Source organism: Mustela nivalis (genome assembly GCF_964662115.1).
Source record: "Mustela nivalis genome assembly, chromosome: 6".
Classification (NCBI taxonomy): domain Eukaryota; kingdom Metazoa; phylum Chordata; class Mammalia; order Carnivora; family Mustelidae; genus Mustela; species Mustela nivalis.
The window spans coordinates 139,013,693-139,157,871 of record NC_139025.1 but is presented as its reverse complement, the minus strand read 5'-3'; the positions used below and the strand labels follow the sequence as shown (position 1 = coordinate 139,157,871).

The following is a 144,179-nucleotide window of genomic DNA, read 5'->3' as shown; positions in this document are numbered from 1 at the left end:
GATGAATGACTTTTCTGAGAGTGTGATTCGCAGTGAAGTAAAGGCTCTCTTGGAAAGGAAGCATAACCTTCAGTTTTCTTCTTTCCTGAATGAATGCAACAGGCAGTGTGACGTAAAATGTGATATAGAACTGGCCTTTCCAGCAGTGTTGCGGATCCACTATTAATGACATCTGGATAGCCAGAAAGCTAAAAAGAGAAAAAGCAAATAGCAAATGAAAGACCCTTTGATCCTTTACTTCTACGTGGTCTCCTTCAGCTGTTGTTCTAATTGGGACAGGTTCTCCACAGCAGCCGTTGTGATCCCTTAGAAGCATACAAGTCAGATCCTTCCTGTGACCAAGCCTCACCTCTCCAAGACCTCCCTACCCTAGGTCTTGGGGTGCCTGGGTGGCTCAGGTGGTTAAACACCTGACTCTTGATTGCGGCTCAGGTCATTATCTCAGAGTCCTGGGATGGAGTCCTGCATCAGGTTCTGTGCTCAGTGGGGAATATGCTTCTTTCCCTCTCTGTCTGCCCCTCCCCACCTCCCTTTCAAAATAAACAGATCTTAAAAAAAAAAAAAAATCTAAAGTCTTTGCTGGTCCCAGGTCCCTCTCTGATGTCATCTCTTCTTACTGCCTGCTAGATCATGTAGTCTGGGTATACAGACCCTTGCTATTCCTAGGACACAGGGATCATGCTCCTGGCTGTGGGGCTTGCATGGACTCTTCCCTCTGTCTAGGATCCTCTTCCCTAAGTAGCCAGGTTTTTCCTTGTCACTTAGGCATCCGCTCCTGTGTTACCGCTTCCTCTGTGAAATGACTTTATTTGCCTTTCCAGACATACATACCCCAACAGGAACATGAGCTTCAAGGGAGCGGGTGTTCTGTCCGATCTGGCCACTGAACTGAGCTGTAAATAAGTGGTCAAGTCACACATGGAAAGCTGAGCCTGGGCGTTAATTCAAAAGAGGAACTTTCAGAATTTGTGATAGATCAGACCAAATGCAACCTCATCTCCCATACATTTTGCTTCTGTAACAGCAGTGTATATTAACTACAATGACCTGGAAGCATTCCAAATGAAGGTGATTTTGTTTTTGAGAACAGCACCATGGAAAGGATACTTACAGTCTTCTCTGCATATTGGCCTTTCCTTGTGCTCCAGGGCCATGAGGGTTTCCCTGTGTGTAAATTACAGTTAAAGCAAGGCTTCCAGTGACCAGATTTCTCTAAGCTTGCACTATGGTTAATGGATTTATTTTAATGTTGTGACTTTAATTTTCTGCTCTAATTATGAGTGACTTCTCTCTCAGAGGAGATGCAAATCTTTTTTTCCTACCTCTGCCCCATCACCTGGGTCCACAGAAAGGCACCTGCGTCTACTTCTGAAATTGCAAATGATATGAATGCTTTGGAGGAAGCAAAAGGAAACAGTGCATAATGTAGTTTGTAATGTTAGAGTAAACTTGAGACAAATGAGATCATTTGTTGAAATTAGTGCTCGGTTGATTTCCCTAGAGAAACTCCGTTAACAGAGGTGACAGCAGCATTTACCTATTTTCTGAAAACCCTATTTGTATCACTTACTTTTTTTTTTTTTTTTTTTTTTAAACAAGCATCTTGTGTATTTAACCTTGTCTGGTTTGTTTTATGTTGGTTACCTGATCTTTTTTTCACAAAGAAGAAACACAGTTCCAAAAATAGTTTTTGCCTGAAGGGGAAAAAACAAATTCTTTTCTTAGTATGGTACGGTTTTGTTTTTCTTTTTGTTTTTGTTTTTCAGCAGATTAAAGGATTTAATTGTTCAGGTGCTCTAAAAATGTTGTGTTCTTTTGATCATAAGCCTATGAGGAGATATTTTTTGAGTAGCCACACCCAATCTAAGTTTATATATTTGCTTATAAATTATGTACATGTACATGTACTGTGTACTGATATTAGATGTATTATTAAACACTCAGCAAAATAGAAATTAAATGGACACATTAGACCCGTCTGAATGACAGTTCCAGTATTTTCTTTGCCTGTGCCAGGGTTGTCCTGGACACTCCCTACGGCATGCTTCTGGCAGCCTGCCCTCCCCACCCCCACAGCCTAGAGCACTTCACGGGGTTTGCCGGATCTCAGTAGAAATGCAGCGTGAAAAGATGTCCAAAATCTGCATAGAGAGCCTGGAAGGAGCATCATTTGCTGAAGGTTCTGAAATAAGCTCACTGAACTCTTAATTCTCCATCTTCAGAGAGAACTCAGGAGGGCAGTGGGGTTGGGAAGCAGAAGCTGATGTAGAAACACTTCGGAAGCTATTTTGTCTATCCCCTTCCGAGCGAGCCTTGGTATGTTTCATTATGGGGGTGTGACGCCAGCACTCGTTAGGTGGTTATGTAACATACAATGCATGCTCTCCAAAATCTCCAATTCAGAATTCCAACAAAGAAACCTGGCCCAAGATTTTCACAGAAGGGATGGCATCATTGTGCTCTAACTTTTCCTTCGAAGCCTGGATTGCTCTGTGGTTGAAACTCTTGCTGGAAGATGATTTTGTAAAGGGTGTGGCTTCTGGAAGGTCGTGATGATTTATAAGGGCTTACTCGGGTCTCTGCTCTACAAATGTCTATCTGGCCTGATTTGGTCCCTTGTACCAGTATTTCCATTTTATACTTTGTGATTGGGTGGAACCATGGATGATTCTAGTCTAACCCGCATGCACCATAATGCCCTCCTCACTGCTACATAATTGCTCTTTCCACATTCCGTGTATTTGATGAGTTGCTGTCTAATCTCCCTGTTCTTTATCTTACTAAAACCCCTGCTCTTCCCCCTTTGGCCAGTCACCAGCTAGGTCATTTGCTTTAAACCCAAGACTATTATGAAAAGATTCTACCTCCACTTCCAACTCTGTTCTTCTGAGAGTCCAGCTTCCATACCAATCATCTCTGTTTGTTCTACTCACAGAACATTGACATCTTCCTCCTGGGGATTCTGGCCCCTGGGCATCTCCATGGAGAGATTAAATCTGTGCAAAATTCCTCTCCAGCCCCGAATCGAACAAGACCTCCTCCAGTGTGGTGTATTCAATTCCAGAATGCTTTCCTGTCTCTTTGCCATATCTCCCTTGTCCACCCCCTGAGACCAGGCCCACGCAGCATGCCTGCTGTTCAGCAGTGGGCACCATCTCTTGATCAGAGGGCACCTCCTTCAAGGACAAGCTGGCTTGCTGTCCAGAGTGACAGCTCCAAGCCTCCTTTTCCTCCTGACCTCCCACCTCCCATCACAGATGGAATGGCGGGACCTGTAGGTGGTGGCCAGATAGTCAGTGGGGTTTCAAATGCATAAAGGACTTTCAGTCCTTTCCTGCAGACAGTACAGGAACCATTCGAGGGGATCGCATCCCTGCCTTGTCAATGCCCTTGCTCTGGTGGGGTGGAAGGGAGATTGCCAGGGGAGAAGGTTGAGAGGAGATTCAAGAGGCTTCAAGGAGTCAGCTCTCAGCTGCCCTTGGAATTAATATCTCATTCCAGTTTCTAAACGGTAATTTGATTGACGATGTTGCCATTTGCATAGTGGAGCAGCGAGTCTGGCAGAGTGGAAAGCTCAAAGGTCCTGAGCTAGACAACTATGACTTTTCATGACAGCCCTGCTACCAAAACCAAGCTGGTGACCTAAGGCTAAGTTCACTTTAGTTCCTTCATCTGTAAAGATTTTTTTTTTTTAATGTCATCATCCCTGCAGGACTTTAAGAGTATTATATAAATCAAATTTGTGACCTGTAACTCAGTATGAGGGACATAGTACATGCTCAGTGAATTTTATTCACTGTTTTCTATCACCCCTGCCATGAGATATTTGTGCTGAGGTCCGGCTTTGTGACACCCAAGGTGTATGAAGGCGATTCTGACAGTATTGCAAATAGTGCCTCTGTTAAGTAAGGGAGGTAGATCATTTTGGGTGGATTGTGTTAATAAAAGAAAAGGTTTTCCTGACGGTATTCGAGGCTAAAATCCCTGTGTGACTAGTGTTTCTGTCCTTCCAGAATGAATTCGTGCCATGGTGTAAAACTAGTGTTAAGTTTGTTTCCCATTATATGCAACTTTGGATGGAACATTCTAGTTAAATCAGTGTGGTCAATGTGAGGTTGTGTTTATTAGAGACTATTTTTATTTCAGGACTTTCGAAAAACATTATAATGATGTTATGTTATATACATTTCCTGTATATACCAGTGAATCTAATAAGGCAGCTACTTAATTACTTTTGGGACACTTCTAAGTCAGTGCTTTGTTTCCTTCCCCTCTAATTATTGTCATTATGCATTTTATTCCAATAATATAATCCACTGTATTCTTTTATTCAGATAATGTTGCTTATTTTAAAAGTTAAAAAATAAACTATGCTTAAAAGGTTTTTAGTTGCCATCACCTAAATAATTATAGGACCAGGAAAGGAAATGAAATTGTAACATTTGTATTGTACAATTATCATTAAATATGTTACTGCAGTGTACCTTTTCATATATATATATTAAGTGAGGTTCATTTGAAAAGAATTGTTGGAATGTTGTAGTTTTAATTAGCGTGACTTTTGTGTGTGTGTGCATGTGTGTGTGTTTCCTAATCTGTCTTTCCACTCCTAGTAACATGAACTGTTCTTTTGCGTGATCTTTAGGAAACTGATGGAAACATATTGGCCTAGCGTCACTTATTAAGATCAATGGCCTCTAAACTTACTCTTTATTTGGACTTTACTTGTGAATGCGAATGACTGCAAGATTTATGGGAGTCATAGCTGCAGTGTTTATGTGCTCAGTTTAGCATGCATTTAAAATATTTATTGTTCCTCAAAGCACATTACTATTTTATTTACTTTTAAAGATTTTATTTATTTATTTGAGAGAGAGTGTGCATACACACAAGCGGGAGGTGGGTAGGGAGGGGGAGAGGGATAGGGATTCTCAAGCAGACTCCCCATCGAGCGTGGAGTCCAGTGGGGAGCTGGATCTCAGCACCCTGAGATCTTGACCTGAGCCAAAATCCGGAGTCAGATGCTTAACCAACTGAACCACCCAGGCGTCCCACATATTATAATTTTAGTTGTAAAATGAATTGGGCATAAATTTACATTATGAAAAAAAATTTCTAGGTTGTTATTTCATCTTTATAGTGCAAAATAGACTCTTGACATAAATCTTTGTGACCACTGTTTTTTTTAAATCATTTTATTATTTTTTAATTTTTAAAAAATTTTTATAAACATATAATGTATTATTAGCCCCAGGGGTACAGGTTTGTGAATTGCCAGGTTTACACACTTCACAGCACTCACTGTAGCACATACCCTCCCCAATGTCCATAACCCCACCACCCTCTTCCTTCCCCCCTCCCCCCAGCAACCCTCAGTTTGTTCTGTGAGATTAAGTCTGTTATGGTTTGTCTCCCTCTCGATCCCATCTTATTCCATTTATTCTTTTCCTACCCCCAAAACCCCCCACATTGCATCTCCACTTCTTCATATCAGGGAGATCATATGATAGTTGTCTTTCTTCGACTGACTTATCTCGCTAAGCATAATACCCTCTAGTTCCATCCACGTCATTGCAAATGGCAAGATTTCATTTCTTTTTATGGCTGCATAGTATTCCATTGTATGTATATGTGTGTGTGTATATAGATATACACACACACACCACATCTTTATCCATTCATCTGTTGATAGACAGCTAGGTTCTTCCCATAGTTTGGCTATTGTGGACATCGTTGCTGTAAACATTCGGGTGTACGTGCCCCTTCGGATCACTATATTTGTATCTTTAGGGTAAAAACCCAGTAGTGCAATTGCTGGGTCATCGGGTAGCTCTATTTTCAACTTTCTGAGCAACCTCCATGCTGTTTTCCAGAGTGGCTGCACCAGCTTGCATTCCCACTGACAGTGTAGGAGGGTTCCCCTTTCTCCGCATCCTGGCCAGCATCTGTCATTTCCTGACTTGTTAATTTTAGCCATTCTGATTGGTGTGAGGTCATAAACCTGTTTCTTAAGCAGGAAAGGACCTATGATGCCCTTGGATTTCTGGCTGAATTCTGACCAGACAAAATGTCTATCCAAAGAAACACAGAATTGCCTGTTGTTATTCACAGTACTTATGATTCCCAAAGTCACCAGGAACTTTGAATGAGTACTTCTAAAGGAAATACAGAGTTAGGTTCTTGAGAAACTCTGGTCATCTTTTTGTCACCCTATTAATAAATAACCTTGTTTTATGTGCATTTCTGTTTAAAGTCACCTTTATTTCATGTATATAGCTGGTTCATTAACATGGAACTCACAACCAACAGCACCGTAACTCACACCTGAGCAAAGTTGATCGAACATGCGTATTTTCTTCATAACACACGTCACAGCCTTCTTGTATCTAGAACACCAGATAGCACTTTAGCGCTGTGTGTGTGGGCCATTATAAACAGCAAAATTCATGAGAAATAGCAAAGAAACTGCAAGCAAGTGGCATTAGATCTCCAGAAGGACGCTTGGTTACAGTGTAAGCACTGAAACAAGGAAGCTGAGCCTTGCTCTCCTCAGCCGACGTTAGGACGGTGTCTGCAGGGCCATTCAGATTTGTTGCCACTTCGCACGTGTTTGTGAATGACTGGGAAAGTGCTGCTGGGGTTGCATACATACATACACTTTTGTATGTACATACATATGTACAAATGTATGTACATACATATGTACAAATGTACATCATACATTTTTGAATAGGCAGATTCACACACATGGGTTATGTGAACAAGGAGGATTGGCTACACTTAGAAGAAAGTGATTCTGAGGCCATGTATGCCTCGCGTTACCAGCGGACCAGTTACACTATTCCTTTCCAAGAGCTGAAGCCGGGAGAAGTGGCTGGTAGGTCCCAGATCTCCTACCTAGAAAAGTGCAGTCCTCTTCCCTCGTGCTAACACTTGAGACCTCTTTTAGGTCACAGTCCCTCCTTCTGCTTGCATAAGGATGTCACTTAGGCCACCTCTCTGTGACCCTCCAGTTAGCTTTGCTAGCCTGTCCCATACTCTGAGTCGGGAGACATTACAAGAAAGCAGCCTGTGGGTTCAGTTGGCCTGGGTTCAAATCTTGCCTCTGCTGCTTAGTAGCTGCCTGCCCTTGGGCATGCTGTTCAAACGCCTGTACGTTGCTTTCTCATCTATCCAATGGCTGTCACAACATTGCCTGTTGTGTCGTGTTAGTGACTTATGAGAAAATACGCATTTCAGGTATGGCAGACGTTTAAGACAGGTAGCATGTTAGCCCTCAAATATGAGCTCTTAATCTACTCAGTTATCCATCTCAATGTTCCTTTCTGTTTTTCTTAAGGATTTGATTATGCATCACCAACAAAACCAAAACCAAAAATAAAATTGAGGAAAAGAAGGGCATCTTGGTGACTCAGTAGGTTAAATGTTGGACTCCGGATTTTGGCTGGCGTCATAATCTCATGACGTCATGGTTGTGGGATTGAGCCCCACATAGGGCTCCACAGTCAGTGTGGAGTCTGCTTGGGATTCCCTGTCCTTCTCCCTCTGCCTCTCTCCTTGCTCACACATGCTCTCTTTCTCTCTCAACCTAAGCAAATAAAATAAAAATTAAGGAAAAGAATTAAGGTGAAAGATACTCAAGTATGAAAAGATGAAGCAGAGATGATTTAGAAAAAGCTATTAGGGAGAGAGAAACTCTCACATTGGCCTTGTGTTCTGACCAGTTTCAAAAAAGAAAGACAAGTCTAACCGGGTTTTGGATAAAAGCAATTGTTTAGGAAATACACGGCTAATTTTAGAAGGGAGCAGTTTTTCTCTTGGTTCTTCTTGGAGCACCTTGCTATTCAGATGTCTGTTATACTGATTTGTCACTTATGTGTGTGTGTGTATGTGTATGTGTGTGTGTGTACGTGTCTCTCTTTCACCCTGGAGTCTTGGAGTTTGAATGTTAACTCATCGAACTTGAGGTCTTCAGGCCTAGGGTCCAGACACTGATTCTGCTAAGGATTACCCCCTTGTAAAATGATGGCCAGAACACTTGTTTGTTCTTCTTCCAATGTTATCATGGATCCCAGAGACACAACTAAGTGTGGAGAAAGGTACTGAGTGTTGTGTCAACATAGCAAAGGCATTGGAGAGTCTGATAAAGGAACCAAGTGCAGTGTGGCTTGTGCAAAGGGGTTTAATGGTTATATGGACTTGGGGGACATTGTGATGGGGACCCTAAAGCCATAGTCTCCATGCTTTTGGACCATGCCTGTCTTTTAGCAAATAGTCTGAGATACATAGGTCACGTGTATGCATTTATTTACCTGTAGATTCTACATACTTAGTTTGGAACTACTGTAACACGTACATTGTAATTTGCATTAAAGGAGATATTGAAAAGGAAGGATGATTGTCCTAAAAGTAGATGGTGGTGATAGCTTCCTAACTCAGGAGGGTGACTAAATATTACTGAGTAACACAGATAAAACAGGTAAATTTTATTGTATATAAATTATGCCTTTGAAGTAGCTTAAAAGAAAGGATGACACCAAGTTGAAATTAGAAGGGTGTAAACATGTAGAACCTTTCATAAGTATGAAAAAGCTATTGCTCTCACCCAATGTATTAACAGATCCGCATTTTAGGATCAGACATGCCAAGCTTAACACTTTTAATCACTTAATTTGATTTTTACGAAAAGCTCATTCTCGGAGTATAGTTACTGCTCTTTAATACTTTTGCCTGTGCTATGTTTTATCTTTAAGATTTTATTTATTTATTTGATAGAGGGAGAGATCCCAAGTAGGCAGAGAGGCAGGCAGAGGGGGAGTGGGAAGCAGGCTCCCCGCTGAACAGAGAGCCCAATGGTGGGGCTCGATCCCAGGACCCTGAGATCATGACCTGAACTGAAGGCAGAGGCTTAACCCACTGATACACCCAGGTGCCCCTTGCCTGTGCTATGTTATTAGCATTTTCTTCAGCTCACTGTTTCTCAGCAAGAAGCTTTCTCAGTGACTAGGTAGCCTCTGTCAATCTCTTTGGTCAGGTGTGCAGGTGGTCATTGTTGCGCGCGCCGCACACACACACACACACACACACACACACACACACTAGAGTCTATCCAGATGCCTCACACAGGAGGATCCTGGTAGCATGTGGCCCGTGAACCACTTCTCTGTACCGTGAAACCTGCATTTTTCCCTCAGAGCAGCTCCCAGTGGGCCCAGAGCATTGACTGATTCTTGGCACAAATTCTTGGCTCGATAAATACTGTCCAACAAGCAAATCAATCTGTGTCCTAAATTTTAGCGACACTGATTTTTACTCAGTTTTGGGGTGAAGGTCAATATATGTAGAAGTTCTATTATTAAGTTCCTGCCTACACAGAGGTATTCACTCTGGAGACCACTGCCTGTCAGTGAGCGGAATGTGAACGGTGTAGAGGGAGTTGGAGAGTATGGGGGCAAGGTGACAGAGCATGTGTTTCATGGAGAGACCAGATTCCCTCTTTGAGCATCTGATCTGTGGGACAGACCCACCTTACCACGCTCCCCTTACAAACGGAAAGGACAGAAAGAATCTAATTAGAAAACAGAACAGGTAAATGTAATACCTTTCCAAAACAGTGTAAGGGATTTTGGAAATACTGTGCAAAAGGCAGCTGCTGGTGATGTTTGAGGGATTTGTAAAATTTGAAGGGTGACATTGTGACACAGGACTTTTCCACATTGGCAGGACTGGCAAGAACCAGGAAGTACTCGGGTGAATTTTATCTTTTCAGTTTGTTTTGTGGAACTGCTTTGTAACTTGATTGAAATCCAGTTTTTTTTTTCCCCAAGATCTGATTTCCTGAGATATAATTTACATACTAGAGTTTCCTTGTTTAGGAAATAGTTGTCCAAACTTGAGACAGAGATATGGGACCATTATCATGATATAAAAGGTTTCTGTCACTCCTCTGAAGTTCTCCTGTCCTTTCTGTATCCCATTGGCTGTCCCTAACAACCATTGATCTTATTTCTGTCCTTCTAGTTTTCCCTTCTCCAAAATGTTATTACAGTATTTAGCTTTCTGCTTTTGACTTCTTGCAGGAACATACTGTTTATATTCTTCCATGAAATTTCATATATTATTTCATTCCTTTTTATTTCCGAGCGGTATGCCATTGTATGCACATGTGCCATGTCTTTCAAATCCATTCCTTAATAGTTAGTGGGAAGTGGGATGATTTATGTTTTTGATGATATTGAACAAAGTTTCCATAAACATATATGTGCAGGTCTTCATATGCAAATCCGTTTGAATTTCTCTTGAGTAAATACTGCTAAGTGGGATTTCTGAGCTGTGTGGTCATTGCAATTTTAATTGTATGAAAACCATCGAATGGTTTTCCTGAGTGTCTGTGCCACTTTGCATTCCTGCCAGCAATTTATGAGAGGAGAGGTAGGGGCAGAGGGAGAGGGAAGCAGACTGCTGAGCAGGGAGCCCAACACAGCGCTGGATGCCAGGACCCTGAGATCATCACCTGAACTGAAAGCAGACACTTAACTGACAGAGCCACCCAGGCACTCCTCATGAAGCCCTTCTATATTGATTTTCTGGGGTTAAGAAAACATAGAATCAACCCAGAAAATACAACTATTTTTTTAAGATTATTTATTTATTTATTTGACAAAGAGAGAGAACAAGTAGGCAGAGAGGCAGGTAGAGACAGAGGGAGAAGTAGGCTCCCCACCGAGCAGAGATGTGAGGCTCGATCCCAGGACCCCAGGATCATGACCTGAGCCGAAGGCAGAGGCTTTAACACACTGAGCTACTCAGGCACCCCTGAAAAAACCATTATTAAAAACAAAAACCAAACCTCTTATTTTTATACCTTTTGTTTTAAGATGTTATTGGTAGATTTTTTAGGACTTAAGAAAAGCATGTTTGCCAGGTTTCCAGTCCTGAATTGAGGATCAAATTGTGGAACACTGTCATTAACATTATTGCTTAAGCTAATAATATAAGGACTTTTTAATTATTCTAGCTACATTACTCTGTCTTCTTCACGTAGAATCAAGTGCTATTTCTAAAGCACCCATTGAAATGTCTTTTATTGCAGCAATTAGGCTTGGTTGGCCTTGGGTTCAAATTCTGCCAATTTTGAAGCTCTGTTTTTCAGCTGTAAGCATAATTAATGTTTTAGACACATAATAATATAGATTTGTCCCTGCAACTTTGGTTATCTTGAGTCACATCTTTTCACAGATTGCATTATGAGGATTTAGGCTTGGTTTCAAATTCTGCTAATTTTCAAGCTCTGATCAAATTCATTTGCAGGCATAATTGATATCTTAGGCAGATAATAATACAGATTGATGCTTACAACATTGAGAATATTGAGTCATATCTTTGTCAATGACTGCCTTATAAAGGCGTATTAAAAACTGATGTCTCAGTATTAATTTTCAGTGTTTATATAAGCAGTCTCATGGGATATAATAGTTTGGAAGGACAGAATGGATCAGACTCACATGCATATGATTATACATCACTGTGGACAGCTTTTTCCTAGTAGTTCTTGTCAGTTTTTCCTCAAGCACATTTTAATAGACCTAGCATTCCGAAGAAAATCTTCTCACCTGAGTATTTTGCTCAGAGCCCATTATATCCTCAGGTCTACAAGCCATTGTTTTATTACTCCAAGGTCTCTCAAGGCTCAACTCTGAACCTGAAGAATATTATGTTGTTCTCTGGCCTGGCTGTGTTCCATCGGTGATATTTGACAGTGATACTGTTTTAGAACTTGAAACAAGGGAGGAGGTCTACAACAAATGGTTTCTGTGGAGAAAATAGTCAACTTTAAAGAGCGTTTCACTCATCCATCCATCCATCCATCCATCCATCCATCTGTCTTTCTTTTTTAAAAAAATTTAATGCACCCACCCATCTTATGAATTTTGTTTCAATCGCCCATTTTCAGCTAGCAGGATAAAACACAGGAGAGAGAGCAGGGTGGTGGAGTGGGCAGGGATGGCACAGCGGGTCTAGCTAGTGGAAGTAGTGTCCCTCTGGGGTTACCTTTGAAAATGTGTATGTTTTTGAGGGTGGCGGTGACAAGGGGCATTGCTAGTGTATGGGAGATTGAGGTTGGGGTTGGTGACTCTCATCCTATAGTGTGTAGGACAGTCCCATACAACAAAGAATGATCCTATTCTAAATGCCAGTAGTGGTTCCTGTTGAGCAATTCTGAGATAAGCCTGGGTTTCAATTTCCAGCTATAAACCTGAAAAAGTTGCATTTTCCTCATCGGTGAATTTTGAGTGAAAATATGTACTTAAAAGATCATTCTGAGCATTGCTGACAGTGAACACAGGACCAGATATGTAGTAGGATCTAGTAAAGAATCATTGGCATCATTTTTCACCCTCCAGTGGCTTCTCAACCCAGTCGAGTAAAACACAGCGTCCTCACACTGGCACACAAGGACCTGCCTGATCTGATCCCTGCTCCCCTCTGAACACACTTTCTCCCAGTTCCTCCCCTGGGTCTGCTCCAGGCCTGGCCTCCTTCCTGTTTGTCAGTCTTCCAGATAGCTCTGCCCTGCTCTGGACCTGCGCACTTCCTTGTCTGTTTTCTGTGTGGGAGGTGCTTCCCTTTCAAGCATCCACTTGGCTGTCTCCCTCACTGCTTTCGTTCTCTGCTCATCTTATCTGAGGGGGCTTTCCTGACTCATGATGTAAAGATGGCTGCCTGGCTGTCTGCCTGCAGCCACCCCTTCCCCTCAGCTCTCACTCCTTTTGCCATCACGTGACCACCATAGTCAATGTATGTTTGCTTGTTGTCTATCTCTTCCAAGTAGAACATAAGTTGGATGAAAGGAAGGACTCTGTGTTGTTCACTGATGTATCCCCAGTGGCTGTAATGCCATAGAGCCTAGATACCAGCAAATATTTATTGAATCAATGAATGACTAAAAACAGCAAAGGAAAAGGTTGTGTTGTGGTTGACAATGTTCGGTGTAAACAGAGGCTGTTTGTGTATATCATAAAGTTATACTTTCTGCTAGTTCTGTCATTTTTACACCAGATGATGGAATTGTTTACTAGAATCTCCCTATCTAAACAATTTTGACAGATGTTCCAAGAGAGAGTGCCTGCCTGGTTGTCTAAGAATTGGATTTCTCTGTTCTCCTCCATCACTTTTTTTTTCTGTGTTCCAAAATTCATTGTTTATGCACCACACCTAGTGCTTTATGTAATACATGTCCTCCATAATACCCATCACCAGACTTACCCAACCCTCAACGCTTCTATCCTCCAAAACCCCCAGTTTGTTTCTCAGAGTCCACAGTCTCTCATGTTCATCTCCCCCTTGATTTCCCCCAACTCAACTTGTCCTCTCCAGCTCCCAATGTCCTCCGTGTTACTCCTTGTGCTCCACAAGTAAATGAAACCATGTGATAATCAACTCTCTCTGCTTGACTTATTTCACTCAGCATAATCTCCAGCAACTTCTTTCAAGACATGTCTCCAAAAACAAAGGAAACAAAAGTGAAAATGAATTTTGGGGACTTCATCAAGATCAAAAGCTTCTGCACAGCGAAGGAAACAGCAAAACAAAGTGGCAACACATGGAATGGGAGAAGATATTTGCAAATGACACTACAAAGGGCTGATACCCAAGATCTACAAGGAACTCCTCAAACTCAACATACACAAAACAGATAATACGTCAAAAAATGGGCAGAAGACATGAACAGACTTCTCCAAAGAAGACATACAAATGGCTAACAGAGACATGAAAAAATGTTCTTCATCACTAGCCATCAGGGAGATTCAAATCAAAACCACATTGGGATATCTATCACCTTACACCAGTTAGAGTGGCCAAAATTAATGAGACAGGAAACAACAAGTGTTGGAGAAGATGTGGAGAAGGGGACCCTCTTAGACTGTGGGTGGGAATGCAAGTTGGTGCAGCCGTTTTGGAAAACAGTGTGGAGATTCCTTAAGAAATTAAAAATAGAACTTCCCTATGACCCTGCCATTGCACTACTGGGTATTTACCCCAAAGATACAGATGTAGTGAAAAAAAGGGCCATCTGTACCCCAGTGTTCATAGCAGCAATGGCCACAGTCACCAAACTGTGGGAAGAGCCAAGATGCCCTTCAACAGATGAATGGATAAAGAAGATATGGTCCATATATGCAATGAATATTATGCCACCATCAGAAAGGAGGAATACCCAACTTTTATATCAACATGAATGGGGCTGGAGGAGATTATGCTGAGTGAAATGACTCCTCCATCACTTTTAATTGAGGAAAGCATGAAAATATTATTTTTATATCAGATGGCCTTATGGGTAGGAAGATGTGATTTTCTTTGAGTATATGTTTTTAAATTGGTTGCAAATGTGGAGAAGTCATTAATAAAATTGTCTATAGCATATTAGAATTATTGAGTTGTCCTGTCTTCTTTGAGGAAGCATAATCATTCTTCAGAGAGACAATTAGTGTTTGCTGCTTTCGTTGACATAGGCTTCACTTGGGCTTGGGGAGTGCTTTGGAAGTTTCTGTTGTAAAAGAAACCACTGGCTTGGGGTTTTGAAAGTAGGGCAATGATAAACTATGTGTGATGTTTATTTGAAAGGTAGGTATTTGTGTGTAAAAGTTTCTTTTTGTTTTTGATAGGCAGAGCCATATTTCTGAAAGGTTTTTCTTTGTATTCTGAAATACTTATATTGATTTGGTAACTGATGGGTATGCACAGTTTGTTTAACTCGTTCTGTTTCACACCAGAAACAGCATAGGAAGATGTGTCTAAGGATTCTTTTGTTCTAAATTAATGTATGTCTTTGGGCTTACCTTTTAGTCACACTTTTATATCCTAAGATGGCTTCTATAACATGCCTTTTACTCAAGAGGGATACGATTTTTAGTGGAAATTATCATCTTTCCATAATTCCATCCCTCTGCCAGTAAGGCTCTAAAGATACTTCAAGTGTTCTGCTTCTGCAGGTAGTTTCCTAGAAGAAGTGTCTTTAAATGTGATAATCATGTTCAGCAGGACATTTGAGGTTTGGCAGTTGTTCTGCAATGTAGACACTGGTTTAGAGGTCAGTGTGTGTGGTTTAATAGGAGGCCATTAAACTCAAGTGTGCGAAGAAGTAAATTACTTTCTATTACACTTGATATGTATTGTTAGGGGTGTGCATTTGTTTATTGGGCAGTGCTTGATTTTCAAAATTTAGGTCTGTAGTTCCATGACAGATAAGAAATATTCCAATAAGGAATCAAGAAAATTGAGTGTCTGTGTGTTTATGGGTGTGTGTGTGTGTGTGTGTGTGTGTGCGCGCGTGTGTGTGTGCACATGCATATATGCACTGGCAAGTGGTGGGGCGCAATTTTGTCAAGAGATAATCATTCATTGAACACTGTAGCCAGAAAAACATATACCTTTAGCAAGATATTACGTCTGTCTACCTCTTACCATGATCAAGTGTTCTCAGCTTGACCTACATCCTTCCCATTCAGCCTAATTTTATCTTTTGTCTTCAGTTTTTCCTTTCCCACACCCTTCAAAATTTACCCCAGTCAGGTTTTTTTTTTCCCGTTTCTACCCCCACAACAAGTCATACGCAGATTACCAAGAAGCTCCATTGCACCAGTGGGAGCTCTCAGGACTGGTGTTATCTACAAGCAGGTCTTGAAGCTCTTGACCACTTCCTCTATACAGTGCCCTTCCCTTGTTATCTCTGTTTTGGTTTCTAGTTTTCATAAGGTGACACCACACTTTTTTTCATCCTCTGGCTATATCATCTTAATGTCTTTTGCAAATTTATCCTGCTCTAACAGACTGCTCAGTGCCGGAGGTCCTTGAGGCTCATGCCATCTTTCCATTTCATACTCTTCTTGGCAAGGTCATCCATTATTATGCCTACAGTGACCGTAATCTGAACGCCAATCTCTCCAAACTCTTTTTTCTAGACCTGATCTGTCAGCTCTATAGTCATGTACTCAGCTACCCAAATGGCTTCTCCAGCTGAACTTCTGAAATACAGAGAAACCAAGACTGATCCCACAATCAGTGAGTGAATAGCTCTAGTATTTTTTAATTGGGCTCAGCTCAATCCTGACATCCTCCTCCCTCTCATTCCTTTTATTGAGTCCTGTTAACTCAATATCATTACTGTTGTTCAGTACCTCCCTTCTTTACTGATAAAACAATAAAAGAGCAGAATCAGAAGAACATAGGTCTAAGCATCACAATTGGCTTCAAATAGTTGACATACATAGAACCCGAGAATTGCAGATAGGCCATAAGGTGGATCATAAAGAAAGCCTCCATTTGCAGAGGAATGAAAACATATGGATTTTCCCTTCTGACTCAATTCTTAGGAATTAAGCTAGAAGTCAATAACATGAAGATAACTGGGTAATCCCATTTATGTTTTAGAATTAAGCACTATACCTCTAAAAAAATCAAACAAACAAAACCACCACCAACAAAAACTCTCCTATAGAAGAACTTAAAATGGAAATTAGGACATATTTTGAGTTATGTGGTAATGAAAACATGACACGCCAAAACTTGTTTGATGCAGCTCATTTAGTGCTTAGAGGGAAATTTGTAGCATTAAATGGATAAATAAGAGACTAGTAGAGTCCAAAAATCAGTATCTAATTTTCTATTTCAAGAATTTAAAAAAAAAGGCAACAAAAAATGGCAAATCAAACACAAAGGGTACAGAAAGAATGAATGAGGGTTTTTTTTTTTTTCTGTCTAATCCCTTTATTATCATGACTGTAGATTTGTAAACTTACACTCACAGTGGCAGCTTGTCTTCAGAAAGCTGTTTGGAATATTACTCAGCAACAAAAATTAATGTACTATCAAGCCACCAAAAGGTTTGAAGGAAATGTAAATAAATATTACCAAGTGCAAGAAGCCAGTTTGAAAAGTCTGTGTAATATATGTTTCCCCTCATCTTGATCAGTTTCTATTACCCAGAACCAGACCAAATAAATATACAATCTACACACCAGTAGTTTTCTAGGCAAGTACAACTTTAAGATTCTTCCCCTAAGATACCACTTCCAGGTGAATTACAGCCTTCAGTCCTTCCCATGTAGAAATTCTAGAGTCCACATTCACACACATTCATGGCTTGTGTCTACCAAAACTAATTTTAAAACATATTAAAAATTGGAATGATGGGAACACCTGTGTGGCTTAGTCATTTGAGTGTCCAACTCTTTGTTTTGGCTTAGGTCATGGGATCAAACTCCACATCAGGAATCAATACATAAAATCAACAAAGGAAAGTTAGCTTTAGAAAAGTTAATAAACTAATAAAGCCTTTGAGAGCCTGATCAGGAAAAACAATATAGAAAATATTACCAATATTCTGTTACTTATTGAATTGGAAGCCTCATTCAGTGCAGAAAGGAAAAAGCATAGGTATTTTAGAAAAGATGAAACAAAATTGTTATCATTTGAAAATAATTTAGTGGTCTACATTGAAAACTAAAGTTATAATTTACAGAGAAATTATTAGAATTAATAAATGACCTCAACAAGATGTTAGGAATTAGAATCCATGTATAAAAGTCAATTGTTTTCCTCTGTAGTAGCTACTGAAAATGAAAATATAATACAAATATCAATTACTGTAAAACCATGAAGTACCTAGAAATTAATTTGACAAAATATGTGCAAGTTGCCTATTATGAAAATGTATACATAGGTAACTGATGATCAGTTAAAGACCGTTAAGAGTTATATACCATATACTTTAGTGATTGTGCTACTTGATCTTTACCCAAATCAGCTGAAAACTTATGTTTCCACAAAAATTTGTGCACAAAAATTTATAACAACTTTATTCATAATTACCATTCAAATTTATTGAAGCAACCAAAATATCCTTCAACAGCTGAATGGATAAACAAACTGTGGCAAATCCATACAATGGAATATTATTCAGCAACAAAAATACGTGAGCTATCTATCAGGCCACAAAAAAATATGAAGGATATGTAAATAAATATTATTAAGTGCAAGAAGCCAGTTTGAAAAGTCTGTGTAATGTGTGTTTCCAACTATATGACATTCTGGAAAAAGCAAAAACTATAGAGATAGTAAAAAGATCAGTGGTTGCCAGGGGTTGGGGGAGGGGAGGAGGAATGTATAGGTCAAGCAGAGGAAATTTTTAAGGGAGTAGAAACTATTCTGTATGATACTGTAACGGTGGATTCATGACATTATACACATGTCCAAACTCAGAAACGTATACTACAAAGAGCGAACCCTCAGGTACATTATGAACTTCAGTTAATTATAATATATCAGTAATACTTCATCAGTTCTAACAAATATATCCCATTAATGACAGATGGCAATCATTGGAGAAATGTTTTTGGGCAGAAGAAGAGATATATGGGAACATAGTTACTTTTGTGCAATTACTGTATATATCTAATATTGCTCTAAAAATAAAAAAGTCTATTACCAAAAAAAGACATAGAAAATAACCATATTCATGGCTAGGAAGATAACGGTATCTTGAAGCTGTCCTCAGATTAATTTGTAAAGCAACTGCCAACTAAAATATTTACTACTTTTATTTGGGGTGGCAGTATTAGACAAATATACGCAGATCTGAAATTTATATGGAAGAGCAGAGAAAAAGGAAACCAATCAGAAGAACCACAAGAAGATGGGACCTTATGCAGCTGGATATCAAACCTGTAGTGACTAACTATGTGATATTGGCACAAGTATCAATAACTAGGTATGGACCTTATATATGGAAATTATATATCTAGTTAAGATGGCGTAATATATCACTGGGAGGTAGGGTAGGTTTTATTTGAAATTCAATTATGTACACAGATGGAAAACCAAAATCTCACCCCGCCCCCACAAAACCACACATAAACAATTTAGGATAGAACAAATAACTGTGAAATGCAAAACTTCAGAGCTTTACCAAGAAAATAAATGAAAATATATTAGTGATCCTGAGGATTTTTAAATTGTACCCAGCATATACATGCTATACACACGAACAAAACATGCAAAGAAAAAAAAATACTGGTAAATTGAAGTCATCAAATTTTTTCAGATGTGGATCTCGACACCTAATTTTTTTAAAAAGCTATACATAGGGTGGAGAGTTTTTCAGCTGAAAGTACCAAGGAAGCATTATCAAAATTTTGAAAGTACTATTTCAGATAAGAGGAAACAAAGTGATCAACCAATAGAATAATGGGTCCACTTTCACAATTTCAGATTGGCAAATATTAAAAAAAAAAAAATCTTGCAATAGTAGTTACAGGCAAAGAGATTGCACAACAGAACTTATTGGCTGATGTTAAATATATTAATTAATATATCTATTTTGGAAAACAGTTTGGCAATACCTAGCTAGTCAAGTTTAGGACACACGTAACTTACAAGTCAACAATTCAACTCCGAGATAGGGTGTTTCTCAATGAGGTCTTATTGTTAATTTGGGCAGGACACGTGTCTCTTGTAAGATACCTTTTGTAACTCTGATTTGCTCCCACTGTGTATAAGTTATGCCCCCAGCTTTGGTCATTAAAACAACCATTCCTTGCATGTTTCTAACCACTTTTAGTGGGACAGTCCAGAGATGATGGAAAAAACTCTAGGGAAAAACTAACATTAGCACCAGAAGAAAGTCGAAGAATAGTTTTTATAAAGTCTGCTTACCTCTGTTTTTAGTAGTGAAATGGAGTACCTTCAGAATCCAGCTGCAGGAAAATTAATAATTAAATTATAGCATCTTCTCACAACAGAATATTATACCATAAACTACGAAAACAAAATATAGGAGTTCGTATTGGAAGCAGACTGAGAAAGAACCAAGAGACACCCTCTAGTTCTGGCCCAAGGAATAGAAAAGAGAAGCCCTAAAGTACAGAGAGAAGGGAGAAATCCCTCATTGAGCAAAGGAGAGGAGAATGATTGAAAAATACCGAACAGAGACCCTTGGACTGTTGGGCGATTACAGAAGGCATTTTGTTTATATTATTGGAGTCCCAGAAGGAAAGGAAAAAGAATGTGACTAATAAGTATTCCAAGAAATAAGGGCTGGAAACTTTCCAAGTTTGACAAAAGTTATAACTTTACAGATTCAAGAAGCTAAGCTGCCCCAAACAAGATAAACCCAAAGAAATACATACCCAGCCATATCATAACTGCTTAAAACTGAGGACAAAATCTTGAAAGCAATCAGAGAAAAAGTGACACCTTATCTATAGGAGACAGAGATTCAAATGAAAAATTTCTCAGCAGAAATCATGGAGCCCGGAGGAAATGTCTTACCATTTTTAAAGTGCTGAAATAAATAAAAGTGCAGAGCCCAGAATTCAGTGAAAATATCCTTGAATGTGAAATGAGGATCTTCTCATTTCAGGTAAAATTGAGAGAATTTGGAGTCAACAGACCTGCTGTAAAATAGCAGGTTAAAGAAATGTCTTAGGCTATGGGAATTGATATGAGAAATTTTGGAATATTAAGAGTGGCAGAAATAGTAAATATAATAAGCTGATCTCTTCCTGAATTAGTTAAAATATGGTTTGTGAATGAAATCAAAGTAAAACCTTGTCTGACAGGAATTTTATAAAGTCAAAATCACAATTGGTGAATTAAAATGAACACTAAAAAAAATGAAGGAAGGAAAAACAGGAAACGGAAACAGAAGAATAAAAAACAGTGGAAACAGTTACATTGGGAAACCTTCATATAATACAAACATATAAATTATTATGTTAAATTTAAATGGTCTATACAAACCAAATAAGAGTCTTTCAAAATGGATTTAAACAGCAAGATGATATTAACAGTTGTAAACATGTATACAAATAACAAAACTTCAAAATACAGAAGTAAAACCTGACAGAACTAAAGGAGAAATATACAAATTCACACTTATGATTGAGAGACTCAGCATTCCTCTCTAGGTAATACTAGTAGAAAGAAAATCACCAAGAGTATAGAAGAATTGAACCATTCACAAACTAGATCTAATAAACATTTATATAACTCTCCACTAAATGCTAATTGACTAAAATATTTCTAAATGAATATAGAAGAAATTCTTTTTAGCATATTTGCAAGTTAAGCTATGAGAGGTGAATTAAATAATGTATTTGTGTCTTGCTAATGTGAACTACAAGTTTATGTTTAGAACAACATTTTACAAAGCAGGAAAAAGTGGTGAAATATTTTCAAAGCTAGAGTGGCTCTGCGTGAAATAAGTGATATAATAATTTAAAAACTAGCTAACATTATCTTAAGTATTTACTCTGTGCCAAGCACCGTTCTTCTCTTTATATAGACGAATTCATTCAGTCCTCACAAGAGGCCATCGAGGTAGTTACGTATACAAATAACAATGAGAAAGAGAGCTCTTTAATAAATTAAGATGTCAAAATTGGAAATTATAACAACAGTATCAGTAATTTAAAAAGCTTTTCTTGACTAAATACTTTTTCTGCATTTGACACTGGGCCTTAAACCTTGTCTCAACTGGTTTGCACACTATGATGACTTGCCGCTAATGGTACATCTAAGTAAAATGTGACACAGCAAAATTCCAAATCTTGGAGTTTGTCTCTGGAACCCAAGTTCTTTATCCCTGCATTACCTTCTGAAGATGCCCATTTCATCCTGGAAGAAGCTGTTGCCTGTCCTGGTGGTCATCCAGTGATCCAGCAAAAGCTATAGATTCTCATAGTCCTGCTCTTCCAAAGGCAGTGACTTCTCAATGACTAACTATCCTGCCTAGAGTAAGATAGGGCTGGGTACAAACACTTGTCTTTGATATTCGAAAATGTATTTTCTTGTGGCTCTTGGCCTATTTTATCCTCAGCCGAACATGGCAATGTAAATACAGGCCAGATCAGAATTACCTGACTCTGCTGTTCTTTTTCATACTGAAAGGATTTATTATGAGCTACTTGACACATAGAATAAGGTTTATTTCTCCAAAGTTGATTTTTTTGGATTAAACCCCTAAGACCTTCAGATAATTTTCTCTTTTTTTAATTTATTAGTTTTCATTATGATAAATGTACTCTTTAATCCCTATCCCCTATTTACCCCATCTACAACCCCCAATAACTATCAGTTTGTTCTCTTGGTTTCTATCTCCCTCTCGTTCCTTTGATCATTTATTTCTCAAATTGCACATATGAATGAGGTCATATGGTATTTGTCTTTTTCTGACATATTTCAATTAGCATTTTTCTTTTTAACTCTACCCATGTTGTTGCAAATGGCAAGATTTCCTTCTTTATGGCTGAGTAGTTAATTTGTGTGTGTGTGTGTCTGTGTGTGTGTGTGTGTGTGTGTGTATCTTTATCCATTCATCTCTTGATGAATGTTTAGGCTGCTTCCATAGAGTTTGGCTATTATAAATAATGCTGCAATAAACATGGGGTGCATGTAATACTTTGAGTTAGTATTTTTTTATTCTTGAGGTAAATACACAGTAGTGCAATTCCTGGATCAAAGGGTAGAACTATTTTAATTTTTTAGAAGCTTTCATGCTATTTTCCAAAGTGGCTGCATCAATTTGCATCCCTACCAATAGTACATGAGGGTTCTTTTTTTTCTCCACATCTTTGCCAATATTTGTATTTTCTTGTGTTTTTGATTTTAGCCATTCTGACAGGTGTGAGGTAATATATCCTTGTGGTTTTGATTTGCATTTCTCTGCTGATAAGTGGTATTGAGCATCTTTTCATGTGTCTGTTGGCCATCTGGGTATCTTTGGAGAAGTGGCTGTTCATGTCTTCTGCCCATTTTTAATTGGATTATATGTTTTCTGGGTGATGATTTATATAAATTCTTTATATATTTTGGATTCTAACCCTTTATCAGATATGTCATTTTCAAATATCTTCCCCCACTCAGCAGGTTGCCTTTTCATTTTGTTGATTGTTTCCTTCACTGTGCAGAAGATTTTTATTTTGACATAGTACCAATAGGTTATTTTTTGTTTTACTTCCCTTGCCTCAGGTGATATAGCTAGAAAAATGATGTTATGTCCAATGTCAAAAAGATTACTGCCTGTGTTCTCTTCAGGGTTTTTATGGTTTCAGGTCTCACATTCAGGTCTTTAATCCATTTTGAGCTTATTTTTGTGGATGGTGAAGAAAGTGGTCAATTTCATTCTTTTTCATGAAGATTTGACTTTGACTTGATCCCTAATGAGTCCAACCTGTAATATGTCAAGTCACCCCTTTTCCTGCATAGTATTTACCACTCTGTATAAGTACATGTTATTTGTGAAGCATTCCTGTAATTCACACCTAACTTTTTGTGGGAAATACGTTCAATCATATATTCTGAAGCTAAAGCTCTGAAGCTTGCATTTCTTGAGATTTCCCTTACAGTTTTGTCAATTTTTCTGACTTGGTACATTGGAACAAGAACAGGCCTCTTACTTCTATAAATGCTTTTCTCTTTAGTCAACCTTATTTTTACTATAAAGTTTTAAGATTATCAGGTGGAATTTTTGTCAACATGAGTATGTGTGTATACTTCCAAATGCACCTATCTTGGTGGAAGGGAAGATGGTAACTTTAAAGCAGGGATTGGCCAACTACACTCTGCTGAATTTACATCAATAAAGTTTTATTGGAACACAGCCACACTCATTTAGGTGTTGTCCATGTCTCCTTGGGTGCCAAACAGCAGAACTGAGTAATCGTGATACACCATGTGTCCTATAAAGTCTTAAATATTTACTGACTGATTTCATACAGAGAATCTTTGTCTACCCTGGTTCAAACACTAAAAGGTACTGGTTATTTAATAATATTGATTAAAGATGCTGTTATTGTGGTGGCAAATTTTGGCTCTGCTTTCCCCTGGGGCAACATAAGAAAGTAGTCTTTTAGTTATGAAACAAATATTTTATGTGTAGAAATTATGTGTGTGTGTGTGTGTGTGTGTGTGTGTGTGTGTGTGTTTAGGGTAGACAACATGAGTTAATTACATGTATTGTGAAATGAGTACCACAATCAAGTTAATTAACATATTAACTTGTTAATTTGTAAATTTCACCTCACATATTTAGAACTTTTGTGTATGTGTGGTGAGATCACAGAAGATGTATTCTCTTAGCAAATTTCAACTCTACATGGCATTATTAAAAAAAAAAAGATATGAGATCACAAGTTTTGGTGAGGATGTGGAAGACAGAGAGCCCTTGTGCACTGTTGTCGGAAGGTAAACTGATACAGACACATGGAGAACAATATGGAGGTTCCTCAATAAACTGAAACTAGAAGTATTATATGACTCTGGGTATATATATCCTCCCAAACTAAAATCAGCATTTCCTCACTCCCTAGTTCACCTTAGCATTATTCACAGTTGCCAAGATGAGGAAAACAATCTAAGTGGTTATTGAGGGGTGAATGGATAAAAAAATGTGAGACACATTGAGATATGAGTTAGGCATCTGGAGAGAAGGAAATCCTGTCATTTTCAACAACATGGCTGAACCGGAAGGGAGGACATTAAATGCAGTGAACTAAGTCAGAGAAATCGTTCTTCTTATGAAACATTCTTTTCACATCAACCTCACAGTTCCATTCATGACTAGAATTTTTCTATGGCTCCTCTGACAAAAATGTTAAAAATTCAGTGTCTTAAAATTGCTTTAAGGGGGGGCGCCTGGGTGGCTCAGTGGTTAAGCCACTGTCTTCGGTTCAGGTCATGATCTCAGGGTTCTGGGATCAAGCCCCGCATCAGGCTCTCTGCTCAGGAGGGAGCCTGCTTCCTCCTCTCTTTCTCTCTGCCTGCCTCTCTGCCTACTTGTGATTTCTCTCTGTCAAATAAATAAATAAAATCTTTAAAAAAAATGCTTTAAAAATATTTGTAAACATTACCAACCAAATGTTTCCATCTCAGTCCCTTAGTGGAACGTGTGAGATTTTCCAGTCACATCTTACACTTCGATGTGCTTAGATACTACCGAGAAGGGTCATTTGTGTTCTCTCTCCTCACATGGTGTTTTCTAGGAGCCGCTGCAGTTGTTTCCCACACGGAGGAGCTCTCTCATGGAGTGACTTCCTGGGTCTTCAGGCAGCCATGGAGGATAAACCGTCTGTCTGGGGCTCTTTGAAACAGCAGAGCAGGCCTTTGTTAATCAACCTGAGCAAGAGGAGGGTGAAAAAGAACCCAAACAAGCCCATAGACCTACGGGCAAGGCGTTCCCTGGACCGCCGCCTCAGCCTCTCTGTCTAACCTCTTGGAGGCTGAGGCCTTGGCCCCAGAGGGCAGGCCTTAACTCTGGGCCCCAGTCATCGTACACCTCGGTGCCCAGCAGCCTGTCAACGGCGGGGATCTTGCCCAAGAGCAGCAGTAGCTCCTTGAAACAGTCTGAGGAGGAATTGGACTGGAGCCAGGAAGAAGCCGACTACCTCCATGTGGTGGAAACGGACTCCGAGGAGGCCTATGCCTCTCCCGCCGAGGACAGGAGGCCTTCTAGCAATGGCATCCTGGATCTGCTGCAGAAGACGCCAGCTGGACACGAGGCCCTGGAAGAGCCAGAGGTGAGACCAGGGCTGGGCACTTTCCTGCTCCTTCTTCTGTTTTTCTCCTTTCTATGTGTACTCCTTGCCCTTGGAAGATTTGGTTTGGAGTTATTTTTGTGGTTCACTTGGATGGAGAGAATGTCATTTATAAGAATTTAAATTCAGGTAATATTGATTGCACCCACTGTTCCCATTCGTTTTAGGGTTGACCTCTATGTATTTTAAAACTATTACAAATAACCTCTCTGGGATACTTTAAGGCATTAAAAGCCCTATTGGATGAGTTTTCCTTTTCCCATGTTCCTGGCAAAGAAATTAAGAGCATAACTTTTCCTCGAACTTTTTGCTTTGTGTGTGTGTGTGTGTGTGTCTCCACCACTGCTCAGTGTTATGGTAGACAAAAATGCATGTTAATATTCCTTTAAAAAAAAGATGAACCATGAAAGACTATGGACTCTGAAAAACAATCTGAGGGTCTTGGAGGGGCGGGAGGTTAGGTGAGCCTGGTGGTGGGTATTACGAAGTTCACGTATTGCATGGAGCACTGGGTGTGGTGCATAAACAATGAATTCTGGAACACTGAAAAGAAATTTAAAAAATTAAAAATAAAAATTAAAAAAAAATTAAATAAAATAGATGAAAAGTGTTCCCCAAATGTGGAAGAGGGAGGTTGAAGACGTGGAGTCAAAGTACAATTTTTGGATGTCCTCTTGCTGGCTTTGAAGGTAAATGAAGGACACATGAACCATTGAGTACAGGTGGCTCTAAGGCTAGGATAGAAAAGAAAACATAGTCTCCTCAGACTATGAACTCTTCTGTGCAGACAGTGATTTTAGCTCATGGAGACCTATTTCAGATTTCTGACTTCAAAAACTATCAGAGAATAAACTGATTTGTTTAAAAAAAAAAGATTTTATTTATTTATTTGAAAGAGAGAGAGAATGAGCAGAGAGAGGGGAAGAAGCAGACTCACCTGCTGGGCAGGGAACCTGACATGGGACCTGATCCCAGGACCCTGGGATCACGACCTGAGCCGAAGGCAGTCGCTTAACTGACTGAGCCACCCAGGGACTCTTGCATATTCATCTTCCTAAGAAATGTATGAATGTGTGTCTCCGTTTGACTGTCAGAGGGTTTGAACTTGCTCCAGTCTCACTTGTATGTGTGTGCATTTGTGTGTGCTTGTGAACACGTGTGCATGTTTGCCTGTGGACAGCTTCACTTGCATTAAAAAAAAAAAAAAAACTCAAGTATTCAAATTCTTATGGTTTCATTGATTTTTTAATGCTTTAGTATTTTGATGAGATAAAATAGCCAAATACAATTATGATAAAATCTTGTATATCTAGAACACATTTAATATAAATTCAGTCCCCAGATTAGTAAATCATGGTGACTGGTTTAATCAGTTTTTTTTTGTTTGTTTGTTTGTTTTTTTTTTTTTTTTTTTTTTAGTTCCCCATCAATTTTTACTAACGTAGGTTGCAGCTTTGAGGGAAGAAGTGAATTTTTTTGTGTGGAGACTCTAGGTTTCTGTTATAATTGCATACAAACCTGGATCTTCAACTGGGATTTTTGTTATTCAACCAAATTTTTTTATTTAACCAAAGACTGTCATATTTTGGGGTGTCATATATTTATATTTAATTGTGTCATATATTTGGGTGTCATTATGGAATGGATCTTGGATATCTGGAGTAAGTACATTGCGACCAGATTCCTTTGGAAACTTGATGATAAGTCACGATTAACCATTCAATGACTTAACTATCTTTTTCCTTACCACTTAGTTTTATGAAATTCTTTTTGTAACTGTGTTACAGTTGTTACCATTGTTTATAAACTTGAAATATGTTTTTCCAGTAATCAAGATATAAATCAGGTGAATTATTAAACATAATTCATAATTCATAGTTTGGTGTGAAGGAGGTAATTATATCCAATGTAGAATTGGATACTGAAGTTTATCTTCTTGTTACATTATTAACCGATCAGAAGAAAATGTGTGGGTTTTTTGGGTTTGATAGGCTAACACTCTCGGATTAGAATTCTTCTTTTAAGATTATATTTTTTTAAAGACTTTATTTATTTATTTGACAGACAAAGATCACAAGTAGGCAGAGAGGCAGGTAGAGAGAGAGAGGGGGAAGCAGGCTCCCTGCTGAGCAGAGAGGCTGATGCGGGGCTTGATCCCAGGACCCTGAGATCATGACCTGAGCCAAAGGCAGAGGCTTTAACCCACTGAGCCACCCAGGTGCCCATGATTACTTTTTTACAAAAGATTTTATTTTTATTTATGGGCGAGAGAGAAAGAAAGCAGGAGCATGGAGGGAGGAGGGGGGGGAGAGGGACTAGCAGACTCCCGCTGAGTGGGGAGCCTGACGGGGGGATCAATCCTAGAACCCTGAGATCAGGCCCTGAGCAGAAACCAAGAAACAGACACTTAACTGAGCCACCCAGGTGGCCCCAGAATAATTTTTTTTTTTTTAGGTTAATGCCGTGAAGTTGTTTGGCTGACTATAAATATTCGAGTACCTACTCTTAACTCAGGCACCATAAAGGTCGTGACTAGAAATAGAGATGGATAGGAAAGTGACCCTGCCTTTAAGTTACGAGGTATTAAGAGACAGCTTTGTGTAGCTCTAAAGAAAGCATAAGAGGCAAGAAGATATTGGAACTGTCTGTGCAAAACATCTAAGCCTTGCCTCTTGGCAGCCTGGTGGTTGGAGGATATCAGTGCATTGGGACAGACAGGCATTGTGACAGGACGTGAGGGCTTGCGCAAGTTGGTGTAAATTTGATAGGTGAGGAAATATGGTGGACACAACCTGAAGTGTGAGTGGGGTGGTTAGGAGGTGGTGAGCATTTTGCTGCCCCTGACATAGGTGTTTGAGGAACTTTCTGATGTGATATGTGCTAGGAAGGGTGGTCTTTGTTGAGGGGCTGTTTATGGATGGTCAATGGATGGTTGGTAGTGGTTACTTTCTCTTTTCTGGGCTAAATGCAAAACTCTTGGAATAATTTAAAAAATTATTTTAAATAATTTTCCTTTTTAACTCACCCATGAAGAGAAAGCAAACTTTTTTAAATATTTTATTTTGAAGTCATCTGTGCCCTGAATCTGAGGTTCAGACCCACAACCCTCAGATTAAGAGTTACATGCTTCATCAGCTGAGTCAGCCAGGTCTCTCTAAACCTCTTTTTTGAATACAAATCTTCTGCTTCTATTTTCCTGTCCTAGGACGTGCAAAGTAGAAACTGAGACTGATCCTCCCATGGTCACTTGAGTGCTACATATCTGCTTGGTTTGCAGAGGATGGCAGGACTGGGCTATAGCTAATCAGGCCTATGGGATCACATGTGGTCAAGTGCATTGCTCTGTCTATCCCCCTTTTGAGCTCCCTTCCACCATATTGAGAGGGCTTCTCCCACTACCTGAGGATCTAAAATTTATTACATGGTATAGAAGTTACCACTCCCTTGCTTATCTTCCCCACTAGGCTGTGTAATTTGGTCTGTGGGTAGTTCTAAAGGAGTCATGTCTAATTTGTCTTTGTTTTCTTGGGGCCTTGCTGTGTGCCTGACACAGAGCATGTGCTCAATCACTATTTATATATGAGGAAATCAATGATAGTAATGAATCCATTCAGGTTCATACAGTTGTTATCAGTGTCTTTGTTGTAAGTTCTCTTCAGTTTATAATTTCATTAAAGTCAGAATTTCTTTATTTGTTTAGGATTTTTTGGAAAGAAACATACTGTAAATGAAATTTCTATCTATATGATTTCACTGAAAACAGATTTAGACAGGTGTAGACTTTTCATCCCAAGTCTGATACTAGCCTTAAATCTAAATGTGTTTGTCTCTGTCTTTTTTTCAATGAAGATGGAAGATCTGGTGAATCCATGTCATGTGAGTTTGGGGGTTGGTGAATCTGTATCTAGGATACAGGTCATCTCTTTTCTTCCTGATGAATAGTGGACAGGTTACTATCACTCTCATGGAATGGGAGAAGCAATGAGGAGGGAAGAAAGGATTGGCATGGACTGGGCTATAGCTAGTCAGGCCTATGGGATCACATGTGGTCAAGTGCATTGCTCTGCCTATCCCCCTTTTATCTCCTTCCACCATATTGGGGTACAATAAGATGTTTGCTGAGTATTCGTGGTGTGGCTGATATTATTTGTAGCTTTCCAGAGCGGGGAGGGGTAAAGCAAGGAGCATCTGTGGTTCAAGTACCCATTGATGTTTGTCTCCCATGTTTTATGTCCAAGGGCAACTTCAAGGCTGAACCTGCAGCAGTGGGATAACACCCCAGATAATGATGTTGGCTGAGTGTCTTCCAGTTTTTTCCCCACTCCTGTCAGGGTCAGCAATGAAGTGAGGCGTGGGCTTACATTTAGGGGAAATGGAATGAGAAAGCAAAGAAAAAAATTAAGAGGGAAGAGGAAAAATGAATGTGAGAATGTAGAGACGTCACATGGAAGTCTGAAATAGTCAAGTATGGAACAGTCTCACTGTCGTGCTCAGTCATCCCTAAGATCAAAGTGGAAGAAAGTCATTTTAGAATAAAGGATGCATTTGCTGGAAGAGGAGTCTCCAGACTTTCTCCTGGGTCCCAGATTCATACCACACTGGATAGTCCACAGAAACCTGATCACAACTGGTTCTGGCAGAATTCTGTCTCTCTGAAGTGTTCTCACAGATACAAACATTTGTTTCTTGGCAACATCACCATTATGCACCAGGTGGCACCCGTGAAATGACATGAAATGCTGTTAGACTGTTCCCTTTCCTTGTTTCTCATGGTCTCTGTAATCTTCAGAGACCCATCTCACATCTGTCTTCTCCTCTCACATAAATTCTCTCAATCCTTCAAAGCCCAGCTGAACATTTCTTTTCCTTGTCTGGGTTTCCTGACTATATAATCTGTATCTTCCCCCTACCTTTATTTACACAGCATTTCACTTTTGCTGTCATGGAACACTAACCTCATTCTGCTTTCTCTAGAAATCTGTAGAGGGAGAAAGGGTTTGGAGCAAATAGAGGGAGTAGGGAAGGGAAGGCAAATGGGTAGTCGGCAAAGGTGTCACTGAGTAAGATCCCGAGAAGATCATTAGCTTCCAAGACCTGTATTAACTGTCCACTGGCCATCTGGCTCAGAGTACCACCTCATGATAACCCAATACCCATGAGACTGAGCTAGAAATTACAAATGGTGACTTATATGCAATGAGAATGAAATACTATGTAGACTCTCCTATTTATTTTGATATAAACAGCTCACTGTGTCATTATTGTCAAGTTCTTTGGGAAGTCAAATCATAATGAGCATCAACTTCATTAAAGTGGAGTGAGCAATAATTATATCAGGGCCTAGAAATACTTTGGAGAGCCTGTTGGGTGTATTGGCTCCCTGAAGTCAGCCTGCATTACAAGTCACATAGAATCAGGAGACTGTTTTGTGGACTCAAATGCCTGAGAAGAGAATGGTGTAGATAGCCATCCATCTCCCAATAGCGATTGAATTCTGAATGAGGACTTGACATACTCACATTTTGTTGGCTTGGGCCAATGACATGATGCCCACATGCCAACCTGCCTAGGCCATGAGGCCAAGGTTCTTAGAGTCCTGTGTGCTGGGCTCTCTCTTCCCTCCATAGGGTTCAGGAGTAAGTACAAACTTTTATCCAGGTCTTCTTGCATGACCTTGTCCTCTTTTGGATTGACACACTATTTGATTAGCTGTGTAATTATCACTTTCAGTCAGGATGAGAACCTCACATGGTTGCCCGGCAACCAGATTTTCTCCTTTACATGACTTTGTATGTCTGGCTTCTGATGGATGAAAGGTGGTCTTACAGTTTTATCCTGCTTGCTGTCATCACCAAAACTTGGGGATAGGAGGTGGCAAAGGGCACCTTTTTTATTGCCAATCCCATCCACCATTTTGTATTTTCATTGGTTGTTTAGAAGTTGGCATCTCTCTCTCTCTCTCTTTTTTTTTTTAAGATTTTTTAAAAATTTATTTGACATACAGAGATCACAAGTAGGCAAAGAGGCAGGCAGAGAGAGAGGAGGAAGTAGGCTTCGCTGAGCAGAGAGCCTGATGCGGGACTCGATCCCAGGACCCTAGGATCATGACCTGAGCCAAAGGCAGAAGCTTTAACCCACAGAGCCACCCAGGCGCCCCTTGAAGTTGGCATCTCTTATTAGACTGGGAGCTCCTGAGGAACAGACACCTTTTTTTCTTTCCATTCCAGCTTTCTGCACATCTCATTTATGTGGAAAAAAAAAAAATACACACACACACACACACACACACACACACACACATTTTAAAATAATCATTTCAGTGGTGGGAAGAAGGAGAGGGAGAGCAAGAATCTCAAGCCAATTCTGCATGTTGAGCGTGGAGCCCTGCGTGGGGTTCAGTGTCAGGACTCTGAGATCATGACCTGAGCTAAAACCAAGAGCTGGACACTCAACGAACTGAGCCACCCACAGGCCCTTACGTGAAATATATTGACTCATGTTTCTCCACAGCTGATTTTCAAGCCACAGGCCATGCTAGGTACTGTGGGGCTGCATGAATTTCCGCTGGGTTGGGGAAGGTGGTGATACATGGAGGCCTGGGGGAAGGAGGGCGGGCTCTAAAGGAATTCCTAAGTGTCAGGTTAAATACAGTTAAGGAGACCCAGGGGTAGAGTAGCTTCTTTTTTCTTTCTTTTTTCCCCCCTTGCCTTTTTTCTTCTCACTTCCTTCCCTGGTACTCATTTTATAAGATACTCTCTTCTGCTTTATAAAGTCAGGTATTTAGAAAATACAGAAAGTTGCCACTGGTTCCCCTCCTTCGTGTTGATGGTGGTGTAGTTGAGCATAGGCCCAGATTTCACAAAGACAATGACGAAGATCTGAGGTGGTCCGGGCCCCTGATTCGTGCTGGATTACTGGGCAAGGTGAATGGGGAGGAGTCATGTAGCAGGTGGTCAGGAAAGGGCCTGAAGAGGGAGGGCATATCCACTCCAACTCAGGCAGGGAATAAGCCAAGTTGCTGAGTTTCATGCAAAATTTTAAGGCCAAAAAAAAAATGAAGGGCTTTTAGCTCAAATAGCTTGAGGGCACAAGCACCTGACATGGTTTGCATATTACCTTTGTATTTATTAGTTATTATAGTGGTTTCTACCATTACATTTCCCAGAATGAAATGAGGGCCCGGAAGGTTTAATGACTTACCTAACATCATCAAGCTGGTGTTAGAGCCAGGAGCTAAATCCAGGACTGTCTGAATCCAAGTGCAAAACTCTATGTACATCAGGAGTTTGGAAATGAGACGACTCAGAGCCGCTGATCTAAAAAAGTTGGTAGTCAAAGGGAGATTTTTCTTTTTTAAGATTTATTTATTTTAGAGAGAGAGCTCACACAAGCAGGGGGAAGGGAAGATGGAGAGAGAGAGAAAGAGATGCTCCAGGAGACTCCATGCTGAGTGCGGAACCCCCAATGCGGGGTTTGATCCCAGCACCCTGAGATCATGTCCTGAGCCAAAAACGAGAGCCGGGTGGGCACTCAGTCGACTGAGCCACGCAGGTGCCCCTCAAAGGAAGGTAGTTATTTTTGTGTGTCCACTGTGCCCTTTTAAAGGTGAGGATAATTATAGTGGTTGAATGGCCTTGTTGTGCTCAGCGACTAATAATCCTGAATGAGAGGATTATTGCCTCCTACCACCACATTGTCCATGTAGTCGCCCACTGGGGATTTTCTGACATTTCATTTGGCAGTTGAGGTTTTAAATAACTAGCGTAGCGTCGGTGCTAGCTTATGCAGATGAGTTTAGTGGTTTAGAGAAGTACCTTACATTATTGGGAGGTTTCCAGAAAAACTACCAGCCAACCACAGACCTTCAGTTTCGTGACCACAGAGAAGCACAGTGACAAAGCAGTACAGAGGAACTAGCTTACACCTGGCACAACTGAACAGGTACATTAATTTCTCTACCTTTCAGTTATGTGTTCTGTACTGTTAGTGATTTATCTCCAGAATCATTCCTCACCATCACCGTGTCCACGAGACGGGCACGTCAGCCATGTTCCAGGAGCTTCTGTGGGGTTGGCCTCTTTCTTCTTCTTTCCTCCCTCCTTTCTCCTCTGTTTAGTGCCTACTATGTGCAGATGCTGCTGTAGACACCAGGAACACAACTGTCAACCGAACAAACACCCACTATCTCGTGGAGATCTCATCCTGGTCCCAATGGGGGCAGGCTACAGATATGTTCAGAGAGGGCCAGGTGTAATAGAGAAAAACAAAGCAGAGAAGGTGATTGGGAGTGCTTGAATAGAGAAGTCCCAAAAGACCTCTTCTGGCCTGGTTGCATTTACCCAAAGACCTAGAGGAGGCAAGGAATCCAGGTGTGTTGGTGCCTGGAGAAAGAGCTTCTCTAGAGGAGAGAAGAGTAAGTGTACAGGCTCCAGGAAGGCAGAGGAGTGCCTGGTGTGATTCAGGAATAGCAGGGCAGCAGTGTGAGGGGACAGTGGGTGGGGATGTGAGTTAATTTGGAGGCTGTGTGCATCATGTGGGCTTTCCTTTTCTGTTGGGCAAGCTTGCGAGACCATAGGGCTACTTGGGTGTACCAAAGAATGGGCTAAGAAGGATCCCTTTGGGCTCAATAATGGTGTTGCTCACAGGCAGGGGTAAGTAGTATACAGGTGGTGCTTATAACACCTGCTCTAGACCCTGGGAATAGCATTAAGTAGAAGCTTTGCCTTGGAGGAGAGCCATGGAGGAAGCATGCACAGGTCAATGAGCTGTGCTTGTGAGGATTGGGGGCACTGTCCTGAGACTTCATTACCAGCCGTCTAGCTCTGTTGTGATGAAAGTATCAGAGGGAAAGGGATGGTTGGAATGAAGGAAGGGACTTGGTTGGCAGACCACCTTCATTGAGCTTTTTCCTCCAGTCTTCCTAAACACATCCCCCACCTTAATAACAATCATACTAGTAAGACAGCAATACTAACAGAAAGGCCACACCAGTATCGCTTTCTGAGAGGTTACATATAAGGACCTGTGCTTGGTACAGTATAAGAGTATTATCTCATGGGACCACATCTATTTGGTTTCCTCTACATACAATTAGCCTAGTAAAGTGTCTGGCCCAGAGACAGCCTTTCAATGAATTAATTTTTCTCCAAATAATCTGTAAAGTAAGTATCTTTTTTGGCCCTTTTGGAGATGTTCTCATGTCTTGAATTTTAAGTAAATTGTGCAAGAACCCAAAGATAGGAAGTAGAACAAGTAGGATTCGAAATTCGGTCTTTCTGACTCCCAAGTCTCGTCTTCTCCGCACAGAGCTGGGCATTCTAATTTTGAATTCTCCTGGATCTGGGCACTGTGAAAAGAGTGGAGGATCCAGGACACTCCAGTAAAAGTCTAACTCTTTAATCTCCCTTCAGCAGCCAATTATCCTGTTCACGTCGGCTTCCTTATTCCTACATCGATGATACTGATGACAGCTTGTGGGCCCCTTAACAGGAGAATGTGTGTATTTGAAATTACAAAGTGCTAAGAAAGTGAAATGGGGACCATTATTCTTTTAACCTACGTGCTGGTAACAAGCGTGAAAAGAGTGCATGCAAGGTGAGTGGACAGATATTACTGAGCGTGAAAATAAAGGTTGATTATACCAGGGGTTGGCAAACTTTTTCCACAAAGGGCCAGATAATAATAGGTTATCAATTGTTAATAGATGTTCAGTTAATGTTTGTATGAATGAAGAAATGAAAGAATACAAGGGAAGATATGTAAGACATGCCATGCTTATAGTTATGATGGTAGTGTTAAGAAATGAAAAATTCACTGCTTTTGAGAAAAAGCCAGATTTAATCAAATATGGATTTGCACAGTACTTTTAAAGTTTTGTGGCTGTATATGCACAAAATTAGAAATACTTGAATAAAATTCCCCTGAGAATGTATTATTGTATTTTAGTATTTGTCTTTTATTCCCTTGTAAATATTTTATTATGTAAGTTTTGAAAACACTAGGTCTTTGACACAACTGTCATTCGGAACATGACAGATGATATCATTGCCAGTCATTGAATTACAGGGATAAATGGAATAATAATAAAAAAAATCCTGTTCTTGAAGGATTCATGGTCTCAGGAATACGGACTTAGAATTTATTATACAAATAGCCATAGAGTATAAGGTGCTATGGTTTACTCTATCCAGGGGAACTGAATCTTGATAAATTAGGAGAATTTTATTAAATGGCTAAAAGGAACAATATTTCATTTAATAAGTGGACATTATTATGAAATCATATGGTGCCTTTATGGATTGACAGTAATTTGGGTGGTAGCTAGGGCAGTTTGCAAGAATCATTTGTAAGGGCAGATTGGGGCTACCCAGATTATTAGTTCATCCTTTGACATGGAGGACATCAGAAACTTTCCAAGGATATTTCCAAGGATATTTTCCAAGCAGAGAAATTCTGGCGCCAGAGTCCCTGAGTTCATATTCCAAGCCCTGCCCTTTACTGTGTGTGTTACCTTGGACATATTTATTTAGGATCTCTCTGCCTCAGTATCCTTATTTATAAAATGGTCACGATAATTACAACCAAAAAGATTGCTGTTTGGATTGAATGAGTTAAGATATATCAGGTACATGGAAAAATTCTTGGCACATTGAAAAATCCCAATAAGTATTGGCTCTTGTTGCTTTTACTATATGCATTGAGAAAAACTCAAAGCTTATTTTCAGCAAGAGCTAGAGGCACAAAAAGATTCAAGGGATTTCTTAGGGGTGAAGTTAACAAAGCTTCAAGTTAACTACCAATATGTAACCAGGAATTTCAACCAATATGTGCCTATGTGCAGCGTAGAGGTAAGTTTGAAATTTGTATAACAGTTCCATGATTTACAAACTTCTAGAACGTAAATTTTCTAATTTGTGTTTTCTTTTAGATCTTCTAGAAAATTTCAGCTGTAGCCCTTGCACCAGAAGCTGAAATAATAGAAGCTGTGTACGATGCATTAGGGTATTGAAGAAAATACATTTTGAATTAAATGTTTGGAATATAAGGAAGGAAAGGTGATTGAAAATGGGGCGGAAGAAAATTCAAATCACACGCATAATGGATGAGAGGAATCGACAGGTAAATGAAAATTTTGACTTATTTATTCTTGATGTAAATATTTTTTTTTTAAAAGAGGAGCATAGGACAGAATGGTTGAATTTTTCTTAAATTTAATTCCAAGTCTATTTTTGTTTTCAAACTAAATAAAAAATTTAAACACTTTTAGCTTGTCATCGTGTGCTTTAAAGAAACTTTTTCTTATTGCAAAAATCATAGATGTTGGTTCTAGAAAATATAGGGGAAAAGAAGAGATCACTGTAGTCCCACCGTTACTGTCCATTGTGTAGATTTATTGTAATATACTTAGTCTTTTGTTCATTTGATTATGTTTGTTTTTAATAGGTTAATTATTATTATAAATTATCACCTCTATTTTCATAATTAGGGAATACCTAAGTTAACTATGGTTATCAGTGAATGTGCTTTAGTCACTTAAATTTTCTGGTTTACCAACAAATAAAGAGAATTTTTTTATAACTCATATTATCACAAATATTCCCAGAACAGTTATTATATTGATCTCAGTTTTAATTGATAAAATATATTGAACTTAATTTTTAGCACCAGTGTCAATAAACCCTTATAAGTTCAAGATAATTATAGTACTGATATATGAAGACCAGAAATTGTAAGAGTTTAGAGCAGGTATTGGCAAACTGTGGTTCATGGGCAAGCTGGCTCATTTTACAAACAAATCATTGTTAGAAAACTGCCATGTGCATTTGTTTACATATTGTCTGTGCCTGATTTCTCATTGTAACAGCATAATTGAGTAGTTGCCCATAGGCCTAAAATATTTACTCCTGGCCTTTTAAGAAGACGTTTGCCATGCTCTTGGCTTACAGGAAAGAAGGAAAAATAGTTTCATAGAATATTGTAAATAATCTAGTAGTCACAGCATATGCAGGAGGGGTAGATTCTGCTCTGGAAAGTTTACCTCTCAGGAGAAGTTTCCAGAAAAGCTGGTTTCTGGAAGCTTACCAGGAACAGAACAGCACTAAAGATAAAATCTGCAGAGTCTGAGTAGTAATTCATCTGGTAATATGGATATAATTGGAGACAAAACTCAGCTGAATAGCTGATAGAGAAGTTAGTGGAAGTGATTAGAGTTGTCACTGGACCTAAATGAAGAGAACTCCTGTTTCATCTCATGAAAATTCTTCTGATAAAATGTAGGGCTCACACAGTATGATTCTTTATGAAGGTTGATAAAACAGGGGAGAGTGATAAATAACTAGTCCATCATGATTCTAAGCAAGCTTGCAAGTAAATGTCCCTTCATAAATCTGAGGACTATGTCACATAGAGGGAACATGGGGGACCTGCTTCACGAATACATGCAATACTAATGTAAAATAGGGTTTATTCGGGGAATAACATAAAAGCAGAGAACTGGCAAAGGACGTAACATTCCCTGAACTCTCATTATCCCATAGAGAGTCATGTTTAAATTCAGCATAGATACACTGGATCTACCAGTGGAAAAGACATCCCAACTTTAGAGAGAAAAAGGAGCTAGGCATATGTAAGTGACTGTGTAATGGAGCTTTTTAACCTAAGGAAATGATATTATTAAAAGATGAAGCTTGCCACTATACTCAGCAACTAGAATTAGCCTGAATTAATAATTAATATGTTGAGTTTACCTAAGTCATTTTCTTACTAAGCTGCCAGATGGGGCAAGGGTAAGGGTGTCTGAATTTCTTCTCAGGAGATTTTGGCAAAGAATGCAGAAACCATACTGTGGAGGTAGTTAGACAATTTGGTTTTCAGGTTTGATTAGGCACAGACGTAATTTGTCACTTTTAACTTGTGGATTTTGAGTCAAAAGTTTCATTATTCTTGCATTAAAATGGGGGAAAAAGGTTTCTGTGCTGAAGAGAATATGTGTCACTTATTCATCCAAATTTGAATATTTACCATATCAGAGAGAGACTGTTAAGCACTGGAGACTCATTCAAAACATATAGCCTACAGAAGAAATTTAACTATGTGGCAGATAGATGCTAAGCTTAGGTGCTGGGAGGGTTTATGGAAGGAACTACCAACCTCTGGGGTTGTTTAGCGAGCAGTACTGAAGGAGGTAATAGCGAATAGAGTTTTCAATGATGGATTTTTGGAGCTACTAAGATAAAATCACACTTCAAGTCATTAGAAGAGTGAGTTAAAACTCTTGGGGTTGACACTACCATGCACTTAAGAGCTGCTTCACCTCACTTCAATTCTACTTGGAAGCTTTCACTTGACTTCCATTTGGGAGCTTCTAGTGAAACCTTGTGTTGGTCCTTCTTGGCATAATGTGTTTCTATTTAAAAAGTAAATTTTGTATTAAAGTATAACATAAAAGAAAAGCACACAAATCCTAAGTGTGGCTAAGAGAGTTATTGCAAAAGTACATGGCCACGTAACCAGCATATCCCAGTGCACCACCCCAGAAACTCTCTGTCTTGTCTCCCAGGCATTATCTCCCTGCCCCAGGGAAGGAAAATCATTCACTGAACTTTCTAACACATAGGTTAATTACCCCTGGTTTTGAATTTATGTGAACAGCATGTGTTCGTTTGGGCAACATTATGTTTGTGAAATTAATGTTAGTGTTGCATGTGGGTATATATGTAGATGTATTTTATAAATCTACATATTCATATATGTTTTCATTGATGTATGATATCCCATTGAGTGGATAGAACACAATGTGTACACTTATTTTTTCTACTGTAAATAGAATTTTGGGTTGTTTTCTACTTTGAGACTATTATAAAGAGTGCTATTTTGAATACTCCCATGTGTGTCTTTGGTACCTATGAATGCTTGGGTATATGTCGAGGGGTACAGTTGCTAAGTCAGAGAATATACCTGTGATAGCTTTAATAACAATAGTTTTCTAAAGTGGTTGTACTGATTTATAATTTTTGCTCTGCTAACAGGGTGTGAAAGTTCCAGCTGCTCAGCTGCTCTAAATATTCACCATTACTAGTTTTTATCCCTTTCATTTTAGCTGTTCTGGTGGGTGAGCAAAAGTAACATTTTAATTTTAAGATTCTGTGATGTGTGATGAAGTTGATCACCTTTTCATAACTTTCCTGGCTTTTTAGATACCTTCTTTTATGACTTACCTGTTAAGTCGTACCTCACTACCTTTTCTTAGGCAGTCTCCTTGACTGCTTTTTTCTTAGTAATTATTAGTATACATTCTGTATATAATATATTCTGAGTGTTTTGTTCATTGTGTGCATTTCAAATAACTTCCCTCATATCATGGCTTGCCTTTTCACTTTTTCAATCCTTTTTTTTTTTTTTTAATGTTGTCCAGTTTCTCTCTCTTTTTTTTTTTTTTTTTCCTTTATGGCTTTTGCTCTGTGTTGTGTTGGAGAAATACTTACCTATCATAAGTCCATAAAGATTGTTTTTATGCTTTCTTCTGCTTTTTACCTTTCATGTTTTAGATCTGTTATCCATTTTGAATTTAGTTTTGTGTATGGTTTGAGGTGTTGGGGTTAAGATTTATTTTCCTGATAAATACTCAGTTCACCCAGTACAGTTTGTTTTAAGAACCATCCTTCCTCCATTGCATGACAGGGGTTGCCTTTGCTGTGAATCAAGGAATCATACACATGTGGGGCTGTTTCTGAACTCTGTTTTGTTCCATTTGTGTATTTTATATCCTTGCTCAATTCTGTACTATTTTAATTACTGTAGTTTAATATTTGGTAGTAGAAATTCTCTACCATGGTATTCTGCATGACTGAGTGGTTGTTCTTGTCATTTTTCTCTCCAAGTGAAAACAAGTGTCAATATTCACTTAAGAGATGGGCGCCGGGGTGGCTCAGTGGGTTAGTCCGCTGCCTTCGGCTCAGGTCATGATCTCAGGGTCCTGGGATCGAGTCCCGCATCGGGCTCTCTGCTCAGCAGGTAGCCTGCTTCCTTCTCTCTCTCTCTCTCTCTGCCTGCCTCTCTGCCTACTTGTGATCTCTCTCTGTCAAATAAATAAATAAAATCTTTAAAAAAAATATTCACTTAAGAGAATCAACAAAATAAACTTACTGGAATTCAGATGTATGGATTGATTTAGGAGAACTGAAATCTTTACTGTATTAAGTCTTGTAATCCATAAATAGATATGGTTACCTTACATTTGTTTTTCATTAATGTACAGGTCTAAACATTTTTTATTTTGTTTATTTTTAGGTATTGGATTTTTTTTAGTGTCATTATGTTTTTCCCCAGATTTCATTATTCTCGATGCTTGTTGCTAAGCCTATAAAAGCGTAGTTTATTTTTTTAATGTTGACTTTGTGTCTAGCAATCTTGCAAAATTCACTTTCAAAATTTACTTATTTCTAATAGTATAAGTTGTACACTATTTTGGATTTCCTATGTAAACAGTTGTGTTGTCTGTGAACAGTGATTTACTCTTTTTGAAATCCTTTATTACATTGTTTCATTGCACTAGCTAGGACCTCTAGAATAATGAATAAATGTGAAGGTAGTGGGCATCCTTTGTCTCATTCTCAACTTTAGGAAAACACATTCAATATGTGATCATTGATTATGGTTTTTACTGAGAGTTTTTCTAAAAGATCCCTTTTATCAGAATAGAAAAGTTTTCTGCTATTTCTAATGCCACTGTTTTTATCCTGAATGAGTATTGAATTTTATCAAAAGCTTTTTCTGAGTTTATGTAGATGATTCTATGGTATTTTTCTCCCCTTTTTTCTTTAATGTAGTATCCTATGTTGGTTGATTTTCCAATGTTAAAGCATTTGAATGCTTTAAAAATGTATTTCTTGAAATACACCTTTATATATATCACTTGATTTGATTGTTCTTACCCCATTTTTTATTTTTGCAAGTATGTGTGTGTGTGTGTGAGTGAATTTAGTCTGAAATTTTTTTTTCTTGTAATGTCATTCTTAGGTTATGACAAGTTATGCTGGCCTTAGAAAATGAGTTGGGAAGTCTTGTTTCTTGTTCTCTGGAGAAGTTTGTGTAATAGTAATATATTTCTTCTTTGAACACTTGGAAAAGTTTACCAGTAAATCTGTTTGTCCTTGGAGTTTACTGTGTGAGAGTTTTTTAAAGTAAATATTTAATTTCTGTAAGAGATAGACTGATTCCTACTCTTCTACTTTTTCTGCCAGTTGGGTAAGTTGGGTTTTTCAAGAAATTCTCTATTTTATTTAAATTGTTAATATTATGGATATTCAACGTGCATATGCTCTAATTTTCTTCATATTGCTCATATTCTCTTTTATATTTTGTCTTCCATTCCTTATATTGTTACTTCGTGTCTTTCTTTCCCTTGATCACTGAGATTATGTCAGTTTTATTAACCTTTCTTTTCTTCTTTTTCTATTGTGTTATGTTAGTCACCATAATTATTAACCCTTTCTAAGAATGAACATTTTAGCTCACGGGTTCTGAGCTGTGTCTGCCAGAGAGATGCCTGGGGAATGAGACGGGGTTTAATGAAATAAAAGGTGAGCCCAAAAAAGGACCTGCCCTCTCCCCACAGGTCTGCTTCTGGAAATGACTTTGTGGACCAGGGACCCTCCTGGGGGCCATCTCGGGGGTGATGGGCTAAAGATGGAGAACCACATGGACCACTGCAGTCACCCCTAGAACAGAGTTAATCCCTTCCAAATATTCTTGGACATGCTGGCTCCACAGAAAATTCATGAATTCATGAGACTCTGCCAGCTCCAGCTGATTTCTTCTGACTTGCTAGAACTAGAATCCATTGTCTTAATTAATACCTTTGGGGAGACCCTTTCACTCCTGGGAAGCTGCCTGCCCAGAGTGGCTGAGGGGACCTCAAAAGAGACAGATCCCTGAGACCTTGGAGGACAGGGCCAGGCTTCTCTGAAGCAGAAGGAAGCTTTAAATCAGGAGAATGAGCCTCACTTACAGGTGGGGGTCCTGAGAGAATGGTCAAGGTCTGGCCCTGCTTTGACCCGTAGGTTTCCTGTCGGGTCATGTGGGCCTTCAGTGGCTGGACATCTGGCTACAATCAGTCTTTCCACCTCCCCCCATGCCTGTAGAAGTGAGATCACTTTTGATTTCAGGGTAAAGTTAGAGCAACTGTCTCCTAGAAGCTGGCTGGCCTCCCCATCCCCCAATGCAACTGCTGTGCTCTGGTTGTCAGGCAACTGTTTACCTTAGCACTAGAGCGCCTCCCAAGGTTCTGAGCCTTCAGTTGAGACCCAGAGAACACTGGCCTTTGGAGGCAGAGCTGGGGATCTCTCCATAGCCCTGGATGGCCTCCTGCCTACCATAGATCCACTTTCCACTTGGTCCTAGACCACCTGTGCGGTCCTCTGCTGGTGATTTCTGAAAGCTGGAGACATGTTTCAGGTCTCCGTGGATTTCCCTGGGAGATCCTGGTATAAACTGTGATACTGGTTTTACCAGTGAAGAAACAACACATTTTAGAGAAGTGTGAAGGTGTCAGGCAAAAGGTGTTTCGCCCACGCTGAAGTCTGTGGAAAAGGCAGTGAGAATATGGAACCGCTGACACAAGCTGATGATGCCCGAGGTCTGCCCGGGGCGGAGGCCAGTCTTCCCAACTTAACATCCTCGTGCTTATCAGCAGTAAATACAAACCACTGTAGGCTGTCTCTTCAGAATACTCTTGACTTTCTGAAAAAGTTACTGAAGGGCCAGCCTCCTAAATCATCTCAAGAGACTGGTCACAGACCCATCTTCAAAGCCTCAGAAGAGAAGGGAGAAGACCTTGGGGAGAAAACACTGGGTGATGTGACTAAAAACCCTCCTGATCTCCAGAGTCCAGAACGGCTCGCCCAAGAAACTGCGAGATGGAAGCCGAGACTCCAAGAAATGGAGCAGGAGAAAGAAAGGCTTGAACAGTCAAACGCAGGATTCCAACAGGCCCTGAACGAGAAAGTCAGCCAGTTAGTACCCGTGGGTGAAAACCTGCTGAAAACCTTCCCCGGGCCCACACACCTTGGAGATCATTTGGGTCATGTCAACTGTGAGGTCGAGGAAAAGAGGGAAACAGAAAATGACGATGGCCCCATCCACGGGTCAGAGGGTGATCTGAAGGGTGTCACTGATGATGCTGATTCCAATGTGTCCCTTCAAAGTGCTGAAGCGAAAAAGCAGGAACTAGCCAGACAATTGCAGGAAGGAAAGCAAATGAATGAGGAGCTTATGGCACAAATAACAGATCTTCAAGCCAAGGAGGCCTCTTTGCAGCGTGAAAATTCACAGCTTGAAGAGGAGATTCAGCAGCTGAAACAGAAGCTTCAAACTCTGCCTCAATTATATCAAGATTGCATCAGCCCCGTTGAGAGAAAATGGTCTGAGGCAGAAGAGCAGTGTGCAGACATTAAGTGGAATCTTTCCTGCACACGTAGAAACATCAAGGCCATGTCTCAGACTCGAGACTTCTACAAGGACATCGCTGAAGACACCAGGAGACAATTGGAGGAAAATGCCATACACTATCAAAAGGGGATCCTCTTCCATGCAAAGAGAGCTCAGGAAAGCTGGATGGCAGCTGTGCTGACCGAGAGAAGCCTCAAGGAGCTAAAGAAAGAAAGTGATTACAACAGGCAAATGTTGGCCAAAGCAGAGTCCAACTTCCAGCTTTTCCCAAGTGGCCCTTTTACTCCTGCTCCTCCACCAGCTGCCCACAGAGGCCCAGAAGTGTCAGAGAACCCCTGGATCATCAGCACCCCCAGGAAGGAGAAGAGCCAGGACTTGAGGGCCCAGGCAGCTGGGCCACACTACCAGAGCCCCCTGAGGATTTGACTGAGCTCACCGCAGGCCGGTCCTGAATTCCCACAGCCACAGCATAACATCTGCATGTGTTTTCTGTCCTTAAAGTTATTTTGACTTATCTCTTTTTAGTTTAGGTATTATTTAGATAGATAGTTAGATAGTTATTTAATTGATAGTACAATTGCTTTTATTCAAGTAGATTTAGCATTATAGTTTTCAGATAGTATTTTTCCATTAAAGTGTCATTTCCTATAATTCTTACAGATGTATTATTTTCACCAGACCCTCTAGAACTAGAAAATATTAAGTTAAAGATTTAAGTTAAAGATCTCCAGTTACTTTAACAATTATCATAATTTGGCATGGATACAAACATTTAAAATAATCAACATTTTTTTAAGAACGTTTTTCTTTGGCATGAACATTTTTGTGTGCTGTTTTCATACACATAAGCTTGTATGAGACATCTGCACAAGTCAATTAATATGTATCTGAACAAATTTTGATTTGAAAAACTGGGGAAAAGAAAACCCTAAAACAACAATTTCCTATTCCAACTTCATAAAATTTTGATTATCTTAGCAGAGTTTAGTTACAATTTTTTCTCCCTTTGTTAACATTTAAAACTTTTTCCCTTTTCTTTAAGTTATTGTTTGCTAAACGTTTCGACATTTCTCAATTTATGTAGCGAAAATAAAAGTTTTTCAGAGATGACAAGCAAACAGACCTCCCCCATGCAGTTTACAAGGCACTTTTAGTCAGTTTGGCGGTAACAGAGAGTAATAGAACAGTAAAGAAAGCTGCCAATTTTTAAAACAATTTTAAAGAGAGAAAGAAATGATGTTCACACAATTTGTATAATATGCAAAATATACCTAGCTCGTATATACACAAAAGGAGAATTGCCCAATGTATCAGATAGATGCTTGCCCTCTGTTTCTTGGATCTGTGGAAGCAGAAAGCAAGGCAAAAAGCAGAGGGAGACTCCCAGATGCTAACAACAGGGGGAGCTGTTCCCACTCTTGGGCCTGCCTGGAGGGAGGAGGGGGAAAGTGGTGCCATCAGGGCCCTAGGGAAGGCAGATTTAGTTCCAGGCCACCGCAATAATGCAAATGTCACCATAAAGCACATAATTCATTAATTAATATTTTTTATGGAAATCAAATAAAAAAGCCTTGTTTAAAAAATATTTTTTGTTATTATTTTATTTATTTATTTGAGAGAGAGAGTGAGAGAGAGCATGAGAGGGGAGAAGAACAGAGGGAGAGGCGGACTGCTCGTGGATCGGGGAGCCCCATGTGGGACTCGATCCCAGGACTCTGGGATCATGACCCGAGCTGAAGGCCGTTGCTTTGCCAACGGAGTCCCCCAGGCACCCAAATTAAAAAATATTTTCTTGCTGAAAACTGCTAACCATCATCTGTGCATTTAGCAAGCTGTAATCTTTTAGCTGGGAGGAGGGTCTCGTTTCAGTATTGAGGCACGTTGATCAGGGTGGTGGTTGATAGAAAACTGTGACAATTTCTTCAAAGATGACGACGACCAAGGTTGCCGCATCAGCCTACCCTTCCTGTCATGAAGACTTCTGGTAGCGGGCAGGGCTGTGGAGGGACGTGAACAAATTGGAGCGCAGATGGTTGGGAATGTGAAACAGTGCAACTGCTGTGGAACATGGTGCGAAGTTTCCTCCAAAAATTAAAAAATACTCTATGATCCAGTAATCCCACTTCTGTATTGCGGAAAACTGAAATCAGGGGTTTCTGCATTTCTAGGTTCATAGGGCACTATTCCCAGGAGCCCATGGATGGATGGATGGGCTGAGAGAATGTGGTGTGAATGAGTAAAGAAAATGTAATATTATTCTTTAAAAAGAAGGAAATTCTGTCACACGTTACAATATGAATGAAACTTAAGGATATTGCGTTCCACAAAATAAGCCAGTCTCTCTCTCTCTCTCTCTCTCTCTCTCACACACACACACACACACACACACACACACACACCAGATTTTCTGTGTCCCCTTATATGAGATCTCTAAAGTGGCTGAAAATAATATACAATAGGGACACCTGGGTGGCTCAGTAGGTTAAAGCCTCTGCCTTCGGCTCAGGTCATGATCCCAGGGTCCTGGGATCGAGCCCCACTCTGGGCTTTCTGCTCGGCGGGGAGCCTGCTTCCTCCTCTCTGCCTACTTGTGATCTCTGTCTGTCAAATAAATGAATAAAATCTTAAAATAATAATAAAAATAAAATAAAAAATAAAGCAGTCAAATTTCTACAAACAGAAATTGGAACCATGGCTCCCAGGGCTGAGGGGTGGAAGGCACGGGGTTGTTCTTCCCTGTGCATAGAATTTCAGATTTGCAAGATTAAAATTTCTAGCAATCCTTGCACAATTATGTGAATTTAGTTAGTAATACAAAACAGGAAACTCAAACTCGCGTGAGAACAAATGTGTCCTTCCTATCCCCCAGAATCAAATCAGAAGTTAGGGAGTTAGCCAATGAGGAGGAAGCTGGTGTCTTATTTTCCTATTACTCTATGATGTTTGGGTGCCCTGATTATATACCTCTGGAGAATATCCTAGATATAACCTCAAGATAGAGATTAATCCAAAGGCGCCTGGGTGGCTCAGTGCCTGAGGAATCCAGTTCTTGCTTTGGGTTCAGGTCATGATCTCAGGGTCTGGGATTGAGCCCTGCATCTGAGCTTGTCCCTCGCACTCCTCCTCCCCCACGTGCACACTCTATCTCTCTCTCTCAAATAAATAAATAAATAAAATCTTTTAAAAAGAGAAAGAAGATTCTACCTAGAGAACATTTCTCAGGTAGTTCTTCCTATCTCAAATGTAGCTGGTGATTAAACCCAGTCATATCACTCCCCCTTTTTTTTTTTAACAGAGAAAGCAACAAGCAGGAGGAACAAAGGAACAACAGGCAGAGAAAGAGGAAGAAACAGCCTTCCTACTGAGCAAGGAGTCCTATGTGGGGCTCCGTCCTAGGACCCTGGAATCATGACTTGAGCCTAAGACAGACACTTAACTGATTGAACCACCCAGGAGCCCCGTCCTCCTGGAATCTCAAAACACTTCCCCATTTTGTAATCCAAACAGGCTTACCAGCAAAACAGGTTGTACCAGGCCATGCTGGAGGTCCTGAAGACTATTAATGTTCAGTCATTACAAAATGAAATTAATATTTGAGCAAATATGCACCATTTATTGTGTTTATAGACTTATTTTTGGTTATTGCCTGTTTAATTTTCCCCTTAATCGGGATTGATTTTAAAAGCTGTATGCATATACAAACCTCTTTTCTTTCACACTGCATTATACTCAGGGCAGAGGTATCCAGTGAAATTTGGTAAGTTCAAACTTAAAGTAGAAATTTTCTTCATAATTAGGTTGAGGTTTTTTTTTTTATCAAGACTTGAGGAGATGCTTAGAATTTTAGGCCCTTAAGACTTGATACAGGGAATGTTAATACCCTGTCAGGAGCACTTTGTTTTATTTTGCTTTCTAATTTGTTGGCATTCACTGATTAAGCACATAATTAACAAGCTAGTATAACAGGAGAAGGCATTAGGGAGTGGTTATTCTTGGGTCATTCAGGTCTTCAGTTATCATCAGCAATTCTATTAAGTGTTATCTATTTGCTTTGTAAAATGTAGTTGAGATATTTGAAAAGAGGAGTTTGAATCAGTCATTTCATTTAACCCTTCTTGTTAATATGGAAAATTGGAAGTTGTAGTAACTTGTTTCACAATATAAACTGTGATATTTGACATTCAACTATTATTGGAATGATAGTGTCTACACTGTTTTAATTTGTTTCAGATTACTTCTTTACAAGATGTATCCATGTGATTTTGTGATATTGTCTTGTGTAATTTCTGCTCCGGTAATTATCATATAGAAACTTAAAACTTATTTTAAGAATAAGTTTGAGAAGTTGTCAGTGTTTATCATTTTTGTTCACAGCAAGCACTCACCTGTTGTCATGGTATCTCATGACATGAGTGGCTCGGTTGGTTTGCCATCTGCCTTTGGTTCAGGGCTCAGGTCATGTTCTCAGAGTCCTGGGATTGAGCTCCAGCAGAGTTGGGCTCCCTGCTCAGCAAGGAGTCTGCTTCATCCTCTCCTTCTTCCTCTCCCCCTGCTCGTACTCGCTCTCTCTCTCACAAATAAATATATAAAACCTTAAAAAAATAAGTGAGCTGAACTGTGGTTGTGCGTAACTGTTAAAAGCATGCCTCGGTTAGACAACTTGACTGACTTTGCTATGTGACCTTGGTAGGTACCTTCTTAGTCTTTCAGTTTCCTTTTGAGGATAATAATGAGATTATTGTTGGCTTGCCTTTGTTGCTGTTCCTAACTGCATCTAAAGCAGTTAGGATATTGGTTAGCATATGATAAATACTGCTGTTGCAGTTGCTGTTATTGTCATCATCTCATTAAGTCTTTCTCAAATCTTAATCCCATATGATAGTACTTACTTCCTTGCTTTCTCTCTCTCTCTCTCACTCTCTTTTTTTTATTAAGGTCTTTATATAACTGCTGTATATTACATATTCCTCATTCATTGTGTGATGTAGGCTTCCCCAACTAGAATGCAAGCTCCGTGAGATCAGTCGTAGAGATGTAGAGATTTTTCACTAGAACCTAGAAAGGTGTCGAGTATATTGGATACTCAGTAAATATTTTCTGAATGGACTATATTGAATTCTATTCCAAATAGTAACTAGATATTGGGGATATAAAAATGCATGAAGTTCTTTCTCTAAAAAAAATAATATAGAATAGAAGAGGCTCATACTTAAACAAAACTCAGTATGATTTTACTCCCCCCCCCACCTCCCAGAAGTGATTGTGATGGTAAGAGTATTCCTGAGGTTGCTGTCACAGAAGGTGCCCTTAAACCTGGGAAGATTGTTTAAGAGATGGGGGCACCCTGTTTTCTAGCAGAGGTGAAAATTTGAGCGGAATTAAGATCTTGAAGTCCAGGTTAACAACAATGTAGGCTGATTAGAAATGGGGGGACTGGGTGACTCATTTGGGTTTCTGACTGGATTTGGCTCAGGTCATGATCTCAGGGTTCTGCAGTTGGTTCCATGCTTGGTATGGAGCCTTCTTAGGAGTCTCTGTCTCCCTTTCCCTTTGCTAAACCCCTCTCCCCAACCTGCTTGCTTATATGAATGCAAGCCGCTCCCTCTCAAAAAAAAAAAAAAAATGTAGAGTGTCTAGCTAGGAGGTTGGTGGGGATCATGGAATCAGATTTGGGAGTAATAGCAATTGGAGATACAGCTTGTCTAGCCCTTGCCTGGACAGAAGCAATGAGATTTGGAGATTTAATATATGAAATTTAATGATAACTGGATGTAGCACTAACATTTTAGTTCAGGTTTTATTTTGAAGGTAAGAGTATGTTTCATTATAGAATATTATAAAAGAATTTGATTTTTTAAAATATTTCCTTTTAGAAATTGAGAACTATGTACAAAACACAAATTTCCAATAACAATTCATTATGTATTTATTTATTTATTTATTTTTAAAGATTTTGTTTATTTGTCAGAGAAAGAGTGAGAGAGTAGAGACCACAAAAGTGTGCATATAAGCTGGGGAAATAGCACACATAGGGAAAAGTAGGCTGGCTCCCTGCTGGGCAAGGAGCTGGATATGGGACTCAATCCTAGGATCCTAGAATCATGATCTGAGCCCAAGGCAGATGCTTAAACCGACTGAACCAATCAGGTGCCGCTCAGCTTTGTGTTTAATTGGTTATTTAATATGGGTCAAATTGCTAAACTTTAAGTTGAGAACCCATTAAAAAAAAGAGCTCCACTTTGAAATACTTGATTTTAGAAGTTGGTGATGATACTTTTTAAGGAGCTTTTTTTCCTTTTTTTCATTTCAGTGTAATTAGTTTAAAAGCTAAAATTGGCTTTTTTTTATTAAAGATTTTATTTATTTATCCGACAGAGAGAGATCACAAGTAGGCAGAAAGGAAGGCAGAGAGAGAGGAGGAAGCAGGCTCCCCGCTGAGCACAGAGCCTGATGCGGGACTGGATCCCAGGATCCTGAGATCATGACCTGAGCCGAAGGCAGCGGCTTAACCCACTGAGCCACCCAGGGGCCCTAAAATTGGCTTTTTGAAGCAAGCTCTTTTTAACCTTGCCAAAAAAAGCTTATTTGTGTGTCTATATGTCTTAAAAGTTCAGGCTTTTAATATTTAATTTATTAATACAAAAAGAATATTTGGCAATTTGTATATTTTCCCCTCTAGAGAAGGGGTTGATTTGAAATGGAAATAAAATTATAGTATCACAGTAATTAATATTGCTGAATCAGATTCTAAAGACTGGTATTTCTTTCCATGGAGAAATGACCATTTTTATTTGATGTAGCAGATTTACTTGGGAGTTGGTAGAGTCATCCAGTCATGCATTTCTAAATTATTGGATGAACAACACCATAATTGGTCCTGGCCAGTCTGGGTGAGCAAGGTGGGGACTGAGGGAAGGGGCTTTTACCATCTTTCCTTTATACCTAAATGCCTTACTGTTATTCAAAGCAAACTGGATTATTCTTTATGTACTGATCCTTGGTTAGTATTCACCAGTGTTCCTTTTCTAAATATGAATTATTGACATCAGTTTTATGTTCACTTTGGCAATCTTATGTTCATTATTTTCATTTCATTATTACCTTTAAAAGACAGTGAAAGCTACAAGCATACATGTATTTGAATAAAACATATTTTACAGCAATGCAGATCACTGACCCTCTGACGATTTTCTTTTATAAATGAGAACATAATACAGTGAATACTTCCAATTATTTTAGCAAAGCACACATTCAGTAGTCTGTGTGTACAAGGTAAATAGAAAGCATATCAGGGGATCTAGAGTGTAGGAAAATGGGACCTAGGAAACCCAATTTGTGAATCTAGGGAGTTACAGAATATTACTGAACACAGCCTCAGAGTGACCACCTCAGTTCTGCTCCTCCCTTCTCACTAGTTTATCAACCCCTGGAGTTTTCAGTGTTCAGCTCCCAGGACAAGAGCTATTTATTAGCAGCAATCCATTGCCCATACAAAGGTTAGATTCTTCATCTCCCTATACACAGATCCTTCATCTCCCTTTACAGATTCTGTAAAGGGCTACAAGGGAAAAAACAGTTGCAGAAGACCAATTCACATCTGTCAGGTTCTCACCCCTCTAGAGTCTTGGCAACTCAAGTCCTTTTTCCTGCAGGAACTTTCCAGTGTCTTTTGTTGTATTTTATCTTGTTGTTCTGGTTGATGTCAGTGGGTTATTTAGTCTTCTATCAGTTACTTCATCTTACCTAGAAGCAGGTTTGTCAATTTCTTTCAACATTTTATTAATATAATACATGCTATTTTATATATTTTGAGACTACATACCATTAGGCTCATACATATTTAGAATTATTTTACCTTCTTGATGAATTTTTCAATATATATTGATCTTCTCTGTTTTCAGTGAGACTTCCAATTTTAAGTCTATTTCATCTTACTTTAACATAGTTATACCTTTCTTACAGCTAGTGTTTTCTCAGTAGGTCTAGATCTCTACATTTACTTTCAACCTTACTATGTACTTAATGCTTTAAGTATATGTTTTATAAATAGTATATGGCTGGATTTTTCTTTTTAATGTAGTCTGATAGTATCTCTTGACTTGCCAGTTTACTTGGATTTTATTCTTTGTTTTGTTTGTATATTTGCACTATTTTATAACATCTTATTGATTTCAATTTGTTTAAGGGCCTCAGGCATTAAAAAATGACATAATCATATCACTCCTTGTGTCCTTAAAGGGGATATCAGAGGGGGAAGCATACCATGAGAGACTGTGAACTCTGAGAAACAAACTGAAGGTTTTGGAGGGCAGGAGGGTGGGGGTATGGGGATGGGGATGGGTGGTGGGTATTAAGGAGGGCACATATTGCACAGAGCATGGGGTGTGGTGCATAAACAATGAATTTTGGAACACTGAAAAGAAATAAAATAAAATGGGGGGGAGAACTCTTCAGATTCAGCTTTACACAGAGTCCCCTACAGAAAAGAGCACTGGAAGAAGATACTCTATCTAGATGGAAATCTACCAATGGGGGGGGTTGGTTTGTATTTTGTTTTGTTTTGTTTTTGGATTTGTTTGTTTGTTTGTTTTGTTTTGTTTTAAGATTTATTTAGAGAGAAGGCTTGAGTCGGGGAAGGGGCAGAGGGAGAGAATCTTTCAAGCAGACTCCTCTCTGAGTGAGGAGCCCAATGCAGGGTTCAATCCCACAACCCTTGAGATCAGGACCTGAACCAAAACCATGAGTCAGATGCTCAACCAGCTGAGCCACCCAGGTGCCCCAACCTTGGAGGTTTTGATTAAGAATGATTAGGTAGCCAATGCCAGAGGTTAGTCAGTCTCTACCCATGTTTTTCAGACTCTTATACAAACCATTGCTTCTGTGATGCTCTGATATTAATCCCTCTTATGAGGTGGCAGGTAGTAGGTGTCCCAGAAATGAAGATGAGAGGCATAAGCTGAACTGAAACTGCTCTTTTTATTTTATATTATATTATTTTATTTTGTTTTATTTTATTTTTTAAGTAGACTTCCGTGTCCATTAGGGATCCCAATGAGGGACTTGAATTCATGACCTGAGCTCAAGACATCCCTCACATTCAGAGTTAGATGCTTAACCAACTGAGCACACAGGCACCCCAAAACTGCTTTTTATCATTTTTAAATTTTTAATTTTTTAAAAGATCTTATTTATTTGCCAGAGAGAAAGAGAGAGCAAGCGAGTGAGCACGTACAAGCAAGGGGAACAGCAGGCCGTGAGTGGAGTAAGCTCTCCACTGAGCAAGGACCGAGATGCAAGACTCTATCCAGGACCCAAGATCATGACCTCTGCTGACAGCAGACGCTAAACCAACTGAGCCACCCAGGTGCCCCACCACTGGTTTAATTCTAAGGGAGGTAGATCCTGTGTCAACATCTTGTCAGAAATCTCAATTTGCTATTTTTTGATTTTGTTAAAATTAATAGTCCTATTCTATTCTGTGATCTAAATTTCCAGTATTTTAGTCATAGTTCTCAATTGAAAGGATTCATTAGTTATCAGTTATTCTTTACTGTGGTTCTTGCTCCCTTTTGTTGTTGTAATCTGTTTCGTGCTTTATGGATTAATTTAGAGAATTCTTTAGCACCACTCAGTGCCATGTGGCATTTTAGAAGCTGACTGAATATGCAGCATTGAACAAAACTGAAAAAAATCCCAGTTTTTCCCAATTTACATTTTACTTAGATGACTAGGTTTTTTTCAGCTAGTAGTTTTGTTTTGTTTTTCTTCCAAGAAGAGTTTCTGGGTGCTATATTTCCTTAGTATTTTTTTTAAAGATTTTATTTATTTATTTATTTGTCAGAGTCACAGGTAGGCAGAGAGGCAGGCAGAGAGAGAGAGAGGGGGAAGCAGGCTCCCCGCCAAGCAGAGAGCCTGCCATGGGGCTTGATTCCAGGACCCTGAGACCATGACCCAAGCCGAAGGCAGAGGCTTTAACCCACTGGGCCACCCAGGCAACCCTCCTTAGTATTTTTATGTTTGAAAATGTTTGTTACTTTGTACTTGCACTATGGCTTGGCAAGGTGTAATGGTCTAGGACCCCATTCCTTTTCCCTAGAACATTGCAAAGGTTAGTTCAAGGCGTTCTGGCTTTCAGTTTTGCCAGCATCAGACTGAGTATATTTTTCTTTTCACCAACAAGTGACTTAACATTCAGTAACTTATGCAGAATATGACATGAGTTTGATTACTTAAAGTGTGTGTGTGTGTGTGTGTGTGTGTCTGAAGTTTGTGACCTTTCAGTATTGTTTTATTTTTTTAATTTTTAATTTTTTTCATTTGGTATGGCTATACTTTGCTTTCTTTTTTTTTTTTTTTTTAATTTTAATTCCAGTGCAGTTAACATGTTGTATTAGTTTCAGGTGTACAGTATAGTGATTCAGAGTCCCATATATTACTCAGAGTGCATCAAGGTAAGTGTACTCTTAATCCCCTTCACCTATTTCACGCATCCCCCACTCCACCTCCCCTCTGGTAATCTACTGTTCTCTAAGTTGAGAATCTGTTTTTTTTTGGTTTCTCTTTTTTTCTTTATTCATTCATTTTGTTTCTTAAATTCCACACATGAGTGAAAGCATATGGTATTTGTCTTTGCCTGACTGGCTTATTTTATTTAGCAGTATACTCTCTAGATCCATCCACGTTGGTGCAAATGGCAAGATTCCATTCCTTTTTATGGTTCAATAATATTCTAATGATATATAACACATCTCCTTTATTCTGCAATCTGTAGACACTTGGAGTGCTTCCATATCTTGTAACAAATGCTGCAGTAAATATAAGGGTACATATATCCCTTTGAATTAGTGTTTTTGTATTCTTTGGGCAAATACCCGGTATTGTGATTACTGGATTGTAGGGTAGTTCTATTTTTAGTTTTTTGAGGACTCTCCATAGTCTTCCACAGTGGCTGCACCAGTTTGCATTCCCACTAAGAGTGCACAAGGGTTCTTTTTTCCCCATATCTTCTCCAATGCTTGTTGTTTCTTGCATTTTTTTATTTAAGCCATTCTGATAGGTGTGACATGATTATCTTATTGTGGTTTTGATTCGTATTCCTGTGATGATGAGTGTTTTCATGTGTCTGTCGGCCGTCTGAAAGTGTTTTTTGGAGAAATGTCTGTTCATATCGTCTTCCTATTTTTTATTTGGGTTATTTGTTTTTTTGGGGTATTGAGTTTTATAAGTTCTTTATATACTTTAGATAATTCCCCTCGATTGGATATGTCATTTGCAAATATCTTTTCCCATTCCCTAGCTTGTTTTTTAGTTTTGTCACTTGTTTCCTTTGCTGTTTTCAATGTAGTCACAAGAGTTTGCATTTTGCTTTTATTTCTCTTGCCTCAGAAGACATGTCTAGAAGAATATTGCTATGACTAGTGTCAGAAAAGGCTACATGCGAAAGAATGAAACTAGACCACTTTCTTAGACTATACACAAGAATAAACTCAAATGGATTATGGATCTAAAATGTGAGATGTGAAACCAAAAAAAAATCCCAGAGAAGAACACAGCCAGAAATTTCTCTGATGTTTTATTTTTAAACAAATATTTTTTCTTTCCAGTTGTGTGCTTTTTTAATATACTTTCTTTTGACTATACCTGATGTCTTTATTCATACTAATTTTTTGTTTGTTTGTTTTGATCCTTTGAATTTCCTTATTGTGGCTTTAATCTCTGTTACGATTTCTTTTCTTCCTGGTTCTTGTCTGTGTGATACTAGCTCACTTTTTAGGTCATTATATTATGTCTTTGGTAATGGCATTAGGTACTAGTAAACAAGGGATGATTTTTTTCTGCCCCTAAAGATTTTATTTATTTATTTGAGAGAGAAAGAGCAAGAGCCAGAGGGAGGGGAGAAGGACAAGCCAACTCCCTACCGAGGTATTCTCTAGCCTAATTTTATGTTATGTTATCTGCTTCACATGAAATACATGAACTGAAATGTAGCTGGATTGCAACATTACTAATTAACAGTATACCAATTAGGAGACTGACTAATACCCACTTTTAGATGGAAAACTGATGTCTAGAAGGAAATCTCTATATGCCACCCCAAAATTTCTTAACTGCAAACTCTGAAGTAGAGGCAAAATGTAGAGACTCTGAAGGCTTATTTTTTTCCTTTGTATCTTATTATTTTGTTACAATCTAGTATCTTGGGCAGAATGTTTTTTACCTTAAACTGTAATCGTTATCTTTTCATTCTCTCTGTTGTTGCCCTCCCCCACCTGAATTCCATTTCCTTAAAAACGAAAACAAATATTTCAGCAGATGTTGAGGGTTTTTTTTGTTATTTGTTTTGTTTTGTTTTAACATAACTTGTAATTTGTGTTTCATACTGAGAATTAAAATATCAGCTATAGGCCAGTATTCAAAAATACTTCATAAAAAGTATTTTGGATGTGTGGACACCTTTCATATAAGTAAGTGCCATAAGCAGGCTGCATTGCTTTGGCTCATTAACTTTTCTCGTCACATGAAAGTTTAATTAAAAAAAAAAAACTTTTAACCCTATTTTCAGTCAGTCCACAAAAATGTGGCTTATTTTTCTGGTTATATAATATGTGGAACTTTATACTTGGTGTACTGTGAAATATAAAAAGAACTTAAGGAGATCGATCTCTATAAAGTTAGGAGAATAAAGTAATCAAGTGCTAAGAGGTATAGATGTTAAATGCATCTGATGTTACCAAAAGGAAGAACACATACATCTTGCGTAAATTTACTGAAAACTATTAAATCATGTTACATTTTAATTTTATCATGCTACATAGGAAATTTATTGAAAAATAAGGAATATCTTTCATTTGTACAGTGAAATGCATTTTAATTGTTGCTTCTCTTTTACATGTGTAGATTATATTTGTAATATAATAGTATAGTATAGTCAATAGTATAGTATAGTCAATTTTATACCTGTGGGAACAACTTTGTAGTAGAAACAATTACCTTAATCATATTAAAGATTCTCAGCTTCTTCAATAACTACTGTAATGATTGATTATAAATGTAGGTCGGTAATGAGACAAAGTTCATGGAAGGAAAAGCATATCGTAGTTGTTGGTGAGGAGAGAAAATGCTGCAGTTAACACTGTTTCCAGTTCTATAGACTATTAAAACCCATTTTTTTAAAAGATCTTATTTATTTATTTATTTATTTGACAGAGAGAGAGAGATCACAAGTAGATGGAGAGGCAGGCAGAGAGAGAGAGGAGGAAGCAGGCTCCCCGCTGAGCAGAGAGCTCAATGCAGGGCTGGATCCCAGGACCCTGAGATGATGACCTGAGCCGAAGGCAGAGGCTCAACCCACTGGGCCACCCAGGCAACCCCCCCCCTTTTTTTTTTTAACCCATTTAAAAAAAATAGACTTTATTTTTAGAACAGTTTTAGATTCACAGCAATATCAAGGAGAAAGTTTGCGTATACTTTGTGCTCCCACGGATGCACAGTTCCCTGACTACCATATCCTACATCAGAGTATGGTACATTTTTTTAAACTGTTAAAGCTACATTGAACAACATCATCGCCCAAGGTCCATGGTTTACTTCGGGGTTCATCCTCAGTGTTGTACAGTCTCTGTGGTTTTGACAGTTGTTTAATGACATGTAGTCATCATTATAATATCATGCAGAATAGTTTCACTGCCCTAAAAATAATCCCTCCTGCTAACCCCTGAAAACCACTTACCTCTTGACTCTTTAGTTTTGCCTTTTCTGAATTTCCTGGGATTTTTGCGAATTAAATTTTCCCAAATTAAATCGTATAGTATGTAGCCTTTTCAAGTTGTTTTCTTCCATTAGTAATAATACATTTAAGGTTCCTACATGTCATTTCATGGCGTGATCGTTTATGGCTTCTTAGAGTTGAATAATATTCCATTGTCTGGATGTATCACAGTTTATCCATTCACCTACTGAAGGTACATACATATTTATTGGGTTCTGTTGATATTATGTTGAGTGTTTTTACATCTATGTTCATAAGAAATATTGGCCTGTAGTTTTATTTTCTTGTTCATCTATGTGGTTTTGGTATTTAGGGTAGTCTTAGTCCCTTATAGGTACCATTGGATAAGTTATATCCTCATAGGATAAGTTAGGAAGTATTCCCTCTGCTTCTGTCTTCTAGAAGAGGTTGTAAAATGTTGATATAATTCCTTAAATGTTTGGTAGAATTCACCAGTGAATCCATCTGGAGCTGATGCTTTCAGTTTTCAAAGGTTGTTTACTATTGATTAATAGATGATCTGAATAGGCTTGTATTGATTTCTCCTTGTTTGAGATTTGGCACATTGTGGCTTCCAAGGTACTGGCCTATTTTATCTAGCTCATCAAATTTGCAGGCATAGAGCTGTTCATATTCCTCTGTTATCTTTTTAATGTCAGTGGGATTTGTAGTTGAGTTGTAATGTCAGTTTTTCATTTCTAGTGTTAGTAATGTCTGTCTTTGTTCTTAGTTAGCTGGCTAGAGGTTTATGAATGACTCCTCGCCCCCAGAGAATTAGTATTTGGTCATAACATTTTCCCCTTTTGATTCCCTATTTTCAACTTAAGTGTTTGCTGTTCTAATTCTTATTGTTTCTTCTCCTTCCTTTGGATTTAATTTTAATCTAATTTCTTAAGCTTAGATTTTTGATTTTAGATCTTTCTTCTTCTTAGTTTCTGCATCTAATACTATTTTCCCTCTAAGCATTGCTTTCACTCTCAGTACCTGAGTACTTTGATTTAGTTCAAAATAGTTTTTCATTTCTCTTGAGATTTCTTCTCTGACCTCTATGTTATTTAGAAGTATGCTGCTGGGTGTTATATTCAACTAATGATGTACTATAAGTTGGCTCTTTAAATTTAAATGAAAAATAAATTAAAAAATAAAAGCACACACACAAAATAAAAGTATGTTGTTTAAGTATTTTGATATTTTCCAGCCAATTTTCTGTTACTGATTTATTTAATTTCATTGTCATCTGAAAACCTATACTTTGTGATTTCTATTCTTATAACTTTGTTGAGGTATTTTATGGCCCAGAATGTGGTCTGTCTTATTGAATATTTCATGTGAGCTTGACAGTAATGTATATTCTTCTGTTATTTGGTGAATTTGATGTCAGTTATATTAAATTGCTTGATGATGCTGTTGAGTTCAGTTATGCCCTTACTGATTTTTCTGCCTGTTGGAACCAATATTCAACATTTCCGATAGAAATGTAGTAAATAAAATGCAGTCTAATTTAATAGCTTTCACTAAATTTACTCAAGATGTCTGTTTTCTTCTTTTTGGTAACATCAAATCCCTTTAATATCTATTTGTCCTATGTTGAAGTCTCCTCCTATAATAGTAAATTTCTCTGTATTTCCTTGAGGTTTTAACACTTTGTCTCATATATTATGATGTTTTTTTATTAGGTTCATATGCTTTAAGGACTGTTATGTCTTCACAAGAATTGACTCCTTTATCAATTTTTAATGCCCTTCTTCATTTGAAATAATTCTCCTTGCTCTGAAGATTGCTCTGCTGGAAATTAATGTAGCTATGTTCGTTTTGATTGGTGTTATAGCAAAGTATATCTTTCTCTACTTTTAATCATTTATGTGTCCTTTAAGTGTTTTTTTTTTTTTTTGTAGACAGAATATAATTGAGTATTGGTTTTGATATATGGACAATCTGGTTTTTAATTGGTGTATTTAGACCATAGATTTTTACAGTGATTGGTGATACAGTTAGATTAATAACTGCCATATTTGTGTTCTAATTGTTGCTCTAATTCTTTGTTCCTCTTTTTGTTTATGGTCTTTTTCTGTGTTCTGTGGGTTTAGTTAAGTATATGATTCCATTTTCTCTCCTTCCTTAGCAGATCAGTTATAGTTCACTTTTTATTTTTATTTTTTTAGTGTTTGCCCTAGAGTTTGCAGTATAAATCTACTTTCAGATAAACACTTCACAGTTATAGATTTACAGGTAGTACAATAACCATATAATAACAAGTATTCCCAATTCCTCCCTTCTATCCATTCCATGTCATTACTGTAATTCATTCCATTAGTATTTTGTTGCTATTATTATTTGAATAGACTGTTATCTGTTATGTCAATTAAGAAAAAAAGAAAAACATTCGGGTGCACGTGCCCCTTTGGATCACTACGTTTGTATCTTTAGGGTAAATACCCAATAGTGCAATTGCTGGGTCATAGGGCAGTTCTATTTTCAACATTTTGAGGAACCTCCATGCTGTTTTCCAGAGTGGCTGCAGCAATGTCCACAATAGCCAAACTATGGAAAGAACCTAGATGTCCATCAACAGATGAATGGATCAAGAAGATGTGGTATATATACACAATGGAATACTATGCAGCCATCAAAAGAAATGAAATCTTCCCATTTGCGACAACATGGATGGAACTAGAGCGTATCATGCTTAGCGAAATAAGTCAAGCAGAGAAAGACAACTATCATATGATCTCCCTGATATGAGGAAGTGGTGATGCAACATGGGGGCTTAAGTGGGTACGAGAAGAATAAATGAAACAAGATGGGATTGGGAGGGAGACAAACCATAAGTGACTCTTAATCTCACAAAACAAACTGAGGGTTTCTGGGGGGAGGGGGTTTGGGAGAAGGGGGTGGGATTATGGACATTGGGGAAGGCATGTGCTTTGGTGAGTGCTGTGAAGTATGTAAACCTGGTGATTCACAGACCTGTACCCCTGGGGATAAAAATATATGTTTATTAAAAAAAAAAAAAAGAAAAGCTTTTATCTTCCCTTATTACTTTTTTGATATTCTTTATCTACATGAGTTTTTGTTCTGTAGGAGTTACCTACTTTTTGAATAATTTCTTTTGACATTTCTTGCAAGGCAGATCTATAGACCATGAATTCCCTCAATTTTGTTTGTCTGAGAGGGTCTTTGTTTCTTTTAAAGTGTAATTTCTCAAGATACAGAATTTTGGATTGGTGGATTTTCCCCCCTTAATACTGTATATATCACTCCACTGTCTTATTTCTTATATTGTTTCTGAGGAGAAATTGCTTATAATTCTTATATTTGTACTTCTGTAAGTACGGTGTTTCCCCCACTCTCCCGGCTTCTTTCAAGATTTTTTATTTTCTATACTTTATATCGACTATACTTAGATGTAGTTTTTTGTTTTTTGCAGGGGGCGGGGCAGGGTTGTTGCATTTCTTCCTTGATCTGTGGTTTGCTGTCTGACATTAATTTGGGGAAAATTCTCAGATGTTATTGCTTCAAATGTTTCTTACTTTCATTTTCTTCCCCTTCTGGTATTCATGTTATGCATATGTTATACTTTTTTAGTTGTCCCACAGTTCTTGGATATTTCATTCTATTTTTTTCAGCCTTTGGTCTTTTTGATTTTCAATTTTGGAAGTTTCTGTTGACATATACCTTAGCTTAGAGGTCCTTATCAGTTTGCAGCCTGCTAATGATCCCATCAAAGACTTTCTTCATTTCTCTTAGAGTATTTTTTATCATGAGCATTAAAAACAACAAAAAAAAGTTTTTTAGAAGTTCTGTCTTTTTAGTTATGTTACTCACATATATTGTCTGCTTTTCCTCCATTAGACTCCCTTAGCATGTTAATTAGCATGTATTGCTGGTCTGATCAACATTTTTGTTAAATATGAGTAGTTTTGATGCTTCCCTTTTCTCTTCAAACTGTTTTTTTGCCATGAAGTTTGCCTTGTAAATTTTTTTTTGAACCAGGCATGATGTCCTGGGAAAAGGAACTGCAATAAAAAGACCTTTAGTAATGTGGTGGTATGGTATGGGGAAAGGGGAAGTGTTCTGTAGTCTTCTGATTAGTTTTCAGTCTTTTAGTGAACCTGTGCCTGTGGCCTGTAAACTTTAAACCTGTTTCTCAATCCCTGCCCCCCATCTTTAGGTGGGACAGAATGGATAGAGGGGTTTAAAGGTGAATATTTCCCTTTGCTCATGTTAAAGGCTTGAGGGAGCTGGAGCTGGATATTTCCTTTTCCCTAGGTTACTTGGGCTCTGCTGTCATAGAATAGTTTGTCTTGAAGGCAGGCCTTGTAAAGAACAGAATGTTCTGGTGTATTTCAAAATGATCACTTTTCCTATATTCCCTGCTTAGAAGCACAAAGGGATTTTTCACTGATCTTTACTGTGAGAACGTGAGAGGCATAAAACTCACAAAAGTGTATACATGCAACCCAAAGCCCAAACACTCCCCCGCCCAGGAGTTTTTAACTTTTATATTTGTCTTCTCTGAGACTTCAGGAATTCCTCAATTACAGTTTAGGTTTTTTTACCTTGGTATTTCTTTTTGTGATAGTTTCTGCTGTGGCTCTGGTATTTTATGATTTTCTGTATCTGCCCATCTGTGTCCAATTTGGAGAGCAGAAATTACTCTGCGACCTCAGTAGTGGGGGATCTAAAAGAGTTGTTGATGTTCAGATTGCTCAGTTTATTTACACACATAACATGGAGGGTAAATAACATGCTGGGTCAACCAGGAAATCAAAGAGGAAATGAAAAAATACATGGAAATAAATGAAAATGAAAGCACAATCGTCCAAAATCTTTAGGATTCAGCAAAAGCTGTTCTGAGAGGGAAGTTTGTAGCAGTGCAGGACTACCTGAAGAAACAAGAAAAATGCCAAATAAACAACCTAGCCTTACCCCTAAAAGAGGTAGGGGGAAAATAAAAGAACAAAGCCAGTAGAAGGAAGGAAATAATCTAGCACAAAAAGAAATAAAATAGAGACTTCAAAAAGCAACAACAACAACAACCAAGAAAGATTAATGAAACTAATAGCTGGCTCTTTGAAGAGAGCAACAAAATTGATAACCCTTTAGCCAGACTCATGAAGAAAAAAGAATAATCAAATAAATGAAATCATAAATGAAGGAAGAGAAATAACAACTGACACCTCAAAAATGTAAAAGATTATAAGAGAATATTGTGAAAAATGGTATGCCAACAAAATTGGACAACCCGTAAGAAATAATTAAATTTCTAGAAACATACAACCTACCCAAACTGGAACAGGAAGAAAAACAAAAACAAAAACTGAACAGAATGATTATTAGCAATGAAATTAAATCAGTAATCAGAAACTCCCGACAAATAAAAACACAGGATCAGATGGCTTCACAGGTGAATTCTACAAAAGATTTAAAGAGTTAATACTTATCATTTTCAGAGTATTTTTTAAAACTAGAAGAGGAGAGAAGGCTTCCAAATTCATGCTATGAAGTCGACATTACCCTGATAACCAAAACAAAATAAAGGCACTACAAAGAAAGAAAAATAACAGGCCAATATCTCTGAATGAACATCGATGCAAAAATTCCTCAACAAGAAGATATTAGCAAACTGAATCCAACAATACATTTTAAAAAATCATGTACCATGATGAAGTGAGATTTATTTCAGGGATGCAAGAGGGGTTTGTATGGGTCATTATTCACAAATCAATTACTGTGACATACCACATTAATAAGAGAATGGTGGAAACCATCTGATTATCTCAATAGATGCAGAAAAAAGCATTTGGCAAAGTACAACATCCATTCATGATACAAACATTCAACGAACTAGGTCTAGGGGGATCATACCTCAACATAATAAAAGCAGTATATGACAAACTCATACCTAACCCCTTACTCAATGGTGAAAACCAGAGTTTTTCCTCTAAGACCAGGAATAAGACAGGAATGTCCATTCTCACTACTTTAATTCAAAAAGACATCTAAATTGGTAAGGAAGAGGTAAAGCTGTCACTCTTTGCAGATGGCATGGTGTACTGTATGTAAAAAACCCTAAAGACTCCACTAAAGAAACTCCAAGAATTGATAAATTCAGTCAGTCCTAGGATACAAGATTAATATACAGAAACCTGTTATATTTGTATACACAATAATGAAGTAGTAGAAAGATAAAGAATACAGTCACACTTTAAATTACACCAAAAATAATAAAATACTTAGGAATAAATTCAACCAAGGAAGGGAAAGACTTCTACTTTGAAAACCATAAAACACTGATGAAAGAAATTTAAAAGTTACCCAAACAAATGTAAAGATACTTCTTGTTTATGGATTGGAAGAACAAAAATTTTTCAAATGTACATACTACCAAAAGTAATCTAGAGATTTAATGCAATCCTTTTCAAAATACCAACATTTTTCACAGACCAGAATAAATAATCTTGTAATTTGTATGGAGCCACAAAATTCTCCAAATAGCCAAAGCAGTCTTGAGAAAAAACAGCAAAGCTGGAGATATCCCAGTTCCAGATTTCAAGATATACTGCAAAGCTGTAGTAATAAAAAACTGTGCTATTGGCACTAAAATAGACGTATAGATAATGGAACAGAATAGAGAGTCCAGAAAGAAACCCATGCTTATATGGTCAATGTGCAATAAGAGAGGCAAGAATCGACGATGGGGAGAAGACAGTCTCTTCAACAGATGGTGCTGGGAAAACTGGACAGCTACATGCAAAAGAATAAAGCTGAGCCACTGTCTGAAAACATACACAAAATTTAAATGGATTAAAGATCTAAATGTGAGACTCAAAACCATAAAATTCCTAAAAGAAAACACAGGCACTAATTTCTTTGAAATCAATTGTAGAAACAGTTTTCTAGATGTCTCCTAAGGGAAGGGAAACAAAAGTAAAAATAAACGATTGGGACTGTATCAGAATAAAAAGCTTTTGCATAGCAAAGGAAACTATGAACAAAACAAGGCAACCCACTGAATGGGACTTCTCCCATTTATTTACAAATAAATATTTAAATAAATATTCATATACTTACAAATGAATATATTTGTAAATGATATATCCAACAGGGGGTTCATATCCAAAATATATAAAGGACTTAGATCAATACTATAAAAAAACAAACAATCTGATTAGAACATGAGGCAAAGGACCTGAATAGACATTTTTCCAAAGAAGACCTCCAGATGGCCAGCAGACACATGAACAACATCGCTAATTATCAGGATAATGCAAATCAAAACCACAATGAGAGATCACCTTAATAATCTGTCAGAATGGCTAGAATCAAAGAGACAAGAAATAACAAGTGTTAGTGAGGATGTGAAGAAAAAGGAACCCTTGTGCACTGTTGGTGGGAATGCAGATTGGTGCAGCCACTATGGAAAATAGTGTGGAAACTTCTCAAAAAATTAAAAATGAACTACTTTATGATCCAGGAATCACACTGCTGGATAATTTGCCCAAGGAAAACAAAACCACTAATTCACAAAAAAAATTTATATATCCCTATGTTTATTGCAGCATTATTTATAGTAGCCAAGATAAGGAAGCAAATCAAGTGTCCATTGACTGAAGAGTGGATAAAGAAGGTAAAGATAAAGAAGATATTGAGATAAAGATAAAGAAGATATTAAAAAAATTATATATAGTATATATATACACACATACATACATGCAGTGGAATATTATTCAGCCATAAAAAAGAATGTAGATGGACCTAAAGGGAAAAATGCTAAGTGAAATAAGGCAGACAGAAACATAAATACTATATGATTTCACTCATATGTGGAATTTGAAAAAACAAATGAATAAGAGACAAAATAGACAAATACAGAGAACAAACTGGTGGATGCCAGGAGGCAGGTGAGGTGGGTAGGAAATAGATGAAGGGGATTGAGAGTATACTTATACTGATGAACACGGAGTAATATTTAGGATTGTTGAATTAAAAAAAAAATTCAACAGTAAAGATAGACCGAAATACATTGCATGTAAGAATCTTTGCAGGCACTTGGGATCTTAAATATAGATGGTCTTTGAGATATGGTGTGCCACCCTTGTTAAATTCAGAGAATTATATGAGTCCCAGATTTGATAACAAAATCCAGAAAACTATTTAGGGTAAAACAAATTTGTCTCAATTTATAAAGGTAATGAGTGTTTTTTAGGTTAGGCTTTTAGTCCTATTTTTTTTTTTCTTTATAGTGATGGTAGTACAGGAGTAAAATGATTTAAAATTTGTGTTTATTTTGGCTACATATCACTGAAATAGTGATACTTTAAGGATTATTAAAATTTGACAATAGTTAGAATAAAATATCTAATGTGTTTGATGTAATTTATAAACCCATTTCATGATGTATTCAGAATACTGAAGGGGAAGAATCTACAGCCAAGAATACTCTATCCATCAAGACTATCATTCAAGGGCACCTGGGTGGCTCAGGGGGTTAAGCCTCTGCCTTCGGCTCTGGTCATGATCTCAGGGTCCTGGGATTGAGTCTCGCATTGGGCTCTCTGCTCAGCAGGGAGCCTGCTTCCTCCTCTCTTGCTCTGTCTGCCTCTCTGCCTCCTTGTGATCTCTGTCTGTCAAATAAATAAAATTTTAAAAGAAAAAGATTATCATTCAAGATACCATTTTACCTTTAAGTGGGAAGAGTTTCCCAGACAAAAGTGAAGATTCATGACCCCCCTACACCAGCCCTGCAAGAAATATTAAAAGGTACTCTTAAGTGCAAAAGAGAGACCAAAAGTGAGAGAGGACAAGAAAGGAAGGGGGGAATTCTTAGTAATCAAGGTAATGAGGGCTGCATAAATCCTGATTCACTCAACATAATTTCCAAAAATAATCCACACAGAAAAGCATGAAGAACAAATACAATTGTATGAAACCTACAACTTTGGTGCAACTAGAAAGCAAATGATGTCCAAATTTGTTTTAGCTTTAGGGAAATATTACCAACTTACAGTGTGCTATTTTTTCTTTAACTTCTGCAGGTCTTTCACATGAGCAAGCATACTTAAGGAAAAACAGTGTGAAAGGGAGAAGAGACTTTGTGAATATCTAAAGTTGATTTGAAATCATTACTAAAAAAAGGAAGTCTATTCTAATAAGTCAAAAATTCTGAAAAATACTACTTGTAGGTCAAACAGACCAGCGGTAAAGGACTTAAAATTTATGTGATATTTAAGGAAGTGGTCTTGGGAGGGTAACTGTTTGGGGGCTTTTATAAAGGAAGACAGAGGTAATCATTTGGAAAATGTTTTTTGAATGGAAAAGAAGGGAAGAGATAATGAAATCCTTCAAGAAAAATTAAAAAAAAAAGTACAAAAAAAGATATTGAATGATATCAGAACTCCTCTCCCTCCTGCTGCTCCCTTAAAAAAAAGCTTCCATTAAAGAGACCATACTGAATGATCCATCCTCCCACTGCCAGTACTTTCCATTGCAATTCATTAAGGCCAGTAATTTTCACGTATACAATCTACTATAAAGAAGAAAACAGATGATTTATAGCTGTTCAGGTGATGAAGTTGTTGTCCCCAAACAATGGAAAAGTGGAAAAAAACCTGTAAAATGATAACTCCAAGCTGAAACCATTCTCCATAAATAAGTGTTTAGAAATGTGACAGATGAAAAAAATCATTATTCAGAATTTGGAAATACTAAGAATAGATTTCGATTTTTTCCAAAGATATAGATGAAACAAAGTGATTAAATTGCATAAAGAAAAATAAAAAGATAGCATTATATCAAAACAAAGATTAAATTACACAGTGACCACAGAAGACTAGATTCAAGTGAAATCTTAAAAAGATTACTGAAGGAAAGCAGGAGATAACTAAGTGAATGGAAATGAGATAAGATTGGTATATATATACAATGGAATACTATGCAGCCATCAAAAGAAATGAAATCTTGCCATTTGCAACAACATGGATGGAACTAGAGCAAATCATGCTTAGTGAAATAAGTCAAGCAGAGAAAGACAACTATCATATGATCTCCCTGATATGAGGAAGTGGTGATGCAACATGGAGGCTTAAGTGGGTAGGAGAAGAATAAATGAAACAAGATGGGATTGGGAGGGAGACAAACCATAAGTGACTCCCAGGATCCTGGGATCAAGACCTAAGCCAAAGGCAGATTGAGACACACAGGCACCCCTATAGTTTTTATTTTAACAAATTTTCTCTAATCATGCTTAATGGATATTGTGAAGCCGCATTACTTGTCTCAATTTTCATACTTTTTCATAGCTCACTTAATTTGCAAGCCTTAATTTAGAGTAAGAATTATTCTTGGAATAAATACTTTGTTGATTGTCATTTTCTTTCTCTTCTTCAGTATTAGAAGTATGGGAAAACATTTCTGACTAAATCTTTGCTAAACTCAGAATTTTAGTACAGCAGGTACATCTAGGTGCATCTCAAAACATAACTGATTTCAAGTTCAGTGTTTTAATAAGGGTATTCTTATATTCATTATATTTTTAAAGTGGTATGATATAAGGCCAGGATTCTAAGAAACAGTGTCACAATCATTAATGAAAGCTTAAAACTTTCTAATGACAAATATTATGTAAACAAAGTTGATATATTAGTGGGAAATTTGGGAAAGTATTTGTAAAACATAGTTAATATAGCTAAGGAGCTTTTACTTAGATAAGTAAAAAAAAAAAAAAAAAATCATAAAGTATGAAATGGCCAAAAGATGGGCAATATAGAGAAAGCAAATCCCAAATGACAACAAATATAAGAAAAATATATCTAACAATTACTAGTTAGGAAATGCATATTAAAGAAATGAGATTTTTATTTTACATCTATCATACTAACAAAACAGTTGTAACATTTATATGAAAAAATTATGAAAGAGTCCATTAGTATACCATTTGACATAGAGGCATATCCACAAGGTGTGGTTGAATTACTAAAATAAAGAGTATTGATAGAGTCCCTGTTTTATCAAATGCTGACAAAATCCCTTATTATGTATACATGTATATATGAATATGGTTATATGATCTTGCATAAAAATGTGGAATGAAAAATACTAAGTGAAAAACACTGGTTAAGGGGGTAATTTTGGTTCAGGGGAAAGTAGGGAGGCAAGTATAAAACACTATTTCCATATATATATGCACTTATATAAAATATATATTTGTGTATTTATATTGTAAGGATTTTTTTTAAGATTAATTAATAATAGATTTACTTTCACAAGGTGAGGAAAGGAACCATTAGGCACATGTAGTGTTAAGAGTGTTCCACAAGGAGGGAAAATAGAAAAGTTCCCAGGGAGGAAAGTAGCTGGTGGTTAAGGAAGACACACACACATGCACATAAGCACACACACAGACACATGAATGAGGCTTACTGGATGTAAAGGAGAGTGATGGGAAATAACTTCAGAGAGATAGTTTGAAGCCAGATAATTTATTTTGTTTACTTAATGAGTTTGGATATTACTTCCAGTGCAGAAAAAAAGCTCTAAACTTCTACTTAAATAATTGGATGTATGTTTTAAAAATATCACTTGGTTATCCAAAGGATACGAGCATAGTCATTTGAAGGGCACATGCATGTCAGTGAGGGAAGAAAGGACCTGAGAATAGACTGTAACAAAGGGGTGAGGTAAGTGGACTGCAGGACTGGATGCAGGTTAAAGAATTTCTGGAGAGAGGATACAAAGCAGGAGAGCTAGATAGGAGGCAAAGTGGAATACAAGAAATTGAGATTTTGGAGGTGATGTTGATGAAGTTCTAGAACCTAGATGAGGTTCGGTGGGCTGAGGTCTGGTGCCGATGACCAAGAAAGAATTCTTGAGACATCTTTGGTGCAGAATGGTGGTTTATTAAAGGACAGGGACAGGACCTGTGGGCAGGAAGAGCTGCTGCCCTGGGTTGTGGGGATGGCAGGTTATATAGCCTGCGGTTGGGGGAAGGTGAGGGGGAGGAAGGTTTCAATGGAGTTTTCATATGCTAAGGAGGGCCTATAAGGTGCCAGGATGTCCCAGGCCTACCTGAGGCCTTGCCCTGGCGACTTGATCAATGTTGTCTTTAGACCAGCCATTAACATTAAGATAGTTGGGAGACTTTTTGGTGGGGTGTCACAATCCTGCTCTCAATCGTCTTTGTTAGTGAGATTTAGGACATTTGGAAGCCAAGGGAGACTCCTGTCTAGCAGGATTGTGAGCTCTGCAAATTAACCATTTGCTTATTGTTCATGCAGTCAGGGCTGCCTGAGGGATGCTACACATATACTGAGCGGGAGCAGATGGAGAGGGGGGTGCAAGGCACCAGCTTTTGCTTTGTCTTCAGCCAGCCTCATGCTCCCTCATCAATGTGATTATTGGTGGTGGCAGAGTTAAAGGTGTGACAGTAGGAGTGGGTGTTTAACATAGGGTGGATGTGGATCATTTGGAGGTTGGGGATGTTTTTGCAACGTTCTTTTTTTTTTTAAAACTGGGATACTGAAATCACCAGTTATACAAGTAGGGCTGGAAAGGGAAGTACCAGGTGAAAGATATCAGTACATGAGGGGGTCACATGGTGCCCTTCAAGAGGACAGTTATTGAGTGGTTTAAGTTTCATGGTGTGAGCTTCAAAATACCTGGGGCTTTTGAAGGAAAAGGAAGGAAAAATAACTTGTAAGATAGAATACGGAGCAAAAAGGACTTACTTATCTTTCCCGCTCTTGAGCATAGTAGATGTAATATTTAAAATAGACCAACAAATATTGGTCTCTGTTTGAGAGGACTTCAGGTGACAGGTTTCAGTTGGAAACTGGAAGAATATTCAAAGAAAAATTTGAGGACACTGGGGAATTTGTTGACCCTAGACTGTGAATTTTACACTGGATGATAAGGGCCCAGTGGTCAACTGTGTCCTCTTGTTTTTTGCGTTCTGCAGCAGACTGGCAGCCAGGGATAAAGGAAAACTTCCTCAGGAGAGTGCTTTCTGAGGAATTAGAAGTTAAACGTGGAACACTAGTCTTGCGGCAGATGGGGGAGTAAGAGGCTCATGTGGAACATGAGGCTACCAACCTTTTTCAGCTGTGGAATCTGACTCAGGATTAAAAGAGACCTCATCTTTAGGTAGCCTGTATTCAAGTACTGCTAATGCTTTTACTAAAAATATACCTTTTTTTTCTTTGATCGTCTAGGTTACTTTTACAAAGAGAAAGTTTGGATTAATGAAGAAAGCCTATGAACTTAGTGTGCTCTGTGACTGTGAAATAGCATTCATCATTTTCAACAGCTCTAACAAACTGTTTCAGTATGCCAGCACTGACATGGACAAAGTTCTTCTCAAGTATACAGAGTATAATGAACCTCATGAAAGCAGAACCAACTCGGATATTGTTGAGGTAACACATATATCTAGTAATGCCTGAATTGCAGACATGATTATTTCTTCCCTTTAGTAACTTTTAACTGTCAGATTGCTTCACATCCACATTTCAAATCCGTTGTATATATATATAAAATACATAAAAATATTTAAAAACATATATTTAATTATATATATATAAAAAAATTTTTTTTTCTCCAAATCATTTCCTGGGATGATCTGATTATTGTATAATAATGTATATATATTTTTTATCCAAATAATTTGTTACAAGGATCTGATTATTGCTCTGTCATGACCCACTTAGGCTATATACATATCCTGTTTATTGAGACAAAATTAGGCTATTGTACTGTGTAGAGCAGTATAATACAGCATTTTATCTATGATTATTTTGTATGCATTTTAAAGTTAATATTATAAGAATCTATATCACTTGGGATAGTATGAAGTTACACTGTTAATATGCTTTAATTATTTCGTTGCATCAGTGACTACCCACAATTTTAAACACTAATGAAATGAAAGAAAATGACAAAAATAATACTTATATTTTGTGAATATTATTTTAGTTGTGGGGTGGGGAGAGATTCTTCACTTTTTTTCCCCTCCTTATCTGTTGTCCTTCAGTATTTCTAATAATTCTGCCAACCTAATTAAAGTGAAAATAAAAGGAATTTTTTGGAATTATTTCCATCTTACTCAGAAATAGGTTTTAAAGCAAAACCTTCAAAAAGGAGAATCTGTATGCCTTCCCCTATAATTCTTTTCTGCTGTAAAATATTTTTATAAAAGATAATTTTCCATTTATATTTCTAATGACATTTTAAATTAGCTTAATACTTTTGTCTTTTTTGTTTACATTTAGAGATTCTGTTTCATTTTTATTCAAAAAAGGAAATTTTTTCCCCTACTACTTCAAAAGTTACATACTTTGGCTTAGTTTTTATATTAGAAGACTATTTCAGTAAATTAGGGATTTCCTTGTGAAAATACTAAAACCGTGTGAAACGATGCGGAATTAACCACAAAGGAAGAAATGAAATCCTAATGTAGATTTTATATGAGTAATTAAAATTAAGATAAAGATTCTTTAACTATTGTAGTGTACAGGAAGCTAATTTACCTGCCTCCACTGATGAAATGCATTTTAAATTTCCTCTATACCCTATTACTCTACTGCAACCATTCATTTTTGGACAGTAATTGATTTAGTTTGTTACTGCGGGGGAAAAAAATCTGCTACTTATAGTTAAAAAAAACCTCTGTTACTTTTTAGCAGTTAATCAGTTGTTTGCAGTGAGAAGTAAAAGCATCTTCTATTACAGCTACAACTCATCTCTGTTGCTTGTTCCCCACAGTTTTATTTAAATGGCTCTTTGCTATGAACATCCCCTGAAATGTGTATGAAGTGTTTGATTTTGCTTTTGTGGTTCACTTCAGTTAAACAACATGGTTACGTAGCCAAACCCCTTAATGCAGTTGTGATTGTATCAATTTTAAGTTACTTTATATTAGCATTTATGGTATATCTTAATCACTTATGTGCGGTATAAATTAGACCCTTTCCCTATTAAACCATAATTCACTTTGAATTATGATTTTGTAAATTATGAGATCATTATTCAGGTAATCTTTTATCAGAGACTTCATAACTGGATTCCCTTGAAATGGAGAATATCCCTGGTGTGTTTAATTTAAAATGACATCTTATTTTAAAAATCTTTGTATCTTATCAAACGCTCCACTGCCTAAGTCAAAGAAATAGAGTTGACTTTAATAATGCCAACAAATAGATAGTTCAAGCTAGTTTCATTGTAGAAGGCAACCACCTCCTTAACCCTAACTACTCTGCTCTTTCATTGCAGCAGTAGTTGTTCTTGGCCCCTGGAAGTTGAGGGTACTTCGCACAGCCTAAAGTTTACTTCCTTAGAGAATATGAAGAATATAGTCTGATTTAATCCTCATAGAATTTTCAAACTACCTCAGTCTTCATCTCTGTTGTGGTCAGCAATCAAAGTGTAAGAGAGTAAATCCCAAACATGTTTTAGCAGTCTCCTATATTACAGTTTACTTTAGTGTGAAGGGAAACTTCGCAGGTCAATTATCAATTGGGAGTTGAATGTTTTCTTTTTAAGTGAATTTCTTAGATACAAGTGAACATGAATATTATGTGGAGTTCTGAATTATATAAATACAGTGGGTAGAAGACATATTGGCTTATAAGGGATAAATTTGTTGGTAGGATAAATTATAAGGCTGAATTTACTTTGTATGTGAAGCTGACTGAATTAACCTTCATTATAAAACAATGGTGGTTATCCTAGATACTCTTTCTTCCACATATAAAGGTAATGGAACTGCAGCCTCACTAGTGGTGTGCATGTGTCTGAGTTCCTTTTATCAGTGGTGGTGATGGCTTATACTAAGGGAGCTATGAAGATTATTGTGAACCAAACTAAGATTATAGGATAAGAGTAATGACAGATACATATAGAACTTCCTATGGGCCAGGCATTTCCAAGTGCTTTACAAATATCTCATTTAAAGATACTGTTAGAATACCATTGTAAGTATTTTTTTCATATAGTGTTTCATATAGTTTCCTTTCAAACAGTTGTAGTCATTGGAAGCACATTTTTGTCCATTTAACAGAAATATTCAAGGGGTTCCTGTGTGCCATGGAGTCTGCAGAGTGATGTTATTTAGTGATTTCTGACTCAGGCGCCAAGACTATTCTTTCTACACATAGTTTTGTAAACCAGTGAGATACACTTGTACCAACTGAAGATTTTTTATCTGTGAACGTCTAACAAATTGGTGTAATGTTCTGGGTGGCTGAAAAGCCATCTCCTGTGACTGAGTTCATCAGCTACAGTAAATGGAAGCATAAGTGACTCACTTTAGAGTGTTTTCTAATGCAATACGGTTGTCAGTGAGACTAACTGAAAACTTTGAGAACAACCTTCATAAGGCCTCTAACATGAATTCATTTATTTCCTATTGCATGTAAGGTGATGAAGTTCCAGAACCTAAGTCAGGTTCGGTGGGGTGAGGTTCGGAGCTGACGACTAAGGAAAGAATTCTTAAGACATCTTTGGTGCAAAATGGTGGTTTATTAAAGCACGGGGACAGGACCCGTGGGCAGGAAGAGCTGCTGCCCCGGGTGGTGAGGAGTGGCTGGTTATATACACAGGAGTTGGGTAGGTGAGGACAAAGGGGTGTTCAGAAGGGCTATTGGGGCAAAGAATACTATCAGGATATTGAAGGCTTAGTTGCTATCAAGTAAAGACAATTGGGAGTCTCCTGGTGGAATGTTACATTCCTGCTATCAAGCATCCCTGTTAATGAGATTTAGGTTTAGAAGAAATTTAACTTTATTTACTTTTCCTTCTACCTCTGCCTCCTTCGGTTTTTTATGGAGGGGAGGGTGACCTTAGGGATTGAGGAACTGTGTTCTGTGTCTTTGGAAATTGGGAAATTGATAAGGTAACTTCTTTGTTGTAAATCTCAAGGACATTTGCAAACCACGGGAGACTCCTGCCTTGCAGGACTGTGATCTCTGCAAGTTAACTATTTATCCTTTTGGGCAGTCAGGGGTGCCTGAGGAATGCTACACATATGGAGGGGAGCGGGTGAAGAGGGGGTGCAAGGCGCCAGCTTTTGCTTTGTCCTCAGCCAGCCTCCTGCTCTCTCATCAAGTTACTCTTTAAGATCAGTAGGATTTTACTTTCTCCCATATTGCTAAAAAGCTATACCTGCAAGGATGTACGTGTATTAGGCCTATGGAACTAGATCTAGTATGTTTTTTGGGAACACAGTGAAAAAAATATATTAAAAGTAGTTGGTATTTAAATATTATGATGATAAACAGATAAAAAGAAAGATGTGGTTCTCACATTTTATCTATCTTTTGATTTTAACCTCAAATTTAAGAAACCCATATACAGAATGGTGTTCTATCTTTGCTGTCCCTTGTTTCACATTACTTATATTTTGAAACTAGTTTCTTAAAATTTTAACAATTACAATTGATAAAAAATAATTTCTCTATGGCTTTTAAAAAAAATCAACAGCATTTCCATATTTTAAATTGCATTTAGATATTTTAAAGTCTGTAATGTCTTGTAGGATGTAAATACCCCCTACATTCAGAAAGCTTAAATAAATGAAAATGGAAACTTACACATTAGTCAATTAGATAGTGTCATTAAGATAAACTTTATAAGAGACTTCATAACTGGATTTCTTTATAATGGAGAGTATTGCTGCAGTGTTAATGGGATCTTATTTGAAAATGCTTATACACTGCTTTTTAGGAGCTTATTCCTTTAAAAAATGGGTTTTACTATATTTACTATATTTTATTAGGAGACATTCTGTAAAGAATGTCATCAGAAATATGCATTGTACCTCTCCATGTTATTAAGCATTGATAACAAAAATATGTGGCTTTTTGTTTGGTAATTTAGTTGAAATGTACAAAGGCAATGTTATAATCCCCCATCTTTCTCTTTTCAATAAATTAAGATTTAAAAGCTTATGAACTGTAGTGTGCAATTTGATAAGAACATTGGATTTGTCTTAGAGTATTAGAGAAACTAGCAATGAAAATCAGTTGGTTAGCGTTATTCATACACGTGTGTGTACATTGTGTTTACACTAAACAAAAGCCTAGGGCCAATAAAACATTTCTGTATCAAAATAAAAATGATGCTAAAGCCACAAAGTGAGGATTTTAGCAGCTGCTAGTAAATGCCTGAGAATAGTTTTGTATCTACTTTTCTCTTTGCTTCGCTTTGCAGGAATATTTGAAATATGATATATTCCAGTATATAAATATTTTAAAAATAGTTATGACTTGGTGATATTGGAGAATATTCAGCAAATAGCTTATGTGGTGATTCTGATCACTGTGCTGTTATTTAAGAATGTAAGAGACCATGGCCATTTACCTCTTTAGTTAGTATCTTGTAAACTGTTCCCAGATAGAGGTATCTTCCTCATGACAGGAATACTGTAGTACTTAAAAGAAAAATTTCTCTTGTACTATCTTATTTGATCTTCATATCCAAGGTATGCTTTTTCAGAAGTGGGGATTGAGACTCCATTTGCCCAGAGTCATTTAGCAATTTAACAGCAGAAATAGGATTAGAATCTGGCATTGACATTATAGCCTCCCTTTGCTCCCCAGTTTATTGAATCCATTGGAGCTTTGGAATATTTCGTCATAAATGGATGAAGGTTTTTTTATATAAGTCAGTGATGTATACATAACATGTAGCAACCATGAATGAGTTTTCCTCAAAAATAACAGAAAATGAGTGGGGATAATTGTAGTAAGAATAGTAGATAACTTTTATCTAGTTGCTAATTTAGCCTGGTACCTTCTGGGGCTTTTACTTATTTCATCTGATTGAACCCTCTTACTGTCCTTATTTCACAGATGAGGAATTTGAGACACAGTGATAAAATAGGATGACAATAATTCGGATTCTAAAGAAAGAGAAAATCTGCTTTTTCAGAGTCTTACTCATTCCTCCGACTTTCAGATCACAAAGAATTTAGAAATTACCAATATCTTAAAAAAGAGGAAGATAGGGAATCAATATAAGGTGCATCTACCAATTATTAAATAAAAAGAGCTGGTAGTGAAAGTTGACCATGGCAGGGATACATTATTTGAAAATCCGTGGCTCTCAGAGTATAGTACCTTGACCACCAGGAGCAGCATCATAAGAGAACTTTTAGAGATCTGAGGCTACTGAAGCAGAAACACTGAGGGGAGGTCTGAGCAATCTTGTATGAACTCGAATTAACTTGTCCTAAGTGGTGTGAGCCCAAAAGCTTCAAGGTAACATGCAGTCCCTGGGCAGTGGTTATCCAGCTTCTTAAACATTTTTATTCCCAAGAATATCCCTGAAATCATTTTAAGCAATGAGCAAGAACAAAGTGTAACTTGTAAGACCTTCTAAGGAAGCAATCCAAAATAGCATGCCAATTTCGGTGTGAATTACAAACTAGGGGACACGTTTCCAGTGGGTTACCTTCTAACGGGTTACTTTCAATTCACTTCTGCATGGTTATAAGTGCTTCTTTGAATGTATATAGAGGGCCTGGTGCGGATGTATGGGCCATGGATTACAGTTCCTCAGTTGAACAAAACAGAAAGATAAAAATGATTTTTGTCTCCTGAGATCATCTAGTACTGACCTTATAGAATCAGAAGCATCATTAAACTTCGGTTTTCTGACAGTATTACAATGTTCTCAGAGAATCTTTCTGAGCCAATACTTTTTTTTTTTTTCTCCCCATGTTACAGATGAGGAATGGAACAGACAGGGAGTGTTTAAGAGGCTTGCCTAATGTTTTACAGCGCTGCAGTGGAGCGGCAGGGAAAGGGGAAAAATAATGAGACAACTGAAGACAAGACAAAGCTTCCCTCCACCTCCAGCCCCCTGCCCTGCTCTTTTATTCCTAACAGAGCCTGATGCAGCAGGATGGTGATTCACAGGGCGAGGCACGAAATCCTCATGGCCCTCCTCCTCTTCTCACTTGTCCTGCATCATCACCTCACGCAGCAGTCACCATAGCTCTCGTAATTTCAGTTTGACTCTTTTTATTTTTACTATGTATTTGAATATTATTATTTATCATACAATTATTGGTTCTCACGTATGTGCTTTTTAAGGAACTGTGCATCTCTGCTTGTGATTTTTATTTTCTTGAGGTCAGATTTTTCTCCCATCGAAGATTGATGTTGCTGATATATGAACAGGAGTTCATGTGGGAAAGGGATGAGGGATCACTTTATAATACAGCTTACATTTCTCTACTGCATTTCTTGTGTTCGTCGATGAATACCTATGTATCTTTTTCATGTCTCTTTGGGTCACAGATTGAGTGTTTTAGTAGTTAGCATCAGTAAGTTGTTCTTTTTCCTCTGAAGTTCTTTGCTACATTAGCCACATTTTTGGCCAGTGAGAAAAAGGGTACAGAGGATTGGGGGAGTGATCAGAGAAAACTTCCTCTCGAGGTAACACCATCATCTTAGTTCTTTAAAGGACAGAGTTGGAGAGCAAAGAGGGTAGAAGAACGGTGTTCTAGCTCAAAGGGGCAGCTTATGTGGAAATTGGGAAATGAAACCTAGCACAGTTATTTTATGGAGTTAAAGTCAGCCAAGCATAGCTGTAGTAGTATAGTGTGAAGAGTGGAAATGGCCAAGATCTGGAAAGGAAACCAGATCCCAGGGAGGTGTATAAGGCCCTTGACTTTCTCCTGAAGGCTTGGGTAGCTATTGAAAGAGCTGTGTCTAAGTTTTATGGACTCTCTTCTCTTTCCAAGCAGTACCTTGTGTTCAAATCACACTGTAATTTTGTTTGTTTGTTTGTTTTTGAAAGGGGTTGAAAAGGGAGGAGGAAAAGGGTAAAAATGTTGACTATAGTGCATTATTTTTACATTTTTAATTTATTGTACTGATACTTACCATACCATGTGCAAGGCATTGTGCCAGACACTGGGAATAAGTGGCCATATCTCCGCCATTTTCCTAAAAGCTATTTTATTATCTTTCTACAGAAGTTCTTTTGTTAGATACATTTCAGTATAGATTCAAGACACTTAGAATCTCAAGGGTTTGATGTTTTCCATCAAAGAGTAATCATTCAGCATATAAATACTATCTTACTATTAGAGTTATAAGCTTATTTAGTGCAAAAGATGCAGGGTACTTACCATGTTTAAGGATGTTCTGTGTGTGCCTATAGAGTGAGAGATCGATAGAGTGTAAGTGATATTTCTCTTATAAAGTTGTAGCAAGTGCAGACATGCAGTTTTTTTTAAAATAAAATGGCCATTGAAACACATAGCTCTTCTTAAAACTAAGGAGACAATTTGTATAGTTTTTATATTTATTCTGATGTTATTTTTGTAGCTCAGCTTTGAGAGAAGCTCTAGAGATCTAGAGTCTAAAGAAAGGTATCTTTGGGTTTTTTTTTTTTAAGATTTTCTTTGTTTATTTGAGAGAGAGAGAGAGAGAGAGAATGTGTGCATAAGCAGGGGGAGCAGCAAAGGGAGAAGGAGAGAAGCAGGCTTCCCGCTGAGTAGGGAGCCTGATGCAGGGCTTGATCCCAGGACCCCAGGATCGTGACCTAAGCCAAAAGCAGACACAACCAACTGAGCTGACCAGGGACCCTGAGAGATATCTTCTTATCATAGATTAGTCATAATCCTACTTTTTAAATTTACAATTACACATTCAGTGCTTGACCGAATAAATCCTTCCAAATGGTAGTATGAACTTCCCTTATTTTGGAAAAGTAAGCATACCTTATAATTTTGTAGGTTTTGTTTGGTGTGTTGATTTGTGAATCAAATCAATTTTGGATATGTGCTTTGATACTTGTGTGTCCTAGGGATATTCTGTGAAGAATCTTATTGTATGTGTAGGCACACTGATATTTGATTTTATTTCTTACTCAAAGAATAGTTCCTAAAATTTTGATTTTAATTGATGGGCAGTAAAAGATCAGAAGTACGCTTTTAAGATTGTTTTTGAAATGTTAATGATTCTTGCAACTTGTTATGTAAACTACAAGTCTGAGTCTTAGAGAATAAACCAAAGCTTGAATTCATATTGGAATTTACCTCTTGTAATTTGACAGGGAGTATTGTTCTGTGCTGCTTTGTTTTTAAAGAAATTTTCATTCCATATAACTGCTTTGTTATTTTGTGGTAATTTCTGGGCTTGAGTTGTTATTTCCAAAGTCTCTTGAAAATCTCAAAAAGCTTATGTTCTGCAAAAAACCCTTAGAAATAGTAACTAGTATTTGTAAAGGAATTTTTAAAAAATCAGTTTGCTTTTTCATGCTACCAGTGGTCTTATAGGATTGTTCCATTGTATGGTATAATTAAAATATTTTTAGTGCTATTTTCCATATGTGTTATAGTTGGATTAAGTTTTTAAAAATTGTTCTGTTAGTTTGAGGTATAAAAAAATCTATCAGTTATGTTCTGTACAACAACAGAAAGGAAGGGTTTTAGATGAAGATTTAGGCATTTTGTGAAAGGTGGTAATAATTCTCAAATTCTGTTATTTGAGATTTCACTGATTAGGATCTAAAGTAAGTTTCTATATATATTTAGTATTTATAATTAGCATTTCTTTGCTATCCTGATCTGTTATTTATTGAATATTTATGGTACCTATTTAATAGGAACAGAAAGTAGAATTAAAGTTCTAAATCCTGGGGCACCTAGGTGGCTCAGTGGGTTAAAGCCTCTGCCTTCATCTTGGATCATGAGCATAGAGCCCTGGGATTGAGCCCCACATCAGGCTCTCTGCTCAGTGGGGAGCCTGCTTCCTTCTCTCTCTCTGCCTGCCTCTCTGCCTACTTGTGATCTCTCCCTATCAAATAGATAAATAAATTTTAAAAAAAAAGTTCTAAATCTTGTGGGTATTCAGTATCAATTAAAATAATATATGCATAAGCATTTTTTAAAAAAGATTTTTTATTTTTAAGTAATCTCTACATGTAGCATGGGGCTCATACTCACAAGCCCAAGATCAAGAGTTGTATGCTCTTCCGACTAACTCAGCCAGGCACCCCATGAAAGCATTTTGAAAACTCTTTTGTATTAGGTTGTTTCTGATTACAAGCAACAAAGACCTGACTGAAACTCACCTTTAAAATAAGGGTACTTGTTGGGGCGCCTGGGTGGCTCAGTGGGTTAAAGCCTCTGCCTTTGGCTCAGGTCATGATTCCAGGGTCCTAGGATTGAGCCCCACATCGGGCTCTGTGCTCAGCAGGGAGCCTGCTTTCTCCTCTCTCTGTCTGCCTCTCTGCCTGCTCGTGTCTGTCAAATAAATACATTTATTAGCAAAGTCTTTGCTAAAGAACATCAATATTCTTCCCACTGGATTCCCAAGATCTTTTAAAAATCTTTTTAGAAAATTAAAAAATAAATAAAGTAGGGATACTTGTTACATCACATAACAAAAAATGCAGCAGTGTGGTAGAGATTAGGCTCTGCTCTGTTGAAGTAGGCTCCAGGTTTCTGCCTTCTCTCAGGCATCAGCTTTGTCCTTATGCTGGCTGGTGCATATTGACAGTAGCAGCTCCCGATCTTACCTCTGCACATGGCATCATCTATAGCAGCATTACCCAATAGAACTTCTTGTGGTGATGGAAATGTTCTCTATTTGTGCTGTCCAGTAGTGGTAGCCATTAGTCATATGTAGCTGTTGAGCACTTGAAATAGAAATAGTGCCATTGAGAAACTGTATTTTTAACTTGTCTACCATATTGTTAAGCACCAATATAAAGCATCAGAGATCTGTTGTGTCCTAAAGTTTTCACCAAATGTCCTGAAATTAACTCTATTATGCTGGCTTGGATAACATGCTTCCACACTCCTCCCTGCAGTACACTAATCATGGTAGCGAGGAGAAAATGGAAAGTGCTGATTGGCTTATTCTTGCTAGATACTCCACCTCTGAGAGGTACTATGAAGCTACATTGATCCAGAAAGTTTCTATTTGCATAGGTGGGGATAGACCTGTAGCTCAGTGGAACAGGGCACAGAGCTCAGAAACAGACCCATACATTCATGGTCAGTGGACGTTTGACAAAAGTGCTAAGGTTAATCAATGAGAAAAGGAAAGTCTTTTCAATAAATGGTGCTAGAAAAGCTGGATATACATAAAGAAAAAATAAACCTTAATATTACTACACATCATACACACGTCTGTGGAGTAAAGAGTTTGTATGGGTGAATAATAAAGGTGAGGAACAGACAGACTGGGTGTAGCTGATACAGTGCCTTGACTATCAGGCTGTGGTGTTTGACCTTTGTCTTACAGGCAGTGGGCAGCCTTTAGAGGTGTTTAAAAGTTTAGGTAGTCAAATAATTGTTACAAGAATACTAATCTGGCAGCAGATTACCAGCATTTTAAAGAGGTTTATAGCTTTTAAAAATAGACTACAGATCTCATCTTTTAATTATGATAGTCTTTGGTAATGTTGAGATTTTATGAAGAAGAATGCTGTTCCACTTAGTTTGAATGAGGAATGGTGATTAAAATGGTGGTTTAGACTGTGTCCTAAAGATTATGGAATATTGACATGTCATGCTTTTTCTTAATTGATCTATAAAAAAATTGAAGAGAGCATCATTTGTAGAAAAGGAAATGTTTAGAATTTACCCATAATGTGAATGTGATCAAGTATAAGTATAAATAAGCTTTGTAATGTGATCTCCCTTAATGTAACAATTTACAGTATTTTTATTTAAAGTCGTTATTTATTATGAAAAGTGACCAAAGTTACTGTAAAAGGGAGTTTATTATGAGAAGGTTTGGAAAACCCTGATCTAGTTCTGTACTTTATTTAAATGATAAGAAAGCAGGAGTCCAAACAAAGCCAAGGACTGGTCCAAGATCTTACGAGTTTGCAGTGACAAAACCAAGACTTAAATAATGTTTTCTTGAAGACCCTGGGTCTATCTCAGAAAGTCTTTGCTAAAGAACATCAATATTCTTCCCACTGGATTCCCCAAAATCAGCACACAGCTTAATAATAACCTGTACGGTTGAACTAAAAGCATTGTTGCTTCCTTCAGTTAATTTATACTCTTAAAACTTTATCAGGGACGCCTGGGTGGCTCAGTTGGTTGGGTGTCCAACTTGATTTTAAGTCAGGTTCACGGTCTCATGGTGACAGGATCAAGCCCCACGTTAGGCCCTGCACAGTGTGGAATCTTGCTTGAGATTCTCTGCTCCCCTGCCCCATACACACCCTGTCTCTCTGTCTCAAATAAATCTTTAAATTAAAAAACAAAAACAAACATCAGACGTTACCCAAAAGTGTTAAGGACAAAAAGCAATGAAGTATGTTTAAATGGAAATAAAGTTCAAGAATGAAAGAATGTGATTCTCTTCACACTGTAATACTGGAAATACTGCCTTGATTGCTGTATTGCCCCCATCTTCCACATTGACTCCCACGATATATTATTTCCAACCTTTAGAAAAGTAAACAGACTTAAAAAGAAAAACATACAAGTGCTTCTGCTGTAATGCATTCCTGAAAAATCTCATAAACTCCAAAACCTGTGCAACGTTGTGTTTTGATCAACACAAACTAAAAAATAATTAGTAATTGAAAAGAGAATTTGAACTGCTCAGTGAGACAGCTTAGTATGTAGTTAGTGGCTACCACAGTAGGTGTTATAAATGCACAGAATTGATTACTTGAGTAGAAGTGTTGGCAACATTTAATTAGAATGGAGATAGTGGGTCTTAGGACAGTGCAGATGACTGTGTAGCAATGAGCAATGGAAGGTGGGGGGGGGCTTGCCATTAAAGTGAGCATGGGAAATATTACAACCTTCATCAAGGCTGGGAATAGTCCTCTGAAGCCCTCGTTTTCAATTTCTTTTTTTCTTTTTTTAAAAAGCTCTGGCTCTCAGGAGGCCTTTCTCCTTTCCTGCTAAAGGTTGCCACTTTCCTGGCTCCCCTTTCCTAGGAAAAATCCCCAGTGAACCAGAGTGACTTCTTTATACTGACACCATTCCCTATTTGTCAGTTTCATGGCACCTAATTTATATTCCAAAACACATTATAGTAGAGCAGACTGTATTGTTTAATCATAGAAAGAGTTTTGCTTTTTTTTTTTTAAAGCAAATTTATCAGCTAATATTCATCTGAATAAGCGGCTGCTGTGTAAAAGATTATTCTGGGTGTGGGGGGAGTTGTATTATTACTGGTTTCTTTTAAGGTACAAAAAATAGCTGTTTTCATAGATTCTATTGGCTTTTGTTTCCTATAGTTCTGTTCAGTGCTAATCTTAATATACCTGGGTATAAGACTCAATAGGTGTGAATTCCAGTGTGATTATTCGTAATAATGGTAAAGATTTCTAGTGTTTTCTGCAACCTGCATAAAGTGCTTTCACACTACCTGATATCTTTATAAATTATTGCCCCCAAATCCTTCACTGTCATGTGAAGTTGAATGATTGAATGTTCAGCAAGGCAACGTAGTTTAGCTAGTGGCTACCACAACGTAGACACATTTGAGATTAACTTTTTCTCTTTTTATTGAGATATAATTTTCAGACCATAGAATTCACCATTTAAAATTATAGTTTTTAATGTATTCAAAAGTTTGTGCAACTGTGCACGCTAATTCCAGAACATTTTCATCAACTGTTCACAGTCATTTCCCAGCTCCCCTTACCTCCTCATCCTGGCAAACACTAACCTTTTTTGTGTGTCTATGAATTTGCCTATTCTGGATATTTCATCTAAATGTTCTGTCTTGTGTCTAGCTTCTTCCATTCAGCATAATACTTCCAAGGTTCATTTATATTGTAGTATGTACCAATATATCATTCCATGGTTAAATGATATTCCATTGTATGGATAAACCATATTTTATTTATCCAGTCATTCATTGATGGACATTGGGTTATTTCTACTGTTTTATTGCTACAAAAATGTGGCTCTGAATTTGTGTACAAGTTCTTGTACGGACATGTTTTCATTTTTCTTAGGTATCTACCTAAGAGTGGCATTGGCCAGTTTGTATGATAGCTCTGTGTTGAACTTTTTGAGGAACTTGACAGTGGAATTCTGTAGAAAATATGGGACTCCTTTCCACAATTCAAGGAAAAGCAGAAACATCATCAAAAAACTTTGTAGATGTCATTAGAAAATATTTGGTCAATTTTTTTCTAAAACATTGTTGTTGTTGTTGTTTTTTATTTCTGTAATGTTGGATCAGGTTATCTGGACCAACCCTTCTGCTGAAGACAACTAAAAATACTAGAAAAATTGTACAAAAACTTCCTTATAGTATCAAAGAGCTGTTAAGGAACATGCCAGACCAAAATCTAAGAAAAGGTAAGATCCTAAGAGGTAAAGAAGTATTTAAAATTCTGGCTACCCTGAGTCATTTGCCCACCAGGATAAAACAGTTGAAAACTGAGCTTCAGGTTTTGTTGGATCCAGAAGCAAAGAACAACTCATTACATGTAGGTTTCCAAGTCTAATAGATCGCCTCCCATATCAAACTGGGACCTCAGGAAGAACAAAAAGTCCACAGTCTTTTCTCACTTGAAAAAATTGCAAGGGGAGATCTGTTGTCCTGAACAGATGGGGGAAGAGGAGAATAAGAAAAGTAAGAAAGAGAACCTGTCTCTGTGGGTTGTAAAACAAGTACCAGCATTGTGTGGGACTACTCATTGTCCAAAATCATTTAACACAGGAAGCCCGGGAAAACTTTTGCCTCAGGTATCTGGAAGAAGCAAATTGATATACTTTTTGAAGAAAGGCACTTTATTCAAAGCATCAAAAATCTCTTTCAAATAACCTTTCAAAACCATAGAGCATACCTCATACAAAGATGACTGACCATAAAAGAAAATAAGACACCATAAGCAAAATGCAGAAGAAATAGCAGAAACTAACATCTAAATACTTCAGATACTCATTATTATACATAGATTATAAACAGTTTCACTCTGTTTTAATAAACAAGCTTGAAAATATCTGCAAGAAACAGGAAAATCTGAAAGAAGTAATATAGCAAAATTGAATGAAATACTTAGAGCAATGAAAATTCACAAGAATTTGTGAACTGAAACAGGTTATCTGGAGGCTCACCACAAAGAGATGAAAAGGTAGAAAATATAAGATGTTGAGGAAAAGGAAAATTGGTTGGAAATTCTAGCCTGAATTTTTGTTGGCTTTCTAGAAGGAGGGGAAGAGAGGATGAATATGATGGGGGCAGATGCGATATTTGAAGAGATAATGACAATTTTCCAGGATTGGTTTAAGGAGTTCAACAAATCCCTTGCAGAATAAAAGAAAAAAGAATATATATATATATATGGAGTAAAACTACAGAAAACAAAGACAAAGAGAAAAACATACAGAGCAGTTTATCTTCAAAGGAGTAGTGACTCTAAATAGCCGCAAATGAAAATCTCTAGTCAATGAAATGATATCCTGAATGTGTTGAGAAGACGGAACTTGTAATCCAATTTAGAATTCTATATTCAGAGAAAATGTCTTAAAGAATGAAGGCAGGACACCTGACTTACATGCCCAGGAAACCCCATTGCTTCCTTTCTTCTGGCTGGCAGCAGGGAGGCCACACTATAGCTGGAGGTACTGTAAAAGACATGAACTAGCAGGAATTCATCAGCGCTCTGGCAGTCTTTGCTGAAAAAATTTGGGGAGCTGAAAGCCCCTGCATGGGTAGACACTATAGCAGAAAGAGCTTGCTTGCTCCCTGTGATGAGAATTGTTTTGTTTGTTTGTTTGTTTGTTTGTTTTTTAAAGATTTTATTTATTTGTCACAGAGAGCACAAGCAGAGGAAACAGCAGACGGAGGGAAAAGCAGACTCCCCACTGAGCAAGGACTCCCTCCCAGGACCCTTGGATCATGACCCAGGCCGAAGGTAGCAGCTTAACCGACCGAACCACCCAGAAGTCCCTGATGAGAACTGGTTCTACACATGGGCTGCTTCCACAGCACGGCACCTGTTTCTCTAGGGTGGTGCTGGGGTCAGCTCCATAACCAATATCTACGGGGGACACCAGAGAAATGGGTTCATGCCCCGCCACTTCAGCAGAGGTTCTAGGAGCATGGCCCACAAGTCCTCCAAAACTTAGGAGCTGAAAACTATGAAGAAGGACCAAGAGGGAACCTGCACACTGACACATCAGGGACAGAGAAATCTGGAAAGAATCACCAGACAGGTATCAAGTGCCACCAGAAGTATTAGAACAAATGCTGGGTTAATAAATTGGCTCATTCATTTAAAAAAAAAAAAAAAGCAAAAAAACTGTGTATCAGTTTTGCAACTAAACCATGTCAGGCTTTTGAAGAAGGGGTCCAAAACCCAAGTCAGACTGTCTTGGTAAGAAAGCAGTCTTCATGGGAAGATCAAATGATCTTCAGAAGCTTCCAGTAGACAGTGACCCGTGTCTCTGTTTCATCAGTGAACATTAGAACCTAGTAGGTACTCTCAGTAAGTTTTGTTGGAAAAAAAGAAGGCAAATTAAATTATTTGTACAATTAAAACACACACACACACTAAGAAGGGATGGTGAAAACCAATAGCCAAGGCTTTTGAAGATACACTTTCCTAACTTCATGGTGCACTGAGACCCAAGTTTATCAAAATATTTATGTGTGAAGATTTGCAACAGAATTACATTATCCTCTGTTGATAGGCTGATGCCCAATATCTGGGTTTCTGTGAGTTAAGGGCCCCCTCAAACTGTTGGTATTGCTCAGGGTTAAGGGAAGAAGTATCATTGTCATTTATTGGGATCTTTACACTCAATCCTAGGAGTATCATAGAACTTTTAAAATTTAAAGAAGCCATATTTTGAACACGACACACTTCTTACTGAGGAAGATAGGAATAAGATTATGGAGGAACTGGAGAAGGAGCCAGAAGGCATTGCCTATAGCTATATGCAAAAGGAATGTGCTGTCTTTCCAAGGTTGAAGTGTTTCCTGATCCCAAGCCTCTCTGTGTTCTCCCTTTCATTTATCAGCTGATTAATGCAGTCTGTTGAACCAGCTGAACTAGTACAGTGTGGTGGAAAAAGCACTGAATTGGACATCAGAAGATTTAGATTCTAGTCCTAGTTCTGCTATTTAAGAGCTGTGTGATGTGGTAGTGTTGAAGGCAGAGTACTTGGGTCTCTCCTAAGCTTCATATTCTCCTTTGTAAAGATAGGAGGTTAACCTAGGTTGCAATGGTACCATTTAATTTCTTTTTCATCAGCTATCTTAGTATACTTTTTTTGTGTATGTAAAATCTCAGGATACTGTTGTGCCTCAAATATTTTGACTCAGAGGACAAATTTTCAGAAAAATAAAACTTAACAAAATGGAATCATGAAACTATAGACAACCTGAATAGTCTTAATTGTGAAGTTTACCACAGAAGATCTCCAAGTCCAGATGGCTTCATAAGCAAGGACTAACAGATTTTTTAAGGAAGAAATAATGCCAGTATTTCTAAACTCTTTCAGAGAACAGAAAAAGAAGAAACACTCTTTTCTCCATTATATGCGCTAGCCCAACTTTGATAGCAAAACCAGCAAGCAGAGTTCGAAGAAGAAAAATCAGAAGTCAGCCCCACTGAACATAAATGCAGAACTACTAAACAAAATATTAGTCCACTCCTTTGAGCTCACATCTTTTTTAGTGGAGACACTTAACTTGTTTTCACTTTGATCCATTTTCTGTACTCCTTGGGCATGCATATAGACTCTATCAGCCTCTCTTTGGGAGTAGCCATGTGACTAAATTGGCCAATGGAATTTGAGTAGAAGTGACACATGCTGGTTCCAGGGCTGATCTGTCAAATACCTCCCACATGATCTTCATACTGTCTCTTCCCTCTTTGCCTGCCAGGTGCAGAGAATCCAGATGGGCACTCTTGAGGTCTTATGTGTGGAAGCACAAGATAAATGAATCTGGGCTCTGAATAATCTCATGCAAGCCTCTGAGATAAGAAACATCCTCATATGGCTTTTTATGAATAGGAAACTTCATTGTGTTAGACCACTGAGAGTGTTTTGTTCATTAAAGCATCTCATGTTACTTATGCTAACTAAAACAGAAATTAAATCCAGCAGTATATAAAAGGGACAGTGTATTATGACTACATTGGTTTGCTCACAGGAATGTAGGGTTGATTTAACAGAGTTATCCCATCATTGTGGAATGGAACTCTCAATAGGTATATATCTCTGCCACCAAAAAACCAACCAACCAAATAAATAAATAAATAAATAAATAAAATAATAATAATCTTTATAGAGTCAAGGAAATGCCAGTCAAAAGAATTCAACAACTGATTCTGAAATAAAGGAAAAATGAGGGGGAAAAGAAGACATCCTGAAGAATAACAGTGTGAGAGGGTTTGCTCTACAATATATTGTGACTAATTTTAAAGCTGTAGTAATGAAGATACTATGACAATGCACAAATACTGATTTCCAAACATAGCAGTGAAGTAATAGCTTAGAAACTGAACCATGTGTGCATAAATGGGGGTATCTATAATCATAGGGGAAAGAAAAAAATTCTTTAATAGTGTTGGGACAATTAGATACATAGGAAACTATGAAGGGAGTCTACCTCATATCTTACATAAAATCTATCTCCAGGAAGATTATAGACTTAAATGCAGAAGGCAAAATTGAAAGCTTTTAGAAGATATAGGAGATTATTTTTATGATTTTGAGGTAGGGAAGGATTTATTGAAGACATAAAAAGTATAAAGGAAAAATTGGTAAATTTGACTTTGTTTTTAATCTGAAGGCAGTTTTGTTTTTCAAACCACAGAATGGAAAAAGATTTTTATAATGCATAAAATTAGTAAAGGACTTATGTTGATTTCAAATTATAAAAATGACAATAAATAAGAAAAAGATGAACAACCCAATTGAAAATTTGGAAAGTACTTGACCAGACACTTAGAAAAAAAAATTCAGAGAGCCAATAGGTATGAAATGTGCTTCAGTTCCTTAGTAATCAGGGAAATGCAAATCAACTTCTCATTTCAGGTAGAAATGTACTTTGATACAATTATACAATTGTACAACTATACAATTATAGTTGACCCTTGAACAGCTCCACAGTTGGGAAAACAGCACCCTGTGCAGTTGAAAATCCATGTTTGACTTTTGACTCCCCCTAAACTTAGCTGCTTACCAGAAGCCTTACCAGTAACATAGTCAGTTAACACACATTTTTCAAGTTATATGTGTTACATACTGTATCCTGACAGTAAAGTCAGCTGGAGAAGAGAAGATGTTATTAAGAAAACTCGAAGGAAGAAAAAATACATTTACTGTATTATACTGTATTTATTAGGAAAGAGATTTGGGTAGGTCTGCACAGTTTAAACCTGTGTTGTTCAAAGAAAAAAGTACTTTAAAAAATGTTTTGACATTATCTAGTATAAGAAAGATAAGGGCCACATATTTTATGAACTTAGCAGTTCCTTTCCCAAGAATATACTCTAGAGAAGTGTGTGTAGATATGGGGTAGATTATGTTTACAAAAATGTTCATAGCACCATTTTCATTTCAATAATGGCCAAAAACTGAAGCAACCCAGGCGTCCCTCCTCTGTCAGTTTGACAGTTGTCTCGTGCTTCTTTGAGAGGCAGACCCGGGTGGGGTGGTGCTGGGGTGTGTGCTGTGATGGTGCGCTCTCTTCACAGCCGCTCTCTATGGGTAAAATTATTGCAGGATACCGAGTTAAAGATACACACAGGTGTAACAGGTAACCCCGAAAAGAAAAACATGTGGGCATTCAGGGTAGTCATTTGGCTCACCGTTTAGGAAAAGGATGTCGAACACCTGCCCCTGTCTTTCAGAGAGGCTACAGAAAGTTTCATTTACCAAACATTGATAAATCCTTCTTCTCATACAGTTCCAAGAAACATATCTGGAAAAATAGATTAGAAATCATTCTTTACTTTTAAATATTTTTCCCTCTAAACTTCCCTGGGAATCTTAACTGTTTAATCTTTTTATTCATAAAGAGTATATCTGGTATAATAATGAGTTTAAACTACTTTTTCCAAACTACTAAACCAAAATGGCATCATTGTTGAAAATGAGCTAAAACATATTATCTGGCTCTTCCTCACAAAAATAACATTTTAAAAATACCCATGGCAGATCATTTATTTTAGGGACAATTTATAGTAAAAACACTTTAAACCCATGTATGCTCTAAGTATTTCACATAAATACATGCTTCCAGTTGGTATCTTAGTTGACATAAAAAGTCTACTCAGATCTAATTCTGTTAAAAAGTCTACTCAGATCTAATTCTGTTAAAAAGCATATATATATATATATATATATATATATATATATATATATATGCCATTTAGAGTACAAGCCACACAAGTGGGGTAAGTAGAGTTACACGCAGTCTAGGTAAAATTGGCATGTACGAGTATCAGGACATACAATCTTGATGCATTATGAGATGCTGAGGTGTACCCTAAGAAGCAGGATTTATCTCTGTTTATACGTAATAATGGAAACAGACTTTTAAATAACTCACTAAAGGGGTGCCTGGGGGGCTCAGTTGGTTAAATGTCTGCCTGTGGGTCAGGTTGTGATGCGGTTCTGGGACTGAGCCCCATGTCCAGCTCCCCAGTCAGCAGGTCAGCAAGGAGGCTCCTTGTTTCTCTCCTTCTGTCTCCTCTCTCTCCCCCAGCCCCCCATTCATGCAACGCTCTCTCTCTCTCAAATAAATAAAATCTTTAAGTTTCTCACTAAGCACTTACAATATTTTAATACTTACTTGAATTTTAAGTTTTAATAAAAATACATGTTCCCTAATCATGATTATTAACACTATTAACACTAAACACATTAGTTACCTAAGATGGGGGGAGGAAGGGCATGGGAATGGAACAGAGGTATAAAAGGGATTAATACACAGCAGACTGAGATGCTTTGTATGAAGTAATGACGATGTGCCATGATCCCAGGAGTAGGATTATGTAGTCCTCTAAACATAAAGGTCACAACAGGGAGAGGAGGCTTATAAAAAAAGAAAAATGAATGAAAACAACAACAACAACAAAAGAAAATGTATTTTGATGATGACAAAGTCTGAGTTTGAAATTACCAAAGGGAGCACAGAAAAACCAAGCAGCAGAGACAGAGTTTAGATTTACAGTTGCATGGCAGATAAGAAAAAATATTGATAAAAGCTTTTAGGAAGTGTAAAAAGTACAAGAAAAAAAATGGGAATTGAAACACTTGTTTGACAGGAGTTAGAACCGTGTTTACAATATGCCAGAAGGATGAAGAAAAAAAAAAGAAGGAAAGTCAAGGGGAAAACACATTAGAAATCTTCAAAGAGTTAAACTCCATGGGGGAGGGGGGAACTATTTCAGAAATAAACCAAGAGGTACTTACAATTAACATTAAATGAAATAGAAATTCTCGAGTCTAGCCTTAGCTAAGCTAGGAAGTAGAAGGCAAAGTAAGATGGGCAGTACTGGGGGAGTACAAGCATATGGGAAGGTTTAACACAAAAAGAGTATGTATATGGGCATGCAAATAACTCAAATGAAGTTTAAATAAACTATAAATATTTGGAAATACACATATAAGTAAAGCAGCCTAATGTATAACTATTAAGACTGTTCTGAATTTTCCACAATTATGTTAAAAAAGATCCTACATTGGTCTTCTATAATATTCCATCCAAAGCACAATTAATATGTGGTAGAATTAGGCATTTAACCTACCACTATGTTTTATAACTTGTCTCAGCAATAGGTTTCTTTCTCATCACCTTAAATTAAGTTATTCAATTATCTCTGCAAATCTCTTGAGGCAGAAGCTCCTTACATTTTAATAGAATGAATGGGCTGAATACATACAAGTGTAAATTTTTCTTAGAAGTGTCTGTGTTCAGAAGTCTCCAGGAACACACAATATCTAAATCAGGGAGGAAATTTTTTTTTTCCAGATACAATGATGATACAATGATGACAACTATGTTTATCACAGATTAAGAGACCAAGACCACTTAATGTGATGATAATCCAAAGGAATACAGTTATTCTTACAACTCTTTGACATATATGCCATGTTTCTGTAATGTTCAGTTCATAGTGTATCTTTGCCGGCACTCGGAGGTTGGGCAGACATATTTAAACATGTGTTTAAACTTGCTAGTCATCTTTGGGATCCTAAAGTAAAAAACAAAACAAAACTAACCCAATTTGGCTACAACTGTGACAAAATGTGGATGTTCTACACGTAGCCACCAAAACAATGCTTTGAAGACAAACTTCTTAATAATCTTTGTAGCTCTAGAAGCAGGCCCACCATTTCTTTGTTATTGCAACCTCTCCAAAAACATTTCATGCTATTATAAAATGTATCATCTGCTAATGATCTAACTTTTGGCAAGAATAGATGATACAGAAATCTTCTCCTTAAGAAACTAGCTTGATGTAAAAACTGTATGAAGGCAATTGCATCTTTAGCAAAGAACAGTATCTGAAAGCACTTGAGGAAGCACTCAAGGCCAAGGTATAAAGAACAGAGCAGGGATGTTATTTAAAAATGTTAGGTATTAGTAAAAACACCCCTCAGAAGAAAATTAAGTCTATGAAGGGACATGTCTGCTCTAGTCATATACCCATTTTTCCCTTATCTGGTATAAGGCCTCATTTGAGGGACAATATTCCCTTTATCTCATATAGGGCAGATGCCTAGAAAGACAAACAGGAGTAATTCATGCACCCACTGGACTGCTTCCAGCTCCATTTGGCACTGTGAGGTCTGAAGTGCTCAACATCCCACCTAAAAATTTTGGAGAGAGAACAGAGAGGGCAGAGAATGAACATGAATTGGTTTTCCTTATCTGAACGAAGTAAACTGCACTCCTTTCCTAAAAAGCAAAAATAAAAACTAGCCCTAGACTGAATCTGGCATAACTGTGTCATATGATATAGTTAAATATACATATAAAAGCTCACCTATCAAGCTCTGGATACAAATGCTTTCCTGTATCAATATCAAAAAGTACAAATTCCTAAGAATGGGGTCAGTGCTAACAGTACTATTAAATTTGGGACTTAAAGAAGAGGAAACACTGTATTACAAAGAATAAAGTCATAAATGCTGATTTTTGCTGAATTCATGAACTCTAACTCCAGTCAGGTACATCTACTCTCTTATTTTTGACATGAGTGACTCACACTCGAACTTTAAGTCTTTGCTCATGATACCCTAATTAAATTTTCTGCCTGTCAAAGTATGGTTTCCCGTGAAAAGGAAAGTTATAGATGGCAGATTCTGTATATGGGTCCACTGTACCCAAGAGGATGCCACCGCGCTGCAGTAAATCCTCAAAAATATTCCTTAAAATGGAATCAATTATGTGGCAGTGACTCTCGCACATCATAGAAAATTAAAGGTAGCGAAATAAGAAACTGCTTATGTCAGCAATTCTTTTTCTTAAAGAACCAGCAGAAGAGAGACCACTACACACCTGTACTGCAGGTACTCGGCGGTCTCTGAGGGACTTCAGGGGATACATTTCTGTGCAGCGTGGCTTGAGGTGGAGACAGCATGCTTGAATCTGCTAATGTTGAGCTGGCGGCCAAAGATGGCGACACAAGTGAACTCCCTGGGTTAGTGTAGGACAAAGCGTTAGGGCTGGTCACAGGGACTGTGACAGACATTGAGAAGTTTTGAGGTGGCAAACCAGGCTGTAAATAAAGAACAAGGAAGAGAAAACTGTTAGTTTTATTTTCATCTATATTAAATAAATAACTTACGAATTTTAATTTGGATAAGGTAACTCCACAGTTATTAAAAGTTGAGGACAGGGATAGTTTCTTACTAATCAACTGGTAGATTTAAGTTGCTTTCTTCAGAATTACATTTGAACATGAGTATGTCTGACATAAACTTTTCAATTTCCGTTTTATTTATGAATACATATACACTACTATAACGTGTGTGTGTGTATATATATATATATATATATATATATATATATATTTCAAACAGTCCTAGAAATGAAAATTAGATGTCAGAACCTGATACTAACATAGTGTTGTCAGATTTAGACATTAAAAATATATTGTTACCAAGTAAGCATAAAATTTGCACTTTAATAATCCAAACCAGTTTAGTAACATTACATTTCTATTGAGAGATTACAAATTTAACAAAAGGAGAAAATATGTACACAAATTATAAATTTAATACACCAAATGTGGGACATTATAAATCAGCCCTGGTTTAACTGACTGACATTCTTAATGGACAAAACTTAAAAAAAAAATCAAGTCATATATACAACACAATGCAATCTGAGTGTGATGAAATGCAAAGAAACCATCTAAACAATAAAATTAACCGCTGAAAACCTATCTTTAAATTGTATGAAGATTAAGTTATAATTATAAATGCTATCTTACTTCCCTCCTAAGTATTCCACACCCCCTTAAAACAGTATTTGTCATTTCTTCTTGTATTTCCTTCGTAGACCATATATAATATACTTGTTAACCATGAATATAACAGTTCTCTTTATAAAATCTCCATTATAGAGAAAGAAGAAAGCTTTCTTCTCCCCATATTTTAAAAGTGATTGCAAAGAGTGGCAACACTGCTAATTCAAAGTTGGAAGAATATAATTTATGTTCTCTATTTAATAGATTATTTCAGAAAGAAAATTATCATTCATTAACTGACATAAAACAATGGCTACATGACAAAAATTTTTTTTTCAAAGGTAAAGCAATTTTATTTACACAATATTTTGCAGTTTAACATTTACTACAAAGTCACCAGCATCCATGTGAGGTCAGAAGGGATTTTATTTTATGTTTTTAAAGAATAATAACTGTATTAGCACAAAAATACTTCCTTAAATCTATTTTTCATGAGCTTCTTATAGTAAAGGACTCCTTTGAAGAGATAATCCATGATGTATACTTCAAGGCATAGTTTTTAAGAGAATTAACTCTAACAATAAGATAAATATCAGAATCAGAACCAATTTGTTCCCTGAAGCCTACACTACAGATGCAGCTTTAGAAAATCAGATCCAAAATAGCTGTTTTAAGCAGCTCTTGCCAATGAGCTTCCCGTAAGAACTCTTTGAAGAACTATCAAAGAAGGATAACTCAAAAAACTACTGGTTTTGTGAGATTAAGAGTCACTTATGGTTTGTCTCCCTCCCAATCCCATCTTGTTTCATTTATTCTTCTCCTACCCACTTAAGCCTCCATGTTGCATCACCACTTCCTCATATCAGGGAGATCATATGATAGTTGTCTTTCTCTGCTTGACTTATTTCGCTAAGCATGATACGCTCTAGTTCCATCCATGTTGTCGCAAATGGCAAGATTTCATTTCTTTTGATGGCTGCATAGTATTCCATTGTGTATATATACCACATCTTCTTGATTCACAGACCTGTACCCCTGGGGATAAAAATATATGTTTATAAAAAATAAAAAGTTAAAAAAAAAAAACTACTGGTTTTCATGATGGTTAGATGTATGAGCATAGGAAAATTTTAAACCAAGTATTTGATTTGCAACCAGTTTAAAAACATTGCTTCCTTAAATTAGTATCAAGCCAAGCCTCTCTTCCTCAATACCTACAATAAAAGAAAAGAAAAGTTTGGAGGTATTTTGCCAAATAGTTTTCGGACATTTACAAAGAACCAAAGAGTAAGTTACTACTATTACATCAACTATACAAAATAATTAAAAATAATCCTGAAACATCAAATTTTGTAATAAATCTAATCACTTTATATTTTATAGTCTCAAGATCTATTAATGTACATGTAATATTTTTTAAGTCATGAGAGGGAAAGGGAAATCTTATATGAACCCTTTATATTTACGATCATGGAAATTTAAGAGCTAGAAGGGACCTTAAAAATTACGTAAGCCAGCTCATTCACTTTACTGATGAGAAAATTGGCATCTGAGAGGGATTTATGCGCCCTGTCCAAAGGTATAGGAGACAGTAAGTAGAACTTAGATTAGGATGCTTTCTCTTCACTTCCTTGTTTAAGACACTGAACATGTATTATTATAAGACTCCAACAAATTTATTTTGAAGTTCTGTAAAACAAACAACAACAAAAAAACCCTAACAAAATTTCTTCCCCTTCTACTTATTGGTATCATCACCCACTGCGAAAATAAATGGGATGCGTAGCCAATATCTTCATGCACAAGATAAAAGCAGAAACCATACTTTAGTACTCACTGCGATTTTATTATACCGCATCATATTATCAAATTCCTCATTATTTTTTTTTTTTATATTTTTCTTCTGTATGTGGAGTTAGCACATAGGAAGTATCAGGGTCTGGGCTGTCGCACCCTCTGTGTTCTTGTTCAGAGCCTATATAATGAAGTTAACAAAAAGGATCAACAAATAAAAAGTAGAGGTAAAGTAAAAGTACTTTCAGGGCCTCGTTTGAAAATAAAATCACTATCTTCATTTAGTTTGCTGAATCTGTCCTCCGAGAGTGGACTGTGCTCAAAGTAATCGGTCAGCATCAGGACTCTCACAACCATTCAGGCCTTTCTTTCTTAAAGTCTGAAATACAATTGGAAAATTCACACACAAATGATACTAACTTGCCATGAGTTTTGTAAAATTTATTAAGAGAGCACAGACTGAATGAATTATTACAAGAGCCACTGAAATGGTTTTTAAATGATCACAAATGTACTCTAATCCTCCAAATAAGGTAAACCTTAGGTATAAGCAAAATTAATGCTCCCAGTGCACATTAAGAAAAAAAGGAATGTTAATTTATTTGGATTCTTTCTTCCCAAACTTCCTAGAGAATACTAAATTACTCACGGCTCTGACATTTACAATCTGAATCTGATTACAGCCTGATCAACACATCTGATAGGGCCAATGAGTGTGCAAACTGACACAGAAATGTATCAAAATGATGCTCTGAGAAGCTATCATAGTGCCTTTACAAAATGAACATTTCAGCAACTTCATCTACTGAAACTGCTTTCCACCTGAGTTTATCCTAGCCACCAGAAAGAATTAGCATCCTATCTCAGTAACCTCATTCCTAATTTGTTCTTAAATACTATCATTTTCCTACAAAACTTAAAGGCAAAAAACTCAAATACTTATTTACATATGACAGCTATGACTCTTTTCTATGTAGAGTATAAATATTATTAGTGACTTTATTAGTGACACTGAACATCTATTGGTGTAAGATTGCAACAAATTTATTTTGAAGTTCTATAAAACAAAACAAAAAAACACCCCACTAATGAAATTTTCCCCCTTCTACTTACTTTTAAAGTTTGTAATAATATGTTAAACAGCATGTATCTTTCACCCCCTTGGCTACCTCTTCGTACAGAGCTCCTTCAGGGGTTGACCTAATCCACTGAACTGACTTTCTGGAAAACTTTGTGTTATGAAAGTATCTCCTAGACAATATGTTCACTTTTCCTTCTTATTTTGAGGTAAAAATATAATGAACCATTTGTTTTCTGATTTTTAATTTTTTTCACTAAAATCACCATGAAATGACTTGTTCAATATTTAAAAGAGTAGCTTTACAACCAAGGGCTTGACAATCTGTGGAATACTAATTTATTTCCAGAATGTCTAAATTTTTAAAAACCCCAATTTTAAAGTAGAATTACAGAGTTCAACATTTTAAATAGCTTTGAGGCTGGCTGATTTTCTAATCAACCACTGTGAAGTTTTGGGAAGTTAAAATTTTCCAAGTAAACTAATGAAGTTTATTTAATTGGGAAACAAAGTTTGATCAATAAATTAGTACTATGTTTGCTAATTTATTCTTTAATGATTATTTAAATTAGATTTAAGATGCACTTAATTAATTCATAGTAATCTTGATATCCTTTAAAATATAATTTACAATTATGAATGCTTATTTTATAAGCACTGAAAGAATGTAAACACACAACAGGTTAAGATAGGAAATTTTTTTCTTAGTTTCCCTGAAGTCAAATTATTTTAAAATCCTTTAGTCAATTTGATTTTTTTCATGCTTACAGAATCATAAAAAATCCTAAGTGTTGATACGTTAACTTCTCCAATTACTTAGCATGCACTAGGAATCCCACATATAGTCTCTGAAACCCCCACCGTAACACAATCACTAAACATAAGCATAGAGCAAACACTACCTGTACTTCCCTAACACTGGCCCCATGGCTCTACGTTCTATCGATATAACTAATCACATGAACTTTTATGTGTACTTAGCCATAAAAGGTCCAGTTATTTAGAACTAAGGGATGGAGACATGTATTCTCCCCCGCTCACTGTAGCAAGTTCTGCTTGCCAAAGCTCTGCAAGTTGCTATCAGCAATGAAGACGTTAACATTCAGAATATTGGAACACAATGAACTCTTATAACCTACACAGCCCTAGAAACAAAAATATAGTAAGTGCCTACACAGATTTCATCATGAACTTGTTGACTTATTCTAGCCTGAAATCTCCAGATATTTTCCCATCATATTCATGCATCTTAAGACTAGGGTGACCACCAACTATGTGCCTCTTTGAAGTCCTTTCAAATTACTGAAGAAAAAGAATATGGCCTTTTAAAGTAATTACACAGAAGTTTTATTCTACAACAACAGGGTTAACCCTACTTGCACTCATAAAGTATAGTGTTCTGGTATCTCCAGCTCTGCAAGCCTTCACTTCAGATGGGGTTCCTGTCATTGTGAGGGAATTCAAGAGGCTCTATCAGCTCTGGAGATAACAAGCTCATGTACCTCTACTGGATACCCAACTTGCGTCTTCTTATCACCAGAACACGAAGAGTTGTTGTGAGGACCCAACTACCATAAAAAGACTTTTTCTGTCTTCTTTATCATTACCACATAGCTTAATAGTAAAAGTCTCTCCTGTGTCACAGGTACTAACACATGGAATGCTGTCATCTATTAACAAGCTTAGGTGAGGCATATAAGAAACAGGCTAGCTTCAATTTTTTCACGTGCTTCAGGTCACCAACAATAAAAACACTTGGTTAATGAAGAAAACAGTGTGAAAGGCTACCATTTTGAGGAATCTGTTGTTGTGTATTCCTTAAGAATACTAGCACGGTGCACAGTCTATGGCTATTACAGATGATTATTATGGTCCATTCTGAAGTAAATAGTACTTCATAAAAAGTACTTTGCTATTGTAAATCAACTGACAGTTTTCAGTGACATTATGGCAAACTCATGGGGAAAGTTCAATTGTGCCAAAATAATTTCAAGTTTCATGGGTATGTATCATGTAAGTTGACTGAAGTTGCTTTTCTTAAATAATTAAGTCATTAATTTAAGCTAACTTGATACAACCTGTTAGGTGTTCTTTTGTACCAGTGTTCTAAACATGTCTAATGATTCCAACTGCAAAGATTACTTAAATGAAATCCTAAAATGAATGCCCATATAATTTTCATCAGTGCGTTTCTATAAAAGAAATTTTATTTTTGGAGGGTTAGCTAAACACCTTTAAAAAACAAACATTTCTACTTCTCACAATAGATGTAAACAATATTATGATTTTAATGGCACTTCTTCTTATATTTTGGGCCAATTCGGTCAGGTACTTTCTGCATACTTGAACATACATTATAAAATGCAGATTTTAAATAATCAACGTCCTTAGCTAATATTTACCTTAAGTATTAGTTATCTAAGGACAGATTCTGAAAGCTTTTTAAATGGATAAAAAAAAAAAACCCTCCTAAGTGTCTTTATGGAAAACTATGTATTGTTTATGGCACATCCTTCCATGTCATCCGATTCTATGGGGTTTGTGCCTTTGAGCTATTTAACAACTCTGTAGAGATAGAAGTTAATTTGTTGAAACTGGTAATAATGGAAATTAATGTTTGTAGACATGCAAATAAATTCTGTCTGATGGTGGTTCAATTGACTTCTGTCACTACTGTGGAAGAGGTCAGGTCTTTTATTTTTTTGCACCTATGAAGAAAATTTATTTTGCCTTCTTGATGGGCTTGTGTATTTGTCTAATCTTAGGATTTATCTATTAACCACTTGTAATTTTTTCCAGTTTCCTCAGTCACTAATGAGTTAAAATCTTTTTTTTTTTTTTAAAGAGTGTGTGTGAGTGGGAAAGAGGAGCAGAGGGACAGAATTCTCAAGTGGTCTCTGCACTGAATGCAGAGGCCAATGCAGGGTGATCGCAGGACCCCCACGATCTCGACGTGAACCCAAACCAAGAGCTGGATGCTTAACGGACTGAGCACTCAGGTGCCCACGAGTTAAAGTCTTTGATTCATGTTCATTTTAGATTTGAGAGTCATGATTTTACTTTTGAAGAGTACTGTTTAACAGTAGTATAAAACTACCCTTGACTTATGTTTCACAGTAAATGTAAACTCAAGGGAGCTTCCCAGTAATTCTTGTTAGGATTTAGTATGTACTAAGCATTGGTTTTTAAAAGAAAAAACTAATGTGCTGCTAAATTTTTTGAAAATATTTGGTTAACTGATTAGTGATTTGTGTTAATTTATTATAGTATCAAAAATTAAGGAGAGATGATCAGAGAAGGCTTGTAACCTTTCAGTATTCTTCTTCAAGAAATAAAAGAGTAATCCTTAATTCTTGTGGTAATTCATAAATTAAATGCTATTCCTATCACAGTATTAAGAGTACAATAGTCTACAACAACAAACCCACAATCTTCTGAGGCAGGGTTCCTCTCCCTCTGAAACAAGTGAGTTCTAAGGTGAAATTTGAGCTGCTAGAAGACTGGGTGGTGTTTTACATATATGAATTTCCAAGGGAGGGGCACCTGGGTGGCTCAGTTGGTTAAGCGTCTGCCTTCGGCTCAAGTCATGATCCCAGTGTCCTGGGTCAAGCCCTGCATTGGGCTCCTTGTTCAGCAGAAAGCCTGCTTCTCCCCCTCTCGCTCTACCTCAGGCTTCCCCTGCTTGTGCTCTCTCAAATAAACAAATAAAATCTTAAAACAAAAAAACAAAAAACAAAAAACTTCCAAGGGACAAGGGATCCCTGTATCACATCCACAGTTTCTGAGCTGGAAATGCCCAAATTAAACTTAAAAGAGGTGGGTCATTTTTTTTTGTATTAATTAAATGAGTTTTAACTAAATGAAGAGGAACTTAAAAACTTCTATTGATTAAAGACCCTACCAATAGGAAGGCTCTGAAATTTAAAACATTTCCATCAATTTATGGAAAAAACAATGAAAATTACATCCTGGCTAGAACTTTCATTCAAGTTTATCTACCTTTGTTCTTTGACAAAGCTATATTACAACTCTGTAGGGATGGATGTTAATTAACTTGCAGAAAATGAATAATAACTGCAAATAACTCCTGTTCGTAGAAATTGTTTCCTGTGGGATGTCACTGATTATCACCTTGTGGATACTGACCTGTTTTCTTGCATTTGTAAATTCACTTCAGCATTCTTTAACCACTAGTACATGGTATTTTGAGTTCTTTGAACTGGCTGTAACATCTTACTGGTGTACTCATTCGTTAAATAAAATCTTTGATGCCTGTTCATTCTATAGTTGTAAGAGTAATGATTATGCTTTCTTTCACACCTAACCTAACATTTGGAAGACCTATAGTCTCAACTGCCTGTTGCACATTTTCATTTGGATATCTGGCTACTCTATTTCAATGGAACTCACTACCTCTCATTATACAGATCCCCTCTTCAGACTTACCCTTCTCCAGTCAACACAGAAAGCAATCTTGCGGTGCATGCTTTGTTTTCTCCCCCACAATTCACAGGGAACACCAAGTTTTATAGATTATAGTTATTTCCACTGCCACCATATTCAACACAGGCCTGTGCTGCTTTATATCTAGATGCTTAGAATATACCCTTGTACTTTTTCTACTCTCTTTTCTAATCTGTCCCATAACTTGTTAGAGATTCGGGTCTCCTCAAAACCACTTTGTATTTATCACACCTGTTTTAAATCTTTGATGCTTCTCTAGAATCTAAAGCAGCAGTCTCTAAGACTTAGATTAGCTACCCCATCCAGACACATATTTTATGCACAGCCCCCAAAATATGCATACATTTTACAATTTATATGCATAAATTAATCCTTTTAATATTAATAAGCACATTTTAGAGTAGAATTTCTAATATTTTCTTCCTAAACCGCAAGAGACTGTTTTACATATCTTACATTCCTCTTTGGAAATAACAGATACAGAATACAGAACCAAAATTCCTTAGCCTAACTGCAAGTCACCAACAGCCTAGCTCCTACTTACCGGCTCACTTGTTTAAAACCCTGCCCTCTTTTCTGTAGGACTGTTTTATAGCTCACTATGGCCTGTGGCCTTGTTTGAACCCCATCTTCCATGAAACTTTTCCCCTACTACTTCCCTACAATAAAATTCTAAGAGCACTTATTCAATAGAACATTCATTTATTTATACAACCTTGTATTTACCTATCTAATGTACCCTCAACTAATACGTGAACTTTCAAGTCAAAGACTGAAGTCTAGACTGCTTTACATTTTTCTGAATCTAGACAAACAAGGTGGTAGACAAGCATAAAATATTTATTTATTAATACTTGCAAGATAAAAAAAAAAAGGCAAAGAACGAGATCAGGATGCTATGACAAGTTCCTTTAGAAGTCTTCTAAAACATAAAGTTATGAATTTGTAAAAATACATAATAAGGCAATCTAAAAATATTAGTTTGTACCAGATGGATCCACAGAAATTGTTGTATTTGGCTACTTTTGATCTATGAGAAAAAATATAATTTCATAGGTATAATTTCTTAAATTCATACATGTATTTAACTTTTATATTCTGAAAGCTGCTGGGAGATGCCCCAGTGGGCTTTTGGATAATAAAGAATAGAACTGGTAGTGCAAGAGAACATCTCTTACACTGTGTGTGTATAGTCTTTACCAAACAAAGGTTTTGATTCTGGATCTTATTTTGAGCCCAGCAGGTTGGAATACAAACTTGGTAACCTGAAAAACAAAAGTCATACTTTTCTAGAGTAGAAAAATTCATACCATCTATAGAGAACCACCCAGTTTTTTAAAAAAATCTTATTAGTACTAAGATAGAGGTCCCACAGCTCACCAACCCTTTTCTCCCACTGAGACAAAAGACAGTAAGATAAAGAAAGCTTTTTTTAAATTTGGAAATTATACTCTGATTATAAAAATGGTTAACTGGAAAAGTACCCAGAACATCAATTATTTTTACATAAAGCCTTTGCCAGAGTCATCCAGCAAACCAGGGTTGGTGGCAGAGATGACACACCATGCAGACCTTGAGATGGAGCTCCTGGTGCCAAGCCTTTAGAACACCCAGTATTCCTATCTGCCTTGGGTGCCACGTGACTGTATTCTCTCAATAAATTCTCCTTTAGGGGATCTGGGTGGTGCAGTTAATTAAACATCTGCCTTTGACTCAGGTAATGGTCTCCAGGTCCTAGGATCGAGCCCTGAAGCAGGCTCTCTGCTCAACAGGGAGCCTTCTTCTCCCTCTCCTTCGGCCCCTCTTCCCTGCTTGTGCTCTCTCTTTCAAATAAATACAATCTTTTTTTAAAAAATGATAAATTCTTCTTTAGCTTGAGTTACTTTAAATGGATTTCTAGTTCTTAGAATCAAAGAACCTTGATGAAAAAAACTATCATAATCCTTTAGGTCATATATTAGTGGTCTCTTATCTAAGTCCTATAATTCCCAAAACAAGTCTGGCTAGTGCCCCCACTACTCTGAGCTCAGAAAGGATCCCAAACCTGGAAGTAAGATGCCTGAGCAGTGCTCACTGTTTCTAGCCAAAGATAATTGATTCAAATAATGGTACATATACCAACAAAGATCCTTAAAGTGCTGTATTGTTCTACTTACAAAGCATCACCGACCCTATCTCTCAAGTTCAAGGAAGCAGATACAGAATTCTCGGTATATAGCACAGCGTGTCAGGTCCTATAATTCATTTTCTAGCCTATATTATTAAATCTGCTAGTGACAGTGGAGATGGAAAGGATAAGGAAATGGTGGAAAGGAGACAGGGAAAAGAAACTCAAGACAAAAACAATGCTGTTTACTTTTTTCCCTAAGTATATCCAAGTTTTCTTTTATACAATAAATTTAAAAAAGCAAACATATTTCAAAATGGGTTGTATACAAAAGGTGGTCAATTTTAAACAGCTTTTTTTTTTTTGGGCTAACATGCTCTTATCCCCAAAAAACAATGTATTTAAAATTTTAGATACGCTTATTCTCCATGGAAATTACATATATGCATGTGTATATATAGAGATATTATATAAATACATATACATAAAATCATGTTACCATAATATTTTATTTTTTAATAAAGAAATCTAGTACTCATGATATTTTTCACTGTAAATAAGTTTATATATTTAAACTCTAGGAAGTCTGAAATAAGAACTGATAAAAATCCCAACCGGCGGGGTGAGGGATGCCTGGGTGGCTCAGTCAGTTAAGCGGCTGCCTTCGGCTCAGGTCATCATCCCAGCGTTCTGGGATCGAGTCCCACATCGAGGCTCCTTGCTCAGTAGGGAGCCTGCTTCTCCCTCTGCCTGCAACTCTGTCAGCCTGTGCTCACTCGCTCCCTCGCTCTCTGACAAGTAAATAAATAAAATCTTAAAAAAAAAAATCCCGGGGAGGAGTCAAGATGGTGGAGAAGTAGCAGGCTGAGACTACTTCAGCTAGCAGGAGATCAGCTAGATAGCTTATCTAAAGATTGCAAACACCTGCAAATCCATCAGCAGATCGAAGAGAAGAAGAACAGCAATTCTGGAAACAGAAAAACAACCACTTTCTGAAAGGTAGGACTGGCGGAGATGTGAATCCAAAGCGATGAGAAGATAGACCCCGGGGGGAGGGGCCAGCTCCCGGAAAGTGGCGGAGCAACGGAGCACAAAATCAGGACTTTTAAAAGTTTGTTCCACTGAGGGACATCGCTCCAGAGTCTAAACCGGGGTGAAGCCCACGTGGGGTCAGCGTGGCCTCAGGTCCCGCAGGGTCACAGAAGGATCTGGGGTGTCTGAGTGTCACAGAGCTTGCGGGTATTGGAACGGGAAAACCGACTACAGAGTAAGAGCGGACAGTAAGCTCACAGCTCGGTGTTACCTTGAACTAGCCACAGGCACGGTGAGCTCGGAGCACGGCTGGAGGTCAAGCAGATGGGAGTAACTGGGCGCTGTTCTCTGAGGTCACACTGAGGAGTGGGGCCCCGGGCTCTCGGCTCCTCTGGGCTGGAGACCAGGAGGCCGCCATTTGTATTCCTGTCCTCCGGAAGTCTACGGAAAGCGCCCAGGGAACAAAAGCTCCTGAAAGCAAACCCGAGCGGATTACTCAGCCTGGCCCCTGGTAAGGGTGGTGCAATTCTGCCTGGAGCAAAGACACTTGAGAATCACTACACCAGGCCCTTCCCCCAGAAGATGAACAAGAAATCCAGCCAAGACCAAGTTAACCTACCAAGGAGTGCGGTTTCAATACCAAAGAGAGTAGCAGAATTCCAGAGGAGGAGAAAGCAAAGCACGGAACTCATGGCATTATCCCTGTGATTTTTTTTAGTCTCGCAGTTAATTTAATTTTTTTTTTCTCGCCTTCTGGTAAAATTTTTTTTTACCTTTTACCCTTTTTTTAACGTTTTTAAACTAGTTTATCTAATATATATATATATATTATCTTTTTTATATTTTTCTTTATTTGTTTTCTTTTCTAAAATTTTTTTCTTTTTTTTTTCTTTCTTCCTTTTTGAACCTCTTTTTATCCCCTTTTCCCCCTTCACGATTTAGGATCTCTTCTGATTTGGTTTAAGCATATTTTCCTGGGGTTGTTGCCACCCTTTTAGTATTTTACTTGCTCCTTCATATACTCTTATCTGGACAAAATGACAAGGCAGAAAAATTCACCACAAAAAAAAGAGCCAAGAGGCAGTACCGAAGGCTAGGGACCTAATCAATACAGACATTGGTAATATGTCAGATCTAGAGTTCAGAATGACAATTCTCAAGGTTCTAGCTGGGCTCGAAAAAGGAATGGAAGATATTAGAGAAACCCTCTCGAGAGATATAAAAGCCCTTTCTGGAGAAATTAAAGAACTAAAATCTAACCAAGTTGAAATCAAAAAAGCTATTAATGAGGTGCAATAAAAAACGAAGGCTCTCACTGCAAGGATAAATGAGGCAGAAGAAAGAAATAGTGATATAGAAGACCAAATGACAGAGAATAAAGAAGCTGAGCAAAAGAGGGACAAACAGCTACTGGACCACGAGGGGAGAATTCGAGAGATAAGTGACACCATAAGACAAAACAACATTAGAATAATTGGAATTTCACAAGAAGAAGAAAGAGAGAGGGGAGCAGAAGGTATACTGGAGAGAATTATTGGGAAGAATTTCCCCAATATGGCAAAGGGAACGAGCATCAAAATTCAGGAGGTTCAGAGAACACTACTCAAAGTCAATAAGAATAGGCCCACACCCCGTCACCTAATAGTAAAATTTACAAGTCTCAGTGACAAAGAGAAAATTCTGAAAGCAGCCTGGGAAAAAAAGTCTGTAACATTCAATAGTAAAAGTATTAGATTGGCAGCTGACTTATCCACAGAGACCTGGCAGGCCAGAAAGAGCTGGCATGATATTTTCAGAGCACTAAAGGAGAAAAACATGCAGCCAAGAATACTATATTCAGCTAGGCTATCATTGAAAATAGAAGGAGAGATTAAAAGCTTCCAGGACAAACAAAAACTGAAAGAATTTGCAAACACCAAACCAGCTTTACAGGAAATATTGAAAGGGGTCCTCTAAGCAAAGAGAGAGCCTACAAGTGGTAGATCAGAAAGGAACAGAGACCATATACTGTAACAGTCACCTTACAGGCAATACAATGGCACTAAATTCATATCTCTCAATAGTTACCCTGAATGCTAATGGGTTAAATGCCCCTGTCAAAAGACACAGGCTATCAGAATGGATAAAAAAAAAACAAAACCCATCTATATGTTTCCTCCAAGAAACTCATTTTAAGCCGAAGACACCTCCAGATTTAAAGTGAGGGGGTGGAAAAGAATTTACCATGGTAATGGGCATCAGAAGAAAGCAGGAGTGACAATCCTTATATCAGATCAATTAGATTTTAAGCCAAAGACTATAATAAGAGATGAGGAAGGACACTATATAATACTCAAAGGGTCTGTCCAACAAGAAGATTTAACAATTTTAAATATCTATGCCCCCAACGTGAGAGCAGCCAACTATATAAACCAATTAATAACAAAATCAATGAAACACATCAACACTAATACAATAATAGTAGGGGACTTTAACACTCCCCTCACTGAAATGGACAGATCATCCAAGCAAAGATCAGCAAGGAAATAAAGGCCTTAAATGACACACTGGACCAGATGGACATCACAGATATATTCAGAACATTTCATCGCAAAGCAACAGAATACACATTCTTCTCTAGTGCACATGGAACATTCTCCAGAATAGATCACATCCTCGGTCCTAAATCAGGACTCAACCTGTATCAAAAGATTGGGATCATTCCCTGCATATTTTCAGACCACAATGCTCTAAAGCTAGAACTCAACCACAAAAGGAAGTTTGGAAAGAACCCAAATACATGGAGACTAAACAGCATCCTTCTAAAGAATGAATGGGTCAACCGGGAAATTAAAGAAGAATTGAAAAAAAATCATGGAAACAAATGATAATGAAAATACAACGGTTCAAAATCTGTGGGAAACAACAAAGGCAGTCCTGAGAGGAAAATATATAGTGGTACAAGCCTTTCTCAAGAAACAAGAAAGGTCTCAAATACACAACCTCACCCTACACCTAAAGGAGCTGGAGAAAGAACAAGAAAGAAACCCTAAGCCCAGCAGGAGAAGAGAAATCATAAAGATCAGAGCAGAAATCAATGAAATAGAAACCAAAAAAACAATAGAACAAATCAACGAAACTAGGAGCTGGTTCTTTGAAAGAATTAATAAAATTGATAAACCCCTGGCCTGACTTATCAAAAAGAAAAGAGAAAGGACCCAAATAAATAAAATCATGAATGAAAGAGGAGAGATCACAACGAACACCAAAGAAATACAAACTATTATAAGAACATACTATGAGCAACTCTACGCCAACAAATTTGACAATCTGGAAGAAATGGATGCATTCCTAGAAACATATAAACTACCACAACTGAATCAGGAAGAAATAGAAAGCCTGAACAGACCCATAACCAGTAAGGAGATTGAAACAGTCATTAAAAATCTCCAAACAAACAAAAGCCCAGGGCCAGACGGCTTCCCAGGGGAATTCTACCAAACATTTAAAGAAGAATTAATTCCTATTCTCCTGAAACTGTTCCAAAAAATAGAAACGGAAGGAAAACTTCCAAACTCATTTTATGAGGCCAGCATCACCTTGATCCCAAAACCAGACCAGGATCCCATAAAAAAGGAGAGCTATAGACCAATATCCTTGATGAACACAGATGCGAAAATTCTCAACAAAATACTAGCCAATAGGATTCAACAGTACATTAAAAGGATTATTCACCACGACCAAGTGGGATTTATTCCAGGGCTACAAGGTTGGTTCAACATCCGCAATCAGTCAATGTGATACAACACATCAATAAAAGAAAGAACAAGAACCATATGATACTCTCAATAGATGCTGAAAAAGCATTTGACAAAGTACAGCATCCCTTCCTGATCAAAACTCTTCAAAGTGTAGGGATAGAGGGCACATACCTCAATATCATCAAAGCCATCTATGAAAAACCCACCGCAAATATCATTCTCAATGGAGAAAAACTGAAAGCTTTTCCGCTAAGGTCAGGAACACGGCAGGGATGTCCATTATCACCACTGCTATTCGACATAGTACTAGAGGTCCTAGCCTCAGCAATCAGACAACAAAAGGAAATTAAAGGCATCCAAATCGGCAAAGAAGTAGTCAAATTATCACTCTTCGCAGATGATATGAAACTATATGTGGAAAACCCAAAAGACTCCACTCCAAAACTGCTAGAACTTGTACAGGAATTCAGTAAAGTGTCAGGATATAAAATCAATGCACAGAAATCAGTTGCATTTCTCTACACCAACAGCAAGACAGAAGAAAGAGAAATTAAGGAGTCAATCCCATTTACAATTGCACCCAAAACCATAAGATACCTAGGAATAAACCTAACCAAAGAGACACAGAATCTATACTCAGAAAACTATAAAGTACTCATGAAAGAAACTGAGGAAGACACAAAGAAATGGAAAAATGTTCCATGCTCCTGGATTGGAAGAATAAATATTGTGAAAATGTCTATGCTACCTAAAGCAATCTACACATTTAATGCAATTCCTATCAAAGTACCATCCATCTTTTTCAAAGAAATGGAACAAATAATGCTAAAATGTATATGGAACCAGAAAAGACCTCGAATAGCCAAAGGGATATTGAAAAAGAAAGCCAAAGTTGGTGGCATCGCAATCCCAGTCTTCAAGCTCTATTACAAAGCTGTCATCATCAAGGCAGCATGGTACTGGCACAAAAACAGACACATAGATCAATGGAACAGAATAGAGAGCCCAGAAATAGACCCTCAACTCTACGGTCAACTAATCTTCGACAAAGCAGGAAAGAATGTCCAATGGAAAAAAGACAGCCTCTTCAATAAATGGTGCTGGGAAAATTGGACAGCCACATGCAGAAACATGAAATTGGACCATTTCCTTACACCACACACGAAAATAGACTCAAAATGGATGAAGGACCTCAATGTGCAAAAGGAATCCATCAAAATCCTTGAGGAGAACACAGGCAGCAAACTCTTCGACCTCAGCCGCAACAACATCTTCCTAGGAACATCGCCAAAGGCAAGGGAAGCAAGGGAAAAAATGAACTATTGGGACTTCATCAAGATCAAAAGCTTTTGCACAGCAAAGGAAACAGTTAACAAAATCAAAAGACAACTGATAGAATGGGAGAAGGTATTTGCAGAAGACATATCAGATAAAGGACTAGTGTCCAGAATCTATAAAGAACTTAGCAAACTCAACACCCAAAGAACAAATAATCCAATCAAGAAATGGGCAGAGGACATGAACAGACATTTCTGTAAAGAAGACATCCAGATGGCCAACAGACACATGAAAAAGTGCTCCATATCACTCGGCATCAGGGAAATACAAATCAAAACCACAATGAGATATCACCTCACACCAGTCAGAATGGCTAAAATCAACAAGTCAGGAAATGACAGATGCTGGCGAGGATGCGGAGAAAGGGGAACCCTCCTACACTGTTGGTGGGAATGCAAGCTGGTGCAGCCATTCTGGAAAACAGCATGGAGGTTCCTCAAAATGTTGAAAATAAAACTGCCCTATGACCCATCAATTGCACTACTGGGTATTTACCCTAAAGATACAAACGTACTGATCCAAAGGTGCACGTGCACTCGAATGTTTATAGCAGCAATGTTCACAATAGCCAAACTATGGAAAGAACCTAGATGTCCATCAACAGATGAATGGATCAAGAAGATGTGGTATATATACACAATGGAATACTATGCAGCCATCAAAAGAAATGAAATCTTGCCATTTGCGACAACATGGATGGAACTAGAGTGTATCATGTTTAGCGAAATAAGTCAAGCATAGAAAGACAACTATCATATGATCCCCCTGATATGAGGAAGTGGTGATGAAATATGGGGGCTTAAGTGGGTAGAAGAAGAATCAATGAAACAAGATGGGATTGGGAGGGAGACAAACCATAAGTGAGTCTTAATCTCACAAAATAAACTGAGGGATGCTGGGGGGAGGGGGTTTGGGGGAAGGTGGTGGGATTATGGACATTGGGGAGGGTGTGTGCTTTGGTGAGTGCTGTGAAGTGTGTAAACCTGGTGATTCACAGACCTGTACCCCTGGGGATAAAAATATATGTTTATAAAAAATAAAAAATTAATAAAAAAAAAGTAGATTGGAATCTCAAGAGAAAAATAAAAATTATAAAAAAATAAAAAATAAAAAATAAAAAAAATAAAACTAAGTAATTTTCTTCACTGTAGGACTTACTGGAGCCTTTAAAATGCTAATTTGTGAGTCATTAAACTTAGTATGTAACATATGGTTACACAAAGTGATTTCATAATAGAAACCTTCATTTTTTTCTCATGAAAAAGCATCTTTCATAATTAGTATCATAAAACATTTTGGGAAATCTTCTTTCTGGTCTTAAGATGATATATAGAAAAGAGCTTTTGGATAATGAAACCTTCCATAAATGAAATTAAAATTGAGGTTTAAAAAAAGACAAGACAATTAAGCTTGTGCTGTGATAATAGTAGACCTGATTATTGGGACCAACCCTTCCACTGAAGACACCTACAAATGCTAGGCAAAATATTTTTTAAATCTGCTTGAAAGCACTTGAGAACCTACAAAATAATGAAGAATTCCTGGCTCAAGATCCAGGGAATTTTGGAGACAGATCCTCAAAGAGGGTGAGCCTGGCATTAATGACTGCTTTTCTGCAGGTGGTAGTTGCCACTTCCACAGTGGAGCAGGATGCCTCAGAGACCTAGGGGGACACAGAAGTCAAAGTTCAGGGCCCTTAAAAATTGGGAGGGTCCAGTGTGCTCCTGTCACTTTGTCCCTAAAATAAATGATCTGTCATGGGTATTTTAACACTTTGTGTTAAGCCCCCAAACGGCAAGACCATAGAAGTAGAGTCAATCAGAGATTAACAGGCCCTTCTAGTAGCTACATCTAACATCTGCACCATCTGCTTTCTGTACACTAGAGTGTTGTTATCTACATTTAAAGTACAGAGTAAACGTTCTTTACACTGTGTTCCTTTTTTCTCTTTTTTAAGATTTTGCTTGTTTATTTGTCAGAGCATGAGCGGGGAGGAAAGACAGGGCAGAGGGAGAAGCAGAGTCCTTGCTGAGCAGGGAGCCCAGTGTGGGACTCAGTCCCGGGACCCTGGGATCATGACCTGAGCTGAAGGCAGATGCTTAACTTGACTGGCCACCCAGGTGCCCCATATGTTCTTCTATACTTAAAAAAAAAAAAAAGTTATTTGTGTACATAAAACTGAAAATTGACCACATGCTGGGCGACAAAAAAAGTATCAACAAATTTTGGAGAATTTAATCACATAGAGGTAAGCTCTCTGGTGACAGAGTATTTCAGCCAGCAACCATTTTTTATGTATAATAAATCAATTTTTTATACATAATCTGTATAATAACTTTAATTTTTCAGTCCAGGCTTAAAGACTTGCCATGAACCACTTCCATATAGTTTCAATTAACCTTTAAACTGGAACATTTTTACTGATACTGTAATTTTCAAATGTATAATGTTTTTATAGATGAGCCTCTGTTCTCCTCGTTCTTATTTTAATTTTTGTTGAGTCTCCTGCTTCCCAAAATACAGGATGTTTCAGGCCCATGTAATAAGGCAAGCAGAAGCATCTTTGAGGTCTTTAAGCATGAGACAAACTTAGAATAGGGAAAGACATGTTAAATAGGAAATCAGAGGAAGCATAACTGTAAAAGAAGGATTGATTTGGTTGTGTAAAATTAAGAATCTTTATTGATCAAAATCACCATGAAGAGAACAAAAAGGCAAGACAGTGAGAAAATGTAGCTTGTATACATACAGCACACAGAGGTCTTTTTTATCAAGAATACATACAAGTCATCATGAAAAAATCTGATTTTTGAAAATGTGCATGAGAACATTTTACAAAAGAAGTTACCAGGTATCCAGTAAGCCTGTGACAAGATACTCAGTCTCAGTAACCAAGGCAATGCAAAATTAAAATCACAGAAAGCATCATACACCAGCCAGAATGGCCAAAGCAGAATAGGCTGATAATACCAGGTGTTGATAACTCTCATTGTGAGAGTTCCAAACTCTCATTCCCTGAGGATTACAGTGCAAATTGATGCAGCTGTTTTGACATTGTCTCCTAAAGTAGTAGATATATGGGTTCTACAACCCACCATTTTTATTCATCCTTATATACTGTAGAGAAATGCATATGTGTACCATGAGCATCAGGAAATAAAGGAATGCGCATGGCATTGCCTATTACAGGCAACATCTAGAAATAATCCAAATTTCTGCCAACAGTAGAACAAATAAATAAGTGATAGTATGTCTATGTGAAGGAGTTCTATACTGGAATGAAAAGGAAGAAACTATAGCAGTAATTAGCATGGTGGCTGAATTTCATCAGACTATGATGTATGAAAGACAATGGATGCAAATACAAAATTATTCTATTCTATCTAAATAAATCTGGAAAAATAGCCAAGCAATATTATGTGCTAAGATTGCGTGTAGATAGATGATAAAACTGTAAAGAAAAACAAGTCACTGTAATAGTCATAATACTGGTTATTTTGGGTAGGTGAGACAACAGGAATGTTCTGGGGGCCCAATTATAGAGCCTTTTCAGGGTTTTGGCAGTATTCTTTTTCCTGATGTAATGGATACGTGGAGATTTTAAATTTATGCTAAAGCCTTGATTGTTAAGTTTTTATTTTATGTACCATTTTGTATTATGTGGTATGTTAATATGAGTTTTAAAATAGATACATTTGATTTTTAAAAGGAATTCTAAACCAAAGTGTGGAGGTACTTTTAAAATGCTAAGAGAGGGGCGCCTGGGTGGCTCAGTGGGTTAAAGCCTCTGCCTTCAGCTCAAGTCATGATCCCAGGGTCCTGGGAGCCCTGCATCTGGCTCTCTGCTCAGTGGGAGACCTGCCTCCCCCTTTCTCTCTGCCTGCCTCTCTGCCTACTTGTGATCTCTGTTTGTCAAATAAATAAATAAAATATTAAAAATCAATCAATCAAATGATAAGAGAATGTAGTGTATATTGTATAGGTGTTATACTATCCTGAAATCTAGAGAGAAAACATTACACATTCATACTCTCAGAAAGACTTAACAGTCTTTGGGCAAAGACTCCGTTCATTGGGCACTATTGTCTGCATGTGGCAGCAGGATGTACAGTCCCATCTTGAGATCAGGAAGCACGACTGTGTCAAGGGGACAGACCAGCAAAAGCCTAGGATGGCAGAGCAGAAAGCTGGAAAGCTCTGGCTCCTCCACAGTGAGCTGCAAAAGCCACTGAGCTTGCAACCACTTTTCTCCAGTTGTCTTAAGGGAGATAAAAAGATTTTCTCATTCCATAGAGAAGTAAAATAAAATACAAGCAAGAGGAAGGGGAATATTTAATAAGTAGGTGGGTTTTTTAATGTACCTAAATGTACAATTCAAAAAAGAAACCCAACTAGTATTTGAAAAATGGAAAGGATGTATCAGGAGATTTAAATAAAAATGACAAAAGAAAACCACAAACTCACTAATTGCCAACTATTACCACTTTGTGTTGTGATCTGGAGAACCAGTGCAGGTGTGAGGAAACTGATGATGGCATTGTAAGTTAGTAATGAGCTTTCTGAAAAGATTTTGCAAAGATGTTCCAGTAGTCATAAAAATGTTCATGTCTCTGAGCCCACAAATCCCATTCCTGGGAATCTCTCCTAAAGAAATGAACTAGAACTTGCAAAGATTCACTGCAACTTTATTTATAGTATGAATAATAGGAAGAAACCAATGTATTCAACAGTATGAAAGTTATGTAAATGAAAATTTTCATCTGAACTTCTTTTTAGTTGTAATTTAAAACTATGCAAAAAAATATGCATGTGGAAAATAAAAAGGAGGGGAAATCCAAACTGATTATCATAGTTATGTTGGGATGGTGGATATAGGAATTTTCTCTCTCCTTTTCTAGTTTCTAAACTTTCTATATTGATATGGTTGGTACCTCCACAGTCATAACATTTTATTATAGTAAATTAAAGCATTCATTTGTTTTTCCTTGAAACATAATTTGTTTTCAGTCTTTTATTGTTCAAGTAAAACCTACCAGTTTTGTACATGCTGTAAATTGTATACATTTTCCAGAGTGGCATTCTGACTTGGCATACGAGGTACATTTCTCTACTGAAAGTTGACCTACTCTGACGTAGGTGAAGTCCAAGTTCTTTTGGAGGCTTTTTCTTCACAAACCCCACTGGGTGCTCACAAAAGAGATTGGGAACATCCTGAAGATGTCTCCCCTATGATGTACGGCTGAGAAAAGGGACGAGCAGCCCCTGTAATAGGGACAAAATGTGCTGCCTGGACCCTTCTCCCCTTTCTGTCCTATGGACCAGAAGTGTTCATCTGTGAGGGGATGAACGACAGAAAGTGTCACCCTCCAGGCCCTTTGGCGACCTCCCATTGTATCTTGAGAAATAGAAAAGGAAAAACATTTGAAGCCAGGGCGGAGGTGCAGGAACAATGTGAATGCCAAGAGCATGGCAGATGCCCAAGAGGCCCCAGCCCGGGGCGCAGCACCAAGAGGGGAAGGCTGCAGACTGAGAATGGATCACACACTGGAGAAAAACCGACTTCCGGCAAACCAGCCTCACTTCCTGCTGCAGGGATTCGGGGCCCATGGTGGCGGCACCGAGGGTGATGACTGCACCCATGAGCTCCAACTCAGCCCAATTCCTAACTAAATGAACTCAAACCAAGCGCTAAAGACCTATTAGTCTGTAGGTCAGTAAAGTTAACCCAAACTGCAAAACAAAGAGCAGAACAAATCTTCCAAGAGCTGTGGACTTCTATCAGGTGGTTTAACATATTTGTCATTGGAATTCCAAAAAGAGGGGAGAGAGAACAGAGCAGAAGAAATATTTGAAGAAACAGTAACACCAAGTAGGACAAATACACACACATTTCAGGTTGCTAAAAGCAAAGGACAACAAGGAGAAAATCTTAAAGGCAGCCAGAGGAAAGAGAAGGAAAAAGAAAATATATACCATACTTCTCTTCAGAACCTATGCAAGCTATAAAACCGTGGAGTAACCTGCGGTGCTGGAATTCAAAACAAGAAACCCTCAACCTGGAATTCTGTATCCAGCAAAGTTGTCTTTCAATAATGAAAGAGAAATAAAAACTTTCTCAAACAAAAAAATCTGGGGAATTTATTGCTGGGAGATCTGTTCTGCAAAAAATGCTGAAGGAAGTCCTTCTGCAAAGGGACTGTGATGCCAGCGAAAACTTGGATCTACACAGAGAAATATAGAACACAGAGAAATATAGAACAATGGAAATGAAATAAATGAAGATAAAATAAAACACAATTTATTTTCCCCTACATTTTATAAACCTTTTATTTTAGATTACAAAGATAGTACAGAAAGTTCTCCTAATGCTTCGTACCAGTTTCTCCGATTATTAACATCTTGCATTAGTATAGTACAATAGTACTGTAGTACTGCATAGTACTAAAAGGTCAGTATTGATACATTATTATTCACAGAAATTTTGTACTTTATTCAGATTTCTTTAGTTTTTAAACCACATAGCTTGTGTTCTGGGACCCCATCCAAGACACCACATTACACTTAGTAGGCTGTTTCCCACTTAGTAGGCTGTTTCCTCAGACTCCTCTTGGCTGTGATAGTTTCTAAGTCTTTCCTTGCTTTAATGACCTTGACAGTTTTGAGAAGTACTAGTAAGGTATCTTGTAGAATGTCCTTCCATTGGGACTTTTTTCCCCACGTTTTACTCATGATTAGACTGGGGTTATGGGTTCAGGGAGGAAAGCCACAACTCAAGTGTGCCATTTTGATCACCTCATACAAAGGGTACATAGTATCATTATGAGTAATTACTGTTGTTGTCAACCTTGGTCACCTTGCTGATGCAGTGTTGCATGTGTTTCTGTGCTGCAAAGTTACACTTCTTCCTTTGCGTACTGTCCTCTTTGGAAAGAAGTCCTATGCAAGGTCCATACTTAAGGAGTGGGGAATTGGGCTCTACCTCCTTGAGGGCAGAATATCTACATAAATTATTTGGAGTTCTTCTGAACAGGTGATTTATCTGTTTGCTTTTATTATTTAATGATTTACTTTAATACAGACTTATGGATATTTATACTACTAAATTCTGCTAACATATAGTTCTACCAATACTGTTTCATTCTGTTGCTCATATTCCAGCTTTAGCTGTCGAGGACTTTTCACTTGGTTCCAGTTCCTCTGAAAATATACCCTCATCCTTGTGGGGTTATTTTTGGCAGGGAGGGGATAATGAAGGTTACTTTAAAATTTTTCAGTTACGATGAAGTGTTCCGGGCTCATCTTGTATATTCCCTGCCCCAGTCCCAGAATCAGTCATTTCTCTAAGGAACCTGGTTCCTTATTATTGGAGACTGGTATTAGAAACCGGAATCCAGGCATCTCTCTCTTTTTCATTGTTCTAAAAGATCACTACTTTCTAAAGCAAAAATAGCGGGAATGAATTTGGTGCTTAAATACATGTAGAAATAAAGTGTAGGACAACAAAAGACAGGAAGCAAAGTTGTAAACACACTGTTCGAAGCCCTTACTCTACACCTAATATGATATCTACTTGACGGTAAACTCTAGTTAACTAAAGATGTATGTTATAAAACCTAGTGCAACTACAGAAAACAATTTATGAAAGAGGTATAAAAAGTCAATAGAGGAGATAAAATGGAATTATTAAAAAATGCTCGAATAGCCCAAGATATGGGAGAAAACAGGAAAATACAACAAAGAGACAATGAGGCAAATAAATACAGCTAACAACCTTGTAGATTGTAATCCAACCATACAAGTAATCACACTGAATGTGGTCGTAAACATCAGTTAAAAGACAAAATGTCAGATTGTTTAAGAAAAGAAAGGTCATGGCGATTCATAGACCTGTACCCCTGGGGATAAAAATACATCATATGTGTATTTATTTATTTATTTATTTTTAAAGATTTTATTTATTTATTTGACAGACAGAGATCACAAGTAGGCCAAGAGGCAGGCAGAGAGAGAGGAGGAAGCAGGCTCCCTGCTGAGCAGAGAAGCCGATGCGGGGCTCGATCCCAGGTCGCTGAGATCATGACCTGAGCCGAAGACAGAGGCTTTAACCCACTGAACCACCCAGGCACCCCCATTATATGTTTATTTTAATAAACATATTAATTAATTAATTTTAAAAAAAGGAAGGTCATACTATACACAGTCTATAGAAACCCTACTTAAATATAAAGGCAGAGGTTAGCAGATAGAGAAAACATACTATGCAAATGTTAACCACAAGAAGGCTAGTGTAGCAATATTAATTTCAGACAATATGGGCTTCACAATAAGGAATATTATCAAGAATAAAGAAGGACTTCACACAGTCCATTTTCCAAGAAATAAGTATCTTTAATGTATACACACGTAACAGCCTGCCTTCAAAATTTGTAAGCCAAAAACTGATGGAACTAAAAGGTGAAATAGAAAAATCCACAACTGTAGCTGGAAACTTAAACATTCTTCTCTCCGTAATCGGCAGAACAAGCAGGCAGAAAAATCTGTACGGATCTGGACAACCTGAGCAATACTCAACCAGCCTCACCAGTACTCTAACAGACTTTTATGGGACACTTCACAACAGCAGAGCATAACATTTTTCTTAAGGGCCCTTGGAACATTCACCAAGATAGACCATTACCTGTGCCATAAAGTAAATCTCAACAAATATCAAAGAGTTAAAATCATCTAGATTATATTCTCTGATCATAATGAAATCATAACAGAAAGGAAAAATCCTTATATATTGAGAAATTAACACACTTTTAAATAATCTCTGGGTCAAAGAGGAAATCTTAGGAGAAATTATAAAATATGTATGTGTGTATGTATGTATGTATATGAGAGAGGGAAACTTACAGCATTTGATGTTTATATTAGAAAAGAGAAGGTACTAAATCAGTAAACTTTTGTTAAAACTCATAAACTCAAGAAAGAAGAGCAAAAACTTAACCCAAAGCAATCAAAAGAAAAAATTCAGAAATAAATGAAATTTAAAATGAAAGCAATAGAGAAAAGCAATCAAGCAAAGCCTAGTTTTTTGATTGCTAAACTTCTGGCCAAGCTGACCAAATTAAAAGAGAAGGCACAGGTTATCAATATCAAGAATGAAAGAGGTACTGGCAGAAAGGTGGGCGCCAGTGGACAAAACAGAGAGCCGAGAAAATAGACCTACACAGATATATTCTGTTGTATTTTGACAAAGGCAGTAAAGCAGTTCAGCCGAGAAAGGATAGCTGGTCCAACTGACTCTCCTGGAACAGTTCACCATCCATATGCAAAAATAAAACCTCAAAATACAAATCATACCTTATTCAAAAATTAACTAAAAACGCATCATAGACTCAAGCATAAAATACAAAACTCTGAAACTTTTAGAAGAAAATTTTGGAAGAAACAATACACCAAAAACATGATCCATAAAGAAAATTCTGATATATTGATGCTATCAAAATAGTTTCACTATCAAAAAGTTTTACTCTGTAAACGGTCCTACCCAGAGAATAAAAAGACAGCCTACAGATGAGGGGAAACTGTTTGCAAATCACATACTCGTAAAGGACCTGCTTCTATGATGATACAACTGTACATCTATTAGGATGGCTAAGATTTAAAAAATAAAATCAGTGGTACTGTGATAGCATTGTATGGGGACAGATGGAAAAGCTACACTTGTGAGCACAGCATACTGTATGGAGTTGGGGAACTGCTGTGTTGTACACCTGAAAAAATGTAACATCATGGGTCAGCTTTACTCGGGTGCCTGGTTGGCTCAGTCGGTTAAGTGTCCAGCTCTTGATTTCAGCTCAGGTTTTGATATCAGAGTTCAAGACCCGCTGATATCAGAGTTCAAGGCGAGTTCAAGGCCCGATGAGGGCTACTTAAAAACAAAACAAAAACCCAGCATTCTAAAATGCCAAGTTCTGACAAGGATGCAGAGCAACAAGAACTCTCGTATATTCATGCTTAGAGCAAAGTCACACACCACTTGGGAAAACAGATCAACAACATCTTACAAAGTTAAATATATACTTGTCATACAACCCAACAGTCCTCTCCTAGAGAATTTACACAAATGAATGGAGAACTGTGCTTATAGAAATCTGTATTTTTCACAGTTGCCAAAAACTGAGAACAACCTAGATGTCCTTCCAACAGAAGAATGGATGGATATACACACTGTGGTACATCCAAAGAGTACTGCTCAGCAAAAAAAGGGACGAGCCACTTATTCACAGCAGTATAGATGATCTTAAATGAGTTTTGCTAAGTGAAAGAAGCTGGATCCAAAAGACTACATAGCATTTGATTCTATTTATATTTCATTCTGCAAAATGCAAAACAGATCAGTAATTGCCAGGGATGGAGAGAGGAGTTGACTGCAAAGGGTATGTGAGGTGAATTTTTGAGGCAATGGAACTCTTCAGTGATCCTGTGCTGGTGGGTGTACATATGAGTCTATGCCTCTGTTAAAACTCATAAAACTGTAGAAAGAGTGGTTTTACTATATGCTGTTAAAAATCAACCAGGATTCCAGGGGAACTGCAGATGGAATACAGACTGTGACACATGAATATGGCTGTAGTACAAGTTTGTGACAGGATGATCTGGAAGGGGACGGGGAAGGAGCTCTCAGTAACTTTGGAAACGGTTTTAACTCTAGATAGAGAAAACATAAAAATGAGGAAGTCGTTGTGCTCAAGATGGTACATTTGTTAGACAACACTCAAACAGTGAATACATTGTAGATAAAGCCAGGTTTTTCATTGTTCGGGGGGGAAAAACTTGCAAATAAGCAAGGTGGTTGGGGTTGGGGAAGGAAGGCTACAGTGAACACTGTGTTTCTGGGCTATTGTTGGACTTACTTTCTTAACATAGAGAAATATCAATGTATATACACGTGAATAGTGTACCTCATATATTTCCTAGCTCTACCGATAGACCCTTCAGGTAATGGCACCTGATAACTGAACACACCTAGTACTCAGATCTTCGTTTCTAAACATTCTCCAATAAGAGGAATCAGGATTCCTTGGAAAAATGATTGATTATAGAGTGGGGGCAATGAAAATACAGGATGAGTCGGAGGTGCCAGAGGATAAGGAAGTGCAGGTGAAATGCTTACAGGAACCAGCCTCTCTGAAGAGCTCCAGTGGCCCAAACTAGAACAATTTAAGCAACAAAATAAGTAACAATAGTATTGGATTAGTACCCAAGGAATACAAAATACCAAGTCTGTTATTGATAAAAATGATGAAAGAAACAGCTCTTCCTTAGAGAAGAGTTCTAATTATTACATGTAGAAAGAATGAGAGAAATAGCAAATCATCACTGTCATTACCACAGTACAGAGATCATGGCCAGACAGGGTCAATGGATGCTAAAATGAGTGAGCAAAAGTTTAAGGAAAAACAGGGTGTTTGCATAGCCTCAAAATGTCTCTCCCCAAATAACTGACAAAGGGAACAATAGTAATTTTGTAGTAGGGAGTGCTCGAAGACGTGACTTTCACCAGCAATCGAGTTTAACATCACCAATAATGGACTGACATACCTTCTGGTATGTGCTAAGAGGGTCGCATCACCTCTTTGGTACTCTTCCAAAAATCCATGCTCTCTATCCAAGAAAATTTAAGACTCAAATTACGGGACGTTCCATGAGATATCCACCCAGTACTCTGCAGTTTTTTTTTTCCAAAGATTTTATTTATTTATTTGACAGAGAGAAATCACAAGTAGACTGAGAGGCAGGCAGAGAGAGAGAGAGGGAAGCAGACTCCCTGCTGAGCAGAGAGCCCGATGCAGGACTCGATCCCAGGACCCCGAGATCATGACCTGAGCCGAAGGCAGCGGCTTAACCCACTGAGCCACCCAGGCGCCCCTACTCTGCAGTTTTTAAGGTCATGCAAAATGAGGAAAGATGGAGGGAGCGGTCACAGACCAGAGGAGATGAAGGGTATGTGACCGGTAAGGGCATGTGGGATGCAGCATCCAGTCCTGGAGTAGAAAAAGGACATCGGTGAAAGATGGGTGAAATCCAGGTGAAGTCCTGTAGCCTCAGTTATTGCTGGTTCCTCTGTCAGTTTTTTTTTTTTTTAAGATTTTATTTATCAGAGAGAGAGATGGGGAGAGAGCGAGCACAGGCAGACAGAATGGCAGGCAGAGGCAGAGGGAGAAGCAGGCTCCCTGCTGAGCAAGGAGCCCGATGTGGGACTCGATCCCAGGACGCTGGGATCATGACCTGAGCCGAAGACAGCTGCTTAACCAACTGAGCCACCCAGGCGTCCCTCCTCTGTCAGTTTGACAGTTGTCTCGTGCTTCTTTGAGAGGCAGACCCGGGTGGGGTGGTGCTGGGGTGTGTGCTGTGATGGTGCGCTCTCTTCACAGCCGCTCTCTATGGGTAAAATTATTGCAGGATACCGAGTTAAAGATACACACAGGTGTAACAGGTAACCCCGAAAAGAAAAACATGTGGGCATTCAGGGTAGTCATTTGGCTCACCGTTTAGGAACAGGATGTCGAACACCTGCCCCTGTCTTTCAGAGAGGCTACAGAAAGTTTCATTTAAGGCTCAGTCAACTGCAGAAGGTAAGGGCAGACCTGCATGGAGGACTTCAGCTGCTGGTCAGAACTATCTCTGTCTGGGCTTTCTTTCAGAGATCATGAAGCAGCTCTTAGAAGACTCAGAATTTGCCATATAAACTATTTTACACCCTTGGCCTGGCAGGTGCAAGTGGAAACCACACAGCACTTACCTGTGATATTTGCATGCGGGTCCTGTGGTTGGAGGACTGTGAAGATCTGTGTAACTCTGCCGCTGAAGGGCCTCTCGCCCACATTTGAGACAGCAGCTGTAGGCTGGGCGCTTGTTATTCAGAGTTGGCAACCAGCCTGCCTGTGTTACCGTTTGTTTGCAGGTTGGCTGGCTTTTGGATCCGGGTCTCCTCCATCACTGATGCTTACAAAGACTTCCGTAGATTGACAGAGAAACTTGACTCCTTCAAATAAAATAAGAAAGCACTAGCTAGCAGATTATTTCTAGCCTGTTAGTATTTTCTGAATGCTTAGGAGAAGAGCAAATATGTGTCCTTCATCTCTTTTCTGGACGTGATTTATCAGTTCAGTTCTCTTCCAGTCTCATTAGCTTCATACATGTTACTGTTTTTCCGCAGCGAAATTATACACACGAAAGCTGTATTTGCATCCAAATCCGTGTTATCCAAGACTGTTATGAACTACTGTTGGAGTTCTTCTTGTTTTGTAACACTATGCTAGCTGCGGTGGGAAATTAGAAAATAAAATAATTCCTGCTGACCGAAAAGCACACATCTAGGAGATAAATAATGGACGTGTGTGACCAGGTGGGCTAGGGATGCGAGGACGAAGTACTCTCAGGGTTTCAAGTATAAACCGGTGTCATGATGAGGAACTCTGTTTAAACACAGTGGCGGTAGCCCGGCGGTATGTGGGTGAGGCCGACACAGGAGTGGACGAAGCCAGGGAGCGGGGGCAGCTTTAAAGCCTGGCCTGCAAGAATCCGAAGAATCTTTCTTCTGAAAGCAGCTACTAGTGGAGATACGATAAATAATTTATATTTGTATTCACTGCTTATATTTAATCATCTCTTTAGAGTTCAAAGCAACTGCTAGTGTCCAAATAACGTGTTTTTCTAAGGAAATATTTTATTTTTGAGTATCAACAGTCTTAGTAACTCTCGTATCCCTCTCATGTGCTGAGTGCAGTCGGAGGAAGAAGAATTGGAGTTGGTGACTCCAATTGGTGAGTGTGCGTTTCTGCTTGAAGGGAGTTGCAAAAGATCTGGAAAGTACGAATTCTCTTAAGTGTTTATATCTAACCAGTGTTCCCTTTGTTACACAGTTTTTCTTGCTGTTATTAAACACTATCCAAGCACTTTTAATAACGGAACCAATCTAGTACTACTGAGTCCATCCCGTTTTTCTGCTTATAGTTGTATATCTTGACCCATTTTGTTTGTTGGAGGGAACATTGGAACAGAGCCTTTAAAAACAATAGCTGTCAATGATCACAAGACACTTGCTAAAGATTTTTTTTTTTAACGAAGGATATAAAATACCTTATATAGTTCCCCAAATTATTAACATATTTTTAGAAAATGACTTCACCCTCAAAGTTCCTCAGATTGTAACACATGGTCTTGTGTTATTTCTCTTTCTTTCAAAAAGATTACATCATTTTTGGTGAGGTCACTTTTTTCAGACTTGGAATTATTTCATACTGCATGAGATGATCTGAACCATAAGGGGGGTTCCCTGTTTGCTAAAAGGAATGTATGTAATTTAATATATACAAATTTACCTTTTTCTATCAGGACATACTCTGTTGTTAAAAGTTTTTCTAAAATAAATGATTTCTATTGGCTTCTCTTCTAGAAAATAAATTTGACTAAAAATAACTTTTATCTCTTCTTTGGGAACTAAAACCCAAAATTCACAGAAATCATATAAATTCTGTCAGTTGCGAATTAGTGACCTTAAGGGAGAAAAACTTGAAAATGTTTAGTTTGTAGCATGGACAAGGGTTCAGATTGCATGAGAGCATGGGGGGAAGGCATCTATTGGTTTTATTTATATTTTATTATTACATATATACGCATGCTGGTGTGTTTTGCACAGTTTGTGTCTTGTTAGATTAGGTTGTCTGTGTTCTGTCCTTAAACTAAGAGATCATTCTTTAACTTCGTGATCACTCACAGTTTGAGATGTGGTTTTATATTCAGTAAACTAAAATATACTAGTGTGCCATCAACTGTGGTGTTGGATTATATCATGTGCAGATTTAGACTTTCTTCTGGGGAAATACTTTATTTAGTAATATGGTAATAATTAGAAAATGGAAGTTTATAATTAAAGATGAAATGATTTGTCTTCGACTGTTTACCCTTAAGAAGTTAGTTGTCACAAGTGTTTCCTTTCAATTCTGTAGCAGTATGTTGCCCTCTAGTGGTCCCACAAGTCTCTTACTCAGAAAAATCAATGCCTTGGAGATTCGGAGCTTTGATGCATCCTGCCGATATATTGGCATTCACTGTTACACACACACACACACATACACACCACCTCTTCTTGAGGTCATGCCCGGAGATTGCCATGGAGTTGAAGCCCTGGCATGGATAGAGTTAGGCCAAACTGGGTCATGCTGTGTTCTTTTGCCTACTGTCTGACTCTGAGTTTCCAGATTAAGTCCAAAGTATATCTCTACCTCAAAAACTCATTAAAATTATTAACTTGATGCTGAGATGAACATGTGTTCCCACTTACCATACACTGACTTCCACCCACTTAAAGTTCACTCCCCAGTTACAGAATCTCAAAGATAAATTTCCAAATCTTTGAAAACCACAAGGTGAAGAAAGACTCTCATGGTGAGAGCCGGGCTGCTGAGATGCCTTGAAAAGCCTTGCTGTTCTAAACAACCTCGCTTTGTGGTAGCTCCAGGGGTCTTACCTGTGGATCTGAAGTGACATAGAAATGTGGGCCAGAGGGTTTCTCAGGAGAGTCATTTAAGGATACTGTCTTACATCTGGGTGGTACTCCAGTCACCAGAGCACTTCCCAACTCTTGGCTCATTAGAGCTTCCCAGTAGTGCCCAAGGCTGGCAGCACAAAGATCACTGTCTTCCCTACTGTGCAAACAGAGAGGTTCAGAAAAGTGAAATGATTCCCCCCTCCCCAAGCTTAGGGAGTCGGGAATTGGGGAGAAAAACGTAGGTGATGTCTCTATATTAAAAGCCCTGGGCTAGTTGTGCTTTGGCCTTCTTGGGTGCTGAACCCATGGATCATGGAGTCTGTTCTCTTTATCTGATCCTGCTTTTGGAGCATTCTCGGAAGCCCCTGTCGTGAGAAAGTGCTGTCACCCCTGAAATGTAGAGTGGCCATGTCAGGCTGACTTGATTATTCAGTAGTTGGGTTTTTTCACTCCCGGTACAGATAGGATACGGTGTAGATGGAGTCGGTCAGCGAGCATTTAGTGTTGCCCCATTCGCCGTCTCATGAGAAGTGTGCTAGTTACAAGCTCTCCACGCAAAGCCTATCCTTTCAGAAGTGTCGGGAGCCTGAGCAGGGATGTGTATTGGAACCTGCTGCCAAGAAATAGGTCACGGGGTGGGGGGGTGACAGTAGGGGAGGCTGAGCTTGTATGGGCGTGGGGCACCGGGGGTGTGGGGGGCACGGGGTGGGGGGGTGTGGGTGTAGCAACTGTAGGAGCACAGGGCAAGAAAACTGGAAGCAAACTGTACTATAGGAAGCCAGGACCTCACAGCACGCTAACATGGGAATGCTGCCGGTGCAAGTGGTTTCGATCCCTAAACTTACTTACACTCTCAGGATACAAAAGACTTTTGGCTCTCCTCAGCTCGAAAACCTAGATGTTTGATTTGGGGCAGCCTGGCGGTATTTTAGTGCCAGCAAGTCCTCATTTATGGTAACACATCAAAGCATTCTCACCCAGAGTGCAGGTTTCTGTTTTAAGGATATATCCTTGCCACCGATAAACACTATGAAAGACAAGGGAAAATAAATAATTAATGTAAAACTATGTCCCTTGAAATTAAATATTTAGTTCACATTAGTATTTCTAAGGTTTTGACGTTCACATCATAAAACTGTGAAAAATGTCACTTTTAAATTGAATGTTATTTTTTAAATACTAAGGCTGAATATAAATACTCAAATAATGACCCTTTTTTCTACTCTCTCACAGAATACCCAAAGGATAAGCAGTTCTCACACCACTCAGCCTCTAGCTACCCCAGTCGTGTCTGTGACCACCCTGAGCTTGCCTCTGCAGGGACTCATGTACTCAGCCATGCCGACCGCCTACAACCCTGGTTAAGCCTGCTCTCTTGCCTTCTGTGGCTCGTACTTCTTTGTTTGGTGATCACCATGTGCTTTTGTGATTTTCTTTTTTTTACAAGTATATTGATTGAAATCAATTATCTCCAGTTCTTTAGAGTCACATTTGGGCATATTAAAAGACAAAGGTTAGCTTTGAAAAACGTACAAAAAAATACATTGTGGAATGATTTCCCAGTGTCCGCTTTTACTTACCCTGACAAAGAAACAGAGAGCTGTTCCCAGAATCTGTGACCAGACAGGACGAGAGCGCCGCTTGGCATTTTCTCTGGTGCGTCTCGCTGAAGTCCTCCAGGCTGGCAGGTGTTGACCTGCTGGGGGGAGCACGGCCTCCGCCTGGACTCGGGACTCCGGAAGAGGACACGTGCGTGGCTGCGCCGGGCAGCTGGTGTATTCCTCTGTGTACCTACCTTTTTTAGTTTCTGTCCCTTGTGCCTCAGGAGCAAAACCAGGACATTTCTTGTTTCTCCTCAGAGCCAGTCAGTCATTCCTCCCTTCTGAGAGGAGCTTCTCACTCATTTATGTTTACTTAGACATTTCATCTTAAAACACCTATTGCGGGGGTCTGTAAGGCAAAGTCAGCACTGCTGAGTGACCGGAGAGGTGCTGTGGGCCACGCAGGCTGTCCACAGAGGCCCGGCACGTGGCAGGTTTCTTCCAGATCAGCCGTTCTGGGGAGAGGCAGAAGGTTGGCGGGTGTGGTTTCGCCTTCTTACCCACTGAGCCAAACACCTGATGCTTCAAAGGGAGAAGGAAAGAAGGAAATAGTTAAGCGATACCTTGTCAGCTTTCAGACTGCGGTGCAGGGTATTCATCCTTTCAGGATTCTTATAAGCAGACTGTAATAAAAACCATCTAATTTTAGCCTTCAGAGTAAATGCTTTAGCACGGTGCTTTCACACTGCTGTCTGACGCTCCCTGTGGCCATTGATACATTTGCTTGTCACTTGCTGTGTAGTTCATTTAAAACAGAATTTTAAAGGGTTTTCTTGAAAAAAGAAAGCCTCTTAGGAGAATGTCCACTACCTTTTCTAACAATCAATATGAAAAAAATGCCCAAACCTATTAAGTGCAAATTTAGAGTGAAGCGAGAGATAACACGTTCATAGAAATTCTGTGTCCTGGTGGTGATCGCCAGCTGTAGGCGCGCCCATATGCCAGGGGCAGAGCTTTTGTCCCAGGTTCGTGCCAGCTCGGGATACAGGCCGGAGCTGAGGTCAAAGCGGCTGAGGTTAGTAGTTTGTGCTCTGAGACCTGAGAATATGAGGAAAGAGGGGGGAAAGCACGACCTGAAAGGTTCAGAGGCACTCCAGCAGGGAAGGTGGCACTTGAACTGGTTCGGAGCGAGAGCAGTTTCTTGAGCTTTCATGACGGGTTTTCCAGGATATGTCCCTGTGCCACTCTGCGTGCTTAAGAAATGTTGTTGGATTAGCATGAAGTTGTTTTTTAAAAATCCAGAAGGAATTACCAAAACATAAAAACAGAGTCTGATTCTCTCAAAGCCATCAATCACTTGGCCTCAGTCTCATTCCTTCTTTTAACTGTGACTCAGTCTCTGTGCTCATTTTCAGAGCATGTGTGCAGCTTAATCTTAAAAAACATTATTTTTACTCTGTCTCGTTGCCCTTTTTAAACACCTCCACCTTCATCTTTCTGTAGTTTGGCAGCTGCCTTTCTGTGCAGAGTCAGACTCGTGCCAAATGATCAGGAAAGGGATGAAGGTGGGATCAACATTTCCAAAAGTGCAAGTTTTTATGTGGAAAAGCCCCGGTGCTTCGTCTTGTCATGCCCCTCATAAGGTCCCTCCGCAGCCCTGCTTGTGTGTCCATTCAGCACACGCCTGCTGAACACTCGCTGGGTGGCAGCTGTGGGGCTGGGCAAGCGGGAGTGTACGGTTCACAGCGGAACTTGGGACAGACCGCTGTGAGAATCAGGTACCACAGTCGTGTTAAGAGCTACGAGAAGCCTCGCTAGAGGGGCACCCTTGACTCAGCGGGGCGGGGCAGGGAGATTGTTCTGGGGAGAAGGGAGCACGGCGGGATCGGGATGGCGCAGGGTGTGAAGGGTGGAAACTGTAGAGGTACGTCACAATTTCTAGGCCATGTTGAAGATTTTGGATGTTGAGAGCACAGGGAAGCCAGAAAGTCGTAGGCAGAGAGGTATCGTGAGCCCATTTGTTACTTTAAGATCACTTTGGCTTGTGTTCCTGGGGCAAGGCTGCATGCTAGGAGACTGTCCGGAGGCTCGCATGGTGGCCCAGGTAGTGGATCCTGATGGCTTAGAGGAGAGCGGTGGCAGGAAAGCTGGTGAAACAGGCAGGTTTGAGAGACAACACAGAGAACTGACGGGCCTTGGTGGTTGGCGCTGGAAGTCGGAGAGAAGTATCAAGAACACCCACAGGTCTCTGGCACGACCGAGGTGAATATCGGTGCCATTTATTAAGATAAGGAGCAGGTTTGGAGGAGACGATTCCAGTCAGGTGTCAGATTTGAGGGGTTTGGAGAGACATCCAAATGAAGATACCAAGGAGGTAGCTGGGTGGACCTAGAGGTCGAGAGCTGGGGGCTGCAGGGGGCACCGGTGTGCATGCGGGACCCCTGCGCACCTCGGCGGGGAGTGGCTGAGGCGGTCAGAGAGCATGGCGGGAGCAGAGTGTGGAGGCCGGCAGGATCCCAAGCAGCAGCTAGGTTCTTTCCTCTGAGTCCCTTTTTTTTATGAATGTTAATGCACTAGGAAGATGGGCTTCCTTAAATACCTCCCTTGAGACGGGAAAAAACAGTTAAAAGTAGAAGGGTTTTTGCCACCTCTCTTTGAAAGTAAATGGAAAAAACAAGTGTTAATGAAGAACTGAAATAGCTCGACGTGTGAACGATACCTAATGTCCTGGGTCTTGGCCAGAGTGATTATGACTGAGCCTTTCTGAGGAAATGAGCCACATTCTCTGTTACACTCTTGTCACACGTAAGTTTTTCATGAACTTGAAGCTGTGTTGCGCGCAGTCAGCGATCTCAGACAGCCCCGGCCGCGAGCGACCGCTGCTCACCCGCTGTGTGCCGGCGTCCTTCACTTGGCCACCGAGCTGGCCCCACACGAGGAGGGCTGCTGTGTCCTTCCTGCTCCCCTCTTCTCGGGAAGAGAAGAGCTGCTGCTCTAGGCTCCATCCGGTCTGTCGCTGCTTTTCCCAGGAGGTAGCGGTGCGCACGTGTCAGGCGACCGCTGCGTGCGCACGTCCCTTAGCAATGGCCCTGCCATTATTTCTATTTACAAGTCTGGAGAAAGGATCTCAACCTTTTGTGAGACAGGAGACTGTAAACACGTAGCACAGAGTTGACGCTGACTTTATCGAGATCATCCCAGACAAGCAAATGCAGCTAGGACCTGCCGAAAGAAAAACTGTTGTCGGTTTAGACGTGTGTGTTTTAGTTAGGAAGTACCTGGCTTCTCGCAGCTGGGGTAACCGGCTTGTGCTTGGGCCTTCTCTCTCTCACATGAGTGATACTTCTCTCTTTGTTCTAGATTACTCACTGACTAGCCCAGACCTGTCGGCCCTGCAGGGCTTCAACTCCCCGGGCATGCTGTCTCTGGGACAGATGTCGGCCTGGCAGCAGCACCATTTAGGACAAGCCACCCTCTGCTTTCTGGTGTGAGTAACGGGAAATTGTCTCCGAATCTCTCCTCCCGGCCCTTGCACTTTATTTTTCTATCAGTTACAGTCTTTGGTGCTGTTGACTGTCACGTGACGGTCCTAGGACGACTTCTTTATGTGGTACAAGTGTTTGGAGAAAATATTTCCTTTACGTGCTTCTGGATAATAGCTTGGGTCCTGCTCAAACTAGGCGTTCCCTGAAGAGATTTGGGAGGCAAGGCTTCTCTTCTCTGGAGATGGTGACCAAGGGGTACTGAGGCACAGGTGGCCCCCACATTCTCCCTGCTACTAGGGCTTTTGGATACCCCTGGGCCCCACCGTAAGCTTTTCTCACGCCTGTCCCCTCACTCTGCCCAGAATGAATGTTCTCTGCGTTGAACTCTTCTCGGTGAGGGACGGTGTGGGCAGTGGGCTGGGATCATCCACATGAAACCCAGTAGCTAGCTGGCTCCACACACAAGACGCCCACCCCCTACTGTTCCTCCCGTCCTGTCCGTGGAGAAAGCCAAGGTGGTTTTCCTTGCATTTCTTCACCCGTTGGCCCTTGGGGGTCTGTTCATCCTAAATGAACACCCCATGAGCTGAAAGGGTCGCTCAGCTCGGGGGGAGAAGCCTGTACGCACGCTCCGCTACTCTGAGTGGCCTGTCTGAGGCGGTGCCCTCCCCTGGAAGATGGGGTCAGGTGACGGCCTTGCAGGTACTGTGCGAGCAGTGAGCGGTGCCTCTCCCAGGGCTGGAGCAGAGGGGAAGCCAAAGGCTTCCTCTCCCGTTCTGGTCCACGCACAGCAGCGGACACACAGTTTCGGCTCCTTCATCTGCAGAAGGACCAAGGGCTTGGGCAGGAGAACTAGCCACCCGATTTTGTTTTCCTCCCATGGAGAGGTCATTAAAACCAGTCTGGGCATTTGGACAGGCTCTGTTGGGTGGAGGCTGCAGTATCACTCCGGTCACACAGATGCACTCACCAACCCTCTAACATCTTGTCTTTCCTTCAGTGCTGGAGGGCAGTTATCTCAGGGTTCAAATTTATCCATTAATACCAACCAAAACACCAACATTAAGTCAGAACCAATTTCACCTCCCCGGGATCGAATGACCCCATCAGGCTTCCAGCAGCAGCCACCGCTGCAGCGGCCGCCACCACAGACCCCCCCAACCCCCCCAGCCCTGGCAGGAAATGGGGCGCTCCCCTGTGGACAGTCTGAGCAGCTCGAGCAGCTCCTATGATGGGAGTGACCGGGAGGATCCATGGGGCGACTTCCATTCTCCAATCGTGCTTGGCCGACCCCCCACCACGGAGGACAGAGAAAGCCCTTCCGTCAAGCGAATGAGGATGGACACATGGGTGACCTAAGGCTCCTGGGCTGGTATTCCTACTTCGTGATCCCGCAGCGAACTGCCCTACATATCTACATAGGTAAATAAGGACATGAGTTAACTATATTTATATGTGTGGGTGGAAGTATGTGTGTGTGTGTGTGTGGGTGTGTGTTACATACAGAATCGGGCACTTACCTGCCTCGTAGATCTACAGATGTATGTCCCGTGGCAAACAAAGCGCCCTGTAGGCAGATTCTAGTCTGGCACTTCCTTGGACTACTTGTTTCATAAGATAACCAGTTTTTGCAGAGAAACGTGTACCCATATATAATTCTCCCACACTAGCTTGCGGAAACCTAGAGGGCCCCTACTTGTTTTATTTAACTGTGCAGTGACTGTAGTTACTTAAGAAAAATGCTTTGTAGAACAGAGCAGTAGAAAAGCAGGAACCAAGAAAGCAATACTGTACATAAAATGTCATTTATATTACCCAGCCTGGCATGGGTCTCTGTTGCAGAGGGGTGCATGGGAAGGGCTGTTGATATTTTAAAACAAAACAAAAAAGTCCCACACATAACTGTATTGCACGTGCAAAAAATGTATTGGGTCAAACAAGTGATCTTTAGCTAATAAAAAAGAGAGAGAGTAGAAAACACACATGAGATATTCAGAAAATACTAGCCTAGAAATATAGAGCATTAACAAAATAAATTAATATATTAAGCTATAATTGGACTATGCCAGAAGTTTCTTTTTACATTCATATTTTAAAGAAACTGATTTTAGCTCATGTATATTTTATATGAAAGAAAACACCCTTATGAATTGATGACTATATATAAAATTATATTCACTACTTTTGAACACATTCTGCTATGAATTATTTATATAAGCCAAAGCTGTATGTTGTAACTTTTTTTTTAAGAGAATAGCTTTATCTTGTTTTAACTTTTTAGATTTATTTTAAGAGGGGAAAAAAACAAAAATATCTTGCAAGCAGAACCTTGGGAAAAAAAAGCCATGAACACTTATTATTCTATATGTAAATTAAAAGTTGAGCCAAACTCTTTTGTGTATATAGCATCTTAAATATATTATCACCTTTGATGTAAGTACCTATGTATTATATGGTCACCAGATTAAAAAGTATATTTTTGTGGATTGCCGCCAATTTGGGGGGAAAAGGTGAGATCCTTACTAAGTAGAGTATTCACTGTTTAATATTTACTATTTTGTTAAATATACTGTACTTTGGATTTTAATTATTAGCCCAGTCTTTTCAGAAGATTATATAAAGGGGTTTCTCCTCTCACTCGTGGTGAATGTGTGATGTTACGTTGTAATCTTTGTGCTGTATGGGTTGAATACCATAATATATTTTATATGTGTACATAAATAGCAAAGTGGCAAAAAAAACTGGTGTTAAGTTCATCTTGCATAAATATAAAATGTGTTGTAACAGATTTAAGGCATTATTTAAAACTTGCCTTTTGTGAGGAAAAAAATATAGTAGAAAAAGCTGACTTAATTTAATATTAAAGAACATGGCAAAATAGTAGACCAGCACAAAGGTTTTATAAGTGGTAAATGATTAGGGAAAAATACTTGTGGGGAAAGGGATCTTTCTTCCTGGCCCCTCTAAAATAGAATGATGCAGCTGGTTACAAAATACTACCATTCTGAGCTCTCTGTGCATCGAAATGGCACTTCGGTGTGGGGAGAAATTCTCTCACGGGCACACCGCTGGCTGGCATGGCGCGCCGTCCTCCTGAAACCCGTTCTGCACCCTGCTCCACCTCTGAGCGTGGCCTCCCTCTTACAGAGACAGCGGGGCTGAAGGGCAGGTTCGTCCGTTTCCTGGGCTTGTGCCACAAACAAAATTCAAAGTCCTGTATATCTTTCATCGTAGATTTTTAAATACTCCCTTTCCTGAGAAACTCAAAATAAGGGTTTAAAAACTGCTGCTATTTTGTATTTTAAACTTAATGTTGAGCAGCTACCTACAATTTTTTACTTAGGTTTTGCTTTTCCCCCTAAATTGCCTTGCTTCTGACATTTTCCTCATATGCTATTTGTGACAAATCATCAGCCAGACTTCCTGACTGACACGTAATAGGTATTAGGTACAGGGGAAACCTGTGGTGTTCACAGCTACAAAATGGAATTCGGTTTTAGTAACAGTTCGGGTAGTAAATTTTGAGAGGCCAAAAAAAGGGACGGTGACATGCTGTCTCCTCTCAGCAGGATGGCCCTTGGGCTCTTGTTCAGAAAGGATTAGTTTCTCTTTCAAACGTACTTACTTTACTGAACTGCATACCGGGACGTTTCTTTGTAAGGTCACACCTGATTGAGACAAGACAGTCTCCCGACACTGAATTTCCAAGATAATCCTTACCACTTTGTAAACCATTTATAGCTTTGAAAGTGTTAAGTGATTCTTCCCTTACTCTTCATGCACGTTCATGAACTTCTGCTGTACATTGGAATAGGAGTTACCACATTCGCATTTACTGTCTATTTTCTTGTGTGCCTTATGAGATGGCTTTTCTGACTGTATCTCAATAGTCTTTCTTTCTATGCAGGTTTATAATCAGTACAACTACTGTTTTCTAAAATACTATTACACGAGGCTCGGAGTTTGTATTTCAATTATACTGACCAAGTAACAATGTATTCCGTTTTCAGAAAGTGAATATTTGACTGTTAACCCTTTTCCTGTCTGCCCAGTGTGACCTGGAGCGTGTGGACTTATCAGACACCCTCATCCAGACTCCATATACAAATACCACATACACATGCACATCTCCTGGTGGAAACCAACTCAGAGTGGGGAAGACACAAATGGTGTTTCTTTAGAACTGACTTTTCTTACCGTTTTAGACTCGTGTGTTTTGTATCACACCATCACCAAAAAATTTTATCCTTCAGATGAAGTATTTTATTAATAAAAGACAAAAAAAAAAAAAAAGCTTAGAGGCCACCGCACTGGCTCAAGTACGGTTTCCAACAGCTGTCCTTCCCTCAGTGCGTGAACCGTCCTGCATTGAGTGAGAGTCACCATTGTATGTCTGCAGATGGTCCCAATCAAAACTCCATCTTTTGAGCCCTAATTATGTCCATTGTGTTAGAGACTAAATCAGGGGTTTGTTCGAAAAGAACAATATATGTTTTACCATTTCGTTTAACTGTAAGGACAACTAATAAAGCATTAACCTATTTTCTGTATTAACCATCATGCGCACAAGAAATACATAGTAAATAAGGAAGCGGAAAACTCCTGGCATTGGATCATAAGAAGCTAGATGATTAGAATGTGAAAAAGATTTTACAAATGTAAAACTTTTATTTCTCTGTAGAAACTTTCTTCACTTTGCTGTGCAAGAAGACACTGCTTTGCTATATTTAAAATGGCTTTTTTAAAAAGAGATTTATGTATTTGGTAAATGTTTGTAGTCAACAGTTCACACAAGAAGCTGTACACGGTTTGATCATGTAAAACCGTTTGGCGGCACAAGCTGGACTTTGTTGCCATCCTTGAGATGAACCTTTTAAGAAAAATAAGTTAATCTCAATTTTTCCCTGAATGTGTTGTTCTTTCTTCATTATACAATAAATATTATAGTGAACTTTTTATCAAATGGTTAAGAAAATGCTAGAGGTTGTTGTAAACTATTTGTATCCTGCACTCACTACAGTAAAGACGGACTGGCTTTTCCTGTGTACTCCAGACTCTGTCATGTTTGCTGCCAGTCGTCCGCTGGCCCCGCCCCCAGATGCTTCTCCTGTCCCTTCCCCTCACAGGCCTCTTCCTGCCCGAGATCCCCTTTACCTACTTTGAGGCTTGGTCAAGGAAGCTGCGGCCACAGCTCACCAGCCTCGCCCACAGCTGCTCCTGAGGCTTCCCTTCCTGGGCTGCCCGGGCCCCTGCAGGAGGCAGGGGCGATCCGGGGCCCAGCTCGGCCAGCCTGGCCGGTCACTGCAGCCGGCGTGGATGGGGCCGGCCCTCCCAGGCGCTGCCGCACTGCCCGCAGGATATACCGGCGGGGGGAGAGGGCGAGTTACTGCTAAACAGGCTCTGAGGATAGCGACTCGGTCTACCCAAAATGCACACCCAATACTGAGCGAGCCGCAGCAGAGGACAGATTTACTGAATGAGTTAGTTTCAAAAATGACAGGTGTGAAAACTTACCTTAAACTTGGCAGTGGCAAGCGCTCTCTTCCTTGGATTTGCCTTTTAAGCCAGCTCGTAACGGAGCACATTCTTGCTGTCAGTTAGATTAAAAGCTAAATTTTTGTGCTGGTTTTACTCGCTGGCTCCAGTGAGGCTCCTATTAGCAGGTTTTGAAAGCTGCTTGAGTCCCGTGGCTAAAAATAGTCTGATCACAGCTGCAGCTGCTTAAAATCAATTCATCGCGATTTCCAGGCTCGCTGCCACGGGCGCCCTCCGCTAGCCTGGAGCCTGCTTTTAAGCTGATGCTGCCTGGCACCTGCCTCGAAGAGGAGTTTTCGTTTGGAACTCTCCGCCAGCCCGGTGGCCCCGGCCTGCTCTCATGTGCCCCGCCAGTCGCTCGGCAGGGGTCAAAGCACCACCTAGGCATGGGACCCAGGAAACCGGTTGTGTTTTCCTGTCCTCCACAGAAAGGGGATTCCGGAGAGGTGCCTGGAACATTAAGGAGAGGGGCTCCTCAGGGGCCCGTGGACTCGCGCCATCACACCGCAGACACCGCTGAGCCCAGTGTGGGAGAGGTGAGCCCTGGGCTCCAGCTGTCACAGGACACGCTCTTCTCAGCCAGCCCCCAGCCAATGACTGCACACAGCTGGGCTACGTCCCTTCCCTCCTGCAAGGAATCATCTGCACTCCCAACTCCCATCTGCTTCTGCTTCCAGACGACCCAGACTGACACGAGCTCACCCAGCTTTAGAGAATGCTTAGACTTCAGTCACTTCCTGACATCATCTGCCTGCTCACTCTCTACCAAAGCAGCTGAAGGCAGCTGGGGAAGAAAATCAAAATCACAGTTGTACTAATTGGTTTCACTGTAAACTACCCTCCCACCCCGCCCCACTCCCCCTTTTAAGCTTTTTTTAAACTTTACTTTGAACTTACTTCTAACTTACATAAAAGCTGCAGAAATCATCGTTTCCATATATCCTGCACCCACCTTCCCGACAGTTAACATTGACATAACTGTCATTCCACTATCAGAACCAGGAAGCTGATGCTCTTCCAGGACTACTAAGCCCGCCTTCCGGTGCAGGCCAGCATCAGCACGGCCACCTATAACTAGCTCCTCCAGTGTGCATGCCCCCAGCACAGCCACCGGGGAGCCCTGCCTTCCGTTACTGGCCAGCACCACCATGCCCACTTGCAGCTAGAATGAGTCCCTCTGGCCAAGGGCCTACATGCCCTCCACCTCCTTTTCTGCAGCCTAACACCTGTCTCCGACCTCCACTGCAGTATGCACACCCAGGGGTAGAGGGTCAAGTTCTAGGGCAGCACACAGACACTCGGGTCCTCTGCCAATGCCAGGGAGCCCCCAGTTGGCCCTAGCCCTTGCTACCTGCCCTGACCCCATCACGACAACTTTATCAGCAAGTGACCTCTGCCTCTACCAAGGGGCCTATATCTGGCCCCTCACAGTCGAGTGTGAATACCACTGGCCCTAGCCACTAATGCTGCCTGCTCTGGTCCCTAGCTACTAACTGGTTCTAGAGGCTGAGAAGCCCAATAGCCCTTACAGGTGCTGCAGACACCTGCAGTGATCACCAAGAACACTGTTACCAACAGTGTGGACCCCAGTGGCTTGAGCCAAAGAGCCATCATGCCCCAACTGAACCTACTGCTACTGAACACTCCTGCACCTGTTGCCCCGCACCACTAGACCTGGTCACAAGGCGATCCGCGCTCCCCCATATGCAAGTGAAAGTCTTCTCTAACCAAAAGCAATCCATAAAGTCTGGAAGACATGAGGGAAACATGTCTCTACCAAAGGGGAGTCCAGTAACGGGACCCAAAGAAACAGAGATGCAGGTATTGCCCATCACAGGATTCAAAATAATTGTAGTACAAATGCACAGAGCTATAAGAGAAAACATAACTGATTCAACAGTATGAGGGAAACCATACAAGAACAAAAGGAGCAGCTAAACAAAGAGAAAAGAACCGAATTTGGGGGCTGAAGAATACAATGAACTGAAGAATTCAATAGTTTCAACAGTGTAGTTGAACAGAAGAGAGAGGCAGTGAGCAAGAAGGCAGATCAGTTGAATTTAAACAATTAGAAAAAATAATGAAAAGGCACAATCAAAAGAAACAATGTACATATTACTAAAGTCCCAGAAGAGAGGGAGAAAGGAATGAATAGCTTATTTAAAGAAATAATGACTGGGAATTTCTCAGACATGGGAAGAGAACTAGATATCCAAGTTCATGAAGCTTGGTCACCATAAACCTTCAACCCAAAATGTTCTCCAAGATATATAATAATGAAATGGTCTAAAAATCAAAGACAGAATTTTAAAAGCTAGAAGAGAAAAAAAAATTCTCTCACACAAGGAAACCCCCATAAGGCTCTTAGAGGATTTCTCATCCGACAACTTACAGGCAAAGAGAGAGTGGGATGATAAATTCAAAGTGCTGAGAGAAAAACTGCCAGCCAAAATACTTTACCCAGCAAAGCTGTCCATCAGAAATGAAAGTGAAATAATAAAATTTTTCCCTAAAAAACAAAACCTGCTAAACTCTTGCCAGTAAACTACATTATAAGAAATGCTAAATAACAATAAACATACAATAATAATAATACACATATAAAAATAAATAATAAAATCTTCCCCTAATAAAAGCTGCTAAGCTTTTGCCACTAAACTACACAAGAAATGCTCAAAGTGGGGGGTGCCTGGGTGGCTTAGTCGATTAAGTGTTTGACTTGATCTCAGCTTGGGCCTTGATCTCAGTGTTGTGAGTTCAAGCCCTATGTTGAGCTCCTTTCCAAGTTAAAATAAATAGTATTTATTTTATATTGGATCATAAAATAGTAATGAGCCCACTTTAAATAGAATTTTTTTAAAAATTAAAAAAATGCTAAAAGGATTTCCTCAAGCTGAAACAAAAGGACACTAATTAGTAGCTTGAAAACATAGAAATATATGACACACTGGTGTAGAGTCAGACTTAGAATACCTTAACACTGTTAATATGGCATTGTGCTAGGTAAAGATTCACCTAAAGATTAAAAGCCAAAGGTATGAAACCTAGGTATAGCTTTGACAGTTTGTTAATGGATACACCATTAACAATGTAAATAGTGTCATCAAAAATATAAAATGGGGGAGAAAAGGATAGATTTTTTTAATATGCAATCAAATTATTATTAGCATAAAATACACTGATATCTATAAGATTTGTTATGCAAACCTCATGGGAACTCCAAAACAAAAAGCTACAACAGATACACATAAGATAAGAAGGGAATCAAAGTATACTGATACCAAAAATCTCTTATTTACATAGGGAGGCAACAAGAGGAAAAGGAAAATGGAACTATATACAGCCAGAAGATAATAAAGTGGCATTCGTAAGTCCTTACCTGCCAATAATTACTGTAAATGTTAAGGGACCAAATTCTCCAATCAAAAGGCAGACTTACTGCCAGGATTAAAAAAAATAATACCCTATTATATGCTACCAGGGACTCACCTCAGCTCTAAGGACACACATAAAAATCAAAGGAATGGCAAAAGCTACCCCATGCAAACAGAAGCCAAAAGAACATAGGTAGTTATACTAATACCAGACAAAACTGACATTAAGCCAAAAACAGTTAAAGTGACAAAGATGGTCACTGCATAGTGAGTGATAAGGGGGTCAATTCATCAAGATACAAAAATCATCAACTATATGCACCCAACTTTAGAGCACCTGAATTACATTAAGCAAATTCTAACAGATTTGAAGGAAAAAACAGATAACACAATAATAGAAAGGAAATTCAGTACCCTACCTACCAACACAAGATCATCTAGATAGAAAACCTGTGAGAAAACACTGCACTAGAACTATACTTTAGACCAAATGGACCTAACATGTATAAACAGGCCAACTAACAGCAGCAGAATACACATTCTTCTCAAGTGCATACAGAACATTTTCCAGAATACATCACATGTAGGTCATTAAAGAAAAAAAAAAAAGTCTTAGCAAATTTTAAAAGATTGAAAAAAACCCAAGTATCTTTTTTAACTATAGTTGTATGGAACCAGAAATTAATAAATAACAGGAGGAAAGCTAGAAATACAACAAATATATGGAGACTACAAAACATGCTCCTGAATATAGGCCAAAAAAGAAATCAAAAGAAAAATCAAGAAGTATCTTGAAACAAATAGGAATGGAAGCACAACATATCAAAAGCTATGGGACATTGCAAGAGTAGTTCTAAGAGGGAAGTTTATAAAAACAAAAAATCTACAACAGATAAACATAAGATGAGAAGGGAATCAAAGGGTACTGCTACAGGAAAAATTCACAAATACCTACATCAAAACACAAGAAAACATGAACCACCTCAATTTACAGGTCAAGGCACTAGAGAAAGAACTAAGCCCAAATTTAGTAAAAGGAAGAAAATTTAAAAATAGATGAAATAGAGACAAGAAAAATAATTAAAAAGATCAATGAAACTAAGAGCTGTTCAAAAAAATGTGAAGAATTTGAAAATCTGAGAAGACAAGTATCACGTAAGGAGATTGAATCAGTAATCAAAACGTCCCAACACACACACACACACACACACACACACACACACACTTCCTACCTCCCAACACAGAAACGTATAGGACCAGATACTTTCACTAATGAATTCTACCAAATATTTATTATAATTTTTTTTATTTTTTTATAAACATGTGATATATTATTAGCCCCAGGGGTACAGGCCTGTGAATTGTCAGGTTTACACACTTCACAGCACTCACCATAGCACATACCCTCCCCAATGTCCATAACCCCACCATTCTCTCCCTCCCTTCCCTCCCCTGCAGCAACCCTTAGTTTGTTTTGTGACATTAAGAGTCTCTTATGGTTTGTCTCCCTCCTGATCCCATCTTGTTTCATTTATTCTTTTCCTACCTCCCAAACCCCTTCACGTTGCATCACCACTTCCTCATAACAGGGAGATTATGTGATAGTTGTCTTTCTCCAATTGATTTATTTCACTAAGCATAATACTCTCTAGTTCCATCCACATTGTCGCAAATTCTACCAAATATTTAAAGAAGAGTCAGTAGTGACGGTCTTTCTCAAACTATCCAAAAATTAAAGAGAAGGGACTCCCAAACTTATTTTACATGGCCCGCATTACCTGATACCAAAGCCAGATAAGGAGCCTATAAGACAAGAAAATTACAAACAAATATACTTGATTAATATAGATGCAAAAATCCTCATCAAATATTAGCAAACCAAATTAATTAGCACACAGCACATTAAAGAACCACTCACCATCCAGTGGGATCTGTCCCTGGAATGCAAGGCAGTTCCACACACACAAATCAATGGGTGACTGTGAGACACAGTAACAGAAAGAGAAAAAAAAAATCATCTGACATATCAACAGGTGGAAAAAAGGCATTTTATAAATATAACAACCTTTCATGATAAAAATGGTCAACTAATTAAGTATAGGAGAAAGACACCTCAACAAAACAAAGGTCACATATGACAAACCCATAGCCAACATTGTAATGGTGAAAGCTGGAAACTTTTCCTCTAAGGTCAGGAACAACACAATGATACCTACTGTCACCACTCATAGCCAATCAGTTAAAAAAAGTAAAAGGCAAGGCACCTTTGGCTCAGGTCATGATCTCAAGGTCCTGGGATCGAGCTCTGCATCGGGCTCTCTGCTCAGCAGGGTGCCTGCTTACTCCTCTCTCTCTCTCTCTCTGCCTACTTGAAATCTCTCTCTGTCAAATAAATAAATAAAATCTTAAAAAAAAAAGTAAAAGGCATCCAAATAAGAAAAGAAGGGAAACTGCCTTTGCTTATGAATGATATGATCTTATATACACAAAATTCTAAAGACACAACCAAAAAACTGCCAGAATGGACAAATTCAGTAAAGTTGCAGGATACAAAATAAACATACAGCAGACAGTTTTTAGCATTAACAACAAAATATCTGAAAAAGAAACAAAATAATCCTATTTATATTAACATTTAAAACAATACTTAGGAATAAATCTAACCAGAAAGGTAAAAGTTTTATATGGTGAAAACAATGACTTTGATGCAAGAAACTGAAGAAGACACAAGGAAATGTAACAGTAACCTGTGTTCACGGATGGAAAGGACATTGTTAAAATGTCCATACGACCCAAAGCCATTTATAGATCCAGTGCAAACTGTAAAAAAAACATCCCCATGACATTTTCAAAGAAATAGAAAAAACAGTCCTGAAATCTATATGGATCCACAAAAGACCTTGAACAGCCAAACCAATTCTGAGAAAGAACAAACCTGCAGGCATCACATTTCCTGATTTCAACCTATTCTCCAAGCCACCATCGTCAAAATAACAGGCACATAGGTCAACAGAACAGAATTGAGAGCCCAGACGAAGGAAAAAACAAAACAAAACAAAAACCTCCTGCATATAGAGTCAACAACTATTGACAAGGGAGCCAGGAATACTGGGGAAAGGACAGAAAGAAGATCTGTGGGGAAAACTGGATGACCACATGCAGAAGAATGACGGTGTGTCTCTATCTTACACGTTCACAAAAATTGACTCAAAATGGATCAGACTTACACATAAGACCTGATACCATAAAACTTCTACAAATAAACACAGGGAAAAAGCTCCTTAAAATTGGTCTTGGCAATGAGTTTTTGGATTTGACACCAAAAGCACAAACATCAAAAGCCACAATCAACAAGTGGGACAACATCAAACTAAAAAGCAAAAGACACAACAAAATGAAATGGGAATGGGAATGGGAGAAGAAATGGGAATACGAATGGGAGAAGATATTCTCAAACCACATAGCTGATAAGGGGTTAATAACCAAAATACATAAAAACACATACAGTTCAATAGTATAAAAACAAACCATCTGATTTAAAAATGGGCAGAGGATCTAAGTAGACATTTTCCTGAAGAAGACATAAGGATGACAAACGGGTACATGAAAAGATGCTCAACATCACTACTCATCAGGAAAACGTAAATCAAAACCAAAATGAGGTATCATCTCACCTTCAGCAAAAAGAGGGAACAAGGGTAAGGGTGTGGAGAAAAGAGAACCCTTGTGCTCTGTTGGTGGGAGCATAAGTTGTTTCAGTCATTATGGAAAATGGCATGGACGTTCCTCGAAAAATTAAAAATAAAACTACCATATGACCAGGCAATCCCATTTCTAAGTGTATATCAAAAGAAAATGAAGACAGGATATCGAAAGATAGCTCCCCCGCCTCCGACTTCAGGTGTCACCTAAGGAAATGCCATCTTCTCTAGAAAATCTTTCTTGTTTTATCCACCATGA

General features: G+C 38.5%; 1 pseudogene across 1 annotated transcript; it reads left to right on the top strand.

Moving 5' to 3' along the window:
* The first annotated feature begins 36,656 nt into the window (after window positions 1-36,656).
* Window positions 36,657-132,669, top strand: LOC309867651 (myocyte-specific enhancer factor 2A-like; annotated as a pseudogene). Its single transcript has 4 exons — window positions 36,657-36,710; window positions 127,518-127,644; window positions 131,186-131,312; window positions 132,311-132,669. The product of its transcript is annotated as a myocyte-specific enhancer factor 2A-like (transcript).
* The last annotated feature ends 11,510 nt before the right edge of the window (window positions 132,670-144,179 follow it).